This window comes from Argiope bruennichi, chromosome X1, assembly GCF_947563725.1.
Source record: "Argiope bruennichi chromosome X1, qqArgBrue1.1, whole genome shotgun sequence".
NCBI lineage: Eukaryota > Metazoa > Arthropoda > Arachnida > Araneae > Araneidae > Argiope > Argiope bruennichi.
Genome location: NC_079162.1, coordinates 72,580,336 through 72,698,386, shown reverse-complemented (window position 1 = coordinate 72,698,386; position 118,051 = coordinate 72,580,336). Strand labels below are relative to the sequence as shown.

Here is a 118,051-nt window from a genome sequence, read left to right as displayed (position 1 = left end):
TTATTCTTTGAGATTTGCCATTGATAACGTAATGTAAAAAAAAAAAAAAAAAAAAAAAAAGTAACTTTTTGGCAAAATTAATTTATAAATGCCCAGAGTTAAGAAAAAATATCTGATGAACACAAAATACATTTTATGATCAAAAGAAAAGCATGCGGGCAGAGATTAAACTAAAAAATAAAATACCCGAAAAGAAATATAAGCAGCATAATTTTCATCAGAAAAAGAGAAACAAAATTAGAAATCCACATTTGTTACAATAATATTATATATATACAGAGTAATTTAAAACTAATGTGTAAAAGAAAACAGGACAGCTAATTTATCTGACAGAATACTTCATATTGTTAAATAAACACATTCCAAATACCGTTTATTGAATTAGTTTTCCAACCATTTTATTTTTACAAAAATAAATACATACTTTTTACATATTTAACACCTTATTTTAAGCATTAAGTAATGTATAAGTATTGCGAAATTCATTCATGACAAATAATTAAAAACTGCCACACTTTTTTTATTCACAATTCTCTCTCACTTCTTTAAAAACAGCAGGAATCATCCTTATTGCATTTCATTGTTTGATGTTTATAAGCCAATACATTTCAATTACACATTACAAAATAATGATATATAAATATGAACTTTAGCAGTCCATAATAATTGCATAGATAGTTTATAAACTTTGATTTAACATTCATTCAGAAAAAGGCAATTACATCATTTTTTTTAAATTACAAAACACATTAAAGAAATGACCATGTTTACGGCTTAAAAAAATAGTCACCACAACTGAATGAAAAGTATGTGATAATTAAATTTAAATTAAATCAATGCTGAAATAAGTAACTTTCGGGAAAAAAAATCATTTATTAATTTACTTATTTTTTTACTAATGCTAAACACAACCAAACCTCATTCTGAGAATGGAAATTTAATGGATAGAATTAGCAAACTCGTACTTATTAAGTAACCAATCAAACATAACAATATTCACACTATATATATCAAAATCATTAACATTAATCTAAAGCACATAGGTATATTCACAAGTTTACAGTAAGGCAATATTATAGCATTACAAAATTATGATTTAAAAATGCTAACTTTAACAATGCATAATAGTTGTACAGTAGTTCGTAAACTTTGATTTGAAATTTATTCAGAAAAAGTTATTATATCAACACTTTTTTCTTGGAATTACAAAATGAATTAAAAAAAAAAAATGCTTCCTGTTTTAAAAAAATTATAAGTCACAAATGAATGAACAATGTGGGATATAATAATTAAATTTTAAATACAATTATTGAAGAAACAAGCAACTGCGGGGAAAATGGCAGTTATATTTATACTTATAGCAAACCAACCAAACAGCATTCTGGAGTAAGGAAATAAAGTTGATACAATTATGAATCTCATACTTATTAGGTGGTCAATAAATTATAATAATAATGTTGATGCTGTATAATGCGAAATCATTAACATTAATCTAAAGCACATAATTCACAAATTTGCAGTACAGTAAGGCAATAAGTAAACACTTCAACAGAAATACCAGTTTGGTTACATTGGTCCGATAAAATACAAACTTTATTTTAAGTTGCATTTTTATGCAAATATGTAAAATTACCCTGACCCTTGCATAAGGAAAAACTTCTCCCTTTAATAAATTGTTACTTTTCTCTAGTTTTTGCATTCAAAATTCCTATTTTCTTTCAAATAAAACTCGATCTCAAAAACAGATTTAAATTAATGTTAATAGCAATTAAATATTTTATGTAATTAATTTATAATCCAAAGGGGAATAAAATTTAAAATATATTTCATCAAAAAAAGCATAAAATGGCAAATTGCAGAACTACATACAAACCAATATAAATAATGCCTTTTCGGTTCTAGCTGAGATTAATATTTAATCTCGTATAATTTAATTATGGCATTTTGTTAGGGTTTTATCCATTCCAAGAAAAGTTTGTATCGCACAGATGTTCAATGCTACAAAGTTAGGTTTGCCACAAGTACATTATAATCATTGGAACATTAAATTCTCACAAAATACTGTGTTATGTAAAGAAATAGAAAAACTATTTCCACTTGCTTAAAAGAATAATTTTGATTACAAATAACTTATTATACATAAATTATTATTTAATATTTCATTCACGAATGAAGATTCGACTCAATTTTATTAAATAAAATTCAATTTCAAAAGCATGGATAAAACAAACTTCAACAACAATTTTTTCCTCACAGAAAAATCTCAAACATAACACCTTTCTTTCTTATTTTGCAAGAAAGAATACACACTTCCACATTTACTCATTTTAAGTATTCAATAATGCACATTTAAAGTAATTTATTATTCATTGAATGTTAAACAATATTTACATAAACTAGTCTTCAAAACAGTCAAGAGTATATGTTTTCACCTTACAGAAACATACTATTTTAACAAGAAAATAGATTTAAATGGTTCAAAACACAAGAAATAGTTGAGCAAGTTTAATAAATAGTGATACCAAATCTTATAAATAATAATACCAACAACTTTATTTAAATTAACCAGAAAGGTTTATATTAATAAAATTATCACATCAAATATCTTTACAAATGAAATTAAAGAGCATGGCTCAGAAAAATTATTCAACAGTAATAGAAGAATGGATAAAAACAAATAACGCAACAACTTCAACAATTTATAACGTTACTCAGGATTAATGAGTAGAAATGCGATGGCAGTTTGTTGATATATAAATTTATATATAAAGAGAGTATCTCCTCGAAATCAAGGTCAGGCAAGAGAGTATTTTATTGCAATTACACTCAGGCAGTTTGTAGATATACAAAATTATACATAAAGAGAATATTTTATTGCAATTACGGTCAGGCAAAAGAGTATTTTATTGCAATTACGCTCAGGCAGTTTGTAGATATACAAAATTATACACAAAGAGAATATTTTATTGCAATTACAGTCAGGCAAGAGAGTATTTTATTGCAATTACGCTCAGGCAGTTTGTAGATATACAAAATTACACGTAAAGAGTTTTTTTTTATTGCAATTATGGTCAGGCAAGAGTATTTTATTGAAATTACGGTCAGGCAGTTTGTAGATATACAAAATTATAGAGCATCTTCTTGAAATTAAGGCCAGACTATATCACATGTCGAAAAGTTTTATTGAATGACTACAAAATAAGTTTTCATCCAAAAACTTACTGTCAGTTCATTAACTAACACAAATAGTCAGAAGAAATCCTTTTTCCTTGAGCATTTTTTAAGGATTTCAAAAGCAATAGTCATTCATGTTAACAAATTCATCATAGGATGAGTAAAAATCAGATTTATTATATTGCTTTGATTTATTATTTTTAATACTAATCACAAGAATTATTATTTTCTTGAAATCCCTACAAAATATATTTCAAACAATAAATCAAATAAAAAAAATTATATTGATATTAACATAGACATTAATATTGAATTCAATGTGATTACAATTCTTATTAAATTTAACAAAGTCTTAAAAATAACAATATATGTTACTGAAATACTAAAAAAAAAATCAGAGAAATATTATGAATATGGAAACATAAAATTGAAACCATAAATATTATAAGTATGGAGAATAGATCCACAGAAGGCAAAATGCTTTAAAAATTTAAATTTTTAAAAAATATCTCAATTTCTCCACTTTTAGAGGCTGAAAAACAATATTAAAACAATTGCAGTGAGATTTAAATCAGTGAAAGTGTTACAACAAGAAGCAATTGATAACGAATTCAATCTATGAAACAAATCTGTCACTTTCGGAAGAGATTTTAATGTTCTGTGACGTGTTCACAGGTGAAACATTAAAAAACTATATGAAGCTACATTTTACTACAATGCATATATAAAATACAGTACAAATAAAATAGTCACTTTCATAAAAGACTTAAATTTTCGAATTTGCAAACACTTTACAAAACTAACAAAAAGTGAGAATATATTTTATAGAATTGCATTTTACTACAGTATGTAATAAAATAACAGTATAAATAAATCTATGATTTTAGTAGAATATTTAGACGTTTCGATCACGAATATTTCGTGGAATGAACATAAAAAGAAACGATTCTGTGTGTAAGATTTGTAGAACTATATTTCACAACAACCCGTAATAAAATGCAAAGACAAACACATATATATATATATAAAATTGAAGAAAAAATTATCTGGTTGCCAACTAAATTAAAATTTTAGTTTAAATGTTGATAGCAGTATTAATATACTTTAATTATAAAATTAAAAGTGATATTATTCTTTCATTATACAAAAAGTTGGAAGATGAAATCTTGGTATTCCTCAAGCAGAAATGAACATGAAACGAAAATTCAGAGAAAGAAAATAAATCAATGTAATTTTTTTAACTGTTGTGTGTTTTAATATTTCCTTCATTAAGTGAAGAATATACAAATTTAATAATACACATTTCACAGCTACAATTAAAATTAACCTAAAAATCAAACTGCATGTTAATTATGAAGGTTAATTTAAATTGGAGCGGGACAAGCATACTTATGAGTGACCATCAACTTATGTAACTATAAAATAAATGTAGTAGATTTCATGCATCATTTAGAAATTATTAAATTGTTTCTGTTCACAGTAAATAATCTTGATTTAAAATGAGTTTTTATTTGATTATTCTTCAACTCAATACTTTTAAAATATGTGCATTTTGTATTTAATTAAAAAGGCCATTTTAATACCATACAAAATTATAAGAATAAAAACATGATTCATTTTAGCTAGGCACAAAAATAAATAAGCCAAAGCAATTAATGCCCAAATGAGTAATAATTTGTTCACTCATCACGGTTTGAAAACGTAAAACTATCAATACAACATGCGGAACAATATAAAATATTATAAGTAAAACAACTCTACTTTCAGCTTAATTACATGCTCAATTTTGAAGCCATGAGGGTTATCAAGAGTTTGAACCATAACTTTTAACTGTGGTTTGATTACAAAAATCCATTTGCAACAGTTATTAAGAAATTCAGTTTGCATCATGTAGGAATAAATGAACTAAATGCAACTTCTTAATCGCTTAAGTAGAAATATATTTTAAATTTCACTCAAAATTACTAAATAAGTACTGGATAAATTACTGAATATGTACTGGATTAAACTTAGTTTAATTTTTAAAAATTATTACAAATTATACTTTTTCAGAAATTTTTCTTCAAGTACAATTGATGCTTATGAGAATTTTTGCATTGAGTTGAGATATTGTTTTTAATGGTGTCTACTGAACACTAAAGATCCAATTGTACTTACAGGTTATGCAACATAAAATGCATGCCCCCATCATCATCAGCTGAATAATTCTTTCAAAGGATTGAGATACTAAACTTAAACTATCTTAAGTCATTAAATCATGAAATCTACAACTTTTAGAAATATCAGTGATAAAAAAATTGATTTTCCCTTTAACATGACTAGATTCTTATGCAATCATATTAAATTAATCTTTTTCTAAGCATGAAAAAAAAAGAGAGAGAGAGAGAGATAAACATGCTTCCAAGCTGTCTTCGGTACAAGATATAAAGAAAAAGATAAAAATTTTGGCACCTTCGTCAAAGTATTTAATAGTCCAGCAAAATGCATTTTAAAGCTTAAAAAATGTCTGAGGTAAATATTGAAAGAGAAGCAGGTTTTGAAATCTCTGAATGAATTTTAAAACATTGAATAAAGGGGGGGGGAGAGAAAAAAAACCAAAAATGAAATTCGTAACTGCTATTTTCTAATTTCCTTCAAACTTTGCAGAGTTAACTCAGCACTGATAGGTACTCTAAACAAATATAAAGGCGATTCTGTTAGAAAATTGATAATTTAAATGAATTTGCATCATCAATCAATCTTCTCCCAAGATTCCAGGATTCCCTTCTTTTCCAGAACAATGCAGATTTGCCATCTGTGGTATTCTTAACTTCAGTAACATGGAGGAGAGGAAAATGTGTCACAAAAAATTTAAGGTAACAAGACAGAAAAAGGCAAACTCCCAATCCTCGTGCTTAGTTTCATAGAAATTCTCATCAACAATGAGGAAGAACTTGAGTTTAATTAAAGCTTGGTTACTAGGAAGATACTGTCATGCTAGATAGCTGTAGGTGTCTTTTTCAGTGCGTTCCAAGTATTCTTTTTCTATTAAAATATCTATACATTTCTGTAAATAGAAAGAATTAAAAAAATATTTATTTTTCACGATTCAAAACTAAAATTTTAATGCAATAATTGAAAATTTCTATTAAGCATTTATAAAGATTAATAGTACATTTTACACTGTTATTTCTACAATCTGAATTTTGATCTTCAAATTGAGACAATTTTTTAAAAAGATATTACTTATAGACACATGACACATGCAGTCTTTTATTTAATGCATTTGTTAATTGCTATTAGAATCAATAACGGCGAAAAAGTTTAGTGCTAACAATAAAATGTGAAAAAAATCTTAAACATGTAAATAAAAAAATAAAAAAATTCAAAAATGCAGATATGATATTTTATGAAGTCCTATATTAAGCAGTAATATCTTGAAATTAAATGAATATTCTGCAAAAGAGCAAAAAATTAAATTTTAGTATCTGAACAGATTGAAATATATATAATGATAAAGAATTACAGAACCACAATCAAACTGTATACATAAAACTCTATATATTCAATTTAATCAATCAGTGATTTAAAACTTTGTCATACTAAACATTATCTTGAAGGCACACACATACAATGAAATAATTTCTAATTAATCTAAATTCTAAAAATAATTTCCTAATCATTCGAGCTCTGGCTTTATTGCAACTTCAACGTATGAGCTGTGTAACTTCTGAGTTTTCCTACAAGACTAAACACTAAAATGGCAAATTCCTTTCTAAATTCCAAAAATAAAAGTTTCAAATATTTTCTTGCCATCTCTCTCTTTCATGTTTTCTATCTTTCCAGTCGATTCATCACACTACTCTTGTGATGGCTTTAACAAAGAGATTTCGACACGAGGTAAAAATTGGTCCATGAAATTCTGAAGAATAAAAATTGTTAAAGAAATCCATGCCTTTTTCATCAATAAATGCTTTCCATATATATATATACACAATATGAAATCGAAAGTATTAAGTCATTTTTTGGCATTTCACAGAAAATTGATGACTCAATTTAAACCAATGGTTTTGTCAGCTGCGCACAATAATCGCATGCATTTTCATAAAAACCATGCATGTATTAAGGGAAAATAAAGAGCTTTTAAAAAAATATCCCAAATTAAACTGTATTTTGTTGATAATAAGCAGATATTTCAGTTTAAATATATGAAGCACATACAATATGTGACAATGTGCCAGCACAGCATAATATTAAAATTCGAAGTAAATACTCAAAAGAAATATGAATATTTGCAGTAAATAATTTTTATTGTGCATGTATAAAGCACAGCATACTGTCTGTCGATCACAAGAATAGCTCCCGCCAAGAAGTCTGTCTAGTGGCGGTCTCTGTAGTAACAAGACTAGTTCATTTCTAATGGGGATTAAGCATGTAGGGAATTCGCGGAATTAAAGGTTACATCACGTCATTCGTCTTTAAAAGAGTTGCACGCGTTATCTTATCCTTGTGTTTATTTTGCTTTTGCTTTTATAATTATTTGTTCCTTACTGGTTTAATTGATTTTGTTAATTTGCTAAACTTGCAAGATGGCCTTTAAGTTAAAAAAGGGTGAAATTTTGAAATCACAGGCACGTAAAATTGTATATAATGTTGCGGAATTTTGTTCCAGTGAAGCTTCATCGAAATCTGCGTTAATTCCACTCCCACAAGCTCTGAAAAGGGCTTCTCAAGCAACTGGAATTTCTGAAGCTACAATAAAAAAAAAAATAAGAAAGGAAGTTTCATCATCGGGCTCATCGACAGTTTTAAAATCACCCGGTAAACACCGTAAAAGACCTAGTGAGCGAAACTGTGAAATAGACGACTTTGACAAGTGTGTTATACGGCAAACAATTCAAGACTTTTACATAAAAGAAAGGAAAGTACCATCCCTCAGAAAATTACTACCCGTGTTGAAAGAAAAAATTGGATTTTCGTAGCAAAAAGACACATTGTGCAAAGTCTTACATTCAATGAATTTCCAATGGAAGAAGTGCATTAATAATAGAAAAGTACTCATGGAAAGACCAGATATTGTTTTTTGGAGACACAGATATTTGAGAGAAATGAGATGTCACAGGAAAGCTGGACGCCTGATTGTCTATATTGATGAAACTTGGGTAGACAGCAATTTGACATTTAAGAAATGTTGGCAAGATGACACAGTTTTGGGAGCTACAGCAAATGTTAATTCGAAAAATAGACTTATAGTTGTTCATGTTGGGTCATCAACGGGTTTCCTTACGGGTGCTTTACTAGTATATAAAGCATCAACAAAAAGCAGCGACTATCACGGGCAAATGAACTATGAAAACTTTAAAAAATGGGTGTTGGAAAAACTTCTTCCAAATTTGCAACCAAACAGTGTCGGATGCATGGATAATGCACCGTATCATACGACTGTCGAAAACCCCACTCCAACGAAGTATTCTACAAAAAGTTATGATAGACTGGTTGAAAAACAACGGAATACCCTGCGATTAAAAAATGCGAAAAGCGGAACTGTTCTCTCTTATAGACAGTAATCGTCCAAAAAAAATTGTCTATAAAATTGATAATTTAATAGAGAAAGAAGGACATGAAGTTACCCGACTACCCCCTTATCATTGCGATTTGAACGCAATCGAATTTGTGTGGTCCTCTGTAAAAAGAATGATAAAGGAACGAAATGTTACTGGCGGTTTAAGTTTGGACGATCTGAAATCTCTTCTTCAAACAGCTATCACTGAAGTTACTTCGGCAGAAGGGGCAGCGCATTGCAAACACGTAGAAAAGCTTGAAAATAATTATTGGGAGAAAGATGGACTGTTAGAAGATTTAGTGGACGAACTGTCATTTCAAATTGATACCAATGATGATTCTGATTCAGAAGAAACCGAAACTTGTGAGAGTGATTTAGAGGATTTTGAAATGCTTGAATGAACATTATTTTCGAAATTTTAACGGTATTTTATTTTATTTTAAAACTGTTTTGCCTTAGAAATTGTTGGAAAATACATGCTGAAAGTTCAATAATCAACGAAGTTCTGTCATTGTATTAATAATCTGAAGTCCTTGATAATTATTAATAGTTATGAAAATATTAAACAATTATTAAAAAGTTAAATAATTACTTTTTTATTGTAATAATTTTCATCTTTATTGCATATTCATTAACATTTCATTTTTATGTCTAAAAGTTTAAATATTATTATATAATTAATATATTAAACATTTTTTTCACTCTTTATAAATCAATTAAAAAAATCGCCAATACATCATCAAGGTGATCAGTAAGCCAATATGGATGCCTTTCTTTTTAAATCCCCTATTGAAAATAGAGCAGGTCTTGTTTCCACGGCAACAGACTATCGTAGACATATTGGCGTATTCTTGAGGTAGACAAACACTATTACTTTTTCATTATTTCAAAACCAAATATATGTGGCAACTTATACAAAAAATGCTGCTGAATACTGTTAAGGTATAGGAAGCTGTTAATGACATTGCAGCAAAATGAATTTCGGCTATTCTCAAAGAGAAGCAAAATGATAAGGAATTTTCTATAAATTGACATTTCTTAACTGAATAGCTGATTAAACGAATGCATAAAAATTCAAAATACATCTGTATACTTACAAATAATGTATATAAGTTAATTGTAAAAAAAAAAAAAAAAAAAAAAAAAACATTATTATAAAGAACAGTAAGTAAAATTTACAACATTATTCACATTGGTACAAAATATAAGAAATCTAATATTATGTATGTAGCATAAACTGTATAAACAAAAGTGCAACAACTTTGTACTTTGATTATTTTGTAGATGCTTTATTTATTAATTTGAAGTAGGATCATCGGATGCAATACTCTTTAAGGAAGGCTCTATAGTTATACTCTGTTTCACCCTAACTTGGCAGTAGTGAATATTCTACCATGCCGAATCGCAGTCGTTGTCAAGGGAACTGGGTTACTTTAAAATACAAAGTTACAAGAAATGTAGATCGCTAGGCGAAACTTTATCACCCAAATTTTTCGCCAAATAATAAATATTTATTAACTTTATTAGATTGTCATTTTAAATCAGAATTAATTCTTACCTTATTTTCATTATTTTGTTCAATATTATTGGTACATAACTTTACTGATTTATTAAAATAATTTCATTTTAAGTTTATACTTATTTATACGCGATTGAATGACTATTAAAATCCCATATAATTGAAAGCAATGCATAAGTGAGAGTGGCTAAAGTTTTTATTTCTTAACTGAATATTCAATATCAAGAAGTTGATTTTTCAGAGATTGAAGTTTAGAACTGTTAAACAAAATATAATAATGGTTTTGAGTAATAAGCCTTGCATTAATAACAATGTATGACATTATTTGCGATGAAACAATATGCAGTGCTTAATAAAAAGTAACGTTAAACTGAGATTTTTTTCAAATGTTTAACGGTTTTCTCAATAAAGTCTAAAAATTAACAAAAGGAAGAAATTTTAAAAAATTTAAATTTTCGAATTAATACAATAATTAACGTATTTATATTAATAATAAATAATTTTGCATATTATATATATATATATATATATTCATGAAAATCAAATTTAAAAGTCAAACATTATTAATTTATTCCAGAAAATCGAGTATTTACAAATATATAAATACGCTAAATATTCAGAATATCGTAAATTATTGTATTATAAAAATCGTAAAATATTAAAATTCGAAGTAATTGAGAATATCAAAAGAGATAAATTATTTTATGGGAAAAAAAACATACTAAAGTTATTCAGAACATTTAAAAAATATATTAATTATAATATGCATTATAAATGAGACATCAAATATCATCAGCACTCATTAGTTCTGCCTCACTGTCACTTGAATCACTGTTCATGGAAATTATTAAATTTTGGTTTTCGCATACTTCCTCTACAAGTCCGTCAATTTCCCACATTTCTTTCTCTTTTGTTGTTACATGGTTAATGCATTTTTTCCAATTGTCAATTATTACTTTTTGTAATGCTTGGATTACGAGCTCCTTTACATCATTAAGCTTAAAAGTTTTATTTTCGCGTGCAACATGTCCTTTAATTTGACTCCAAATCATCTCGATAGGATTTAACTCGCTGTGGTAAGGTGGCAATCTCAAAATTGTATGTCCATATTTTTCTGCAATAGTTTCTACTCGATATATATCATAAAAATGTTTCACTTCAGAAACTTTCTGCAAAAGTTCGATTTTAATCATGTCTTTATCCCATGAAATATGCTTTTGGGATAACCATTCTTGAATAGACTTTTTAGTCCAAGAAGTTGTAGGAATTTTCTCCATTTTTACAGAATGATAATAAGCATTGTCCATTACGATTACGCTGTTTTTCTTCAGTTTAGGAAGAACACTTTCTAGCCATTTTTTCAAAATGATCACCATTCATCTTGTCATGATAGTCACCAGTTTTTTTCCCAATAAAAATCTCAGCTGCATCACGAACGAAACCTTCTTCGCTTCCAATATGTGTAATAATGAGTCTTCTTTCTTTTCCTTTTGGTGCCGACAAACCTACTGTTTAATTTGAAGAGGAGGCTTCGTAGCTACTTTTAATTTTAGTACAGCCTGAGTAAAAACTTTAAGGCCAGTAAAAATTTTTGAGAAAATTCAAAATGAAATAAAAGGGATTCAAATAATATTAATTATTAAAGTTCATTGATAAGAAATAAAGGCCATAAACATAATTTGTAAATACATAATTATGAGAAACATGTAGTTATTTAAAAAGTTAGTATTTCTGCCTGAGTAAAAACTTTAAGGCCACCAGTCATTTTTTTAAAATAAATATAATATAATCGTGTAATTACCATTGTAACTACTAGCTTCTGACAACGCTGCAATTTTCATATTTGTCATACGTTTCTTCGAAGTATTGGTGATCTTTGTGAAGATGGCGAAGGGTAAGAAGTTAACTGATCGTGAAAGAGGACAGATTGAAGCTTTGTCTTCAACAGGAATGAGTAGTCGTGCTATTGCGATAAAGATAGGAAGATCAAAGACTGTAGTCAATAATTTTTTTAAATGGAAAGACAATTATGGTAAAAAGAATACTGGGGGAAGACCTAAAGCTTTGTCCTCGCGTGATGAAAGAAGAGTTTGCCAACTTGCATCTACTGGAAAGTACTCAACCAGGAAGGTTTGCCAGGAAGTACTCCGAAGTAAGGTTTAAAAGTTTGTCAAAAAACGATTTATAACACAATTAAAAGGTCTGGAAGGTTCACTTATACAGCAAAATTGACTAGGCCTCAGTTACTGCAGAGACACAAAATAGAGCGTTTGAACTTTGGCCAGAAAGTCATGATCTGGGACAACCAATGGATAGAAATTATTTTTTCTGACGAAAAAAAATGGAATTTGGATGGACCAGATGGTGGAATTTCTACTGACATGATATAAGAAATGAAAAAGAAATATTCCCCAAGCGCCAATTAGGTGGAGGGTCTGTATTACTTGGGGCTGTTTTGCTTACAATGGTGTAGGGTCAATTGCATTCGTTTCAGGTAGAATGAATTCACAAGGATACCAAAATGTCCTTACAAATCATCTTTTGCCAAATGCTGAATGTCTTGCTGGAGAAAACTGAAAATATCAGTAAGACAATGCATCGATCCATTCGAATAACAGCACAAAAAATTGGTTCCAAGTCAACAATGTTGAAACTGTGAAATGGCCAGCTAGATCACCTGACCTCAACCCAATCGAGAACCTTTGGAGTGACTTAGCAAGATGAGTTTATGCAAATGGGAGACATTTTACATCAACAACAGAGCTGAAATCTACGATCAAAGATGAATGGTATAAAACCAACACCACCCTTTGTCAAAAACTCATTTCATGCATGAAAACAAGAATATTTGAAGTAATTCGAAGAAATGGCTCCTACACAACCTTCTAAGAAGTTGTAATTTTTTTCTTATATGTTATTTTTTATGTTGGCCTTAAAGTTTTTACTCAGGCTCAAATATTCATCTGTGTGTTCTGTAATATTTTCTAATAAAATATTTGCAAATTAATTTTTCTACTTTTTCTACTTTTATTTAAGCTTAATAATTATCAATCAAATGATATTTTAATTCCTCAGTTTATATGTTTCCATTTTCTCAAAAATTTTTACTGGCCTTAAAGTTTTTACTCAGGCTGTATCTTGCCATACTCGACTCTGAGAATGGCCTTCATTTACCCATGTCTCATCAAGATAATAAACGGGCGTGTTTTGTTTCTTATAATGAGCAATTTTTCTCAAATAATTCCTCCGCCACAAAATAATATCTTGTCTCTCTAGGAGTAACGCTTGTCTTTTTCTTTTTTCAAAAGAAAATCCCAAGTCTTTCAATATTCTGTAAAGCGCTGTTCTGCTGATGTTTTTGGAAAAGATATCTCTATCATCGTTCACAACTTTTAAAACTTTATCTAATGTTGGGATCTCATTTCTAAGAAAAAATGCATGAATTTTTCGTCGAATGCAGGATAAGGTAAAGTCATCATATTTTATAAGTCTTGATTGTTTACCTTCTGAGCCTGGTCGCTTCTTTCCAGGGGTACTTAAAGAACTGGATGCCTTTTTTTCTTTTTTCAAACGGAAAACTGTTCTTTGTGAAACGCCCGTAAGATGCGAAACTTTGTCAACGATTTGATTGATAGAGTCTTGAGGGTTTTCTTCTCGGAGTCGAGAATAAACATTTAATATGTTTCTACGTGCTGCACTTTTTATTGGTTTCCCTCGTCTTGAAGGCGTATAGAGCGTAGTCGGTGATAACACTTTTTCAGACATTTTAGAAATGACGACTTGAATAAATATCAACAATCGAAAATGAATGTGATTAACAAGATCAAAAAATATCAGCTGATTAAAAAGCGAGAGCAAAAAAAGTACGTGTGATGATAATAACGGTGAGAACTAAATGGATAGCTGGCGAGGGCGTACAAGAGAAGCGCGCCAAATATATGACCTTGGAGACCGGTTCTACAAAGTGGAATTCATTATGTCAATCTTTTGGTTTTATTCGTTCGCTTTATTTACAAAATATTTAACAGGTAAGCACTTCTAACTTGAGAATAATTTTAAATACATGCTGATAAAAAAAACGATATCTGTAATTTATGATATAATTTGATAAATTTCAGCGCATTTTAGTTGTTTTAAAGTCAAAACGGATGGGGAATTATTTCCCAGGGCGGAGCGTCACATTTTCTGCCTTTTACAATACTGCCAAGTTGGGGTGAAACAGAGTATAGTGGAATGTTTTTGTAGGAATGGGGCACCCTTATATAAGGGAATTAAAACTATCAAATATGTAGGGTATTGGGATGTAGTGTTTCATTCACCTTTCCCATTCATTCCACAGGTATTGAATCAGCTGGCTGCAATGTCAATCTGAGTCTTAATAGTATTCAAATGGAATTTTTATGTAAGCTGCTCTATATTTCAAGCTTCGAAATTATAAGGAAGAGAAAAATGTGCTATTAATTTCACTAGCTACAACAAATATTCAAAGTATCAACTTTGAATTTTAATATAATGCTGTGGTGGCACATTGTTTTGTATTAATTATATAATTAAATTTAAATCTGCATGTTTTAAAGGAAAGAAAAAAAAAAAAAAACATGCAAGAATAATTTGGGATTTTTTTAAAGCTTTATATTTTCTCGAATAAACATGTTATTTTTATAAGAATGTGTGCAAGTATTCCACACAGCACACAAAACCACATATATACGATGCAAGTCATTATCAGTTTTCTATGAAAAGAACACACTTTATTTCCTTTCTTGTCAATTACTGAATGTACCCCTAAATGCGTTCTTAACCGAATCTTTGTTGAAAAAAATGCCTTGAAACATTCATTGCATGGTTGAATTTAAAGGACAGTTAATTCAACCTTTCTGAAGAAATTCGAAAATAATTAAAAGAAAAAAAGTAAAGTATCAATCCAAGATTCCCCAAATATAGGTTGTTGAACATATAAATGGTATAACAAGGATTTGAAAATGATATTTTTATTAGAATGTAAAAAGTATTGACTATAAAATAAGTCACAAAACAAAAATTAAACAAAGTATATTTTAAAAATGTTTCACTTACTTTAACAACAGGCACTCTAGGTTTAAATCTTGGAGACAGCTGATTTAGAACTTCAGCAAGCAATTGTTGATGCTTCAACAACTTTCTCGTTTTCATTATTCTAACTATAGCAGCCTAAAAGAGAAATGAGTAATGAAACTCATAGATGACTGATGTATATCAAACTTAATATATATACAGTAATTAAGTATAAAATTTCAGTGAAAAAATAATTGATCTACTTTTGAGTTTTATGGCATAAAAGTGGCATAGTTTTATTAACGAAATATTTTGCACGATGTATAAGTCTAATGGCCACTAATTTTTATAAATGATCCAATTGCAAACTTACAAACATGTAATACCTAATCAATATCTTTATTTGTTACAAAATATAAATAAATATTGAAACAATGTTCATGGAACATACACTAGCTTTGCTATTATGTACAATAAAAAGCATAAAATAACAGAGCTACCAGCACACAAAAACAGGGTTGCCAACTCAAATCTGCAACCCTGCTTCCATGCCAACTCTAATCCAAAAATGAGCCAGTTTTGAAATTTATAATTCAAAAACAATCATTAATAGCTGAACTTCTATGAGTTTAAAACTTATTGCGTTACATTCGTCTTTTCATATAATCATATATATCAAGTTCGACATACAACACAGGGAGAAGTCCCTGCGTTTTCCCTGTACGTATATACAATATAAGAGGAAATGAGCGAGCACATGTGCTAATTATAATGGAATAACAATACTTTATAGTATTCTTCACAAAAATAAAATACTCTTCTAAAAAGAACCCTCTTCCACTTCCCCTTCAATTTTAGTAACTCCACTAGGAATCAAGCAACTTGCAGTCATTATTCCACAGTCGTTATTTTTTTTTTTATCAGCCTTAGATTTTCAGGAACATTAAGCTCTGTCAAATATTTTTGATTCTTAACAATGTTTTTCCTTCACTTTTTAACAAAAATGAAGATTTTCATACAAGAAAGGCACCACTAGCTCAGATGTCTAAATTTTTGTAAAAAAATTGCTAAAGAATATTAGCAATATAAGAGAAGCTAATTTTAAAATCAATTTATCCTGGCAAGCATTTATAATATCAATCGTTACAGATCCAGGAAGAGTTCTTTAAAAAAAAAAATCTGAAATCTGTATTTCTTTAATGTTGTTAAATACCTTTAGAGTAGTTTCACAAACACCGAAATTTTGTATCCGCTGAAAATTCATAAGAACCAGTAACTTCCAAGAAATCAGCACATCTAGCTGGACTATAATTAAATATTCTATAGATTGCTCTTAAATTAACATCTGCTTTCTATTCAGTAGATTCATGTTCATTCTGAAATACTCAATGGATTTTGTGCAGTCCACAAGTATCTAAATCTAAAATTTTACAATGATTTTCGCATATAATTTCTTTAACATATTTTTAAAATTTTTAATTTACAATTAATTTTCCCATGCTAATTTATAAAAGTAACTATATGTCAAACTTGATATAACTTCTTTGAAATTCTCACAGTTCATGAGCAGTGGTATGCATTAAAAATATTGAATTCAATATCGTCTGGAGCCTCTATTGGCTGATTCACACCACTATTTTACAATAAGATCCATTCAGGATTTTTGTGAAATGCAGTTCAAAGCATCGTCAAAGCAAATTACACAACTTTTAAAGATTTCTTAAGAGATTGTTGAAAAAAAAAAACATAGCAAATCCGTAACAAAAAATGCATATATTTGTAAGAACTCAAGTACATTTTTTGGCTATTCCACTACCAGTGAACATATGTGAAAATATTTCCGTCATTGAATGTATTAAAGGACGAATGTGACGCAACAAGATTTAATCACATAAAAGTTCAGCTATAAGTGATTATTCTTGAACTAAACATTTCGAAAATGGCTTTTTTTTTTCTGGCATGCAATTGTGCATGTTCTGCTCTTTTCACAAGACCTGTTTTCCTTTATTACTTACGCTTATTATCATCTTACAAAGCAAGTAGTATGTAGCAAACAGACTTTGCGGAACTTCTATAACCTATTTAGCAAAGTCAGAATTCATATTTTTATCCATCCAATCAGTATTAAATATGGATTTTGAGCAGCTGATAGTTTAAAAAAATTCTCTAATATACTCTGAATAATCTCAAAATTTCTTAAATAACAAAACATTCAATGAACTCACGTGTGAATGATTGAACACAGCCGCGATGTTACTATTCCCCCCCCAAAGAAATTTCATTCTCTCACGTAGTTATAGTAGTCTCGCGCATCTTCATTAGTTGCAATTCCGAAATCTCATGGAAAGAAAATAACTGTCGCTAAAATCGAAATTAAACCGATCTATTCAAAAAAAAAAAAAAAAAAAAAAAAGGGGGGGGGGGAGGTGGACGAGTGAAAAAACGGGCGAATTTCTGCGATTACACAGCTGTTCCATTTTTGGTGCTATGGCTACGATCTTTTACTCTTGCAATGTTCAAAGATCGGCATTTTTTAAATTTAAAAAAAAAAAAAAAAAAAAGGAAACTAAGAAACTTAAAATTCTTTATATTTTCCCGGTTCTTATGGAAATTTTCAAGTTTTCCTGCATTTTTCCTGTCTTTTTAAGATAATTTTCTAATTCCCTATATTTTACTGGTTCTCCCGGTGCTGACAAATCCAAGAAATATTTTAAATTGAGTTGAAACTATTTATCACGTTAGTTTGGCATTTCATAAAGAAATTATTAAGAAAAACCCAATATCAAGTTCAGTTTAATTGTACAGTCCATCAAAAACAGTATCTGAATGTTTATAATTGCTCGTAATCTATACTAATCGAAGAAATATCTGTCATTTAACTTGGATTAATGTCCTTTTAAAAAAATGCAAACAGCATTCATATAAGAGGCTATCTACCTATTTATATTTACAAGGTTTTTTCTTTTTTTTCTTTTAAATGTTTTATTTCACTTGTTCAGTCACACGATTTTATATAAAATTAAAACCTTAATTGCACAGAATTGCTTTTGTCACTAAAAAAACATTAATATCTATTATTTAACATAAAACGTTATTCAAAATAAGGGGAAAAAATAAGATTTCAATTACTTTTACAGTGAGGGACATAAAATTCCATTATTTCAGCCCCACTATTAGTATAGAACATCATATAACATGTTTTTAAATTATAAAGCAATTTATTCACTCATAATAAAACATACATCGTTATGAACGGCAAAAATTCAATTCATAACACAAAGCGGCAACTTCAATCGCGGCAGCACATACAACTTACAGATGCGTCTTGACTAGTACAATTTTTTCCCTTACTTATTTACCATTAGTGCACAGTATTGCCAAATGCATGGAAAACTTAAAATATTAAACTGTGCAACTTCAACGTTCTGAGGTAGATTAAAATATATCCACCATGCATAAAAGCTAAACACAAGGTGGGGCAGTTCTTAACCCACCTAACTCTTAAAAAGAGTTAAACAAAAACAATCAATTTACTTATACATTTTAAATCATGCCTCATTTTAATAAAAAGTTATTTTGAGAAATTTTACTGACAATACAATATCCACACCAAAGGAGTTACGAATTGCATTCATTCATAAATTTAGCAAGATATAAATTCTTACTTTGTACAGAATTTTGCTTCTACACTTCTTTTACCAAATGAAGATCTCATAAAACATTGCAAGAATTGCAATCGGCTCCGCTTTTTTCATTAAAAAGGGGTTTGAACATAACTTCACAAAAAATGTAAATGGAGTAGAATCTGCCATAGGCACCTATTTTTTTTTCTTTCTTTTTCCTATTGACTTTATATTTAAAGTTTGTTTTCTGTTCCATTTCAGCAATTTTTTTTTAACTCTGACAGTAAATTCTTTAATAAAATTGAAATGTCCTCACAAAGAAAGCAAAAATCAAATTATCAGGAAGCTTTTGACTATTACTTGACAGAAAAGGATAAAATTTGCAATTGCGATGTTTCAGGTCCTACTATTTCAATTTGAATTAAAATTAATATGTATAAATTATGCTTGCATATAATTTTTGTCTTGTTTATTCACATTTTAATTTAACGGAAAAAGAATTATTATAAAATTTAACCTATATATTGAAAAAAATTTTTTATTTAATATAATGAATTGCAAATTTCAACGTTTGCAATCATCAATTGTTTACTCAAAATTACAAAATACTGTATGTGTTTGTTATATGAAACTGGTGAATTTCGACATATATTCAGAATTAGATGCTACTATCTGAATAAAAAAAATCGAGATTTGTGTGATTTAAATATACAGAGGACCAGTTGCACGAAAAAATACTGATGCATTTATAGAGAAAGGACATTTCTATGCTGATGAGTATTTACAGTTTTACACTGCGATAAATAGTTCCAGAATAACCAGCAGGAATCAGATACTTCTTGGGATAGATTTTACACATAATAAACGTTTTATTATAGTTTTACTAGTTCCAAACATATTAGCACAGCACTGAAACCACATTAATGCCATTTTATTTTTTCTTGCAGATGGCATATTGCAGCACACAAATAATACAGTAATAAGGACATAATTAAAAATTTCAACAATACTAACTCAAAAATATTTAAACAAAACAGCAAAATAATGAAGTATAGATTCATTAGGGCCATCTTTAAACTTTTTACAGAAAAGCAATTAGATCTTGCCAAAATGAGCAGCAGTGAATAAAAATACTTGAATTAAGAATCTGCCACAACTTACCTGAATTAGAAGCTTCCTATCTTCTTCGATATGCTTGTGAGTAGTTTCTTGTTCTATCTTCATTTCAGTCTTCATTGGTACATTAATATTAACACGCAATTTTTTATTTTTGTATCCAAAAAATAGATAAATTATAGATGAATGCTGTAGATCACTTTCATCATCCTCACATGTAAGAAGTTTTGATTTTAATAGAATCTGGACAACTTGTAATAGTAAATCCTAAAGACAATGCAGAAAAAAAAATTAAAGATTTAACATTACAACAAAAAAATAAAACGTTCTAAAGCAGAATAATATTTTGAAAAATACGAACAACAGAGCTAGGATATAAAAATTTAAACAGTTATGGGAAATATAAAAATAACCCAAAGTAAACATTTTTATTTAAACACATAACAGTAAGACCATAAGTACCTTTTAAATCTTCTTTCACTTAATTATTTGATTTTCGAAATCAAAAATAATGACTTTGATTTCATAAACAAACCGAGGTAGAAACAAGGTTTTTATGCTTCATAACCACCTAAGCGAATTCAAACGTGATAAAGATTTAACACTGCACATAACAGTAAGATACTTAAGATGTCTTATCTATATATATAAAACGCTTTTAAGTGGACGCAAAATCAGGCCGCCGAATTTGTTAATTACCGTTTGGCAACACTTGACACCTCCAAATGAGTAAGGCTTCAGTTCCCCCACGCTAACGAGGTTAGGCTTAACATTTTTTCTGTCGATTATTTCAAACGATTCTTTTTATCTTCTTAATGTTTGATGCATTTAAAATTAAACATTGTTAATTAATCGGTCTTTCAGATTCATTCGGAAGTACTTTTGAATTAAAATAAAACAGAATAAAGGAAATTAAAAATTTCTAATCTGCATTGCGTTACCCCAACAGGTGTAGAAAATTAAGGCCACTTGCGTTATCTCAACAGGCGTAGAAAATTCACGCATGCGCAGTGTATTCTGAATGCTGACAACTGCATTTTCATAAAACGCTCACCAGAACGCAAAATCAGGCCGAATTTGTTAATCGTCGTTTGGTAACGCTTCCACCTCGCAGGGGAACATCAACACACAGTTTAATAAGATTTCATTTTTTATTTCTTTTATTGTTTTGTCTTATTTTGGAATGGATTGAATTTGAATATAGCTGCTTTCAGACAATTTATTTTTTTGTAAATATCAAATTCTGTTTCTGTAGTGTAGCTTCCAAATTTGAAAAATTGTAAAACCTTCCCCCTTTTTGTGTGTAAATATCAGTTTTTTAATACTGTTTCTATGGTATAGTTTCCAAACTTGAAAAATTGTGAGAAAAGCACAATTTTTTTAAAAAATTTGATCCATTTGTGGATGTATATAGTTATTTAAATGAAAGTGTATTATAATTTAAAAGTGTCTTATTTGTGTTTACAAAGAACTTTGATGCAGGTGATTTTTGCGAGTGTACTTTTTGCTTTACATTTTTTATATCTTTCATTGTTTTATCATATTTTAGACTAAAGTGAATCGGAATATATCTGTAGCTAAACTAAAGTGGTTGAGTAGATTCCAGCATGGATAGCGATCCGATCCGAAATTAACTGCATTAGCAGTTTCTGGGGGGTTAGCGAGCAGGGGGCGGAACCCCATAGTTCTGTATAATTTACTGACTTGAATAAATTATTCAGTAATTTTTCTTCAATTATATATACTTAAAATTAAACTGAAATATTTTTCCAATGTATTTACTATGAATTTAATTTTACTGTAAAGCAATATTAAAAGAGTTGAAAAAGGATTATTATCTTGCCTTCTGATATTACTATCAGAATTCATGAATGCTTTAGATCATAACATTTCACGAATACACTGTTAGTGAAACGTAAGCTTACAAAAATCAGCATCAATAATAATAAGTAATAATTGGAAACAAAAACCAAATTGGTAAACGTTTTAAAGAGATTTTATTTTAATCTCATTTACATTATCATGTCGCATCGATACAGTTAAAGTAACAGAAAATTAAATACTTGCCTAACACTTGTTCTGCTTGGTTTTGTGTATCATAATTTTTCAAAAATATAATAGTTTTCTTTAACTGTGCATTTAGAGCTTGTAAGTCGAGTACCGTTAAAATATTTATGCAATAACATGGAATTCTGGATCCATCGTTTATTTCGCATTAATTGATTTGGATAAAACTATTTTGGTTCAGGAATGGCCTTCTGGTATAAATTAGAAGTGGGATCTCAGTCTGATTATATTTTTGAATTTGAGTAAAAATTATGACAGACGTGAAAGAAACATGTGAAATGGATGGAAGGAACATATAATCAGTGTTAGAGTTAAAAAGTAAGCCATAACACAATCTAAAAATGAGGGAATTTTCAAATAAAATTAACATAAGCAAAATCATTATTAAAAGTAACTCAAGGAAAAATAGGATTAGGAGATATTAAATTTTACCAATTAGCAGAAATTTAAGGATGTTATTAATCATTTTAAGGCAATGAACTAGTTTAATCATTTATAAAATTTGATATCTCACCATTTTTATTTGAGTACTTTCTTGAAGTTGTAGTATTGTAAAATTATCACCAGTATTATACTGAAGCAAAACAGCCATTTGAAATGTTGATGCCTAGGAAACGAAAATTGAAAAAAACACATTAGAGAACCTTTGAATATAATAACACAAAATGTAATGTATTTGAAATAATTTAAGACTAAGCTAAACATATTGAACAAAAATAATCATTGTTGAAGAAATAAATTTTTTGAAAAATAAAAAACATGCAAATATTATATTAAACTAAACTCTTCAAAATAATTTGAAAAGACCAGGAAGGAAAAATTATTTAATTTGTTAATAAACCAACATATACGGAGGATTTCAGGACAAAAAACTATGACACACACACACTGAAGTTTGGTATATCCAAGGAAAAAAATGAATATTTTCAAATCAAAATATGTGTTATCATACAGACATTTCTCATTAACTATTACGAGAAAAAAAATTACTAAGTAAACATCTTAAGTAAGGAATCTTAAAAAAGTTGAAAATTAAGTAGTCTCTCCTCTCCCTCCAGAGAAAATAGTTTATGGAATTCTTTTCCTTTTTACAAATCACCAATTCATCAGATGTAGTTATTTTAACAAGTTGAAGGCATGCATAATGCAATTTCTTGATGCTAAAATTACTGCGATAAAACTAAATAATAGATACAAATATTATTAAAAAAAAAAAGGATAATCGAGAATTATAAATTCATTTAGATTTTATTTAAGAATAATCTAGAATAATTAGGAAAACAGGTAAGTTCAGGATAAATTTCACATTAAAATAAAAATTAAAAATAGCTAATTTATTTCAATATTTTTTCCAAATAGCAACATTAAATCGAACAGATTTAAATTAAAAATCAAAAGATTGCAGATATAAATACATTTAAAGAGAAAACTAGTTCAATGTTTTACACATAGAACAAAATCGTCTAATAAATTTAATGCATTCTCTGCAACTTATAAAAATAACGTTGATGCAAAAATACATTTATTTTAATAGAATTTAACGACCTTTCTGAATGTTTTCCGACATTCATGTGATTAATCTGATTTTATGTTAATTATTTAATATTTTAAACTTATACATTTGACATAAGCTGCACAAAATTTAACTTAAAAGTAGTTTCATTGGTGTTGTTTTTAACATGGAGTGAGTAGAAATTTTCATTACATTTTACTATCTTATCGATACAAAAAAAAAGCTCTTTATGATCACAAAGAGACACACAAAATTTATGGTGTGGATGATTAACATAATTTTCCTCAGACATGGTTCAGTGATTTTTTTTTTTTGTTTGTTTTTGGCTGATTTTTTGCTAAAAGTAAATTAATGTTTGACGAATTCAAGTTGATGACGACCAAATGTTTGTTCCAAATTATTCTAATTGTTCTAATTCAGGACATGAGAATTAGAGGAGTCCCAAGTTCATTCTTTAGTTAGTGGGAGGCATCTGCAAAATCCAGGATTATTAAAAAGCAGATATTTGTATTTCACTTTATATGAGAGTAGAAAGGAATGAAGGTTTGTTTTCCGGCGTATGCTCCTGAACGAGTTCTTAGCTTGTGCCGGGTTAACAAAATCGAAACACGAATATCACAAAAAGAAATGGGAGTAATTCAATGAAAACAGAGTGTCAGACTAGTGGTTTATATCCAAAACTTAATATAAATTAAACATAATTAAAGCAAATGATAAATGCCAATGAAAAGATTCCAGAGAAAATGCGATAAGCTAACATAAACCATATTGAAAGTTGAATCTCTTTAGACGATTTAGCCATTACTTTGGTGGAATTACATAAATATTGGGTATTTTGAGTTCTGTTTTAACCATCAAATGTTTAGTTCTAACATGCCTAATTAAAATTAGTGAAATTAGATCAAGGAATCAAAGAAAAATGAAATGGCACATCATTAAGGAATAATGTTTTTTTCATTAAAATGCCAGATCAAGCACATTTTTAGAGACTCATTAAATTACAAGGGACTTTAATACAGACATGAAATTACTTCCTTCAGGAAGCAGGCAACATATAATAATCATTAATCTAAGATGCTGTAAAACCTTTTAAATGGTAAATGATAATGTTACGGTGATGAACTTGATTCAGCTTTTTGATAACGACCAGAAATTCTAGAAATGCAAGATAATTAAGAAACATAAAAGATGGTAAATTGTTACAAAATATTAAATTTATAAGACTATTTCATGATTAAAGTTTTATTTCGAGGGGAAAATACACTAATATTTTTGCACTAATCTAATATCCTTAATATCAAAATATGAATAAAATTTTACTATCAACAGCTCTTACCTGAAGAGAGTACCTGTTTTTGAAACAATTCGTTACTAATTCGCCTTTAGACATGTTATATAGCCAATGCAACTTCCTTCCACTGTGCTGACTGCTGTAAAATGTCGTAAACCTCTGAACACTTCTTTCAAGCTAAAATTAAAGAGAAAAATGTCAAATAAGATTCACAATATTTCACTGAAAGAAACAACAGAACATTTATTATTCTCTAAAGTGAAGGCATACGGCTATCTAAAACAAAAGATTCAAAAACTAATTTGAATAATGCATAATTTATTAGGACTGCAACAAAATGGACTGTTCTAAACATCCAACTCTGAGGAATGATCGTTCGAAGTATATATAAATCGTAGTTTTAGACATATAATAGAATTTTTACAATTAAAATAATTTCTTCCCGAGAGTTTTTTTTTTTTAATGGAAATGTACAAATATGGATGTACAAATGGATTCGCTACTGATAGATTCATATAAAAATGGATTTTTTTTCCCCGTTTAGCAATTTGGAAGGTTAATACATGTAATTAAATTTATCTGCATTTTTAAACCTCACATTGCATGGCTTTTGGTTTTCACATGCTTCTAAGGGCCTAGTTTCTGTATAATTATTCAATGTTCAGCTGCAGTATCACGTGAAAATAACAACCTAAAATGTTTGCATACCTAATTTTCAGTAAAACCGTCCTCTCAAATTTATATTAACTCTCAAAGTTTCAAACAACCCTTCTTTCTGCCTTAGATATTGAGAGGATGCTACTCTGATTTCTATTACTTATTTAAGCGAAGAACAATATATGTATTTTAACATTTTGTCTAATAATGAAGGAAGTAAATAAAACTGAATTAATGACGTTTCTCTTCTACTGAATTTCCAGAAGAATATTACATGTATATAGAGGAAGTTAATGCATAATCAAAATACATAACTGTAAAATCAAAGATAAAATTGTGGACAATTTTAGAAGGATTAGATTATGTTAGTTGTCAGGAAGAATTTAATAATGAAAGATTCGGTATTATAAAGCAATATAATGAGCATAATGATAAGATAGAAAATAGATAGTTTTGGTTTGCCTTGGAATTTATAGCACAAGGGCCATGCAGACAGCAAGTAAGGAAATTAAAAGAAGGATGAATTTAATAATTTATTATGAAAAATATTTTATTTCCTTGAATCCATAAAATTCAAAGAGTATATAAATTATTTATTATCCTGCAAAATATCTGTGAAAAATACAGATCTTAAAATGCAGCTTTAGCAGTTAAAAATATAAAACATTTACAGAAGTAAAAATGTCTACTACTGTATTTGACATCTTTTAATTAGTTCATTCAAAATCAAAAGTAAACTGTTATAACAGTCCATCATTTATAAACAGATGTACATTTATTATCATTTAATCCATCATTTATAAACAGAGGTTAGTGAATATTATGAAATAGAACACAATAAAACTGTAATTTAAACCTAATTCCAGGCGATATTACAATGATCATTTACAACAATAGAATGAACAGAAAGTATTTTCAAGCTCCATTAAAATGGATATATAAAAAAAATGGCTAAAACAAAAGTAAGATTAAATAATATACTAAATAAACTAAAAACCGTACAATTTAAATTTCTAGAAACAGGAAAAAAATTTTTTTAGCCTACCTCTTGAGGAAGAGCAAAAGTAAAAGACTGCTGAAAAGGCCAAGATCCAGAACTTAAAACTTGTATACTGAAATCAACTGAAAAGGGAGAAAATAAATTAACAAAGTTGCTTTAAAATAATGTTTTTCAATGCAAAACAGACCACAAATTCCATTTTATTATGGAATTTTAAAAATAAATTGAAATAAATATTTTCAAGAAGTACTTAAGTGCAGATCTGCATTAAAAAAAAAATTATGTAGCATTTTTCCATTTTGCAATGAATAATTTAAAATTAAGATTTCACAGCAAATTGAAAAGTTTAAATGAAATATAACCAGAATGATAAGCGTAAGGTTTAAAAATGCTAATATGATTATGATATACTATAGTATGATTCAGTTCCAAAACATACTTTGACAATAAATCACCAATAATTTATAGTACAAATTGCACACAAAAACGAATTATGCTGAAAAAAACTATAAGACGAAAACCGCTTCTACATGATTATACTTATGTTAAGGATACTGCAAATAAGAATTATTCAGTGATAAATGGTGCGGTTTGGTGGGCAAAAAGCTAAACATTAATAGACTGAAGCAGGGAGCTATTATAAAATTTTTAGATTTCATAAATCTAGCTTTAAACTATATGCATAAAAGAAGCAATTACAATTATTCAAATTATTATAAAAAGTACTAATTTTAGTAGCAACATTTAAAATATATATCTAAGTGGTAAATGAATTATTAATATATATTTCAAATTATATATTTTTTTCATTGATGAATGTGACAATACATTATTTCAGATAAAACTGGAAAGAAAATTCTTGCTACCATCTTTCAATTTACAGATAAATGGCATACTTTTGTCAAGAAATCTCAAAACTGCAGCTTTAGTATAATAAAATTATCTAAAAAAATGAAATTAATAAAATTATATTAAAGTTGAAATTCAACAAGGACTAATTGTACAGTCCAGGTTTTATTTCTAATGTATACTGTGAAAATATGCAAGCCACAATAATCGAAAATATACAATGAATAATATAAGTAATTTTTCACATTTTTATTTTCATTTGTAGATGTAGATGTAGATGGAAGTCGACCTATAAGTCATGCACAAATATATTACTGTGACCAGGAGAATGAATGCATTCTGCATATTACACAATAGGGTTTATATACATGTATTAGCATATTAAGTAAAATTTTTCAAAAATTTAGAATTTAAACCAACTGCGTTTACTTACGATCTAAAGGTTCATGTGAATTAATTAGATGTTTTCTAAACTGCTCATTAAGATCCTTGCTTACACCAATGTCTTGAAACATCCTTTGCAATTTTGATGTATATTCAAATCCACAAGCTTGCTGCAAAATTAAAAGACAGTGCAATTTAAATACCTGCACAAAATTATCAAAACTACAAAATAAAACCCTTTTAAAATTTCATTTTTGAAAAACAAGTTATAAATACGGGGAAACTTAAAATTAAAAGTTATAAATTTAATAAAAATCAGTAAGAAACCACAAAAATTTTAAGAAATAAGCCGATTAAAGAATCGTTATTTTTGAAAGCTATAAAATTTTCTAAAAAATAGCAATTATAATATAACCACATATAAAAAAAAAAACAAGAGCTTACTTTTAATTTAGATATCATACTTGCTTCAGCATCATCACTAGCCGACATGTGTTGAACGAGTCTTTTTGCTAACATTTTACTATAAAACTTTTGAAAAACATCTTTGTCTTCTATATATTTGAATACTATCATCTACAAAAGCAAAAGATAGTCAAAATGTCAAACTATACACTTCTGTACAAATATGTTTTCTAGTAAAACAGGGTTAACCAAAGAAAAAAAAAAAACTGTATAGCAGAAAACTTTATTTTATAAGCAACTCTTGTACGAAAGTACAATCCACAATTTATGTAACAAGATTACTTGATGAACAAAACATTTTAAAATAATATTTTAGTCATGATTTCTGCTCATTATTATTGAAGAATTAAGCTGAAACAAGCAGTCAAGTTGTTACTATAAAATGTCATAATTTAATTGTAATTATAATTTATAGTAGCAATTAAAGTAACAGTTATAACATTTAAGGATTTTTAACAGAGTATGTTCTAATTTTAACAATGTTTACAATCATATAAATTTAATTACTAAATATTATTATTATATATATAAAATTTTAGCTTCAAACACTGATAAATATTTTTAATCTAAAAAAAGTCAAAAATTTTACTAACTTCAATGATAAGAGAGAGGAATTTAAAACCAAACATTAGTTTTCTACAGACATAAGAAGAAATGTTAAAAAGAAAAATGGAAGAAATATATTACCACTTGATTTAAAGTATCTTCCAGTTCCGATTCTTCCGGGTTTTTTGAGCTACAAAAAAAAAAAAAAAAAAAAAATCACACCAATTCCTTTATAAAAGTAAGGAACTAAGAAAAACGACATAGTGAATTACCTCCAAATACAAGATTATTATTAATAACTAAATTTCAGATGTCTGAAAAACTTTCACATTAATATGTGTTAGGTCACAGCAAAAGAATAATCAACAAAATATGGAGATGAAATACATTTAAAACACTCAGAATTTTATTCAAATCTGAAAATGCATATATATATATATGAAATCATTATTTATGCGACTAAACTGGAAAGTCAGGTCATCTAATATTTCAATTAAAATCCACATGAACAGTATTCTCAATTAGTATCCCGAATATATAACATCTGCTCTTAACAAAATATTTAAGAAAACCAAATAAATCTGGTATTTTTCCATAGTTTCTGAGGGGTTTGAGCATGTGTCTATGGAGCCTTAATTGATGAGATTTTGTTTCTGACCAAGATTTTGTGGGAAGATAAGAACAGCAACGATACTGATGAGCTGGCAGAAAAGCATAGCCTGAACTACCGAAGACCTTATGAAGCAGCATTTTGTGCCAAAGCAAAAAAACTGTGGATGAGATTTGGTCAGAAGAGGAGACAATTGCCTCAGCTGAGCAAAAACCTTCCCGTGCAATAAGGGAGATGTTGAAAGCATGAGAAATTATTGCATTCTTTGTGAGAAGCATCACCTTGATAAGGCAGTAGTTATGCGAGCTATAAATACATTTAAAGATAAGGCTGTGTCTAATTTTTGCCAAATTTTGAAATGTAATCAAAGACAAATACAGTCACTCAAAAAAGTATTGGGACACTTGGCGTGAATGAATACAAAGCTATTTATAAAACTATTTGTCACATTAAAATAAAAGCAAAATGAATCGAGATATTTTAACATTTGGTGTACATTTAATAATTAAAATTTTATTGGCATTTTAGAATTATAATTTAATCTAGCTTTTCACATATATTTCAATGGCAAATCGGTTTCAATAAAGTATTTGGACACTTTTGAAATGAGAAATTTAACAGATATGTAGCACACAAACGAAATGAATTTACTACCACTACTTCAGACTATAATTTTAAACATAAAAGCTTCAACAGATAAAATTACTTATAGAAAAAATAGCGAAAAACAAAGATATATTCGTTGATGTGCGATATCTTGTAAGAAATCATTAGAAAAATGGAAAATCAGTTCATTATATAGAACATCTTAAAATTAAGTGAGCCTACTTTTTTTAACATTATTCACAGGTTCAAGAAAACAAATGGTGTTGAAAACAAGCAAAGATCAGGATGTCCAGGGACATTTAATGAACATGAAGAGAGGTGGATTGTGAAACAAATTCAATTTAATCCAAAAACTAGTGCTGTAAAATTAACTCTCAAACGTAAAAATAATTTTGGAAAATCTGTAAATCCTGAATCTGTCAGGAATGTTTAAAGAAAAATTAAATATCATGGCACAGTACCTCAAAGAAAGTCCTACATCAGCAAAGCAAATCGACAAGCTAGGCTGGCATTTCCTAACATGTATGCAAAATAACCCAAAAAAATTTGGGGGAAATGTAACTTTTGTTAATGAGAGCAAATAAAGCACTATCGGATAGGCTGGCAAACAAAAATTTGGCAAAAACCAAAGACAGTAATGCCAAAAATTTATGGCTTACTGTCAAATATGAAGGAGGCTATCAATTAGTCTGGAGTAGTATGACAAGTACTGGTGTTACGTAAGCTTGTTGCCCCACCTCTCACTTGTAACGCCCTCTAGCGGTATATGTAAAAAAACCATCAGTCTTTGTAACATCATCGACGTAGCAGCACGCCGAAAGGCAAGGCTCAAAGAAACTCCCGAAAGCGGAGAAACAATAAAATCTTTAAAAAACAAAAAAAGGTCCGTCATTATTGTTGAACCTCTCCATTCTGGTACGTCGAGCCGGAGGTATAGTATTGGCGGGAAAAATTTATTTATCAGCTGAGATGACCAATAGATATCTCATTGCGCGTCGAAGTTTAACTACTTAGAAAATAATAAACACTGTTTCACTTTTGCTTCCTTAGAAAACTAACCAAATATTCAAAAATTTTGTGATTTATTGCATATTAACACATAAATTTGATCCGAATAAATTTAAAAATCTAAATTTTTTATAGTACTATTTACATTTCATAGCACAACTCCGCCGATTTCGCTACGGAGCGCGGGAACTTACTTTCTAAATTTTCAGACGGAACAGGCGAATTTGAACCAGAACCATCTTTGCTAATAAATAAATTTTTCCCGCCAATACTATACCTCCGGCTCAACGGACCAGAATGGATAGGTTCAACACTAATGACGGACCTTTTTTTTTTTTTTTTTAAAGATTTTTTTTTTTTTCTTTTTCCGCTTTTGGGAGTTTCTTTGAGCTTTGCCTTTCGGCGTGCTGCTTCGTCGATGATGTTACAAAGACTGATGGTTTTTTACATATACCGCTAGAGGGCGTTACAAGTGAGAGGCGGGGCAACATGCTTACGTAACAATAGGAACTTACATTTTATTGATGGTACAATGAAAAAATATATCTATCTTGACATTCTCAAGCGAAATTTAAGGCAAAGTGCAGCAAACTGGGAATCTCAAGATATTTTAAATTGCACCAAGATAATGACCTTACATATAATACAGATATTTGATAGTTATGGGTACTCTGCCACTGTCCTAGCATTATTAAGACTGCTGCATAAAGTCCAGACCTTAATACCATTGAGCATGCATGGGATTATTTGCTACAAAAATTATATGAAAATCAAATTTCTAACAAGCAAGTTTTAAAAAAACATTTGGTGGCAGAGTGGGCCAAAATGGATGGATCATTTTGCAAAAAATTGGTCAAATCCATGAAAAATAAGACTGAGAGGTCATGAAAAGCAAGAGCGACCTAACAAGATATTAACTTTTAAGTTTGCCTAGTTTTTCTTAATTTATTGGGAAGTGCCCCAATACTTCTAGCGTGATTTTTTAAATTGAGTTCTTTTATTTTCAATTATAACCTTAACTGCATTAATACGAGAGTTTTCTTTGAAGTATTATGATTTGTATAATACTTCAAAAATTATACAAATAAGTATTATAGAAATACTTTGTTTGTTTAATGTTTAATACTTCTTATTATGAATATCCCAATTCATAATAATAAATTACATTATTATGAATTGGAATATTTCTTTCCGGATTGGAAAGCACTGTGCTATTTTATATAGATTCCCACAGAACCGCCCCCCCATAAAACGAGCGTTCCGCACTACGAGTAAAATTCGAAAATGAATTATGCTCTTAAAGTGAGATACAGCTGTATTTAAATACACCCTATTATCAAAAAACGCCTGTTTCCTTTCATTTTATTTTAAAAGTTAGGACACTAATCTTATACGGACAAAAATTTGAAAATTTATATTATGTATAATTATTTCAGAGATCTTATATAATTAACCATAAAATGGACACTTTTAGAACATTTGTCAAAAATATTTTATTATGATACTACAAAAATTAAAATTCAATAATCACATACCTTTTTTTTAGCAACAGATCACAGTATTTTGCAAGCAATTCAGGTGATTTACTAGAGGAATTTGCTATTCTTGTTACTGCATTATTATTAATAAATTTGCCACAAGCCTAAAAACAATAAAAAGTCAAATAATGAAAAGCACAGCATTATTCATCACAAAAATGAAAAGTCATTTTTTCTTAACTAATTGAACATTTTCCTATTTATATGACCCACCATATAAGTATATATTTAGTTTGACATTGAATTATTAATGACGAAAGAGCAAAATAAACTCAAAATAGTTTGTTTAAATTTAAACAGTAAATACCATAAGAAATTAAAGCATCTACATAATATATACATATATATAATTCATGTACATGACACAAATAGGTCTTATGGTAATAATCAAATGTTAACAACCATCGTACATATTTCTAACTGCTTCATTGCATATTTTTTACAGTTGCACTGAATTCATCGCTTTGCTTAACTAAATAATGAAGCTGAAAAATATTATCAGAAATGTTTTGGAGAGATTTTGCTATATCACCAAATGTCCATTCGGACAGGAAAGAATATATAAAAAGAAATGAATTTCAAACAGAAAATTTAATCGACGGCAAAAATAAGCTTCACAATCGGCAGATGGCAAATCGTTATGACTTGCTCAGGGAAATTGATGTTCATATTCTCCAAAACAATTTTCTTATAAAATTGATCTTTGTAATTTCTTCAAACCCAAAAATATTTTTAATGATATGAATTTTAATTCAGTATAATTCCCCTTCAATTATAATAATCTTAATTGAATTTGATACACAATATGTTTTGAAATGTTATGTTGGAATTCAAAATTATTAATCCAAACATTTGCATGCTTTTGCCAATCATTAACTCTGTAGTAAGATTTTCCACTTCCGCTTTTATTTCACATATATACACTTTTAAATTTACAATAAACTGATCTAGTTATAACAAATAAGAAATTTAAAAATAAACATATATCAATTCTTTTAACAGCCTAAAAAGTCACTAATCTAGATGAATAAGGTGATCGCCAAAGGTGGCTCAAAAATAGCTTTCTAGATATTTTCCCCCCTTTAGAAGAGGGAGGGGATTGCTACTTATTTTTTAAACCACTTTTGTATAATCTTCTTATTAATGATTTTTTATTCCTTTTCACACACCAATAATAGCAATAAAATATATTGGGAAGGCAATTTTTTTCTCATGCTTGTTCCCTTCTTTAAACTGCTAATTCAAATATCTTAAATGAGTTGACCCAGATGGTTCACTTTAAAAAAAAAAATGGGAAATCTCTACAACTTGACTATTTATTATTACATCATCTTTGCAGAGCTAGCACCTATGAAAAGATTCAAAAGAGCAGGTATATTAAGATCAACAAACTGATTGTTATCTTGAAATTTTTCGGCATGCCTTTATGTGTGTGCGTCAGATTTTGTTCCAACATTCACAATAGTTCTTGCAATAAAATCAATTTTGTTTTTTAAAAACTTCCCTGAATCTAGCCCACCCAATAGGGACTACATGTTAAATAATTCTCAATTAGAAAACACACATTCAAAAGCTTTTTTTTTTCACACAAATTATAGAAAATTTACCAAACCTAATTCAAATTTAAGCCAGCATCACAACGACATGTCAAGCCTTGTGGCAAAAACATTTGAGTCAAATAATTCCTAAAATGGTAAGCCAAATGTTACAGCTACATTTATCAAATATGCAATTCAAAGTTTCCTGTGGTGGTGAATGTTTGGTGGTTTAAGTAAGACTTTTGATGACAGAAGAAACTACAGTTATTGATGTCACAAAGATAGTGAAAATTTCTGTAAATGGTCATGGCGGATTCATTTTTCGTTTTTAATATCACCAAAGTAACGCTGGTACTAATTTCCTTTAAAATATTCAATTTTCGAATATCCATTTAAGGCATTTCTATTCTTGTGACCTATGTGCTTTGCATACAAGTGAACAGAATATTTTTTGTACAATTCGAAGAATTCTAAAATTAATTCATCATTCTAATCCATTTTAAAATTCTATATTAGTATACTTATCCTCTAAAAATTTATTTTAAAAAATTGGTGAGAAAAAAGTATAAATCCTTTTAGTATAATTTAGTACAAATTGAGTATTTTCTTATGGTTTGAATTCATGCAAAATTATTAGAGACAAATTTAATGGAAAATACTAAATTAATACATTATATGTAAATAATATTCTACTTAAATATCAAAGAAATAAATTAGCATTCTTTTTAATTCTGTGTTCAAAAAAATTAGAAAATGTAAAGCAGATGTTTGTAAAAAAACATTCCATTTCAGTTTCATAATCATATTTATTAGGAATGTCAGATGAAATTTCAAATATTTAATCTAAGTGATAGAAATTAAAATTTTATGCAAAAAAAAAATAATAAACACTCATTTGCACAATTAGAGATTGGTAAAAAAAAAAAAAAAAAAAAAAGTTGGTAAAAAAAAGACTAATGGATAGTTTTGAAGATATTGTAAAAAAGTTTAGTAGACTCATTTAACAGTGAACGTACCATTTTTCAAATTTAAAATTTTTACCAGAAGTAGATAAAAGTTTTTAATGGGTGGGTGGCTAATTTCCTGAAAAAAATTTTATTCAATGAAGAAAATTGGTATGTGTAACGAAGAAACAAATTTAGTAGTTATTTAATTGATGTTATATGTTAGCTCGGTAAATGAGCTTGTGAATCTGAATGAACAGCCATTTTGAGTCATTTCTATCAATAACAGCTTAGTGAAGATGCAACAATAAATATTAAACCTGTAGAGATATATTTTCAAAGTATCTGTTTGCCCACTAAAAACACTTGAAGGAACACATAAGATATAATAAATTTTTAATCACTAAGCAAATCATTAAAAAGACAAGAAATTCTAAATGTGTTTTACGAGTCTCTAATAGCACTAGTATCACAAAAAACTTAGATAAAATCGGAAAATATATATTAATTTTTTTTCACTTCTTACAACAATCTATCGCGTATTTCAGACTAAGAGTTGCTAGCAAGGCAGTTTCTAAAAAAGTAATTTGTAAAATGACTTAGTTTTTGCATTATTTTTCAACAATTAATAAGAGAATTTCATCAAGGTTCTATTTTTAATAACACAAATAAAGTTTATTTGAAATGATATTTTAAGACAGATTTGTCAGTCATAGAAGATGAAATATGTTAAGAATAAATTTTTAAAAACTAAATTTCAAAAATAAAAAATTGAACTTCATACTTTGAAATACATTTTTTTTTTAAATTTCACTTATTATGTTATGACTATATTAATGAAATAATTATTAAAATTTAATCCATTAGTTTTCAAAGTTTTGATATTATTTCCGTTTTCAATCAATAAATGTTCAAGAAAACTGAGTTGGTGTTTGTATGGCATGCTAAATGAATTGACTTCATTGTAACATACCATTGATGCTGGTATTTCATTACATAACCGAACATAAAAAATATAAAATAGCTAAAACATTTCTATAAATTAATCATTGATAAACACAACTGAAATACGCATATAGTAATCAATGTAGTTTGATAAGAATTAGCAAGTTTATACACACATATACATTTCACATATATAATGCAGAAAATTCTCACAAAACAATGAAAAGAAGAGGTTCATTAAGAACAAATTGAATGTACAAGACAATTTTAAGAGTTACATACTTTATCCAAGGCAGCCACAAAACCTGCTTCATTGTTAAAAGCTGTCATAACTAAGGCATTATATTTCCGATGCACATCCAGAATAGTATTGACATAAATTTTAGGATCATTTAATGCCCCATCACCACATTTCTCTATAGCTGAAAGACCTTGATTGTGAATATGACTTTCTAAACGAGTTCTTAATTCACCAAGACCATCATATATTCTTGAAACTAGTTGAAACATTCTCCCTAAATCTAAAGAAAGAATAATAAAAATTAGAAAGAGTTAAACTTCTTATATGAAGCAATACATTTCAGAAACTGACACACTTTTCAACATAAATAAGGGCATCATAACATAGAACAGCAAAATAAATCCTATCATTATGCAGCAAGTAGTACATTTAATACTAATATAAGAGAAATCAGTGTTCTTAAAAATATAACTAAGAAAATTAAGACAAAAATATGCGATCGCATAATAAGCATTAGCTGAATTTCTGTCAATCACATATCATATACAAAAAAAAAAAAAAAAAAAGTTTTTCATCAGAACTCTCTTTTTAAAAATGAAAAACTATCAGCGTTTATAAGATACAATTCATCAAAAAATTGCATGATATAATATGAAGAGCACAAGAAAAAGGTGACAAAAGAGCAAATTTAATGAATAAGAATTGTGTAAATTTCAAAATAGTGATAATAAGAAAGACCTGACACTGTATTTTTTTCTAAAATCATTTTTAGCATTCACATTCTATCTATTCATTGGACACAATGTTGGGGGGGGGGGGGGATAAAGGGAAATCTTTTTACCATAAACTTCTTTTTGCTGGAATTTTGGCCTAATTTTCATTTTATAAAATTAACTTTTTAAAGAATCGATAGATAAATAATTCATTACAATACTAACTTCCTAAAAATAGAAGACAGTAAGTTGATTAGCATAAGAAGTTTTTACACATTATATATTACATGAATGGATGTGAACAATGTTTTTCATAGTTCCCTTGTTTTTAGAAAATTCCGATTTCTGAAACTTAATATGACTATCTCCCAAAATCTGTAAACACAAAACAGTAGCAATTAATTATACTAAACGTATTTCAAATCTTGAGAATGCATATTATAACAAAAATGAAGATTAGTATTGTGTGATTATAAAATAAATTCATAAAGATACTACTAATATTGTAAAAAAATCTAATAACTAAAAACCTTATATCCATCACTTCTGACAAAGAGAAACACTATTTTTGAAACTACTGAGCTGTCTCAGTAGTATTAGCGACACAACATATAATGAGTATATATGCACAAAAAGTATTAGAAGCAACATATACAAATGTCTAGGAAGAGTAGTTTGCTCATGAAAATTAGAATGAAATTCAGGGTAAGAAATTGACTGTGCAAAATGCAAATAACACAGAATAAATAAATACAGGACCAGGTATATAAATGAATTGAATGTGTTTTATTGAAAATTGTAGGTAAATTCGCAAAATGTATAGACATTGCCATTCAATTTGATGGACATTCCCCCCTCCCCGGGACTTTTCCCTACTTTTCTAAAGTTTAATGCTGATTTTGCACATTGAAGCAAATCTCTTGAGACTGAACATTCAAAATACCTACATAAAAGGCTATGGCATCATACACAGTGCTCAGACCAATTAAAGAATCTTCCTCCAGATATTCAACATGCCCATCTTTGTTGATACTAAATCCACTTTCAATGCTTTGATATGGAAAAATAGCCGCAATGTACAAGAAAAGAAAGTAAATAAATAGTTTTGTTTCGTATTTAGTGCTAGGGTAATGATTTGCAATTCTTGCTATGTTTAAAGATTTCAACATTTTTTAAAAGCAACAAAAAGTCTAAGAAATTCGAATTTTTCTGTACTTTCAAATATTTTAGAGAAAATTTCAAAATTCACAGCAATTTCCCTGTTTTATAGATGACTTTTTAATTCCCTCTATTTTCCCAATTTCCTGGTATCGTGGGCAAACCTGGTCACATATCTGATGTAGCTACTGCATGGAATGGCAAATATTTAAATAATTTTGGATGGCAATAGCAAGAGGGAAATACATGAGATAAAATACTCCGACTGATTACTAGACAATCATACAACTTCCCAATGATCTCCAGAAGCAAATGGAACACCCGAAATGGGCATGCTAGAATCACATTTCAGAAAATATTTACTATAAGTACTAATGATTAACCAAAAGATATCGAAAACTTCTTCCAGAAGTATTTAGGCTATATCAGCCCATTTGAACAAGCAAAAGGTATTAACTTATTAAGATTTCTCCTATAAAGCCAGATAGCAGTACATTATTGTGCTAGATATGTTTAAGTAGAGTGGGTTTCTCCATTATATTTATAAGCCTCGTACATGATTGGTAGCTTTCCATGAATGAAAGTTGAATTGTCTGTAAACATTAAAATAAAAGGAAGAATTGGAGGTCCCATTACACTTTTCGAAAAATACTTCAGAGTAAATACAACACACTGTGGATAACTGAAACAAGGACAAATTATTCCTTTTAGCTTGATGACTGACAAATCACCTTTATCATCATCTACAGAAAGAAAATGACATTTCTAATCCTGCAAAAGCTATATTATTTTTATTCACATTGAGCAATTACTATTCTTAGAAGTTTATACACACATAATTAAACGGCCGTGCATATATATATATAATTTATAAAATGGAACATCAAAGATTACCTTGGTTGGTTTGTATAAGTTAAATTAAAATCAACATTGGTTTATTATATTAGATAAAAAACATAATTAATATACTGTCTTACCTTCATTTTTATCATCATTAAGGAGATTTTGAAATTCTGAATGAAATATTTCTAGATGCTTTTGAATTAGAACTTTTTCACATGTTTTAGCAACTATGTCAAGAGTAGTTTCATGTAAATATAGCTGGACACGTCTTTGTTCTTCCTGAAGTCTTTGTTCAGCCTATAAAATAAATTTTCATACTGAGTATTGATATAACAGGGAAAAAATAAATCATAATATTTAAAAAATATATCTATACTTCAGAACCAGATCAACGTAAGTCTCATTATGCTATTTTTTTTAGAAATTCATAAAACTGAAAATAATTTGCTTGTTTCCTACGGAGTTTTATCCATTTATAACCTTGACAAATTATAAAAGGGAGATTTTTAATACATTATTAAGGCTTGATGCAAAACAAAATTCTATGTGCAACACCTTGACAATTGTTAAATTTTGAAATTATAATCGTCTGATTCTATGGTAATTTGAAATATTAACATATAATATAATCAGATTACAATATTGATTCTATGGTAATTTGAAATATTAAAGACAACTGCTGAACAAAATAAAAATTATATATAAAGACATTTCATAAATTTTATATATATAATTTCAAACACAATGTACCTATAGGTAAATATATCAACTTTCCAACAGCATGAAATAATTGGAGAATGAACTCAGAAATTATTAATGAAAGTTTATAAGTAGTAGAAAGTAATGAGAAGTTTAAGATTCATCCATCCATAATCTCCAATTACTTATATCTTTATAGATATATCGCATTAGTTTTACCATAACCAAATAAAAGTAATCACTACTAAGAGTCCACCTATACATCTTCAATAGAGTTTCTCCTACATGTTCCAATAATTTTTTTTTTTTTTTTTTTTTTTTTTGGAAAATTTATTAAAAGTAAGCAAAGTTTTCTTTTCAGATTTGACATCAATTTCAAAGAAATTCATTGTACCAGATAACAAATCAAACTTCAAATCTCAAAAAAATTTCATTTATTTTGAAGAGTGCTTCTTGAATATTATTCTATAATTTTTGTAAGGCCAAAATTTTTGTAATTTCATATAAATATGTGCCTTATACAAATCTCTTCTAAATTACTTTCATTATTCTCATTTGATTGCTGAAACTTTTCAAAGACTTCTTTTCAAAAAGTTATTAACAATCAATATGAAATTAATGAATTGTTTTAACATGAAACTTTAAATTTTAAAAATCAAGTAACTTTGCATAAAATGTCACAAGCCTCAAAAAACACTGGTCTATTTACATTCTGATCTCATAAATTCAATAAATCTATAATCATAGAATTCAAAAACTTTTTTTTTTTCCTATTTAGTAAATTTAATGGGAGAAGAAATGAAGACAAAACATTATCTCTAATAAATACAATTAAGAAACAATCAAGATACTTTATAAAATACAATTAAGAACGTTAGCAAAAATCAAACGATCCCAAATGGAGATGCACCATGTCAAAAATAAAAACTTATGAATTACAGTGAAACCTCTTAGAACGGCCACCCCTCTTAATGGTCAATTTTTCATGGCACGGATTTTTCAATCCATAGACCTAATGTTAAAATAACCCCAGCAACGGTCACCAAACCTCGTCTGAACGGCCGTCGCGTGGGTTCGTCCATCTCATTTTTCAGCAAAATGTAATCGCTTCCTCTTTCTAACAATGAGCCGAAAGCTTTAAGGTCAGATTTAGAAAGGTAGTTTGTATTTGCTTTCTATGAGTTATTAGTAGATTCCGATGATTTTGGATCAAAAACGTCATTCGCGTTCCTTTCACTAGTTAGTTAGACCACAGTTGCAATGATGTTGAAGCGCGTTATTCTAAATCTCGAGCAGAGCATTCAAGTTCTGCATCAATATCAGAACGGCAAATTGGAAAGGAAGTTAGCAGCGGAAAATGCATATAAAAAAAAAACCATTAATGAAAAGGATTTGATTTTGAAAGAATACGAAGATTTCAAATTTCGTGGTGTTAAACAGATGAGATACGAAAAGTATATCGACATAAATGAGGCTGTTTTGGAATGGTCTAAAACTGTTCTCGCGAAGATTCTTGTCAATGGACCTATAATTCAACACAAGGCAAAACAACTTGCGAATGCTCTGGGATTAAAAAAATTTTCTGCCAGTAACGTGTGGCTAAGCAGATTTTGTACATGAAATAACACCACTTTTTGATCACTATGTGGCGAAGCGGCGAATGTTGATCTCAGTTCACGTGAAGATTGGCATGAGCGGTTTCCATTGCTTTTAGCTGGATGTTTAAAAAAAAAAAAAAAAAAAAACGTTTTAATTTTGTCATTTTTTTTTACGCGCGCCCGTTTTGGTTAGTAAAAGTATAATTCAAAACTCTGAAGAAACAAGAAGAAAAATTCCGAAATTACTATAGTTTTTGTTCAAACGCAGCTGGAGAGAAAGAAACGCCCCTGGTCGTTTGGAGATGTCAAAGATCCAGGTATTTTAGAGTAAAACATTCAAACCGTCTTGGTATGTCGTTGTACGTGAACAAAATAGCATGGATGACATCATCCATCTTTAAGGAATGGCTGATAAATTTCAACAAAACAAGAAGAATCAAACCAGGAAATTTCTCCTTGTGGACAATGCAGCATATCATATGCACGAACTCAGCTCAAATATCAAACTGTTATTTCTACCGCCAATACATCAAATCTTCAACCATTGGATCACGGTGTTATAAAATGTCCCATGATGGAATACAGATTATGCGCTCTGCGACAAGTCATTGCACGTATGAATGCATGCGAAAGTGTTAACGAACATTGAAACACACACACAATTTCTGTTGAAGATCTTAACCGGATAAAAACCTCCTGGGAAAAAAATAAGCCAAGAAGTGATCACTAAACGTTTCGTTAGTTGTGCAATTGGTAGTAGATAAATCATCGAGAGACAATTAGATATATTCGACAAATCGACGGTGGAAGATCAATTAATAGAGCTCTTAAAACTTGCTGGAGTAGAATACTATCCCGAATCTTTCTAGCATGAAGCAGCAGTTGAGGGCTTTGATGAAAGCTCCGATTGGGATAAACGTCTTTTAGTTGACAAGTCTATCGAAGGTAAGTTTTTTACGGTTAGATTTACTTTTTAAACTGAATGACGAATGTGAAAAAATTGTTTTTAAAAAGCCTAAAAATTTAAAACGGAGTCAAATTATATCGTTTTTACAATAAAATGTAAAACATTGAATAAGTACTATTTTCTCTTTATATGTCTTAGACTTCATTTTAAATGTGTCAGACTTTATATTATGTATTATTTCAATTATCTTCAACTGTAGAGAAAACCCCTTAAAGCAGCCACCCCTTCGGAACGGTGAAATTTTCTCGGAAAAGAGGAGTTGTTGCTCCTCCTTTCCGAGCATAAGAAGTTTGACTGTATAAGCATAAGAGGTTTCACTGTACTTATGCTTATGTTATACAAAATAATGTGAAACAATGCGATTCATGATTATGAATATGGTTTCCAATAGCTTAGAATGCCATGTCCTGTTCAGTAGAATTTTGAGAAAACACCAGATATGAAAACAGTATATAGAAAAAAATAGAAAAAACATTTTAAAAATAATTCTTTCAAACAATAAGACCTTTTTCATATACTCTGTAACAGGATTTTGACGAATGAAATCTGTGCTCTCTGTAGTATAAAATCTTTCTGTGTCATTAAGGAATGTGTTTTCAAAAGCCTCTTTGTATACAGAAAGATTTTGCCCCTTTGCAGAAGGATCATCTTCATTTAATCCTAATTCAACTAAAATTTAAAAAAGACACAAACATTAATACATTAATAGTTACTAACCATAAACTAAAGAAAAATACAAGATGTGCTTTTATTTTCCAGAAAATAGAAATAAAAGACAAAAATAAATTATATTCTAATAACAAATTTTCACATTTGCATGCAAAATAGGTATTTAATACTAATATCACAGTATGAGTTTTGCTATTCTCCATTCTTAAATCTTATCAATTTCTTAAAAAGTTGCTTATTTCATATAACAAATCTTAATCTGTTTAGATGTAATCATTCATATTTTCATTGTAATTTGCAATTCAATGGAAAGCAAATTACAAATAAAATTTCCTACACACAGCAAGGTTCATACAGCCAAAAAGTTTTAATTTCATGACATATATTTTAACAAATAGATGCATAGTAAATATATAAAGAATATAATAATTTTAATATAAATATAAAGAATATAATAATTTTAGAATATAATCTCAACATAAGAGAATTCTGTAGATTTCTCTTTATTCTCTGTATCTCAATACATATCGCAGATGAAAAATATTGTTATTTAAATACAATTATGAATTCAACCATTAACTTTCAAAAAATAAATGGAACTGAAACATGAAAGAATAGAAAGTTAGTTATTACCATAGCAGTTCATTACGCCACTCACAAGTCTAGTATTAATCGTTTCTCCATTTCGTTCTTTCTCTATAAGCTTTAAAACAGCACTGGTTACCTAAACAAACAACATCGCACTCAATTTATGATTAAAAATTATACAATTTATAAAAATGACATTTCATTCAAAAGTAATAAGACATCTGCAAATATAAAAATGAAATTCATTCCTCTCAACATTGGAGATAAAATGCTGTTCCTCTGAAACTTAAGAATACAATTTCTAACAAATATGGGATTATTGCTAAACTAGATTACTTAGAAAAGTATCTTAAAAGAGCCATGGATGCTTTTACATAGCATTTCAGCCCTGACAAGCAATCAGAAACAAAAAAGTGGGGGAGAAAAACCATGACTAACAGAAAAATGAATTCAAACTCACAACAGCCCATTTTCTTATAGTTGATATCATTAGAATAATGCTTATAAAAGAGGATTAAAGTATAGTACTTTTCACAATCATATAGATGTCTCAGAAAAATATATACATACTTTAAATAAATACTACATAAACTAAAAACATTACATTTTCCGAACTAAAATTTATATAAATGTACAAATTTGTCAGTTATTACAAGTGTTTAAAACTCACCATATGATGTAAACAAAACTGAATGATAGAATTTCACATGACATTAAGCATGTAAATTTGGCATTTAAGTTCATTCTATTTCAATGCTCTCTCTTAACTCATTGATTGTTGCTGATATTGAACTATAAACACATTTCATGTATCTCCTCCCAAAAATATAAATCTACTAAAATACAATCTGGAGAATGCAGTTAAATATTAGCTCATCATCCAGTTCACAAAATTCCAACAGAGACATTCAAGACATGATAATAATGGACATGTACCCTATACTGATTAAACGATCTTTCTTTTAAGAATATTTCTTGAATAAATGGTATAATGTACTTCTGGCGTAACTGTAAACAACATGGTATTCTCAAAAAAGAAAGGCTCAATTAACCAGTTCAGTTTAGTTATATTAATGTTCGCTCTAGAAGAACGAGGGTTATTTGAGGGATAAATTTCATAATTTTGAATCCCAACAAGATTATTAGGACCATACTTTAGCTGACTTTACAATCTCCATACTAAATTTAAAAAAAAAAAAAAAAGGAAGCTCAGGTGATGACATCAGATTTAACATGTTCCAGGCATGCATATAGAATGGATCATTAAAGGAATCAAGTTTAGAAAATGGAACCCTTCAGTTCTAAAGCTGAGACCTTATCACTTAAGTCTAAACAGCTTTCTCCATGTAATCCACAAGCTCACAAACTAATTTACATAATAAATACCTGAAAAGAATGTATGGCATTGCATTGCTTAATGAGAATTATCAGTATTTACAAGCTAAAATTATGATAATTGTTTAAACTATTAATTATGAAAGCATAGTAAAAACTAAAATTATTCAAACATAAGTCTTCTGATAGCTATAAAATTTCACCGTTGAATTTATTAATTTTAAATATGAAACTTGGTAGTATATTATTAATTCCCTTTTAAATACTTATTTGAAATATGTACAGTCACAGAAAGAAAAAAGTGCCACTCAGTTTTATTTTGACATCCTTCCTGAAACAATCAAATAAGATTATTCAAAATTTTTCATTTAAATGAATCATTAAAAAATGAATTAACATATTCAACAGATCTAAATGTTGATGTATTGAACATAACTTTAAAATGGCTTCCCCCCTCCTTTGTTTTGAATGACCATAAAACATTTTTGATTAACAATCATTTATGTATGTCTTTTTCTGCTTTTTTTTTTTTTTTGTTTAAATCCAATAACTGTTGATAATCTTAATACTAGATGTTTCATAATAGGCCCTTTATATATTAAAATTAGAATAAACTTCAACATTTTTAAAGGCTAATACTCGTTTTCCTTAACGCACTTCAAAACTACATCAAAAGTTTGTTCTAGGAAGTAAAACTTATTAGTCAAGGTCTATTTCTTTTGACATCATATGCCAACAAAATTCTGATCCTATAATATTAGAATAAAATTTTAAAACATTTATTTATATCTTGATAAATAGTACACTAATTATTCTCCTGAATTTTTTGTTGTTAAATATAAAGCATTTGACACATTTTGCATATGCATTTATAATTACAAAGCAATTTTTAACAGGCAATATAATTTATTAAATTCGTTTACAAAATTTTTTGAATGGCAAAACTGGTCATTTTATTCGGACATGCACCATTTCAAGTCATTCAGTTTTCTGTGTGTTTTCCAAAATGATGCATTCTGGGGCCCATTTACTAATTTCAAAACATCCATGGCTTTTTATTTGGTATTCAAATGCTACTTATCATACTTTTCTTGAATCAAATATTTTCTATGTAGATGGAACATCAGAAAATATAAAAAATTTCGGCAGCAACAAAAATTTTAAATCAGAATTTTAAAAAATTTTTACAAATGCCATATTTTATTAATAATTGTTAATTTTAAATATGATGGAATATTCTCTGAAGTCATTAGAATACAAGTCAATGAAAAATGGGGATTTTATTTCCTATTAAATATTTTGCACAGCTGCAGTTATTTAATTTTACAAACATACTGATCAAATTATTTGTCTATAATTAATGCATAACAAACATCATGTCTTTAAAAAGAAATGGGCCATTTCCACCATTATTTTTTTCCCATGCCAGTTTAACTGAATTTATTTGAATTATCAGGTTTTTTTAAATAAAATCTTTCACAATAAAACAACATTTGCTTAAAACTTTGTTGCCTATCAAGCAATGGGGGGGGGCTGGATTTGCATTTATCAATAAATTAAATATACTACTTTTTTTTTTTTATAAACTTCTAAAATACTTAATTTTTCTCTTTATCAGAAAGATAAATTCACTTTAAAGATGTTTTCAAAATGTCACAAAAAATAATATTAGACTTCTAGAGAAAAGTAGAGAGCTTATATATCTAATTATGGAAACAAATCCCTAATAGAAAATGCCAATATCTCTCAATGTAATAATGCCATATTTGTTGAGACTTGTACTCTAAATTTTTAGTTTCTTAGAGACTTGTACTCTAAGAAACTAAAAAATTTTCAGGCTATTAAAAATGAAGTTAAATCGTTTATTAAAATTTTAGGCACAGTATCCATTAGTAAACATTCTTACTTTTACGACAGTATCTTTAGTAGGTTGGCTGTTCCGATATAATCATAATCTTTTAAGGAAATTTTTAAAACGTTATGTACAAATCTGCATTTATGGTATCTTTCCCGATGTATTTCTAGATAATGCATTAATAAAGAGCTAAATCTTGCTATTTGTTGTTATTACAACAAATAGCAAAATTTAGCTATTTATAATGATAGCAAGATTTTATTTATTATTCGCAAAATAATAAATTAAATTGAATCCATCCAGAAGAACTCTGGTAACAAAAGTATAGTTGACAGCATTAAAATGAAGCATAGAGTATCTTTCAAAAATAAGATTACATAAAAAGAATAGTACACAAGAGCCTCCTTTTGTAATAATAATATACTCTAAAAGTTGGATTTAATTTCCAATCTGCAACTTAAAATCAAAAAAGAAATAAGATCTCATTTGTCAGTCATATTTAAACAAGAAAATAATTATTTAATAATTAAGGTAGAAATAAAGTTATCTTCCTATTCCACAAAAAATTGTTATCATATAAATGTTCATACGCACCTGCTTATGCAAAGGGCGAAATAGGAAATCCCTCCAGGAGACAAGAGCAAGCTAAAAAATGTTTAAATTATAATTTACTTAACAAATAGTACAAATTTAATATTAACAAATAGTACAAATTTGAGAAAATATACAAAAAAAAAAAAAAAAAAAAAAAAATCGAAGATAAACAATGCATTAGTTGCCATTTAACAAACCCCCAATGCACTTTATAAAATGCCCACAATTTTAATTTTGCCTCATCAAATTCTTGAGATGCATGTAACCAGCATAAAATGATTTGATTAATTTGATCTTCAGAAGGATCGAATATACAGTCAGGGGGGGGGGATTACACAAAAGTTCCAAAGATCACTGAAGAAATCAATGTAAGTAAGCATAGTCTGAGGAAGCTATTAGAGAGAAAAAGTTTCAATTTTAATACCACAGATGTTTAAGATTGATAAGTTTCTACCAAATGCTTAAAATTTCCAATGATATAAGCATGGTAAAAACTGAAGACAAATCTCAAAATCTTACATTCAGTTTCAAATAACGAAAAAGTTTTCTTTAGTTGATCATTTTAGAACATGCTGTCAAAGTTAGTTCATACCAGTCATATCCAAATGAAACCAACTGCTGTGCTAAGTCCAAACTATCAATGAAATATAAATCTATGAATTCATTTTACTATGTTATAAGATAAAACAGTAATTAAAATACTAATGGCTGAAAGTTTTATCATTTACAAAACCCATACAATTAAGATTTTGTAATGCTGGCAAAAAAGAAGAAAAGTAATTATGAAACAGGTAATTGAAAAAATAGTATAAGGACTTATTTCTTGAAAAATGATGCAAAAATTAATACTGAAAGTTACTTTCTTATTTAAAAAATGATGTGCATATTTTTCATAAAGTGATTCAGTTACTATGCTACTAGTTAATTATTTGGTTGAAATCAGACCAAAAGGTATTGATGATTAAAACAGACTAAATAAATGTCTGTCATTCATTTTCTACTTATATTACAGTCAACGTAAAGTGAAAATTTAGAGACATGCAAGCAATTTAGCCACAAATTAATTTTCAAATATAAAAGGTATAAATTAGTAATTTTTAATGGAAAAAAATGAAACAGCATTATATTACACCCAGATTCGTGCTATAACTGAAGCAATGAAGACTACAGCTCTGGCTAAATAAATGCCATAATACCATATACTATAAAGAAATACAGCTCAACAGATAACTCTGTTGAGCTACAATACATCAGAATTCTTCTTTCTCAGCATTACAAAAAATATATAGCAATAAAGGAAAATTGCCACATTAGAAAATGTATGTATCACCTTCAAACTTATAAACTAAATTACTCAAACTAAAAAATGAAGTATATATAATAGATATTTAAAACTGAGAATTATTTTATTAAAAATTAATATTTTACAGAATTTTTCAAACTTAATTTCTGCATAAAACTTTAATGTCTTAACAGATATAAATTTTTAATTTGATGCATTTATTCACATAAATCAAATGCTGAAGTGACATACTTTTATTCAACTAATTCCAAAATGTAAAACTTTAAGCATGGATTGTTTGAACTACTATGAGGAATGTAAAAAACTTTAAAAAGAATTACAAGATTAATTATATGAAATTAATATGAAGAAAAATGTCAAAAAACAGGCACTAGGGACTAAAATTATTTTATATAAAAGTGCAATGTAAGCCTTTACATATTTTGATGCAACTCATAAAGCACTAATAAAAACAGAACATAGTTTATACAAATTGCAACAAAAAATTATATTGACTGAAACAGCCATATACAGTTTAAATACTGTCTAGGTTGGTAATTGCAATAATCCTTAAAAACATTAATACAGCACTTACGTTAAAACATGCACTCAATTCTATCACACACAAAAAAAGGGGGGGAAAATTAATGCTATTCTACAAAATGAGGAAAATTATGCAATTTTGAAAATTACATATCTAAGTTTTATTTTATTTTGAATTAATATTTAAATATACATTCAATATTTATAATATATTTATAGATACATAAGGTGCATACTTAAATCCATTACATTCTGAATTGCACCATCTACAGTCATGAAAGTTGTGTCTAAGTGTAGTAAAACAGCTATGAGCTACATGATAATACTACTTATAGAGCCATTTGACAGAAAACTCTAGAGATAATGTTCCTATCTCGAAAATGGTACAGTCATCAATAACAAAAAAAATCTACTATAACTTTGTTATTTATTATCGCATCTTCACAAAATTGGTGTTGATGGAAATGGATTAAAGGAGCAAGTTTGTTGAGATAATTAATCCGTCTAACTACCACCTCAAAATTTTTCCTTTATGGAAATAAAGATTTTTTTTTTTTAAATAATTCGATTTAGCAGGTCTTTTTATGTATGTGTATAAAGTTGCTGACTGGGGAACTTTTTAAGCCAATGAAATTATCGATGTTTATTACAAGGATGAACTTTCATTTTCAGGCAGAAACAATTGTTAGTCGGATAGAAGATTTATTAAGTTTACTCTGTAAACTACAGTAAGAATGACTGAGTAATGGACGTTCTTTCTGTTATGCATTGGCTGATGTAACCAAGATAAATAAATACAAATGAATTGAGTCAAGCACATTTTCATGCTACAATATCTCAAAGTAGAGGTTCGAAAACAATATTTTTTCATAAACTCAGTTGCAAAGAGGAGATATTATAGTTCTGAAGGAATCATTTTAAAGATATTTTTAAAATATTCTCTACCTAATGAAAGAAATTTTTGAACGAGTGCTCAACATTAAGCCATCAAGAATATTAATAACCGATATTAATTAATTTCCTTATTTTAGCATTAATTAATTTACTGAACAGTAAGAAATGGTACGGATTTCCTTGGATCTTTATTTCATTTACTTGCATTTAACTGCCGTAAAGAGCAAAAATTAACATTCAAATAATCAATCTGTCTTGCAATCTAATTTTATATTGTCTGAGTGGGAGGAATAAAAAAACATTTTCTTAAAGAATGAAAGAAGAAAGCTGAATTCATGATTAATCGTCTGATCAGAAAATAAATTTAATATCTAACCAACTTCGATATTATAATGGCCGCTCAAGCTCGCGTTTCATGAATATTAGATCTATAAATACAAATAAATTTAATATACGGTTCCTCAAAAAGTCAGCATTGCAAATCAACTGTGGAAATTTTGTAATTTTCGAGAATATCTCGAAAATTATTTGGGATATGAACACAATTTTTTTGGATTCCAGCACTTTAGTACATCAGCTTTGCTCCCAAGTAACAATTTTATTACTTTACAATTCACTTTTTTTCCCCCACATTAAAAATTCATACAAATTAAATTCGTGTTATTTATTTCATGTCTTTATGAAATATGATAAATTACAGGGTTGCCACTCAAATCTGGAAAATAAATTCCCTGCGTTTATCCTGTACGTATATTCAAGATACGAGGAAATGCGCAAATATAGTATAATGCAATATGGCTTAATATGGTTATGGCAATTATAACACAATATGGTTTTAAGGAATGGAAAAAGCAAGGTAAGGAAGCAACAATTTAATATAATTCGAAATAAAAGCGAATTAAAAGGTTTATATTTAACATTTCGAAAGAAAAAAAAATTATTTTTATTTATTATCCAGAATTTAACAAGACAAAATTTATATATTAAGGGGGGGGGGGCAGATATTACCTGTCATGCTCTTTAATTGCAAGTCCCACAAAGTTAAGGACTCAGGTGAAATAAAACACGAAACATTTTTGTTATCATGAAAGAAATCATTTAAGGATTACTTAAGAAAAAACATTACACAGCAATATTACTTTTCTTATTTATTCATTTGTGACTATTCATGTATTTGGGGTATCAATTTCTGCAGATTTTTCAGCAATGAGTTTCATGAAGCTAATCCATAACAAATACGGTATACGGAGCAAATACATAACAAATACGACATTTTTGTACGGCATAACATACTTTTTTTTTTTTCTTCCTATTTCACTTTCAGTGAACATATTTGAAAATATTTCCAATATAACATTGAATGCATTAAAGGACGAATGTGACAACAAGTTTTAAGGCCCATTAGAATTCAGATTTAAATAATTGTACTTGAACTATAAAGTCCAAAATCAGTTTATTTTTTGGACATTAAATTTGCCGTGTCATCTTTTCCTGTGTCGCTTTTAGATACTAAGTACAACATAAATGATTTTTTTTTTTTTTTTTTTTTTTGAACTGGCACGCAGTGTTGGATGTTTTTCTGTTTTGGCATGACTAGTAAGTGCCTATTTTTCTATATTACTTAGGCTTATTATCTTCTTACAAAGCGAGCAGTTTGCAACAAATGGATTTTGCGGAGCTTCTCGCACCCATTCAACAAAATCAAGATTGCTTTTTTATCCACACAATTCGTATTAAATATTGTTTTTGAGCAGCTCATTGTTTTTAAAAATTTCTCTAATCTACTTTGAATACGCTCACAACTTCTCAAATAATAAACAAACCATTCAAAAACTCAAGTTTGGTGTATTAAACACCACCGCGCTGCTTCCACAGAGTGAATGTTACTATTCCCGCCTGAGAAATGTATTCTACTCCTTTACGCAGTTTCGCGCGGGCTCAGGCTGCAATTCGGGAATCTCATGGAAAAAGAATAACCATCTCGCAAATCGAAACTGGGCTGATCTATACAGAAAGAGTAGAAAAAGGATGAGATTCCGCATTACAAAATCGCTAATGGCATTTTTCTTTTTCGGAAACTATGACTACTATCTTTTATTCTTGTAATCATTAGAGATTGGCATTTTTTACATAGGATAAAAATAACTAAGGAACTTAAAAATCCCTGTAATTTTCAGATTTTTATGAAATTTTTTTTAATTCTCTGCCCAGTTTTTACAGACTATTTTTAAATTCCCTATGTTTCCTCGGTGGCGTGGCAACCCTGATGTACTTTGAGTGAAAAATTTTTTAAGAAATATGTAATAGTTTCTCAGATATCGCCGAAAGTTCTTAAGATTCATTCAGCATTGGAAGCGTCATTTTTCAACACCTTCTAACAATTGAAATTATCATCAGAATTTCATAAAGTTTTATTCGGATGTTGATTTCAGTACGACAAATCGAATCAATAAAAAAAAAATTAATAGCCGTAATCGAAAAATTTCGAGAGTTGTTAATTAACAACTCGATTAATCAGTTTGTCTATCTCAACAAACCTGCCCCCTCGAATCATTTCCATCAAAATCAAATTTGTGACGATAAGATAATAAGTAACAAAAGTTTTTTTTTTTTTTTTTTTTAACGACTGTACCAGATAAGGAGAAAAAGTCAGTTACAAAGTTGTCGAACGTTTCTGGCTTAAATACAAAAAGGCACCTTGTACATATTTATATTAAGAACAAAGCATTTAAAATGCACATTTGTTTTTCGTGATATTCGAAATTGTGACATCACAAAACGTTAAAAAGAGGGGGGGGGAAAGTTAATCATCACGAAAACAACTCCTGACAATACGTATCTTTTGATGCATTATTTTTAGCATATCAGCTATTACACCAATTGATAAGCTAAAAAGTAGAAAATGTGCCATATCTGTACTGCAGATGACAGAGGGCAGTTTGAATAAGGAAAATAAGAGCATCATGTGATAATCCCCCCCCCCTCTTTTTCACATGCTTTGTCATTAGTTTTGAAAGGCGTTTTTATATACTAAATTAAAAGTGCTCTATAACTTTGTAATTGACATTTCCCCCCATCATATTCCTTTTTTGAAATAGGAATGCTAACTTCAAAGTTTTCTATCAGGTGGTATTTTAAGTGGTCACACTGCACGGTGCATAACTGTTTTAATATACTTGAGAATAACTTTCATAGCTATAGATACTGTCATTTAAGAGGAGTAAAAGATATAAGTGGGCATCTGGCATATATACACACAAATGAATATGTGGAATAAATTCTTTCCCAATGAACAATTAAATAGTCAAATTAAACCTACATGTTCCTTTTGTTATGAACTATTTTAAATTAATCACATACGTTGAACTTCCATCACAATCCACTCTAGAAATGCTGCATACGAAAAATACAATACTGTGATTGAATAAAACAAGGATGTGTTTACGTCACTGCCTTTCTGCTTCAACCAAACTTAAATGCTTTTAGGGTATATCCTTCACAGAAAATTGTTGTAATGATTGTGATGCCCAAATACATTGGCTTTGTAAAAATGTAAATTTGTGAAAAGTCCCTATTCCACCTTCATTTCACATATATGTATGCAATTATCCATTAAAAACACAACTGTTTAGCAAAATATATATCTCCTCAAGGATTAAATTTGCCATGTACATGCAAGATCAATGCAAATAATTTAAAGCTGCCTAATATATTTTACAATAAATCAAGCATAATGCACTTTAAATCAAAATAAACCTTCATAACTGATTTCTATACAATAATACTGTAAATATTATATACAAAATACTTTTAGATAATATTAACATATTTAATGCTGGATATATATCATAAAACATTTCCAGAAGTAATTCTTTTGCATATTTTTCTCAATGACTTAGCTATTGCAAAAATTCATGTTTACAAATAAAGATTTGATTTAGAATGCTCAGATTAAGATTCTAGTCTATTCCACAGAAACGAATAAATAATCTTATAAGTTCTTTCCGAAATATAGCTGAATCAGTTTGACAAAGTCATTTGATTGTAATAAAAAATTTTAAAAAAATGAAAAATGAGCATTGTTTTGCCAGACTGAGATGAAATAAACATCAGCAAAAGCAGTCTTTTAGTCTTATAAAAATATGAATAGTTCTATGTAAACAAAATAGTTAATACCCCACCTTTTCAGAAATTGTATTAATTTTATCTTCCAGAGTAAACTGAGAACTCCATTAATCCACAATGTATAAACTATAATTTCTTTAACTAAACAGAATCATTAAAACAATAATTGTTGAATGGAATGGAATAGACTAGAAAATATAAGAATCTTAGCATACTCCAAATCACCTTGCTAAAGCATCCTATTTATGCAATGAGCTCCTTTTAAATGGCTGGACAATCCAGACATCTTCAGTCCATTGCAAACATCCGCAATAGAAACCCTAAGAGAAAAGGCATTATCATAAAAATTGACTTGACTATAAAAAAGGAATCAAGCAACAATTGCAACACTCAAAAAATGTAACATATTAGGGCTCCGGGATTGCTTTAAAACTAGCTTGAGACAACTAGAAATTTCATGAACTGAAACATATAGTTATAAATTGAGACATTTAGCAGCCGTGTTTTAATTAACACAAAATGCAATAGTAAATGCTTTCTTTCTTTTTTTTTTTTTTTTTTGCTTTTATATAATTCAATTTGCCTCACACTAGTTAAGATGGAAATTTGCAATTAATTTTCCACTCACTTCCTGATGCCGAATTTTCAAAATTTGTCACTTAGTAACCACTACAGTACAGTCAGTTGTGAATTTCAAACATAAACAGCCAGTCGAATTTTATTATTGAATTAAAAATTAAATGCTTTCATAGGCATATACCCTTTAGTGAGGTCATACTGACAAAATAAAAGACATAAAAGAAATAACTCACCCTCTACTTTTTTTTTTTTTTTGTATGATACTTAGCATTTCCTCATCTATCAATCACTTGCTACCAGATATAAATATTAGTCGCTATACAACTTTTAATTTTTACTTCATAAATGGCACTCAAGGTGGTTATCACTTCTGTTGATTAATTTTACCAGATATTTTCCGGTTTAAAAAAAATCACCAAACATTTTCTAGGTGCATTTAAAATCTTCAAAATGATCTCGCTTTCAGAATGCTCATTACAGAATATGGAAAATAGTTCTATTCTTTCTCATTAAAATCAATATATAATAAATAAGATTTAATGCTTGGAAAACAAAAGAAAAGACATTTTCAATTACTAAGTTTTAGATCAACTTTAGCATCCCCCCCTTTTTTTTTTTTTGCAAATATGCATTTGCATATGAATTAACATATACAACATTAGAAGACGAGTCCATCTAGACATGCTTTTAGCTCACTAACCATATCTTGAAACTTTTTTTTTTTTACAGGTTTACTCACAAAAGGTGCAGAACCAAATCACAAGCACATCAGCAGAGTACTTACGAATGAAATAATTTGTATTCTTCCAATAGGTGTTAACCATTTGTCCTATTTACAACACTCATATCAAAACTGAACAAAATCACTGGCACAATGGCAGAATGCTTTTAGCTCATTGGTATTATACAGAGAAACGTGCAAACTAGTTCCTTATCTCCATTTTATTTTTGTTTGTTTATTTTCTTTCCCTTCTTTATTGCATAAAAAGTAAAATGTTTAAGAAATATAAATTGAAAAATAAAAAGGCATAATTGAATTTTGTAATTTTTTGTGGCAAATTGTTCCATACATAACATACAAGGGAAATGTTACATTTCTTTTTTAGCATTTTTTTGGGGAAATTACAGAAGAAATATGTACCTATAATGTATCAAATAACAAATGTAAATTAACTTAATGCATTTAATATTACTTTAAAATTCAGCAGCCTTTTATTTAGCATAAGGGGCATTTTTAAGATATGCAGAATAATAATTTTTTTTTAAAATGTTGGAAGGAAATATTAGCTATACCCTCTGTTCAATACTTTGAAGATTCCATAATTTAGCAAAGGATCTGTATTTACAATGCTTTCCAATATTTAGAGAGCATACACAAAATGAATTTTAAAAAAAACACTTAAAAATATTAACAATGACATCTGATACTTCATAATTCAATAAATCTCCAAGAGACAGAAACATAAATTAACTCTAGTATAATATTTATTTATAACAAGTCAGTGCTGGATTATAACACAAGATCAATATACATCTTGTTTGAAATAACTTTGAATAAAATATATAAACATGTGGTACCATTGGTTTGGTGTCTGAAGAAAAAAATAAATAAGTTGATTCCCCCCCCCCGTTTGAAAGAGGACAGTTAAAAGTTGAAAATCTTAGAATTAATAGGAACTAGACCTTAGTTACATTGCTCTCCACACTCAAAGCATAAGCAAAGCAATTTTGCTAATCACGCAATCAATTTGACATCCAGCAAAACAAACAAAATAAATAATAATAATTAAAAAAAAATTTGCGAGAAATGCATACATATACACAATAAATTATATGTGGTATTTAATCTTTTTCCACAGCATTCCCAAATATTACTGTAACCAACTTTACTGTTTCTAAGGAGTTTTGATTGGGAAAAGGAATGCTAAGCCAAGCCTCCCCACAACTCAATCTACAAACGATGAATTAACAAATTGCAATACCATTGGATTATCGTAGTAAACACTACAAATTATGCAAGAAATCCTAGATGGAAGAGGTGATTTTTTTAAATCATTATACTGATACAAATATAGAGCATAAAAATAAGACTAATATTCAAAACAGAAAATACAATTAGAAGCATTCAAGAATTGAAGGAGTTTTTCCAAATACGGCACTGGCGATCCTTCGAAGACGAATTTTCGTTACTTAGAAATTTAAATGTAAATATTTCACCTGGCAAATATGCAAAAATACAGATGGCTTTTGCTATTGACTATTCGTAAACGAATGATTTTCATTAATTGCCAATAACATTTCATTCTATGTAAGAAAAAAAAAATTAGACAATTGTCTAGTTTGGTAAGAATTATCAAAATATATATAAAAAAATCCAGTTTTAGAATAAATTTATCTACCTTTTCCAGGGAATCTCGGAACTTCTGTCTGGCCACCATTAATTTTCATTTAAAAATGTGCCGTAACACAACACCAGAAAGTAAAATAAAAAAAAGCGGAGGGAGGAGTCCTTTAATAATCCGTAGATACATTTATAACATTTTAAACACTGTTCTTCAATAAAAATTTAAGGTTACAACAGATTTTAATCTAATATAGATTTAAGAACAAAACTTACAATAATGTGTACTTTCACACATTATGAAACTGAAATGTTGCTTCTCAGTGTAATTAGTTCTATCGTAAGAAAATACAGTTTTGCAGACAGCTCTGTTGGATGCTGAGCGGATGCCGGGTTTGGTGATGAATTTGGCCATAAAATAGAAGATTCTAGAATCACAGAAATTTGGATTATACAACCATTAAGACGCGAATTGCAATGGTCCTTCTAGCTATTTCTCTACCCTACTTCGGAAGCTGTAAAAAGCCGGCAGACCAAACTGGAGTTAGTGCAGAGTCAGTTGGATCAGCCCAGCGAAGCTCAAACGTTCAGGGGAGTTCAAACGATCAGAGCATTGAGCTGCGCGCCACGTCTTGGAGGCAAGTACTGAAGCACTATCGAGTCATGTGCTGAGTATCCGGTCGTCAAAGCGGGCCAGTAGTGAATCAACAGTTGAATACAACTAAAGCAAGGAGTCAGTGGAGTATAGCAGTCATTTGAAAAGACATGAATAGTTGCATGAAGTCTCTCTTCATACTCAGTTCTGTCTGGTCGCTTTATGCGCTGTTGTATTTGTTTACAAACGATTCGCTACTAGAGTGTTGCTATTTGTTATTAGTACTGTTTTTGTGTACATATCGGCTATGTGTCGTCTATGTTCGTGTCTTCATGTTAGCAAACGTCATTTTTTTCTCGAAACTTTGTGGAAATTTTTCCGTAACAATATTTTAAGAATTTTAAAAAATACAAACTTAACTTTAACAATAACATAATGCTGGATTTTAATAAAATATAAGTAACATCATCTATAAATAATGATAAATGAAATAAAATTATAATTACCTTTACTATATAAAGAGTGGAGCATAATTAATGGTGCAAACTTCAAAGAGTGATAGATCACATCCAAAAGAACAAGAGCTGCACAAGAAGCTATAGGCAAAAACTTTCATGTAACTCAGAAGGCAGCGCTATTTCTGAGAAACAGATTTTTAAAAAAATCACGGATACTTCATTCAAGATTGTCCTGCATATGTGCATTTCGCGTAGTGGTTAAGTCCAAAAATGTGAATTTTCCAGCCATGTTTTGTTTACTGATGAGTGCTGGTTCACAAAAGATGTTTCCAACCAGACCAATAGACATTTATTGAAAGACTATTGTCCCCGTGGTAAACGGCTCCATGCGGTACAACAGTGCATCGCAGTGGATATATGGGTAAGTGTGGAGGGTTACTGCTTAGATGGGCCATACCTCCTACCATCCCGTATGACATTTGCAAAGTATCTGATTTTTCTCGATTAGGTTTCTGGCTTAATAAATCATGCACTAGCAAATGTGATTCACAATATATGGTTAGCGCTCTCCCATTTCCTTGACTTAACCTTCATTGACTTTTTTCTGTGTGTGTGTGTGGGGGGGGGGCGCTCATAACTCTGGTTTAAGAAACTTCTGTGAAGTTCGAAATGGATCTATGAGGTCCATTCGAAATGAGCAGGAATCGTCCCCGCTGCTGGTGCCATTAACGAAACTCCAGGCAAGTTGGCAAGTGTCTGGCAATTAATAAGATGCTGTCAAGTATGCATCGCATTGGGGTAACTTCAAGCAACTGTTGTAGTAATTACCGTTGTTTGTCAATATTTAGTCCAATAAGTGTCTACCCATTAATCCCTGTCTTGCGTCCTTCCAAGTCTTATACCTTTACTAGTCCTCCAATAGGCACTTCTGCCAGAGTTCTTATGCAGTTCTCATTCTTTTGGATGTGATCTATAACCTCTTGAAGTTTAGATCTTTATTTATGAGGCGCCCTGTGTAGCAATTGCTTATATAAATATAAACAAATAAGTAGCAATTGCCTGTTTTTGTTCTTATACATAATTATCAACAGATCCCCCCCCCTTCTTTATCCAGTTTTCAAAGATAACTCAATATCAAAAAAGAACACCGAGTTTAAAAATGAAACAAAATCTTTACTTGTGTTACAAATTACATACAATGCAATAAAAGGCTCTTTATTTATTCAGATAGTTGCATTTTCTTCAACATACTGATTAAACTTTGGAATGTTTGGAAAATGGCAAACACTGCACTCTTACCAATCTCATTTACTCATAGAATTGTTTCATTTTTTTCTTTATTGTGTAATATTTTTAGATTGTTTATAAGGAATTTATTATACACAATGTTTTAAACTCAAAAACATATAAAAGATATTAATACTCAATAAAATCTAAAATTTATGAATACTTAAACCTTTTTTTGTTAAATCTGCAAAAAGTGAAATCACATCAATAAGTAACATATAAAAGCATGAATATTTCCCTTTGACTTATTTTAATGGTGTTTTCTTTTAATAACTCAATACAAAAATGACAAAAAAAAAAAAAAATGTTACAAAACATGCAATGATATTAATTATTAATACCAGATACTAAAGAGCCCTATAAATATACATTGCATTTTGAGTGTTGCTTTAGGCTTTAAATTCCTCTTTATAGATGATAATGCTCATTTCACTAGGGCACTATTAGAAAAAACAATTTTTAAAAAAATACTTACCCGTTTTCATTTTTTGACGATATTCCCGATTCTCATGATAAATTTATATATTTTCTTCAATTACTTTTTAAAAGACAGAATTATGTAGTGTATCAAATATCTCCCCTTCCCCCAAAAAGCATGCAATTAGTACAAGAAAACGATTCTACAGAATTAAAAAGGATGTAATTCAATGATAAAATATCATTGGAAAATTTATTTTCACATTAAGGTATGGCAATTTTAATTAATATAGTAACAAAAGAAACAATATTCTCCAATTCTTTATAGAAAAACAAAGAAATGGTAAATTTACAATTAATCAATATAATCAACAACATAAAATTCTATACAACTTGCTCCACAACCAACAATTCTAGACAACTTACTTCAATCACAAATTTTGATAGTATGGTCCAACAAAACAGCTTTCGCACTTCTTACTACTTATCTACAAAAGCTAAATTTAAGAGAAATATGTCCTCTTGTAAACAGCATTCCCATAAGGGGACACCCATCTTTATATACATATTTGCATAATCTTCAAATTTTCCCATCCACCCACGTACACCTTTTTTGACTTTTAAATGATTTCAAAAAATGAGAAATACCCACTTATAAAATTTTAGACAAGTCGGTACAAAATAACATGCAAATACATACAATATAGCAAATAGGTCACTCTAGTACTACTTTCCTTCGTTAATATTTTCATTTCAGTCATTAATACAGCAACTCTGCTCCAAGAAAAATTAACGCATTTTTTTAAATTACTATTAGCGATGACTAAATAAGGATTTCAAGTGCATATCTTTATTTGCACTTATATAGAAAATTAAATTACAAAAGAAAAATTAATTAAATAGTATTTGAGGAATATCACTTAAAATCTTTAAAAAATTGAATGTTTAACAATTCACATTGATATAAAAAGCTTAAATCTAAGTTTATGGAGCAGCTGAAAAGCAAAAGACATATGCTTATTTCCTGAAGCAATCCTTTAAAACTGAAACATAAAGAGCATAATGTTACTAATTCAAATGGCCAAGTTTCCACCAAATAATATATTGCAAGTAATTTTTAATAATTTGTTTATACTTAAGTCTCTCCTTACAATAGCATTAAATAAGAATAAATCTACCGTAACATTTTTAAAGTTTGTTCAGTTTTTTTTAAAAAAAAAAGTCAAATGTTGTCAAAATCTAGTGACACTGCATTACCTTTATAAAAGGGATAGCTTTTATATTTTCTTCAGTGTTCTATTTGTTCATACATCTTTGAACAGAATTTTGCTTTTGCATTTTTTTCATTAATTAAAGACTTTGCAAATAATTTCTACTGTTCTATCTTTGCCTCAAATCTTCTGTTGTGTACCTTCAAATCCTCTAATTATATGCACATGAAAATCGGTTCTTTGTCTCAAACGTTTGCTTGAAATATAAATGGAGAGATATATGTACATATATTGATTTTATTTTAAATAAAAATATAAACAACTTAATCTAAAACAACATTGGAAGACATGATTTGATTTTTGTTCTATTTGTGATTTTTCTTTACTTTTGCCAAAGAATTTTTAATGCCTTCCCCATCCTAAAGAAAACAAAAATTATATTGTTCTGAAAGCTTTTGGTTATTGCTATATATCTTAAAAATTATTAGACAGAATCTGATAAAATTTGGAACAGTGATGTTTTAGGTCTTGCTTTTTTGGCATCAGAATGTTTGCGAGTTTCTATTCAAAAATTTTTAACTTATGAATTTAAAATTAAATAAAAAAAATGTTTAAAAAAGGCTATATTTTTAAAAAAAGACATAACTTTTGTCTTTAATATAAAATAAGATTTGAAGATTTATTATATCTTGAAATATGTTGAAAAAAACCAGAATTCTCATTTAATATTAGAAACTGACAAATGTTTATAACTCATCTACCATTTACACAAAATAACAAAATACTATATGCATTCACTCTTTATTAACCTGGAGAATTTAGATATGCATTCGAAACTGGATGTTGCTATTTGAAGGAGGGGGGACCGAGTTCGTATAAATCTAAATATGAAGGCAAACCTAAGTATGAAAAATCTCTCACTTATAGAGAACATATTTCTGCAACAAACATTTATAAATTTACTATGCAGTAATTACTTTTTGACAGCGTCTGGGTAAGTTTTTGGTGGACTGTACATAATTTTTCATATAAAAAAAATAAAAGCTTACAGTTCTGATTTTTACATGAATTTGAATGATTCACTCAAGGATTAAGAAGGATATGGGTGCTGTAACAAGCAAAATTGCACTGCCATTCTTAAAATGGATATATTTCAGCAAACTCCCTCTTCATATTCTATAATACTATGCAAGTTCTTATATTTTATACAATCTTTACATAATATAAAAGTTTAAAACAAACTGCTTTAATACATTTAAAAGTTTATCATCAGTATTTATACAAAGTGTTTCAAAACTAAATTTGCAAAAATTTTTATGCGGAAAATGTGCTCAAAGCACTTGTAAGCACATATATTTTTCATTGATATGTTATCTAAATTTATATGCCATTTTATCAAAGTTCTGATTCATTTGTAATCAGTGTAATATAAAATAATTTGTTTACATAATCCAATTATTCGATTATAGATATTTACTCAGTTCATTTTGACATCACCTTCCCAGAGCTGCCAACCCCACATAAAAAAATTTCGGAGCACAAGACTAGAAAAATAGGAGCAAACAAGAAAAAATAGGAGCAAATCTACGATACCAAATCTTTACTAGTTATTCCCATGTACTCCCTTATGTTCACAGTTTTGACACAGATTTCTTTAAAGCAATGAAACTCAAAGGATGTTTAAACAACAGCAATAAACAAATTAAAATTATTTTATATATGAAGTACACACATAGATAACTTTACTTCTTAAATATAAAAACTGGTTCTTTAGCTGTAAATTTTCCTACTATGTATTATTTAAGAAGTTTACTGTAGTTAATAAATTTCTAAACATTTCAATTTTGATTGATATTACAAAGACTTATCTTTTTATTGAGATTTCCAAATCATGCTAAAAATATTTTTTTAGAAATATTTATAAAATATTTTTTTCTTCGCATTGAGAGCGCGCCCGTATTCTAAGCGCAAGTCTAGCGACTGACGAAAAGCAAACCGCATTCAGTATCGGAACGATAATTTTTCAAAACCGAAAGTAGTATTTTTTTTTAAAAATTGCATTTGGCAAGCAGATTATTCAAATTACATAGGGAGAGTGGAAAATACAAAAATAAAACCGTCAAACTTTAAAAAATCGGAGTTTTCTGATAATTTTCGGATTACCGGAGTAAACTGATAAATATCGGAGAAACTCCGATTAAATCGGAGTACTTGGCAGGTCTGCCTTCCATGAGTATGAGAACTGCGACATTGACACCATGATTTTAGAATTATTCACTGTTGATGAATAAAATAGAAGACTGTAAGGAGCTCATTGAAATGGCAATAAAGAATATGAAGATATCATCCCACCTTTTTTAAAAAGCATAATGAGCTTTATTGAAAACCTTGGAACTTGTTTGTTAAAGCATCAGGGGAAAATAATATTTTATGAACAATTCGATTGATAATGCTCTAGTTAATAGAGACAGACAATCAGCATGTCAGATGGTAACAGATGATTCTTTTAATCAAATTCTAATCTGCATATACACATAACTCATAAGAAATAAGTACACTATTAATACTCAAGACAAGCAAAATAGGTATGATTTTTCTTATTTTTATAAAAAAAATGTTTACCTTTGCAAATTACTGTTTTCAATATCAAGTATTATTTTATAAGTATTATCTTAAAAAACTTTAAAAATATTATTCGTAAATGAATTTATATTAGTATCAATGAGTTTGTAATAATTAAAGCTGTTTTCATTAAAGTTTCGATTATACGACTTTTCATTTATACATTGTTTATGTTAGTCCCTTGAAAGACAGAAATGGTACTTTACTATTGACACAAGATTAGAAAGTGGCATTTTCAATTGACAGAAGGCATGGAAGAATGTCTGATGAAAAATGCAATAAATCTTTGATTAGATATTTGAAGATCTCTAAATAGACTCATACTTCAAATTTATGTGGACAGAGTTACTGAATATTTCTAGAGGAAGGCTGATAAAATGAAATATAAACAACAGATCCAGCAATTTAATACATTTAAAGGTTTATTATCATCCATTTCATAAAATCAATATCTATGCAAATTGATATATAAACATTCACACATTTAAAATTATTATTTCACACTTGAATTAAGTGTTTAATAAATGCTTATTAGAATTACTTTTCAAATAAAGGATAATTAGTACATAAATATTTAAAGAATTAATTAGAATATATTGGCTCTTAATTAAAATAAGAAAAAATTATTTACCTGATAAATTTCATAAATTCCTTTCCTTCCTTCATCACATTCTCGTTTCACCCAATGGCGATTTAAATATGAACAAATGCCATTTAGAACTTTACTTGAAAACTGATATTCTTCCCACTGCCTAGTGTAAAACCTCAATACATCTTCATCCATTAGATCTATACCATCCTAAAAAAAAAAAAAAAAAAAAAAAAAAAAACCTGTTTATAGATAATTTTTAATAACTTACAGATAGTCAAAAAGTTATGGCTTAAAAAGATGATATACTGGAGTCATAATATATAAAATTACCTAATACAATTGTTCTCAACAAATTGGAGGAGTTAAAACCTAAATTACTTTGAAAATACAGAGATTTATGTTAACTAGATTATCAAGATTTCACTCCATGTTTATTTCAAATTTTTACACCTGAAGTAAAAATTTTAGCTTATATTTATACCCAAGTTCAGTAATCATTTTAAATCAGATATTTTGCGAGCATGAATTACTTAAAAATATGGCAGCAATTTAGACAGAGATAGATTGAAGAGTTTCAAATATCATATGGTCAATGGGGAGGGAGAGAACTTTTTTTATATAATTCTTTTTAAACTTACCTTCAAAAGATTTATGAGGTAGCACTTCAAAAATTCTTTCAATCTTTTATATAATTCGTGTCCAACAAATTGAGCTCCTCCAAGTTGCGGATTCTTTTTGCATTTCGTAGAAGAAGAAGAAGAAGATGATGATAATGATGTCGATGATGTTGAATTTGATCTAGATCCAGATTGATGAACGCTTGTACAATAATCATAAACATGTCTATCATAATGTTAAGAAAAACAGCTAAACCACTTTTTGTAATTCAAATTATAATAAAAAATATTTAGAAAAACGAAAGTTACCAATATCTTTTGACAGAATCTATTCTATATCATTTATAGTTTCTATATATAAAATCATACAAATTAAATATTTCCAAGAGAAAAACTCAAAGGATAGAAAAAGAAAGGGGCATTTTTAAAAGCTTAAACATATCACTCTATTCCAAGTTATATGAGAAAATAATACTAATTATTGCATCATAAAAATCTCAAATAATGAATGATAAACATTTTTAAAAATTTTCCAGCATACTTTTTTTGCAGCACACTAAAGACAAATGTGAAAATAACAGAAGGGATTATTTGATTTTAAACTAATTTACAACAGCACTAGACATTTCAGGGTGCATAGTGAGAAACTGCAGCAAAAATTAAGTACTTCTGAGCACTTTTTAAGCACCTTAGCACCCAAAATAAAACACCTTCGTATAAGTATGCATACGTAATCTGCGTATTTTCTAAACCCAGTATTTTTTTTTTCTGTTTTATAATAATGCATAATTATTATTAAAAATTACTTTGGAAAAAAGTTTAATATTTATTTGGTTGAAGTGTAGTTTAGTGTGCCCCCAATTTGTCGCCAATATGGTAACCCAACGAAACAATATTATAGCAACCCTAATTCTGTTTTGTTTACTACTTTTTACAGTGGTTGAGTTGTACATGAACTACAACTATTTTATGAAAAATGTTAAATTAATGAAAAATATAAATTAAAGATTTTAATTTAGCTTTTTATTAATTAAAGTTTTTTTATTGCTAATAAGACACTGCAAAGTTATTTTTAATGTGAATACGAACAGAAAATATTTATTCTTTTCCAAAAATTAACTGTCGGTATGCGTTTTAGAAATCGTCTGAATTATTAATTTAAGAAATCGTCTGCAATGGAATTTCTTGCACTTTTCGCATTTCTTTTTCTGATCTGGCGGTTTCCTTGATAATTTGTTACGTCGCTAATTGTTCAAGAACGGATAAATTGTGAATGGGATGGCAGGAAATATTCGAACCTGCAGAATGGATGAAAGATGAGTGGAATATATCTATTTACGAGTTGATGAAGTTCGGAAAAGGATACTTGTTTGAAATTTTGTACTGAGAATGGTTTGATTGCTTCTTTCTCCGTTCTTTCTTTTCTTTTGATTTTGTACTGTTCCCGTTATCCACAGAGGCCTTATGTTCAATGAGCTTGTGAACTTACTAGGACAACGCTCCCGCTGCTAGCGTAGCCTTAGGATGGTTTTTTTTTTTTAATTAAAACATTTTGCCCGGTGCCTTCTGATGCCGAAGGCATTGCATGTTCTAAATTTTACTCTCTACACAATAGACCGGCGCGGTCGGTTTGAAAAAACTTCTTTATTTCAAAATTGTTAAGATAAGCAACGATAGTGATCCCAAAGATTAAAAAATCTCAGATAAAACAATACTTATCAGTAAAGATCCAGAAAGTGGTAACCTTAACTGTTTTGCACAAGTGTTTGTTTACTATGTCCGGCATCTTTATTTGAGACTTGGCATCCTTGGCGCAGCAAGGGACCCACTAAACTACACTTTACCATTTATTTCTACATTTGCACAACATCTAGTGATAAATTATGCCTTTTTGGATTTGACAAAAGCATAGAAATGACCATAAAAATAAAATTTTAAAAAATTACCAAAAAAATTAAGTAAAGTTTTATAAGATTACCAATAAAGATCTGTAAGCTTTTTCAACATTTCTTAAAATTAAAATATCAGATAGATACAACATTTCTGAAAATGTCGATGGTGATGTAGAAGCTCGGCATGACCACAAATTTTGTATTCCATTTTTATATAGGCAACAACAATTAAGATTCAATATGGCTGGGATGGAAGGAGTAAATTTCTCCCTGCACTGACTCATTCTTTAAGTAATTTTATTTGCAATCTTATAAAGCTAAGAACTAAAGCCTTCCTATGGCCATCATTATACGACTGGAAAAACTGCCATAAAATTGATGAAAGAACAATGCTATGTTCTAAACAAGCATCCCTGGCATGCGGTAGTAAGCATCCGAAATGATGCGAATTTGGGTTTTAAGCTCATTCTTCCCAAATTATTAAAACAAAAATTTGACTCAAATCTATACTTATAATCATAAAATTACACACCTAATTTTATATATTTAAGCCGTTACATTTGAGTAATTGCGTTCACATATTTCTAAAATACAGATCGATATGCAGTGAACCTCTTGTTGGATTTGACTCAAATTTTGACAGATTTTACACAATAGATATTAAATATGTGTGCCAAATTTTAACTATCCAGCTCTCTTCATTTTGTAGCTATCATTTAACTTGTATTCGAACAGGCGGACAGACAAAAGAGATTTCCTCTAAACGGATGTTGCTGAAAATTTGATTGAAATCTACAAATTTAATGGTGTAAAGACAGTATAAAAAATTTCATCCATCTAACTAAAAATGTTTTTATGTTATCTTTGTCATAGACAGGCATTTTCCGAAAATCTGTTTTCGAATTCAAGGAGGTATGAAATGAAGAGATTCATTAAAATTTCGAGTTTTTTGACGATTGCAATATTTTCTCTAAATTTTGCACTCGAGGAAGTAAAAATGTCAATTGAAGCATTTTTTTAAAAAAAGTCTTCCTTGAAGCCAGAGCGAGACAACACAACTTATCACATGAAGAATTTTATTCAATGAACGTGCTTTAAAACTTTTTAAGTTTAAATAAAAAGTAAAAAAAGCATTTTTTTTTTTTTTTTTTACTACAATTTTAACAGCTGCAGAATAATGTGATTCAATGATTCGAAGAAGCAATATCATTCTAAATTTCATTATAATAAAAATCTTTGCTATAAACTGTTTCCAAAACTAATTTCTGAGAATTATATTTAGAAAATTATATTCAACCAAACAATTTTTTTTATTTTTCAAAAGCCATTTAAATGGTGTTAAAATAATTTTTATGTGATAATATGCTTTGATGTTATGAAAACATTAAAATCTATTTTTTAATTAAGCTTCAAATCAAAATTTTGAGAAATCCGTTCTTAGTGTGCCCCTAATGCCAAAATATAACTTCACTAATTTCATGCTCCTAAATTAAGTGGCTTTATGCTGGGCGTTGCTCAGGACAAAACTTTATATATCCAGAGAGATTTCATTGGAGAAAAAATTTCTAATAAGTTATAAAAAGATTAATAATAAAACCCAAATCCTGGAAAAAAATTGTAAAAGCCTTTTTTTATATTCATTTAAAAATATTTAAGTACCAGAACCAGCAATTTCTTTTTTTCTTAATCAAAACAAATTTGGCAAGATTAGTCCAACAAATAAAAATATTCAAATGGATGGGGATATTCAAAATATTATGCGAAAGATATTACAGTCATTGAAAATTCAATACTGCAAATTAATATTTCATCAAACTAGATTTTAGGCGATAGACTAATGTAATTACATACTGCAATTAATTACAATTCAATAAAGTACAGTTGAATGAATACCTGTAGTAGGTCGTTCAAGCGATTTCTCAAAAATGACATATTAACGAGAATGATGATCGAATATATTAGCGTTTTTAAAGCTTTTCCAATGTTCGATATATTGTTTTGGTGCATCAAATTCATTTTGATATTTTCATATTTTCCGTAGATTGGACCATATCGCATATACTTTTTTAACAACACATCAAAATGTACTTGTATACTTACCAAGCATAACTTAAATAAATTCTTCAACATCTAAAACATTAAAAATTGAAATGTTTTTCAATTCGCAATAAATATGGCATAATAAGCATTTCATATGGCCCCTTCAGATAACTATTCCAGTATTTTAACAAATGGCAATGCAAATTGTTGAAGAAAATGGGAGGAAAAAAAATCATTCAGCGTTATCTTAAAAGGTGCTGGAACCTCTGGAATACTTCTTCAAATTCTTCCTTTTGTTGGTTTTCTTTTTTGATACATCTGGCAAACTAGCCTTTACGCCCATGATTTCAAATGATCATATTCAATTTGTGGGGGAAGAAAACAAAAAGCTTTCTTCACCTTCACGAGAAAATTAAGCACTTTTGAGGTGCTAAAAAATGGCTTTCAAATTTAAACACTTTTCATGATGCTACGTACCCTGCATTTAAGAAAAACAAACATTCTGAAAGTGAAACCATAATGCCAAAATTTACCTTTTTGTGTCTTATTTATGCTTATTACCTGCCAATGAAAATCTCAAACATTAGATTCATATTATAAATACATTACACATCTGCTGGGAAAGAAAACAAGAGATGTATTCTCTAAAATGATTTACTTACTGTTATAATAATATTAAAGAAAATGTTCCATTTTTAAATTCTTTTAAATGTTTTTGACTAATTCTATGACAAGACAGTGATACAATCCGAATAGGAAGGCAGACAGCAGAAAAAGAAAAAGAGGAAAAAACACCTATACAAAGTTTAGTTAATTTTTCCTTGAGTTTACAATTATATTATTTGTGTAAGGATTGAAGGGCATGGGAATCAAATACCTGCACAACTCAGAAGTCCAAATTCAAGGGATTAGAAAAAAATAATTTAAAAAATCCAATGCCTTCACATTTACTATAAATATTAAATTTGTTGTTAAATGAGCAGGAGAACTATCTTTTAAAATGCCTTATTTTTCTTCTGCAAAGTAAACAAAAGCATTTATCTTTCAAATGATTTGAAAAATTCTTTGTTAACTCTTAACAGGAAAACATGCAGAGTGCACTTGCAATAAAGAGAGAGAAAGAGGGGGAAAAAAAAAAAAAAAAAAAAGGAGGCCATGGAAGCCTGTTATGCAACTGAGATAACACTTTTCCTGAAAAAGTGTAAAGCTAACTTTCTTCGAGATTTCTCATTTTCATGTGATACAGCAGTTCAATATCAAGTAAAAGTTATAGTAATTAAATTATGACAGGCATGGTAAAAACCAAACATCCACACACTTCAGAAGTTAAAAGTAGAAGTGTTTATATATTTGAATTTAAGTATAGAGAAAAAGAGTTTTTTTAAAAATACAGACAGACAATCTAATTTATCATACACACGAACACATATGAAGGCTTGTTGACTAATTTATTTTACTTTATTTGAATAAATAATGTTTTCTTAGGAAAATCAGAAAATTTTCATATTATAATATTTTCAAGGACAATGAGAAATGCTACAAAATTTAACAGATGATAATAGGAAATGCAAACAAAAATTTATGAATAGCCAATGTAAACAATTCCTAACAATTAACTGTATATTCACTTAAATACAGTGAAAATCTAAAAATATTACACAATTATTGTTTATATATAAGCATAATACAATAGCAATCTTTGAAAACAGAAATTTTAGAAGGCAAACTATGAAGGATACGTATAAAGTTCCATGTAACGGGACTTTGACATATCTTGGTGTCTATTCATATACACCTGTTCAATACCATCTTTGAGATCACCCCATATCTGATCTAGATCAATTTGTTTCAGCCCATGCGTACTTTGAGACTTGCAAGTCATGCCTGAGGGACCTGGTGAAGCCATCTTGAAAATCTAAAATCATAAGAAAAAAAAACTTATTTTTGGATGCTTGCATTTACAAGGCAAGAAAGTAACATTAAGGCATTTTTTTTTTTAATTTCAATATTATTCTAAATAGTTCTAGCCAAATAGTAATAAATACAATAAAAAGATAATTCATTCCCTACCATCTTGCTCAGAACATAAATGCATACCCAATAAGCAAAACTATTGAGATTTAATACTGATTAGTGATTGTTTTTATTTTTGAAAGAGATAATTTTTGCATTTATAAAGAAATGTAATGTATTTGTAGCTATTCAATTTTTTTAGATCTGTAGATTTATGAAGAAAATATTAAAGATAATTCTAAGGAAAATTATTCCAACAGAATTTTATGCTTTGGTAGACACCAGATTTTCAAAATATCAATAGAATCTTCAAGTATTTATAATTATTTTTTATTAATGAATATTTCCAATAAAACTAAACAGCATAATTAGTTCTCCATTAAGCTAACAAAATAATACAATAAGTTGAAATCTGAAATAATGAGCCAAGTACATGAACTTATAATTCACACTTTAGAAGCATAACTGCAACAGTAATTGTCACCTTCGATGACTTTCCATTGCTTCATGACAATTTCCAAAGCATGAACTACCAGTCTTTGGAAGCATATTTATCAACATATAAGCAGATAATTTGCCAAGGTCAAGATAAACATTGCAACAATTAAAATTTTCATTAATTTCGGACACCAATTCAAAAAATATTACATTGATGATATCTTTAATGTAGCTGTACCATCTATACAGTGAATAAATAACAAATATCAGCAGTTTTCTTTATACAATACATATTTATATCAAAAAATGCCAGATACATAAACTTTTACATCTAAAAACAATGAAAGATCTTTTACCTTAAATAGCTAAAAATCTTGAGACTATTTTTCCTCCAGGTCCAGACTTTGTTTGCCAATTATTATGCAACAAACTTTTTCTTCCTCATAACTTGAAAATTATATGAAGTTTTTAGGAACACTTTATTAACCAACATCAATTCTTCATTAATAATTTAGGATATCTAAAATAATAGAGATACTTTAGTTTTTATTCATAATTTTTTTATTAAAAAAAAGCTGAATTTTTTAAATTCATGAATAGAGAGTCACAATTATAAACAAAAAATATTAAAATTTTTAAGAACTGCCAAGTACAGTAATAAGATATTAAAGCAGATTGTCCTTATTCAATTATGTTTGAAGTTCATTTGTACTATTTTTTCAAAATATTTAACCCTCTGACTGCAATTTTTTTTTTTTTAAATCACTATTTGGATGCAATGTTTGCAAATAAATTCAAATAATTTTCAAACAAAGTGAACTGATAGCATATGTTATACGATATAATAAAAATCTGTTATTGCAAAAATAAACATTCTTAACTGCGAAAAATGCAGGATACAATAGAAAATGGACTGATTGTCAACCCATGGAAATCGCGAGATAAGCAGCTGGAGGGTTAATTAAATCAAAACCATAAAAATAAAATGATAATAGGAAAGGTGGGAATTCTACTGACAACAAAAAAAGTTGGCAGGTAAAATGACAAATATTAATTGAAACTCTGTAACAAAAGGACAAAACAATAAAAGAACTCATCAACCCAAAACTTCCAAATCAATGATTATATATATACACTTAGATCAAAAACTTTCTATCAAGCTACCATATATAAAATATCTCTATATACCAAACTCCCCCCCCCCCCCCAAGTACATTGAATTTCATTTCAAAACAGTTTCCATATATCAAATAAAATTTCTTTATATTGAAAAAAATAGTGAATAAATAAGAATTCAATACAAACAAAATGTCAACAGATGATTGAATTAGAGCAATTTTTACATGTGGATGATAAATAAATCACCATAAGAACATATGAAAGAACTAGGAAAGAAGAAAACCCTTGAAAGATGAAGACAATGATAATGAATAATTTAAAAATAATCTAGAGAAAAAAGTAATAGACACATTCCAAGAAGTAATGTTCCTGAAAAGTCTTAACTAACAGTAAATATTATTTTGAAACAGTTCTGGGAGAAGAATATGTTAAAAAAATAACAAATTTATTTAATAACTTTCTTAAGATCACAATTTTTGTCACCTTTAAATCTTTAAAAAAATATAAATAAATAAATAAATAAAAATAGAAAGAATGAAAACATGTGTAACTGTTTTTGGCTAAGAAAACATGCAATTTGTATTTTTCTCATTGAAAGTTCTAAATATCAATTCTCCCCCCCCCCAAGAATCTTCAAGCTTGATATATACAGCTTTGACCATATGTTTATTTTAGCAAAAATTAACTTCAGATCACAGTAGTAAAATTGAACATCAGCTGAGAAGTTTTTAATGATACATAAAAAAAATAGATTTTTTTTTTTTCAGTTGTACCGACCAGGATGTGTCATATTTTACAAATATATAAAATTATAGATATTTGGGTAATAGAAACAAATTTTTACATTGCATGGTCAAAAATAAATATAATAAAATAGTTCTGCTATTTTAATAATAATTTATTTCTATAGATATAACAGAAATTTTAAATAAACTTCTGATAAACAATAGCTTTTATCTCAAATTTTTATTTTGCATTAGTAACTAAAGCAAAATTATTTACAAAATTGATAAATCTAACAACACAAGAATAATTAATTGTTGGTGATTATATTACAAGTAAAAAAATTCCAGAACAGAAGTAATTCAAACAAGTGAATTTTTTTAAGTATTTATCACTTTGAAAATCAAGTTTATTTTTAGAGTAACTTATCACACAGAAAAAATATAAAAAAGGAATTCGTTTCATAATAAAAAGTTCAATAGCTATAGCAAACCTTTTTGACTATGACTATAGCAAAACCTTTTTTAACATTAAAATCCTCAGGTATTTTTCACTTGCACTTGAAAAACTATTTTATAAAAAATGAAACACACATTTTGTAAAATTAGTAATGTTTCAATGGAAAATAAAATTTAAAAACAAAGAAAAAATTATTTTCAGTTAAATAAAATACACATATAGAAAAAGCAACCCTCATTTAGATATAGATTAAGTTTAATAATTATAAATATAAGAAACCTGAAATTAATTTTGTCATTCATACTAAAGGAAAAGCTGAAGTTTAACTAATGAATGTATTTAAATGGGACTACATATGATAAACTGTTTATAACCATGGTTCATCTTTAAAATATGAATTAATTTTCCTTCTTAAAATATGAAAAAAGTATATTAAAAAATAAAATATTAGAATAAAGTCAGAATCCCCCCCCCTTAACTGACCAAAACCCAAAAATGTAAAAATAATGTTGTATGCTAAAAACTTGAAATTCTAGAAATAATAACAGGTCTATAACATTTCAGTAATGAAAAATTCCACAAAATGACAAATTTGAGTTTATTCCCTTTGAATCCAGGCTTAACATTGAAAACGTTCCCAATATCAATATTTTGTACATATTCACAATTTAAATTCTGATGCTTTCATTAAGTAAATTTAAGCTTCTGTTAAATAATTTCAAAATAGCAAAATGATTCAATCCACTACAACTCTTCTATAGATTGAAAATGCAAAAATTTAATTCATGAAGATTATATATGGTTATTTCTAATGCAATTTTTTTTTAATTTTATAATTATCAAGCTTTAATATTCAAGTTATTTTATAAACTGTAGTATTTTAATATTCTTGATATATATTAAAATTAAGAAATCTGAAATAAGATTTGACCCAAAAGAAGTTTTGCAAACTTTAAGTTATACAAGTAGAAGAAATGCAATTTTGTTTTTAGCATCCATTGTTTTCTATTGAACAGCCTATTCATGTATAAAACAATCAAACTTTATATGGTAATTTATTAAAAGAGCAATTTTAATCATACTTGAACTGCAAGCTTTGAAACAGAAGATTTGAGCCAAAACTCAGCATTCTTACAGTTTCATTACCTCACAAGACACCTACAAAAAGAACAAATAAAGACCACTTTATAAATTTACAAAGCATTACTTTTTCAAATTATTTCCAAGCACATGGTTTAAAACTAAAAGTTGAAGGAAACATTGATTAAATTCTGTTATCACAACAATAGGGCAATCACACCTAAGATCTTACTTAATAAGTCAAAAACCTCAACCGAAAGTATATTTCCTTCAACATGAAAAGGCAATTTTCAAACAAACATGTTAACTAAAAATGCATATAATATTTTTGTTCAGTTTGAGTATTAAAAAAAAATTATAAATATTTATTTTGTGTGTGCAGTTTTGCAACACAGAGGAAAAAATTTTCAATAAAAATACAAAATACTTTCTATAGATAGCTTTGGTTTAAAATCTGATAAGTTTTATACCGACTATTTGATAACATTTTAGTGAAAGTACTAATTATCAAATCTTATCCATCCCCATTTAATGAAGTGTATCTAATTTATGATGCATATATTTTTAGGAATACTTTAAAATTTTATGTTATAAAGTAAAGGACAGATTATACTATTTTATAAAGAGAAGAAAGTTTTATGAATATGCATTAAGAAAACTACCACCTCTATGATGGAAATCATTAACAAATAAACAGTAAACCCAATTTGAAATTCAAGTTAATAAAACTATATAGACTTGAAATAACAACCCATTTCTCGTGCATTAAAGTAATTTAAAAAGTTTAAAACTGAATAAATATTTAAAAATAAAAGAATAAAAATTAATCTTTATGAATTGAACAACAATGGACATCTTGGTAAGCTCATAAATGCAGTAGAAAAATGAACACAACATCGGAATAGGACTGTCTTATTTCATAATTGAAGGAGAAAAAGAAACAATAAGAAAATAAATGAATGTACTGTAAATGTATGCTTTTATAACCTAATATAATTAACAAATTTCCAAATAAATCTTAAAACCTTCAACTCTGAATATGTTTGGCAAATGAAATGGGTTAGAAAATGTTTAGTTAAAGAATAAATTTTTTCTTTTCTTTTTTGATATACCTACTATTAACTGATAAAATCAGACTTATATAATAAAAGATACAAATGGGTATTTCCTTTCATTCTAAATTTTTAAATAATGGGCAGATGAAGAAAACTCTAACATTGATTCATATCTTCTCTCGTAAGAGTATCTGAATATGGCAGGTGTATAAAACTATCAGACATTTAATTAGAACAGAAAAAGATTTAAAAAATGAAAGAAGAAGGCATAAAATAGTTTATTGGTACATCAATTATACCAACTCATAAGTAAATGTCAAAATTCAGCTAATACAATAGCACCACACATAAAGAAAATGTTAGAGGCTATCAATATTATTTGTTTTATAACATATACAACCATTTTATTAACGTCTCTCGTGCATTTTTTAAAAACTCTTATTATTCTTGGAATGGAATGAAAGCATTCAGAAAAATTCACTATTTTATGTATATAGTAATTATATTTCTAATTTCAACAACAAAAGATACTTGTCTTGAATTATACTAAACACAAAATAATATTAATTATTTGAATTTTATTATTAATAATGGAATTCACAAAATTTAAAAAGCAATGCTACAAAATGAACAGATACTAAATATGTTACTGTTCCATATGACAAATTTAAAACACATGGAATTTTTATCATCAACCTATTTGAAAAAAATAATAAAAACATTACTTTATTGATAAATTAGAAGAGAATGAAAAAGTAACTTTCAATTAAAAGTATAAATTTAAGAGGTTTTTTTAATGAATTTACTTCTTCCTCTTTAAAATGCTAAATTAAGTTAGTCAATAATATATTTGTTTCTCTCCAAATTTTAAACAAAAGTCAATAAATAACACATTTCTCTCCTCTATATAATTTTAAATAACCTATATTAATTACTGAATAAATTTTCTTCAGATATGAATCAAAAATACTTTGAAGTATAAGAAAGGTTTTGGAGATGATTTCATAATTATTAATAAAATAGTCTACTTTTATTAAATTTTAAAATAATATAGTTGACAAAATACATTCTGAATTAATGTAGCTGCTTTTCAACAAGGAACCTGCCTTCTATTTTCAGCCAGAGAATTTTAATACAATTTTTTTATCCTTACGAGATGTCTGAAAAGGGCCTAAAATAACTTTAAAAATGAAATTTCTAAATGTTATCAGTTTGTTGAATTAATTTTTTTAAAATTGCAAATAATGATAGCATATTGTGTTTTATATTTTAAATAAAAGTAATTTCTACATTAAAAATATTAGATAAAGCCCTTTCAACCCAAGCAACAATGGGTATATCAGTCAATAATACATCTGTTTCTTTTAAGAATTTTAAATAACAGTCAATGACTAAATAATACATTCCCTTATACTTTTTAAATAACAGTCAATGACTAAATAATACATTCCCTTATACTTTTTAAATAACAGTCAATGACTAAATAATACATTCCCTTATACTTTTTAAATAACAGTCAATGACTAAATAATACATTCTCTTATACTTTTTAAATAACAGTCAATGACTAAATAATACATTCCCTTATACTTTTTAAATAACAGTCAATGACTAAATAATACATTCCCTTATACTTTTTAAATAACAGTCAATGACTAAATAATACATTCCCTTATACTTTTTAAATAACAGTCAATGACTAAATAATACATTCCCTTATACTTTTTAAATAACAGTCAATGACTAAATAATACATTCCCTTATACTTTTTAAATAACAGTCAATGACTAAATAATACATTCCCTTATACTTTAAATAACAGTCAATGACTAAGTAATATATTGCCTTTTAAATAACATTCAATTAATAATACACCCCATATTAATTTAAATAATATTTAATATCTATTATAAATAGCATTCCATCAATAGCATGTCTTATTTTATATAACAATATATGCCTCTTTTATATTAAACAATCAATTTTATTTTATTTCATTTTTAATAAATCTGCAAACAATGTATATCTCCATTTTATAGTTTCATATAATTTTGTAAATAAAACTAATTTGTACAAAAAACAAATAGTACAAGTTAAGGAAATTAAGCAACTGTATAGTAAAAATATCTCATATATATACTGATAGAAACTTTTTTTTAATAAAGACAGATACAGCCTGAAGAAGAGAAATAGGAACACATCAAAACTTATATATTTTTTTAAAAAAAATCAGAAAATAGGTAATTTTTCTCTTACATTAGCATGTTAAAATTCTAAATGCGAGAAAAGATTCTCATTTATATCATAAATCTAGATTTATATTTCAAAAAAGCAACTCTTAACATTTTTTAGAAAAAAAATCTATTCTAGACTATAAAGTTTATATATGCTATGAACTATTAATGATGCTTTAAACTGAAAATTCCTGATGAAATTATATCCTTCAGATTTACTAATAAAAAAATTATAAAGAATAGGCATTTTCCCACCCGATTCACATTTTGAATAAAATCAAAAACTTTGGGATTTTCCCAAGAAATTAAAATTATCAATCAAATCCAAATTATCTCTCATATAAATTAATGATTATGAAAAATTATAAAGATAACAGTTAATGTCTATAAATTATCAAGCAGCAATTCACTTTGATATTAATTATTTCATGAGCAAATGTTAGTAAACTTTACAATCTAGAATGATGAGACACAAATGGTGTTACTTACAATAAATTTAATTATTATAAGTAACACCATGTAATATAACAGATTATGCATATCCACATAAGCAATAATAACTCTCCAAAAAACATACTTTTTCTTAATATTAAAATATTATTCAGAAATATTTGGCTAAAATAATAAAGGATAAATATTCTTTAAAAAAATTTTATCTAAAAATTGCTTTAAGCATTGTGTTACAGTTTTAAATACTTGACAAAACTATATAGTAAGCAGTTAAATGAGTTGAACAAATTAATAGGAAAACAAGTTGATAAACTATAACAAATTCCTTTTTATAAAAACTCTTAGCTGTATTTATATCTTTCTCATTACTTCAGATAAAAGAAATTAAAAACAAAATACTAAGCAAATTTTTTATCACAAAACACAAAGGAAAATTACCACCAATTCTAAAAAGTATTAAGAAAAGTTTGCATGTCGTCGATTAATCTAAATAATATGTAAAATTCCGAATAAATTTTTGCCCATGATCATTAGTATAAACTTTTGAAAATACATAATTTTGCAAATAGAACTGAAATAGCTTTTTTGAAATTATACAGTTATCAATTCATCTGGATCAAAAAAAAAAATATTTAAAGTAAATTTCAAATAAAATAATACCTGAACATTTATAAAACACGAATAGAAAACAGTTCATTAAACTCCCCGTACCTGTCAATATAACAAAAACTTTTCGGGTTGACTAATGCAGGAACGCAGGTCACGACTCAACGCTCATAAAACTTATTCTTATAACTTATATTTTACGTGAGTTGAGTTGAAAAATTATAAATATATATTAAAATATTCATTCACAACTAAGACAAACACAAAACTTAAAAGTACAACAAATACCCATACATCATACATTTTGAATATTGCATTTCATATAAGTTCTTACGGTATCCGCCATTTACTTAACTAAAACGGTCAGATAGAATCACGCAGTCGAATAGTATAAAACTAAATCAGAGCATTCTTTTCAATCATTATTTGTAAAAATAATTATTAATTATCTGGATAGGGGTAAATTTGAGTGGAAAATCAATAATTTTTAAACTTTAAAATAATATTATTTCAATCGAAAGGAAAATTAATAGTGTTGCAAATTAGCCACTGCCAACTGTCACTAAAATATTTATTTTCGTGAAATGGCAACACAAGGAAAGAAAGCTTTCTGATCTGTTTAATTTTGGTGTCTGTCAGTTCTCTAGGTTTGGGGGTGTGTGGTTCCCATTTCAGTGCTGTCCAATTTTTCAAAATTATGTCTTCTAAAGCTGAAAGTGAAAAACAGAAACTTATCCAAGATAAGTGCCAAGTAATACTTGGAAATCTGTTGCGAGAAGAAGACAATAAATATTGTGTTGATTGTGATGCTAAAGGTGAGTTGGTATGCATATAAAATGAATGACATGTTTGTTGACAAACAAGGTAACTTTCCTATGACTGAACTGAAAACATTGGTCCTCATAGTTCTATGCCATTATATTAATTTCATGTGCTGATAGTTGTAATTTTCATAGTTTTTAATTTTTCATTTGAAAGGGGAAAAAATGCTGCATCATATGCATAGTGACCCTGTTTCTTTGTTTGCTGAGTACATTACTTTTAAGCTTTGTATTTTGTTATCCTTTCCCACATAATTGTCTTAAAAGCCTAGTTGTAATACATTTTTAATTGATGTTCATGATCTAAATCTTAAAAATTTCTGTTGGGAATTTACTATTAAGCAGTTTTTCTGAATTATTTTTGCATTTGTTATAAAAAAAGTTGTGCTTTGTAACTTTCTTTGTTCTGTGTAATTTTTCATTTTAACTGTACTTTAAAATTTAAAGTTGCTCTATTCCTTATTTTAATAGCTCATGTTGCTACATGATTGCATAACCAGAATTTGATTGTTGCCCTTAGTGAACTGCTTGCATCAAAAGTAGTTAATTTAATTTCTGATATTAATAGTTTTAGCATGCATTAAGCTTTAATTTTTTTAAATTTTTTTATAGATTTATATTTTGTAAGAATATCTACAAAGCTGAAACTGCATATTGAACTTTTTATCTTAAATGTTATTTTGGGCATCAGATTTTTCTTTCATTTATATACAATTAGCTATGAGTATTTAATTAAATGATAATAACATTTCATGAAAATAAAAATGTTCTTTTTCAAAAAGAAATAAGTTTTTTTTGAAACAGTGATTGTATATAAATGATATTAAATTGGAGGTAAAATGCATTATGCTATAGTATCATGTTAGTTTCCTTAGAAATATATTTTCTGCAAAAAATATTATTTAACATTAAAAAAATATCAAGAAAAAGATATGTTTTCATTATGAAATTTCCCCAATGAAATCACTTTTTTAAAATAGGAAATCTTATGGCTTGTAGCATGTAAATAGTATGTTAAAGTTGCTGCAAACTTTGATTGTGGTTTTTTTTTAATATATGGTTTACAGTAATTTTCATGTATTTTTCTTAAAACTACATTTTTTTATTTGAATGGTAATTAATAATTACTTTACAACCCTGCCCATCTTCCCTCTTGTTTACATTTTATTGTAAAATGATAGCTAAAAGAAAGGCGTTTAGCATTTGGGACTTGAGCCAAATGGAAGGTTAAACAGATTCAATTACAGTAACTATAAAGGTTTGGTTACATCTTCATCTATTATTTCAACTATAATTTCCTGTAATTTTAAATGGGAAAACATGCACATATTTCACTAAATGATTACTTGTTTTATTATTTTTAAAAAATTATTTCTCATACTTTTTTACTTCTTTTTAAATTATTTCTGTTAGTATTTAATTATCAAAACTTAATACCAGAGTTAGGAATCCTGTTTAAAAACTCCAAACCTGGATCTTTGTCCTGTTTTTAGTAGGTGTATGAAAATATATTCAAGTGATTTCTGATGAAACTTTTAAAACTAAAACTTTTAAAACTTTTCCCATACTGAGTTTAGTTTATTAAAATCCCAATAAGATTTGTATTGTGTAATTTTAGTTTGTTTTGTAAAGCTTAAAGTAATTACATTTATTATTTAACTGCTTCAAGAAAGAGAAAATATTTATTTATTTTTTTAACTATGAAGAATTGAGAGAAATTAAAAATATTTGTACTGAATAGGGAGAAGCTATTAATTAGCCTATAATAAGTTTACTTTTTCTGTTATACATAAAAAGAAACTTGTCACATTTTTAAATTCTCAAGATTCAAAGTATGTATATATTAACATAAATTCATATTCTACTTTTCATTGTATTTTATGAGCATGAAGACCATTTTTTGTATTTGTTTTTTTTTAGTCATAAAGTTTCTTGAAAATAATGATTTTTATTTATTGTCATTTTTTCTTTAAAGATATTTTGTTGTATAAAATTAAAGTAATAATTTCATTTTATGTAGTATTATTTAATCTAAATTTCATTTAGTATGTTGTACTGAAGTTTAATTTGGTTTATAGGTGATTTTTCCAAATGGATGTTAAAGTTCAGATTTTTTAAAAGAAATTTGCGTTTTGTTAAAACAAAATGAGTAGTCACATTAATGTTACTTTTAAGAATTTTACTAGACCTTTTTTTTTTTTTTTTTTTTTTTTACATTTTTAATTTCCACAAATCTTTTTATTTGAAAATGCTTGTAAATACTATAATGACATACAATATAATCTATCTGTATGATGTTTAATTAAGATTGATTTATGCTTTATTATTCCTTTTGAAACTGAAAAAAATATTTTAAAAAAAGTTTTACATTAAGTTAAAATAATTTGTAAACATTCCCCCTCCCCCTCGATGAGACACCTATATATTTTTCATTTGCAACTTTTGTTTAGTAAAAAAAGTACACAACATTAAAAGTAGGTTTGTCTCTCTCTCTCTCTTTTTTTTTTTTTTTTTTTTCCCTAAATTAAAGTTTTAATTGTTAGTTTGAATTTTTTTTTTTAATAGGAAACATTTTGTTGCTAGTTAATAGGTATTAAAAGGCCTGAATTTTTATGAAGTTCTAATTTATTCTAAACTTTATTTTATTGCCTGCTGGTAAGGTTCTAGGCTCGAAACCCGATTCCACAGAAGAATCACTGTATAAGCGGATCTGGTGCACTTTAAATTAATTGATGGCAGCTGTTCCACTGATGTGGCGCGAAAATTAGGGAAAACAAGGGTGGGGTGGCGGCGCAAGTGTAATTTTCCTCATTTGACCACTATTCGGGATTACGGGATCCGCCCCTACATCGCCCTAGTGTTTCGAAGCGAGGTGTGAAAATAAATCTTATTATATGAAACAGAGTTTCTAGAGATTTTACAAGTGCTTATTCATACTGTGGAACTAAAATCAAACAAAAAGCATTTTTTTGTAAGTTCCCCTAAGAATCTTTTAAAGAAAGAAAAAAAAAAATCATTCTTTTGAAGAAATGTGTATGCTACGGCTCAAGCTATAAATTCGGTTAATATGAATAATTACCGGCTGTAAACATGCTAATCGCAATAATTATTCATAATAGCAGACTTAAAATCATATTAGTATGAATAATTATCTCCTATTATTACTAATGACTGATTAAACGCATTGAACGTGGCAAATGTCTTAAGAGTGTTTTGTATAGAACATAGAGGTGAAAAAAGACGAGTTCATTTTCCGATTGCAAAGACGATGTAATGTAACAAATTCTGTGAACCTTCTAAAAATCTCTTGAAATCGAAGAGTGCAAGTTCACACTGGAAGATATAAAAGCATGTATAATTTTGTGATTACTGTAAATTAATAAGCAATAATTTAAATTTACGAAGCCATGCTTTATAATAATGCTAAAAAAATCCTTTTCATTTTTTGATAGTTTTTATTGCTACATCTTTAATTCGATATGCTGGAACAGCGTTAAAATGTTATCCTTTTTATCTCTTAGGATAAATAATATTTAATTCGATTTTCTTACATTAATATATTGCACTTTTCATCCTATCTAATTGGAATATTTGTTCATTTATTATTAAGTAATGGGCTCAAACTCGAAAATCAACTTGCGTGCTTTCAAATGATCTCTTGAAATTATGAAAATTTTACGTGTACAATTTAACAGTAAAATCTCGAAAGTTTTATTTGTTGAATTTATGACTGTGCTGAGGGTTCAAGGAGTGCTTGAACTTGTAGTTCATAACCTCCGGGCATAGCTATTGTTTATATAAAGTGGTAGGATTATTCAAGTACTTAATAAATCTGTAAGTACCTTTAATAATATAAATATGTGCATAAAAAAAGATGAGTGATTTAAGTGCACTGTGAATACCCTCCCCCCCCCAAAAAAAAAAAAAAAACATGCATCGAGAGATGTAAGGGTTTACTTCAGATCTATCGGCAGTTTCGTTTCCATAATCAGCAATCATGTTGGTGCGGCAGGTCGTCAGGTCTTAGGGAATCAGTTACAGAGTAATTTTATGAGTATTCTGTTTTTAAGTTGTTTGCTTTCGAATTCTTTAATGGCTAACGTTTCGTTTTTGTCCATTATTTCGTACAGTCTTATTTATTGCGAAATTCATTTGCTGTTTAGTAGCTAAAAGTCTAATATTACAAGACGTCAATATTTTAAGCAACCCACGGCATGTTATTAATTCATCGTGCAGGTGTTTTTTTGTACGTATTTTTGCTACAGTTGGCCAGATGAAAAGTGCGTAAGTGATGAAAGATCTTAACCTGGTTTTGGAGACAAGCAGATTATCCTTCCCTTATAATTTAAGATTTAAGTTGATAATCCACTGTTTAGCGTGTGATTCTTTGAAATTGTTTCAATTTCTATATATAGTTTTTTTAAGATAAAATGCTCATAAAGACTTATGCCACGGTATAGAATTTCATTGATCCATGGTATTTTTTTTTTTTTTGGCATTTACTGATATTAATTTGAATTTTTCTCTTTTATAAACCTTTTTTTCTTTATAGTTGGTGATGGATTCCATTTCTTAAAAGATATGTGTATGTAGTTCCGGATGCATGTGCAATCTATAGTTTTGGGTCGAATTTCGTATTTTTAGATATTTTTAAATTGCCTCTTGAGTGTTGACCATTTTAATTCAGTAGTTAACTATTGGTCTTAGACAAAAATGCCCTTTCTCAATATCCGTTAAAGCAATTAGGGATAAAGCTAAACACTAATGGTTCAAAATTCGTCATAATGAAACCGATAACATTACTTTAGTCAAAAACTGAGCCAATGAAATTGAAAATTCAGTAGATAAATTATTGTATGGTGATTTATGGAATAAAATTTTTGATTGGTTCAAAGGTATAGTTCCTAATATTTCTTGCGTTTATTTGATTAAATTTTTTGATAAAAGGTATTTTCATTTTAGCTGATAAAAACTCATATTAAAGTGCTGTAAAATACTGTATTTTTATTTTTAAGAAGTAACTTTCGGAAATTCCCTGCCTATAATGCATAAATTTATGCAATTCAACTACTCAGTTCTTTTAATAATAAAATGATGGAATAGACTTTCGAGTATCTCCTTTAAAGAAAAAAAAACTTATTTTTTAACTCAAAATCTTTACTTTGCTTAAATTATGCAGTTTTATCTATAATTGTACCATTGTTCTTGCTCTATCGTACCTTTAACTATCCATTTGTTGCAGAAAGAGTTACTCGGTAAATAAAGCAATTAGCATTGTAAATTACCTTATTTCCTTGCATTCTTGTATTGAGCCTCATTCACCAATTCTTTATGTTGTATCATTTTTATATTTTCGATAGTTAGAAAAATCACAGAATTGGGAATATTCACGAACTTCTAGGAATTAAATCAATGAAAAATATGCATATTTCAATTTTTGAAACTTTGAAAAGTATTCTTACATGCGAATAATTGTGTATTTAATTTTGCATAATTTTATTCAAAAGGTTTTTAAACCTTAAGAGTTTTTTCCCCACTTCTTTGAAATCTATTAAATCAATGAGGTCATGTTTATATAGCTGATTGAAAAATCGTACTTAAATTACATTACCTGTATATTCGGAAACTTATTAACACTTAAAAAGTCGTTCAAAATTTCAATGAGTAGTACTGCATTGCTACAGAACGATGCAGTATTCATTATTAGTCTGAGGTCATCTTATGATTCATTAGTCAAAAGGATCGCGTGGCGACCACTGGGCGTCACATTGATTCGAGTGGGTTAATTCATTTTCTGCGAGGATGTAGTGATTGTTCAATGGAGCGTTTATTGTAAAATAGGATGAATCTATTTTTACGAAATCTTTATCATGTATAATTTACCTGAAAATCTTTGTAAACTATTTACAATTTATATTTTTAAATATTGATATGCATTGATTGAAAATTAATTTGTATATAAAACATTTGCGATGAAATTCTAATGATTAAGCTTCTTCGAAACAAGGAAAAGTGAATTTGTCCTACTTTCAAATTGAACGGTCTAGTTCTTTTTCTTCCGTTTCAGTAAAAATTGAGATATAAGTAGAGGAAGAGTTGCTTCGTTTCGCATCAGGGAAATAAGAATCTTGTATTAATTTTTATCCCCCCCCCCCATTTCCTATTAGTATTTAAATATTTTCATGTAAACCGTTTGGTATAAATCTGTTTACAATGTTTGAAGTCAGGGTAAAAGAACAGTTCTTAAATTTTATCAATTACAACCATTCAACGGCATTTTGAAAATTCACTGATATCATCGTCAAAATAAAACTTCGCGTCCACTTCTGTGTTTCAAATGAGTGTGTGTTCTATGGGTATTTAAAATTTACAAAAGAAAAAAAAATATGTACTTATTACAGTTCTTAAAGTTTTTAGCAATACAAATTGTGCATGATTTTATGGATATCGCCCCTTTCCCCGTCTGGTTCCTCTAAAATAGGCCTTATATGTATGTATATTTTATTCAGTATAGTTCCTTTTAAACATTTTTTTAAAAAAAAATTTTAAGTTTAAAAACTCTCAAATACTTTATTTTAATGAAAGGATATAAAATAATTCGCTTTTATTAAGTTAAACACGATTTTGTTTAGTGCATTAATAATAAAAAATTTTAATAAAAGCTATACGCATCAAAACAAAATCGTAAAAGCGTGAAAAATGATCTAAGCAACTTCGAATTTAAATCATATGTATTATATATTAGTTTTAAGCAGATATAAAGGAAAGGCAACTTTTTATGATTTTTGCTTTGATTTCCAGATTTTTAATAAAATTATTTTTCACTTTTTAACATATTAAAGAAACTGTCTTTTAAAATTGTATTCGCAATTGTCTACTGTTCAGTTAAAATATATTTCATAATTCATTATTTCTCAAATCTTCCTTCATTTCTTAAAAATACACTTTTATCAGCATGCAAAAAGTGTACATAGTTTAATTATTTTCCGATTTTTATTTTAAGTTATTTGAAATAAATTAGAAATTAAATTTTATTACTCATTTTCATAAATATGGAAACTTTAGATTACTTCTCCCCTCTTAAATTCATTACCATGTGGTGTCCTTAATATGAACAAAAATTTAATTAGAATTCATCGGTTAATTGATGATTAGATTCTAAAAATACTAAGCTGTCATTTAAAAAAAAAAAAAAAAAACCATTGCTCTAGCGGCCAATCAATTCGATCGATCGAGATGAGATTTCAGATATAGTTAGTCAGAGGTATGAGCTCGGGGTTCTGTAAATGGCAACACGGTGGCGTTCATGGTTACAATTGTAGGTATAGGAAATCGACATTTTGGAATGGCAAAGGCCACTTTTCCCCGCAGCGCATGCGAAAAATCGTTAAGTGCGTTGGCACTGTACGTATATCACAAAGAATGGACGCGTTATGCATGCACAAAAAGCAGCTTTGCAAACGGCCAAAAAAGAAGTGGGGGGGGGGCGGCTCGACCGCATGCGCTCGAAGTAAATTTGCATATGACAGAGGCAAGACACCTATCACTATTGACAATACAAATTGGATAAAAGGAGACTTTAATTTGGATGACACATTTTCCTCATTGGTCCCATCATCGGCAATTACACATTGCATATAAGAGACTGTAGACAGTATGATATAGAGATGTTTGAAATCTCACGTTTGATCAAATCTTTCCTTTGAAATCCGGCAAAGTTTGAGGGTTGATCATGTGCACTTTAGATTTGAGAAATCTCCAGAACCAGATTACGCATTTTTTGTTGGTGGAGGGTCGTTTTGTGCACTTGCATAACGTACCCGTTTTTTATGGTATGCGTACCGTTTTAACACTCCTTAAGGTTTTCGCAGGTACAGAACATTTTGCGATGAAAACAAATTGGCATTTCTAGTAGAAAACTTCGAGTTTCTATAACCATAACTGTGAATGCGACATTGTTGACATTCACAGAATTCCGAGCTCATAGCTATATCTATATATGAAATCTCGATTGGTTGAATGGACCGTCCACTAGAAGTCCATACATCGGCAAATTTATTTATGACAACCCCTGTATTAAAATATTGAGTTATCAGAACCGTACAACGATGCAAAATCTGAGAAATCTAGCTCATTGGGAAACGAGTAAGATTCATTATAAATTTCCTTTCTTAGAAGCACGAAAGCAGTTGAATAAGAGCTTGTAAAAATTTGCTGGATGCAGAATTAATGACCACAACTGTATCTCAATATTTGAAAATATGTCGAACTCTCTTAAAGGTGAAGTTGCAACGAACATAATAAAGCTCTGCAATACCGCTATCTTGTCCTCGAAAACTAACATTTTTAGACAGTTTAAATAATCCTGCTTTGCCCCCCCCCAGCATCAGGATTTCTTAACTGGTAGGTCATAACCCCTGATGAATAAATGTAATTTGGATCGCGAAAGTTTTGTCAACAAGTTCTTCCGTCAAATTCGGCGACACAATGAAGAAAAGTAAGATACATTCAATAATCGTAAGCCTACTTATTTTCATCTCTAAACACGTTTAGCTATTATCTCGGATGTCTTTTCCTGAAGAGCCTACTTAACATTATCTTCTGGTACTACATCGTGATTTGCAGCCTAAGCGTCCATTTACTTATAATGGAATTATCCTTTTTCCTAGCAACTTTTTTGAAGTATTATCTTCAATCTTTCAATTGAAAAAATACCTATGTTTTGACATTTTCAAGACAAAAATTATTTGAATCTTGATCTGAAAACTTATTATGATAGGAATTCGATTAGTATGACTCGTGAGACTTGTAATTCTCTGTTTTGTATTCATACCTCGAAATATTACTGTAACCACATAATTTACAAATTTTCTTTCTAGCTTCATTTTCTTTTGAAAATCCAGGTAATTTAATTTTAAACTAAAAAAAAGCTGTATATGCTGCGAAACAAGCTAATGCACTTGTTCTATAAAGTTGGCAGTTTTTAAATGCTTAATGCCAGGATGGGACAGAGTTGCAGGATATATTTTTTGCGAAATAAAACTATTTGAATTACTTTAGATTATAATGGCGATTTTAGTGTATTTCTTTTCTGAAAGATTATTGAATATCATTGCTTTACAAGCAACGTCGTCTGCTCAATTTTTCATATTTTACAATAGGGAGAAAAAATTAAATTTTTCGCAAACCAATAATGAATAGTTCTTACTTTTTTTTGTCTTCTATCTTCTATAATCTGAACATTATTGCTTGTTCATGCTTGTTGTGGGGGAAAAGAAGTCAGAAATATACGTTATTAATTGCAAAAAATTTAGTTTCTTCCTCTTAAGGCATTTTGGAAATTGTGACAGGTGGTGTTGATATATATAATAGCAACAATATTTTTTTTTTTTTTTTCATAAACAAGCTAATATGTCTGACGAAATGTGGATTTCAAGACTACAAGTCGACTGAATAAAAGCTGATGTAAGATAAAATAAGTCATCTTAAAGTTACAACATTTAGCAATTTGTCTTAGAATAACTAATTTCAGTGAGATAGCCAACTGCGTGAAAGTGATGTTATATTTTCATCTATCTTTTAGAAATATCATGTGTGATATTTTAAAAATAAAATTTACTTTTTAATAAAATATAATAGACAAAGTTCTTTTATTGTCCGAAACATTTTTTTTTTAATTTGAAATTAAAATAACAGTTCAACAAAGATGATTTTTAAACTCCGCTAATTTTCTCCCTGTCAATAAATCAAACCAATAGTGTTCTTTATGAAAATGTTAATCGTTTGCTTTTAAACTTTTGTTTTAGTGTTCTTCCAAAATTCTGCTAATGCATTCTGACAACAATTCTTCGTTTGTTTTCTTGTTCTTCAGAAGAAAAAAAAGTGTTCCTGCAAATATTGTATAAATTGTCTGAGACCAGTTTAAAAAAGGTTTTAAAAATAAAATGAATGTCAAAAAATAAAGGTCGTGTAACTCAATTACCTGGCGGCAGGATAACTGAAAATTTCCTTGTTTCAAAATCTTTCACATCTTTTCAAGTATTCATTAAATTAAAAAAAATTATAAAAATTAAAGAAAAGATTCCTCGGAAATGAAATTGATATCATTGAAAATGTAAGATTTTGTGTTTTAAAATAGCATAAAAATATTTGTTGTGCTGAAATTTCCTTCAAAAAAGCTGTGGGAAAACGGCAAAATTTCAGTTAATTTTTAATTAACTTTTGTACTTTGGAAAGTTGATAATGCCTTAAATAATAGGTGTGTAAAGGTTGGTTGAATTCGGCTACTTTGTTAAGGAGATTAAAACCTACATGCATAGCCAGGGCGATTTTTATTTATATTAAGAATGCATAAAAATAATTTTTCTCTCCTTTTCCTTGCAAAATTATTTCGGGTTTTTCCTTCAGAAGTAATTTTTGTCAACAATATTGCTACATAAGCGTTTTTTTAACAGCGCTTAACATTAAAAACTGCCGAAATAATTATATTATTTAATTCTAATATTCTAATATAAATATTATTTTCGACTGTGGCGGAACTCCAAACGGAAATTAATTTTAACAAAAGAGGCGGATGTTTTCATTTCAGTCTAGCATAGCTTCAATTTTGAAGTGAATAAATTGTTCTTAATTGGATGTTGAAATTACTTCGCCAGAACAAAACATAAAAACTCAGTCTGCTGTTTGTCGAATATTTTATATTGTATGGGCAATTGAAGCTTTCTTTAGGTTTTTGTAATTTTTATTTTCTTCAAATTTTAAAACGGTGAATTAGTAGCTTGGGAAAACAATTAGTTTTTTTGGTAAATGACTTGAAAAAAGACGTTTGCAATCATGAGTATTATCCAGCTTTTGTAAAAAAGCATAAATTTCTTAAATCTTAATTACTTTTATGTACACAGTATCTTTTTGTTCAATAATTTTTATATATTGCTAGCGCTTTGCTAATCATCTAAAAATCGAACGGTCTCACAGCAGAGTAGAATAGAACAGTGCAACAATGCATTCATTTCAACAATGCACTATAACTTTTCATTTCACCGAAATGCCATTCTCAACTCATAGGAATGCAGTTTCTGTTGGTTTTATATCATGAGTAAGTTGAATATATCAAGTTTTAAATTTGCGGTCGCATTTTCTTACGAAAAAGGATTACTCATCAAAAAATAGATTTAAAAAATGAATCGTTAATCATTTGTTTGAAAAAATTTAGCAAATTTAATAAGTTTAATGTTTCGAGCCAGTCTTTTATAAAATATTGTTTAATAAATTTTACTAATAAAAGTGAGTCATAGTCGTATATTAATTCTCTAACGGGAACATCATTTGAATACTCGTTTAATTTAGCGGTTATAATGAACAATGTTGTGGTCAGACAGGTTCAATATGCATATTTTTCTTAAAAGTTGACAAAATATCCCTTCGTTTGCATTAGAAATTTTGTCATTTATGAGGTCTTGATATAAATCTGAGATATCGAAGGGAATATTTTGAACGAAATTAAATGCAGAAATCAGCTCAATCTTTTGAATTCGATGGTTTTCTTGGCTGTTTTTAAATGCATTTAACAATAAATGTTTCATGTTTATAAAGATAGAATTTTATAATCGATTTTTTCGCTCACTTTCTCGTGCATTAGTTTTAAAATTTTGTATAATTTGCTTCCGTTAGCTATAGAATATTTTAAAAGTTCAGAGCTTTGTCAGTGTATTAATTGAACTCAATATTGATTTTATACAGTGGCGCTTTTAATTTGAGGAATAATAATTTTTTAATTCGATAATATTTATCATTATGAAATATGTTAGACTAAAACGCGGAAAAATAAAAATGCTTTAAATTTTGATTTAATATTGCTGTAAAAAGTAGGAATAAGTTTGTCAAAAATCAAGCATTGTTATAAAGAAGCTGAAACGCAATAAATACCTGGATATTCAGTAAAAGTTAAACTATAAAAACTAAACTGTGATTAAAATGTCATTTTACTTTGAGTATTTTTATCAGAATCTTATGGTTTTGTTTAGACATCCATATTTATGAGTAAAGAAATTAAGAATATTATAATGAATTCAAATGTTACTTAGCAGAAAAAATATTAAATTTATCGTGTGATAATTAAAATATTTATTCTTTAAGATCAAAAACAGTAATAGAAGAAAATGTTCTTCAAGAAAACCACCAGATATGGTGAGGTAGTTTATTAAGGACGTTGCAACAAGGTGACCGAATTCAATTCCTAAATAAAGATTAAATGTTTTGTAAGAGTCCGACTTCTGCATCATATAGCGGAGAAAAGAAGAAAAAAAAATAATATTCCCTTTTATTGATTATTGTTTGGTGAAACATTTGATAGCTTGAAAAATTAGAAAATAAGTTTTAAAAACACACTTTTATAAGTGTATTAAAAAGGAAAAATATTTTTTATTAAAAATCTAAAAGTCGAAATAAAAACCGTAAAAACGTGTAGAACAAAAATCAATAAGAGACAGATATAAAGCATCAATGGATATCATAGGAAACAAAACAAAAAATCCTAATCATTTATTATATGAAAATACATTATAAGTGTAATTACTATTCCAAGTTATTTGGAGCACTTTTCTGCCTTCCGCTTTCGAGATTTTTGTTTTGAACTCCAGAGTTTTTTAATAAAAAAAAAAAGTTCCTTTGTAATAAACTGATAAAACCGATTTTTATATAATACACAATAAAATCCTTTTTTTATATATCTGTTATTATTTACAAATTTTGAAGAATCTTAATAAGCAATCCGCTATCTTGAGTATTAGGCTCTATTATGAACTGTGATGATTGTAAAAGTTTAAATCATTAGTACAATTATATTAAAATTAAAACTTTTTTATAATATTTTCTATAACGTACAGCTAATTGAATGCATTATAACGTTATTCGGTGAATGTATGTAATTAAAGTGCAGTTCTTTAATTCTATGATCAGTTGACATTTTTCATGCTTTTCTAATTTTTGAATAAGCGTTGAAAAATAGTTAATCATTAAGATTATTTAAAAATAAATAAATTTTAAGTTGAAAATATGATAACTACTCGTTATATTAGTCCTAAGATTATTGTAAATAGCGACATAAAGTTCTTATTAGTAACGTGTTTAAACTGTTACAAAACTGTTACAGCATATTATGATATTTAGTTTTTGCTTTGCTGTTTCTTTCCCGGGTTATTAAAAACAAAGGTTTTGTGACTTCTGAATAAATAGAACCTCGCATTTCTCTGCAGCTGATCTACAGGAAGCAAATAAAATCATGCTTCCACTGTATGCTGCAGAACGATAAAATTGTTTGCTGAGTCATTTAAATTGCTCGTTCTTGATTTCGAATTATATTTGTTTCTGTAAAACTGTGAAAGCGGAAAAAGGTAGGTGAAAACATTGCACTCGGTATAATTTTTTTCCCCCTTTTGCCAAGTAATCTCTCCTCCAGTCAGTTTTGCATGGGGTGCAAATGTTTTTACAAAGAATAGTTGATAAAGGTTTTAAAAAAAACTGTGACATGGCCAAAATTCGATGTAGAATCAAAAATTATGAGTAATTGCTGGCATTTTTATTAATATTTTGATACTCTCGATGTATCGAAATTACTAACTGAGCATTAACAACAAGTTGGCGAAAACCTTCATGATGCGTAGTCTGTTAGTAGATTATAATTATAGTAGATTAATCTTATCAATATATATATAATCTTAAAGATTTTATGAAGGCTTTTTCGAGTTATATTTCTTAAAATTTTGTGATTTCTATAACCACAAATGCTATTGGCATCGCTCTTCTACTGCGACAATTTTTTTTTTCGGTAATCTGCCATACCACGCCAACATGAATTTTTTTATTACTGAGAATCAAATAATGAAGGGAAAAAATATCGATATTTTAAATTTTGTAACGCTGAAACCAAAAGATTGAAATCTGACCAGCTCATTCATATTTAAAATGTGATTATTTAGCCGAATCATCGGGTTAATAAATGCTCAGCCTTTCGTAATATCAGATCCTGAGATAGGTATTCCGAGTTGTATTTGGGAGAGAGAAGAAAAACAATTGATGGAAGTTCATTTCTTCTGGAAGGAAGAGTTAAGTTACATAACGCGTCATTCGGTACGCTTGTTTTGCAGTCTTCATTTGGCGGCGGTTTCGGTATTTCATATGGCCTTGACAAAGAACATTTTAATTCTGCTCGATAATCTGGACGATAAAAATCATCGCTTGAACTGGTTTATCTTTGCTCTTTTATAAGTGCTTTTTTAAATCATGAATATGTATTTTCGTTACTTAATCATCTAGAGTTGCAAACATTTAGTTGCCTAAATATTTGAGATTTTAAATCCATTATTAGCATAGATATTGTTTTGATGAATGTAAGAAAAAAAAAAAAGAATAAGATAATAAGATAGTTTATATATAAAATATTTCGAATTTCTGCGCCATAAAAAATGGCTAACATTTTTTTTTTTTAAATTTAAAGTGTTTTACCTAATTTCACATATTTTATTTTTATACTGATGGAATTTAATAATTGCTTTTACATTCACTTTCTTATGTAATAGAGATCTTAAATTTTATATAGTTATTGGTTCCGATCACAGTAGAAGAACAGTTTTGGAATTCTTAATTATTAATTAATGAACTTATTTAGCTGAAAATTTATTTCACAAAGGTGGTTTCAAACTATTATTCAATTGATAAAATACTGGTTATTAGATTCTACAATATTTGTAACCATGATTTATGAAATATATTGAAGACTAAAAAGTGGAAAATAATGAAAACAGTTTTTAAAATACTCGAAGTATAATGAAAAGTAGGAAACAAAGTTTTATCGATATTATATATAAACCCTCAATGTAAACATGCGGGCGAAATATCAGTTATTCAATCGAAATTTAAAATATATTATTAATGTCATTAAAATTGCAATTTACTTTAGGTATTTGTATCAGAATCTCAGAATTTTGCGGTTTTCTTAAAATTCATGTTTTTGATTTTTAAAAAATAGTTAAAAGTTAAACGATAATGAATACAAACTAGGATGTTTAATATTCTAATAGAATATTAAATTTATAGGCTATGCACATATTGGAATAATTTATTCTTAGAAATCTGATGTTTTGCGTATGACATTGAGTGAATTTAATTCCTGGATAAGACCATGGTATTTATTATTTTTAAGTCTCTGTGGAAATCATAAAATATACGATTACAAATCAGAAAATAAAAATAAAATGTTTTAAAATACGTTTATATTAGCGTATTAAAAATCAAATATTTATCAAAAATCTGGAGATCAAAGCAATCTTTAAAAGCATGAAGACAATAGAGGGTTTTAAAGCCACAATGAATTAAATTTCACGAGAGAAAAAATAATTCATAAAAATTATAAACAGCATAAATGTGATTCTAATTTCATTTAAAACTTTTCTATACGCCCCTCACACTTTTACGATTTTTGTTTTGACTTCCAGGTATTTAACGAAAGAATTTTTCCTTTTAAATACACTGAAAAGTGGGTCTGTTTATTCTTTCTTTTAGCTTGGCCTGTTTTAAAGGAATAATCGATTTAATATAAATATAATGTATAATTTTACTTGCGCTTGTCTCGGAGAGTATATTTTTCATTGTTTTTTAAAGGGACTATTAATTCATTTTAAATCATTACAACGAACTGAAAAGTGTATGAGTTTACTGGAGCTCTCTTCTGTGGGATATTAACCTTCGTAAGCATCCTTTAAATACCCATTTACTTATATATTCAGGCCGGTCCAAATTAAATAGGAAGTGTTTGGACATTTCTTGAGCAAAAACTTCAGGCTGTATCATAAATAATTTTTTACACATGCTTCTCTGAGTATGCGGTTTCGATTTCAGCGGGGAGAGGTTCATATTTTGCATATGAACGGACAATGGCGCTGTGATTTTGATTTGTTTAAAATTAATAGTATTTGAAATTTTGCCTATATAATGAGTATAGCAAGCTATTTTTCGTTTACTATTTTGTGACTGTCAAACTAACTTTACCAAATCCAGCGTTACATATCAAACTCTTTTACCAGAGAAATGACAATGCATTCAAATTGCTTATCAAGTAAGTTTTTAAGGCATTTCCCCTGGTGAAAAGTTTGTACCAAGATTGTCTTATTATTGGGGGGGGGGCATCTTAGGCAGAGGATTTTGCGTTTTGTAGAGACTGGAACTTTTGCAGTGAAACCTGATTGAAGCTGTAAACCAATTGGAATGAAATGCAGAGCTAAAAATTTCCAAGTCAATGGATTAACAAACTACAACAAATAGTATTTGGGCATGAACAGTTTAATAACTTCATGTTTTCTTTTAAAAGAAAAGATATTGCAGGTGCTTTTTAATAAACAAACAACTTATCTGATTACCTGCGCCGCCTTCCTGCAGTCAACCAAAATGTGAACTTTTTATTTTTCTTCAAAAATCGAAACCGCATACTCATGATAGTATATGCACAAAATTTTGTTGTGATTTAGTCTGTAGGTTTTGCACACGAAGTGCCTAAACGCCTCCTGTTTAATTTGTATCGCCCCGTGCATTAGAGGTTATAACGACCAATATTTCTGTCTGAAGGTTAACTGAATAAGAGATCTTTTTTAAATGTTTTTCCTATACTCTGTTTTACTTCGTATTTCTTATAATCTTTGATCCAAAAATACTGGCTGCTATCTTTAAGTTTTGCTGTCATGAGCTAATGTGTCACTTTTATGCAATTTCGAAGTCTTGTTAGAAATACGATTCCACCAAATGTCTACCTGTTTGCTTGTCTGGTTTACATTAATTGTAGCGTCGTGAATCACGTCTTCTTATAGTGGCGCACAGAAATTTTGAAAGAAAATATCGTCTAGGACATCGTCCGTGTCTGCTGATCATGGTTCAAAATTACGAGGACCATCCAAGAATAGCCTTCATGCTCAGAACAGGGCGTTAATGAAAACATTAACTAATTAATAAAACTGTTTGCAATTTTGCTGTAAAATTAAGCTGGGTAACCGTCAATTCAATATCTGCATTCTGTTATTTTTATGCTTATTCTTCAGTTTAAGAATAATTCATGTTGGAAGCTTCACACTATCTAGTAGATTTGCAGTGAAGTTTAATCATAGCTGATCGCCTTGCATATGTGTAGCAATAAAACTCCATTGATGAAAAAACATCCAGTGTTTATAATAAATTGAATAAAATACGTTATTATACCTATTGTACTTTAATAGACGTCAAATATAGTTGTAAGGCTAAGTTTCTGTTCGTTTTCGATTTATTGAACTTCAGATACATATTAATATTTTACCTAAAGAGTGGACTGGTTAAAGAACCTGCTGGAAATAATACTCAAATCTGGTGCATTTTTAAGCAACATTTTCAAGAACTTTTTTTTTTTTTTTTATTTCCCTTCACGGCTGTAAAGTCATATTTTACAGTGTTTTTCATCTGCGCAAGAGGAAAATGTCGACTGTCATATTTTTAATTTTATAATCAATGGGAGACTGCGTGTATAGACGAAAGAAATGAATTATTTAAAATAGTCGATAAGATTAACTTTGGACAATATATCTCTTTGTAATAAAATGTCAACAAAGATAGTAGTGAATTTGTGTAATTGTATATAATATGCTCATAATATTTGTGAAGAAATGTTTTTACTTAACATTAACAGATATAATGAAATCAGACTTTTAGAACACACCATTTACTTTAATCTGTCATTGGGATTCCCACCTCCTCCCTTTTAGCTTTTTCTCTCCCTGTTTCTTTAAAACTGATCACAATAGAATATCGGAAAATAGGAATTTGATTTTGTACTTATTTTTGAATTAATCTAATAGTAAACTAATTAGTCATTGAGTTGAACAAACCATAATTTAAACCGGGGTGGGGGATTTATTGTAGTTTGGATTTCAATAGAGAATCTGAAAAAATGATTGTCGGTTAGTCTGTAAAGTACGGCCATTAGTATTATCATAAAATGTAAAGAGCTATTTGTGTTTTTCAAAAAGAATCTCTTTTTTTTTTCAATGCTATATTTTTCATTGCATCATAATTTTTTTTTCTGGGATTAGTGATTTGTATCTTTATGAATGTTGTAAAAATTCGAATTCATTTGACTCGATTTAAATATTTGAGTGTCAGTGACTATGTTTTCCTCAAACTTAGTGTGTTTGACTAAATCTTTTAATGAAATCTCAAAATTTGTCAAACCTTTTCCAACTCATTTCTTAAATTTAAGCGACTTTTATAGCCAGGCTTAGAAATGCTCTTGAGCTAAATTTCCAAGCTTTCCATAAGACCGCGTTTACTCAGGTTGAAGAAAAGTGCATGGGCACCGACACAAATATCTAAATCATGTTATCCGAATAGTTACGAAATTCAGTTTTACCGATACTATGATACCATAACTTTTTAAAAAATAATTTTCATCATGGGGGATGCGTTCATCATTATTGTAGAGGGTCGGAAAGAAGCTATTTGGCATTGCATCATTCCATATATGTAATTTATTTTTTTTATCTGTGTTACATGAACAATCCCTTAGGTTAGTTTTTAATTCATAAGATATCAATCGCAAACAATCAGTTTTTTCGATTGATATGATGGCTGAGAAATGATTTAAAAGCAAAAACAGAAACTGTTGTATCATTTATCATTGTTCGTATTTATCGACTTTCGGTAAATGCTTCATCAAATGATAAGCGGAAGCCTCATTTAGAGAGGCTATGAGATTAGATTATTCGAAAATTGATATTTTCCACGATGCTACCAAAGTGCATTGAGCTTATCAAAAGATATTTTCAGCTGGTGACGGGGAGAGTCGTTTCTCTGAGTATTGCAACATGTTGAATTAGGAAATAGAATCATAAAATGCAGATTTTTGAAATTTGATTTCATAGTCAGAAAATGCATCTTCTTTGAAAACAATACAAAATTAATGTGTTCTACAAATACGCAAAAGATAACTCAGTTTCTAGAAATAAAAAAATCTTGGACTGAGGAAATTTCATGAAAGAAAATATATATAATATGTCAGCGGTAGGCTGACCACCTAACCTTGGCATATGCCTTGGCCCACATGGGCTGTCGTGCCATGACATATTATATATAATATGTAATGATTTTAAAATATAATTTAAGTCTTAGTTAATTTCCAAATTTTTATCTTTAGTTCATATTAACTTCATTCTAAAATAGTCTTATTTCCTGATCCAATTCCCACTTTTTATTTAATCCAGCACACATTCTATAAAATTGCTTACTTCAGCAGGTTCTCACGCTCTCGGTGAACGGATAAAAATCCTTAATGTTTATAACATTCTTTTAAAGATATCTAAATTTCCGTTTCCTAAGAGAAGAAATCCCTCTCAGAATCTCATAGTAAAAACCACTGAAGAAAAAATTTTGGTTTCTTTTGCTCTTATGTGTCGATGTAGGCTGATCCATTTCTGATCACTTATTCTTTGTACGTAAACTATGCCTTCCGTGGTGAAATACATCGAAGTTTAAAATTTTCAAAAGTTTCTTTCATTTGGCCCCGCAATTGCTAAAATATGTTTACATATATACATATATGTATATATACAACTTTGCTTCCGCCGTTCTTCGATAGTTTTTTGTAGAGTAAGCACTAGTCGAAATAGGTAAAAAATATCACAGTAAGCTTGAGCATCTGCCAACATAATGGCAGCGTCACTTTTGATCCTAATTTTTTTTTAAATTTGTGTCTGCATCATAAATATGCCTCCCGTGAAACCTATATAAATATGTCTATCAAAGATGTCAGTTTCCAAGCCAAATTCTCACCATTTGGCTTGAGTTTTGAATTTGAAGAAAGCTGCGGCTGACAGCATCGAATGTTCTCAAGTACTTATGGTGAGTCTGCTCTTAGTAAAAGAACATGTCGTGAGGGGTTTCAACACTTCGAATCGAATGTCAGTGGTACCAAAGGTATGCTCTGCATTTGATGGGACAAGTCGGTGTGATATATTATGAGCTATTGAAATCAAGCGAAACCTTCATAGCTGATCGATTACGAACGTGTATGTTGTGTTTTAGCCGAACATTAATTGTAGGAGAAACGGCGGCAGTATCAAGAGACACGACGAAGTTATCCTCCATCATGGCAATGCTCGGAACAATTTCTTAAAACTCCAGAACATGCTTGGAAACGTTAAAATGGTAGGTCTTGCCCCACCCGTTGTATTCTCCAGACGTTATTTTTTTTTCAACTACCATTTGTTTCGATCAGTGGTGCACGGCCTGACTGATCGGCTTTTTAGATCTAAAATAGATCGATTCGTGGATCGTCCTGAAAAGACGCATCGTTTTTTCGAAATGGTATCCATCAATTGCTAAAATGCTGTGGAAAACATTGTTAGATAGCAACAAACTGTAATTTGTATCATGAATAGCTAATCAGTTTTTGAGAATAAAGCCTAGATTTTTTTGGAGGGAAGGGAGGGGGGGGGAAGCTAAGTTCACCTAATATATATGAAGAGATAGAAAATATTAAATACAATTAATATTTCCGCTGTTATTCATAGAAAATATTAACATCGAAAATATTATTTCTCCTAAACTCTGCTAAATATAGTTTGAATAAATGGGGATTGGTAGAAATTGGAAATAATAAACATCCTCATATTTCAGGGGAAAATATTAACGATGACACTTCTTTTGGAGAGTTTGTAACTTAGTAACATGCGTCAATAATCTTGATTATCTAATAAGTTGTGATAGGAACACTGTAAGGCGAATTATTTACAAATTGCTTTTTGAAACCACTTTCTTTCATTAGCTGTTACAGATATATATTCAACTACTGTGGTAATAAATACAAGTTAAATATGGTAGTAATAAAACTCGGTATTGCAATCAAAGTTGATAATTCTTTCCGTTTTTGTATTTTTCTTTGAATTTTTAAAAAATTCACTCATCTTAAGAAACTCTGTAGAAAAGTATCCCTAAGCAGAGGACTCTTTGGTTCACTCTATTTTAGTATCCAATTATCCGAACACTTAAATGGTTCATGCAAATGATAGTAAATAAACCCCTTTCAATCCGAATAGTTGACGTTGTACTGAAAACGGAGAAATTTTGTGTAGTTCATTTGAATTACGTTCCGTAACGATTGCTTCTCTCTCATTAAATAGTGCTATGAAATCGAATAAGCATTTCAATATTTCTTTATTTTGGGAAGTTAAAAAGTGGTGAAAACAATATGGACAACAGCAGATCCTGTTTTACTTTTATTTCGATAATTATATCTTCATAGAGCTTATTCTTCCAATTCTTTTAATATTATGCAACTCAAATTAAAAATATTGGAACAGATAATATTGAATCCAAATAGGAAGAATAAATAGTGAGCATTCATTCCACCCCACCCCCTCTCTATATCTAGTCAACCCTAATTTTCTCTGATTTATTACCGAAAGTAAAATAATAAATGATTGATGCTTGTTATTTCTTTTTCTTGCAATCAATCATTGTGTTTTTGAATTAGCTTTTAAAATGGATATTGAAAATAAAAATCTTCAATTTCATTTCATTTCTGATGGTCAGTTGAAGTGTTCCTGATTTCTGTAAATAAATGTGTAATAATATTAAATAAATTTTTCCTGTATGAGAAAAACATTGAAGTATTGAAATTCTGCACATTGAAATATTTAATATATTTAGTTGAGTAGTTTGTTTTTTGAAATAAATAAGGAAATGTGCGCATTTATGAAATTGTAACAAGTTTACTGTTTTTGAGTTTGGTGAGACGAAGAAAGTTGCTAATTGATCAAAATGATCTTCATTATTTGCATTCTTCCGTTATGAGTAGTCTGATGTATGAATTTAGAATAGTTATTTATATAAAGGAAGAGAATTATAAATATGTGCGAGCAACAATCTTATAAGTTTCTACATGATATATTTATCTTGACAAGGACACATTTTTTTTTTAAAGCCTGAAATTTGCTTTTATCATAAATTTATTATTGCATACAAGACACAAATATCGTACTATGTTATGCAATATTTTTCTGTTTCTAGGGAGGACAGAAGCATTTGTGATTATGCACATATATTCCTATGTATGCTTTGCATTCTTTTTTTTTTATGCAGTGTGAATTTTTTTTTTTCCCTCCTACATATTGTGCATTCTGTGATTAATTTTTCTTCATGGCTTAATCATGTGTTTTAAAGTTTTTAGAACAAATAACTTCTACTTTTCAAATATTTAATTTAGGTCCCAGGTGGGCTTCATGGAATCTTGGTATTTTCCTCTGTATAAGATGTGCCGGTATTCACAGAAATTTAGGTGTTCACATATCTAAAGTTAAATCTGTGAACTTGGACACATGGACTCCAGAGCAAGTGGCTGTAAGTTCTTAGCCTTCTGTAATGTATAATTTTTCATTTGTTTAAGTTTCATTTGTTTGCAGTTATATTAAGTTATGCAGTTGTTCAAGTTTTGCAGTTATATTAAAAATTATTCGTACTTAACATTTTTTAGTGAATTTGGAACATTACTTTGTATAACTTTTATTTACTTTTGGGTTAATATAAGAACTTGGAATCCTTTTTTTTGTTTCAAATGCGGATGATTCATTCTGCAAAGAAGTAGTGTGAAGGATTGTTGTTCTTGTTAAGTTACTAATATACTTAATTATGCCAACATTTTACTCTTTCTAAGCAGCTGTTTTATTGTAGTTTTTAATAAAATGTTGTAGTCTGCTTGCATCCTTAAAGTATATTTTAAAATTATCTTGTTGAATTCTTTTCATCTCTCTTGGTTTTCTTTGTATTTTCCCACAATAGGAAGACCGTTAATAATAGGAATGTGCAAAATTTTAAATCAAAATTAAGATAGTGAGATAGTAATAAAGTTACAAGGAAGGATTTAAGGCATTAAATTATATTTAAAAATGGCAGTTTAATAACAATGAATATCTAGTGTTATTTTCTCTACTCTTTTCAAAATTCATGTTTGAAATTATTAGTATCTTCAGTGTTAATGAGATGTCTGATATATTTATTTTCAGTACCTCCAACAAATGGGGAATAGCCAAGCCCGAGCTGTCTATGAAGCCAATTTGCCAGAAAGTTTCAGAAGACCACAAACAGACTCGTATCCTCTTTTAGCCATTTTTTGTTTGTCCGATAGTTGAATACTTCAATATTATCGAATTTAACCCTTAGATAGCAATAAAGCAAAGTCGAAGCCATCTTAAGACAAGGATTTTAAGTGAGAAATAGGATGCGTTCATTCTCATCACAACTCATCCCCCCCCCCATCCCTCCTCTTTCAAAGCATTGCAAGATAAATTTTACAAATATTTCTGGGCTCTATTTAAAAACGCTGCAGTATTCTTGTGTAAAATTGTCTAAAGTATTTTATATATACCAGTGTTTTATGTTAATAAGTAGTTATATTAAATATATTAATAAATTATCATGTGAATAGTTCTTTACATTTCTTCTGCAAGATTTAAAAGTATTGTCATAGATCTGAAATCCTTTCTGAAAACTGTTTTAATAATCTTTTTACTCCCAGGTAGGAAATCTGGTAACAAGGTAACAATAAAAAGTCAAGTATCGAAAAGAAAATTCAAATATTACTTTGTACTGGTATTTTCAGTACTTTCTAAATTGAAATTAAGGTTCTGTAGTTTTTTTGCCGTTCTGTATAATTTTTTTTTTTTTTTGCTCGATTTATGCCAATTTTTAATTTAGATATACATATATAGTGTCATCATTTATGAAAATGGTCGAAGCTAATTCCTGTTGTAGATAAATCATTATAGCTTTATTGTGTGTCTTTATTTCCTGATGAATTATTATTTCATATTAATTTACAAATGTAATGTTAGAAGTCTTGACTAGATTTAGGTCTTTGGAAGCTTTTATTAGAGCAAAATATGAACAGAAAAAATATATTGCAAAAGAATGGGTACCACCTCCTCCACCAAAACCAGCCGTAAGTATTTGACTTTTATGAAAATTCTTATTAAGTTTGTTATTACAAATTTGTGAATATTGTCCTTTCATTGAAACATATTTCAAGATAAACTGACCACATATTAAATGCAAACATTGTTAACACCATGATGAGGTAATTTCATTAAAGTCCATTATCATATTAAAAGTAGATCTAAATTAACCATTCTTTTGCTGACTACCAATCTCTTATGAAAAGTCAAAATGCTGCTAAAATTATTTCAACAGTGTTTGGTAATCACTACTGGACATTTTGGAAACTTCTTTTCACATTTTTGTTCTTTGAATATGTCAGTAAAATGAAAATTGTGTATTTTTGTGTAGTCTTGTAATTCTTTTCTGAGTTGTGTATTCTCATCTCTACATTTCTATTAATGTGTAAGCTGCTATTAGGTTTCTTTTGCAAAGCCTCATCCTTGGTAAATATTACAATGGGGGGAAAAAACGCAAGTTCATTGAAACTAATTTCTGTTCATATCATAACATTTCGCATCATAAAATTATTCGTATTTTTGTATCATAAAGTTTTGTACATCAAAGACGCACAGTCTTAGCCTCCTCTAACCAATCTGCTCTTGGTACTTCTTACCGAAATCAAGCCTTTTCCATTGTTGCTGTGAGCAGAGGCTTCTTTTCCACACAGATTTGGATTTGGTAGGCCCAAAAAATAGCCCCAAATTAATGCAGATCCCAGTCTTTCTATGGGCGAGTTGTCCTTGTTACGAACTCCAATGGAATACCATTGGAGTTCAGTGTTCTTGCTTTTGAGTTCTATGGCGATTGTAAAAGGATTTAATATTACTTAATTTTTCAGGAATTTATCAGCCCTCTGTGAAATTTTCTTAGATATGCCAGATTCAGTCTTTCTCTGCAGCACAGTCCCAAGAGTCAATGATGTTGGTGATTGCTTCAATTGATAAATTGGCTCTCTCGACATGTCCAGATCTCTGAATACAGCTACCATTGACTCCACCCTTTTCTAGCAGAATTAAAATATGGGATTTATCTTTCATTCTAAGCTTCTTCCGTCCTATTTTGTGTAGTGGGAGTAAATATATTAAAACACAAATTTTTATAAGAAATGAAAAAATGTCTATTGGATGGAGAAATATGTTCAACCTCGCTGTAAAAGCTCACGAGGCGATATGAACCGTAGCTGAATGGGGGATTGTGTCAATGCCATACATAATCGGTAGGCTCCGTCCACATTTTATGGCGGAACCGGAGGTAAAGTCATGACACGGATTTATGTGTGAAATTTTATTTGCCACGTGAATTAAAAGGGGGAGGGGTTGTGACCACTATACTACTATAAGAAAAAATTGAAACTACACATTTCGGTTTTGAAAATGGGAAATTTTGCTCTTAGTAATATAATTAAGATAATATAAAAATAACTTCTTCGAATTTATTTTTAGTTTGATGTTGAAGAAGAAAAAAGAAAAGAACGAGAGAAAAAGAAAAAATCTAGTAAACCAGCTGCGGCAGGAATGGAAATACCTGTAAGTTTGAACATTTTTTAAACATCACAAAAAAATCCGATGCATTTTTTTTTTTTTTTTTTTCCTTTAATAATCTTTTCTCTCGGAAATTTTCATATTACATTATAATTATAATATATCTTGCAAATTCTCTGAAATTAAATGAAAATGAATACTTACAACCATAGGGTATGATTCAGTATGAGACTTTCATTATTGATTTTTAATGTTCGATCAGAATTTTAGTTGAGCTGTCAATTAAGATATATGAAGCATTCAGAACCAAAGTGAATCTAATTGGTTTTTGTAAAATGGATTCATATTGCATTGAGAACCAGAATGAATTAAACGGCTTTTAACTGCCTTGTACTAGATGGTCTATTTCATCAATATTTCATTAGAATTGCAGAGAATCGATATCCGACATATATTTGATGGCTATATTCTAAAATGTAACCATTTATTTCGAAGCTGTATTTATATATTTTTTTAATATATCTAGGTTTTGACGCAACTTCCAGCTGCTTTGCCTAGACCACATAGTATCGGACCAGTTAGTCCTTCAGCAAAACCTGCCCCTCAAGAATCTGTTAAACCCAACAACATTGTGCAACAAGTGCCTGGAACACCTGATTTACTTAATTTAGGTAATATAAATGTTTGTCATTTATCAACTAGCCATTTTCAGTTACCAGCTGATTCACCCATATTATTACTTGTAATAATTCAATTATATCAGCAAAATTTAAATTGTGAAAGTTGTTTAAATAGTTATTTTCGTATTTCATGTAAATAAGTTAAAATTGAAACTGTTTGAACAAGTAGTATTCAATTGAAATTTCGTAGCATAATAAACTGCTATTTTTGAAAAAGATATAAAGAAAAGTGAAGAGATGATAAGAATATTTGAAGATGAAATATATAAATTCAATACACTTTGTTAATTCAATCCATCTGCACAATTAAATATTTGATTGAGAATGTTTTGCTTGGAAATATGTAATGATCCTTTCTTTTGAAAATGCATTGAAAATAATATTAACCTTGAAACATTTTCTTTGTATATCATCATCATGACATGGGAGAAAAAATTTTAAAGTTGTAAATTCAATTCACTGTGAACTACAATTGAAACTTGAATCAAACAGCGTGGCAATTAAAATTAAATTTTTTCCAAGTTAAAACATAATTTGTTTCCTTGCAAACTTTTGTAACGATCATTTTTAATTTCTTATCTTGATTAGAAGAATGTATCTAAAGAATCGCAATATATTTTACAGTGAGAATTGCATTTGTTAAATTTTTCTGGTATATATATTTTTTCTTCAATTTTCCTCTATTGGATTGTATATACTCAAGAAGGATTATTATAATGAAAGTGCTGTCTGTAATTTTAACTGAATGTGATTATTTCAGAATAATTCTTAATTTTTTATTTTAATAAATGAAATAGCTCCTAAATTTAATTTCATAATATAAATATATTAATAAAACATTTTAAAGGTTTCTTTAATTTTTTTCAGCATCATATTTTGATATTTTAAATTTTATTAAAAAGTAGACTTGCATCATTATATTGCTTGGATAAAGTGATGTTGAAATGGACATTCGATAGTATATTATTCTTGTTAGTACATCATGTGGGAAGAATCCCGTAAATGATTTATTCATTTTTTTGTAGGAAATGACGACATCTTCGATGCATTTCTTAGTGCCCCAGTGTCATCATCTACTGAAAATGGTTCGATATCCTCCCAATCTACTACTTCCAGTGATTCTGCTGCTTCCAAAAGCACTATATCAGCTGATGAAGCTGACTTTTTTAATCAGAAATCTGATGGAACTGGTAATCAGTCCAGTAAAATGACAAAAGAATCCATTCTTTCACTTTATAGTTCAAATACCTGTCAGGTTCCAGCACCTCAGCATGTTGCTCCTATGTTTGGTTTACCAGGTAAAATACCTATGGCATAGAATTTTTTTATTGCTAGTTCTTCTTTTGAAAAAATTAAGGAATAATGTTTTATAAAAGTGAATTCGGGTAGTATTTTAATTTTATAATTTTTTTCCCCCTCAAAAAAGAATGTTTAAAAATGAGTTTGATTAACTGAAGCATCAGTATAATACTTATGAACTAGAATTTTTAATATTCGGTAATATGCAAGTTTTTATTCACAATACTGTTATTGGGTCCAAGAATGTTTTCAATTACATCTGAGAATTAGGAAGAGAAGTGAAATTTGAAATTGTAGAAAAGACATTTGAGAGCCGTCTGTGCATAACAGAAATGAACATGTTTGATTTTCCAGAAACTTTCTGAAATTCTAAGCAAATATCCTTCTAATAAATATTTTTATAAAAAATATTATATTTTAATGTTTTAAAAATGCATAGTTATTTAATAATAGTTGAAAAAATATTTAAACTTTATATTCTAAGCTAATTTTGCCATGCAGAGCTCCACACCTTTAACATTATTTAAAGCTTTGTATAACACCGATTATCGATAGTATTTATGGTTGTTTGATATTTGTTCTCCAGGTTTTGTTGCATTTTTGCATAATGTTATGTTGGACTAAGTGGCTGTATAATTATAGAATTTGAGTTCAAGCATATTAATTATAGTATTCTTCAAAATAATTGTAGTAGCAGGTGGAACAGAATTTTTCAAAAAGAAACGGGACATGTCACACATTACACATTTAGTAATGAAGTCTATCCAATTTTCGTTTAAAAAAATTTGTGTGTGTAATGTAATGTAATATTTTCAGATTTTTCTTTTTGTTGCTGGAAATATTGTTAAGTAGTAAAAAAATATTTATTTATTCTTTCTCATTTATAATTTTTCTTTAGCAGGTGGAATGTATGTGTCTCAACAAGCATATGCTCAAGTAGCCATGGCAGGATATCCAGCTATTCCTAATGCTGGAATTAACGTTGTAAGTGCTTTCATATTGTCTATAAAAAATGTTTCAGTATTTCTTTTCGAAAAGCTAAAATAAATGCAGTTAATTGCAAAAAAATAATTGTTGCAAAAGAATCGTAAATATTAAACCTTTCATTTAAGGTTTTTAAAACTGCAAATGTGTTCAGAACTGAAATTTAAAAAAAAAAAAATGTAATTTTAAACAATCGTTGGAAATTTTTAAGGTATTGATTTACTATGGCGAAAAAAATAAAAAAAAGAGGGTTAACTTTATTTTACTAGGTTAGATTATATGAACTTATTAGATTATATGAACTTTGGATTTTTAGTGGTTTATAGCTTCAGAAGGTTCAAAATTATTAATTCAACCATTTGTAACTGTTAAGTGCGTAGGTTTCTATTGAAAATTGTTTTTATGTTCTATCTTTTCAACAGATGATTTTAGAAGTGAAATAGAGAATGACAGTAATTAGGATAGCACATAATTATAAATACTATGCTTAATATATGAAACATCTAATAATTTAAGATTTCAGGGCATCTTCTGACTGATTGAAAATTTGCAAAACCTGTTATAGATAATTCAGAGTACCCCTCTTCTTCTCCCCCCCCCATTTCTTACATATGAGGCTAATAAGGTAAATCAACATCCAAGGTTTTTAATAAAATTTAAAAAAAAATTGCTCAAAGCAATTTTCAGACTAACTCCAAAGTAGCCATTATGAAAAGAGAATTAAATTGAATTTTTTAACTATGGCATAATTTTTAAATTTTCTCATAGATGAATGAAACCTAGCATATTTATATCTGTCATATTATTCTCATTAATAATCATTCACATTTCAGTATATAACATAGTTACAGATCTGCATTTTTGCTTTTCTTAATATTGAATTTTTTTGTATCTCCCAAAAGACTTTCTCCCAAATATCTGTAGCATTTCTGTAATTGTGTTTGTTTTCCCTTCTAACAAACCAAACGCAACCAATTTCCACTAAACTGAGTATAATAACACTATTCTGGGTAACATAAAATATGTAACTTTGGCAGCAAATATTTATCTTATAAATATTTTTTAGCTCAATATTTAAATTTTGCTATAAATTTTGAGATAAATTTTTATTATGATGCCAAATTCTGAAGTATCTTGTGTAATGGTTTTAAAAAATGATTTACTACTTTATCATACTACTACTCAAGTATGCATATGATATAAGCAGCTTCTTTTTGTATTGGATTTGAATGTTTTTTAGAAAATTAAAATGATTTTATGTTCGTAATTTAAATTTTTAAAAATGAATGGATATTTTCACCCCTCAGAAATTTCTCTCCAAATGTGCTTTTAAAAAATACATCTGAAAGATCGGTTTTAATGAATTTCATATAACTAAATGAAAAAAAAAAAAAAGAAAAGAAAATGAATAAATATTAACTTACATCTATAGATTTAAGTATATAAATTAATGGATATTTTATTATGAATGATTTTTCTAGACTTTTGATTCAATTCCTTGTTTTTATTTTTTATTAAATGATTTGTACGATTTTGATGAATGACAGTTTTAAAATCATACTTGAATGGCATGCTTTTATATCAAAGAAAATTTTAGATTTAGGAAAGATTTTTCTGAGTTTTCTTTGTAATTTGCTTTGAAACTTAAATCACATCCCTTGATTTCAGAAACATTTTATTTATATGACCATTTAGGTGGGCAGTTTCCCTTTACTTGTCCTATTGGGGCATTCTGAGTATGTTATTACTAAATTCAAAAATGGTTTATGAAAAACCTCGAGTAATGTATGGGTGTCAGACTGTAATTTATTACCTATATCTGATTGCGAGTTTTATTCACTGTGTTTTAATGTTACATTTAAAGATCATTAACATTTTGTATTATAGCATGGATCTAATGTAACTGCTGTATGCAATCCATTTGCTTCATTTGGCCCTCCTGTAAGTCAAGACACAAGACAACCTAATACATGGATTGGGTTAACATCTGGTGGTGGTGGGGAAGAAACATTACTAATGACTCATGGCCTTTTAGGACAGGTCAGGAATTTTCTAACTGGCTGACTATGCATGCACCTGCATCGGCAGAAAAAGGCTTCACTCTGAGATTCTGATACATCTTATTTTTTATGTTGCACATTACAAAACATTTAAATTATGCTTACTCTGTTGTACATCCTTTGTTAATTTATATTATAAGTTCTTAATTATTTTATAAATTTATGCACATTGCTTGTGTTCAGGCATTCTTCAGACTCATTTTGTTTTTAAATACAATATAAAACAAAGCACTTCCCCTAAACCACACCACTGTTTACCTATTATAAGCTATTTTTGCAAAAAATTCTTTGTGGTTTGCATGCTGAGCTTCAACTTGCTTTCATTGTCATTCTTTCCCATCTAATAAATTTTCAAGATTCTGCGAATATAATTTAATATATGAAATAGCACTTTGCTTATATTTGACATTTTAAATTGCTATTACTTCATATTTTTAAGAGTATTATTTGATTAAAACTTCAAAGAAAAGTATTGCTTATGTAATTCTTAAGTGTAGAAGGATTTATGTAACATTCTGTCCTATACAGCCAAATATGTGGAAGTTAACTTGATTTTCTTTATGCATAAATAATAATAAAATATGCTGAAATTTGTATTGGGCATGATAATTTTCTTCAATACTTATAGAATTATTCTTGCAATTTAATAAATGGATCAAAACTATTCAATTTTAATGCATGGATAGAAATTTCTGTTATTTAAATTTTGAATCGGTAACGACAGCTTTCTTTTAGCAGGTTGATTGATTCAGTACTTAATTATTCTAATTTTTATTTACGGCGAAACACTGATATTCCGGGCTACTATTTACAAATTCAGATTTCGTTTGAAGCATTTATAATTTTATAAGTTAATATTGTATCAACATTATTATATTTTTGAAAAATCTGTACTAAATTACAATTTATTAGTTGTATGGTGTTGAATTTGTTTTTTAACAACTCGCTGAACTTAATATTTGCAATGTTCCAAAACTCAAGGTTTTGGGTCATCCCTCAGAACATGCTTTTTATAAAATAAATTATATATTAGAAATTTTATTTACTATCGTTCTTTTGCATGAGAACGAAGGGCTCTGAATTAGTCCATGTTCAATGTACAAGCAAACTGTTTAACAATACTGTTAGCTTATTTTTCTACTAACATGTGTTTTTTTTTTTCTATTAAAGGTATCCCAGCAGATGTCTAACTTGCAAATCGCTGGTCAATCTTGGGGTTTGGGTAGCAACACAAACCCTGTGAATCCTGGAGGGTTGTTAGTTGGTTCTGGTCAACCTGGTGGAGTCATGTGGCCTACAGCTGCAAGCAGTCAAAATCAAAACCTGTCGAATAATCTATGGCAATAATTAAATAAGTGAAATTATAAAAGTTGTGTTCAGAAGAGTATTGCCTAAACGTTCAGATAAGATAGATATATTAACTGTTTACATATTACTTTGGAGAGGAAAATTCTGAAGTATGATTTGTAGATTTTTTTGTTTTTGTTTTCATCATACAACTATCCAGTCGTTTGGGAAAACATAAGACAAAACTGTATTATACATCCTACTTCAGACATTTATTTTAAAGTATATAGATTGAATTTTTTGACGTTAAATAAAACAGACACTTTCTATATTTATTCAAATCCATGTGTATGAATTTTTCAAGTGTTCTAAAAAAATCAATTATTTAAAATATTATTATTATTTATGATTGCATTGTTATCTCACATGAAATATTTTTTTGTAATTCTCAGTTCAAGAACATATTGTATCTTCAGAAGGAAACTATTGAAAAGTTTCACAAATTGTAGTTTTACTTTTCTCAGAAATTTACAATTATTGCACATAACAAATCTGATGTGAAGAAATATTTGCATTAATGTAGTTTTATAGATTTATAAAGTTTTAGTGAAGTACTTAAGGCTTGGGTGCTGAAGATAAAGGTATTAAATTATATCCAGAATCTATTTAATGAATTTATTTTTGTTTTGCTTATAATCATTCCCTAACTATGTTATCTATTTTGAACGGTTACTTATGAAGATAATCATACTTCACAGATATTTGAAATTCTAATTTAATGAATTTAAGAATATTGTAAAAATCCTATTTTTACTGTATTACCTATTTTTTATTCTGTCAAATGGAGTTATTCTTATAAAATTTTCATTCTATAATCATGTATATATCTTGTTATTTTTATGTTCTGAATTGAATTTGTACTGATTCAGACATTTTGTTTCATTGCTGCATTTAAAAATATATTATACTCGTATTATAATTGCTTTTAGAATGCAACAGATAGCTTTAACTGTTTTTCAGGTGAAGATTAGAGTTTATAATTGTGTTGTTGACTTCAGTAAAATATACTTTTCTTTAAATAAGGTCATTTTTCTTTGAAATTCGGGTGATTCTTTTTTCCCCATCATACTTTAACTATTAGTATGACTTTCTTTGAAGCTAGAACGTGTAGAATTATAGGAGAAATCATTTAAAATAGTTTGGATTTCATTCCATCTCTTGATTTGGGGTATTATTTTTTTAAAAAAAACTGTTTTCCTGTTTGGTATTTTAAGATACAAATAAATCAATGAAGCATCATATCTCTAGTTTGCAAGACGTTTTATTATGGGTATAGATTAAGGATGCTTTTGCTTTCTTTGAATATATACCTATTCATTGCAGTGTCAGATATATAAATCAGAGTTGAAAAAAGGCATTATCTGCTAATTTGTTTCTGGTTTCAGCTTCTAGTACTTCAGTGTCCCTTATGATTATGAAGGATGAGAGTTACTGTAATTCTCACTATTCAAATTCTAGGGGCTTATTATTTTTCAAACTGGTGCTGGCGCTGGTTTGTGCTTGTGGGACTACAATGATGTGGTATTGTTTTTTGTGACTGCTAGTTATTCTTCAGATCAGATATATCCTGTCTGAAAATTTGATGTTAGTTTATGATTAACTGTTGTAAAATATTTCATAAGCAATATAAACTTTTGGGAAAAAAAGGAGCAATACTTTTACAAATGAATTGAATGAATGATAATTTTTTAAGTGATATTCAATGAATGAGCATTTTTAAGTGATACTCAATGAATTTTTTTAAAGTTTTTAATCATTTATTTTCTGATAATAATTCCATCTTGTTTGGAACATTTTAGTACTATTATGTGAATGTCAGTTAAATACTGTAAATAGAGGGAAAATAATTTATTTTATTGATTTTTATTTTATTTTGTGGAAGAATATTTTTTTATGTATAGAGAACAGAATACCTCACACTCTATCCGATAACTAACCTTAGTTTCATTTTTAAATTTATTGTATAATGCGATTTATATGTGATCCGTCACTTTTATGATATATTGTGGTTTAGTGCAAAGTGCTATCAGTAATGTAATGTATATTCAATGTACTGCAAATAATCTGGAATTAAAAAGTTATATTATATGACCAAGTAAACAAATTGCTGTTTCAATTATAACATTTAGAGAAGAATATTGATCTGCGCAAATTTTGAATTTAAACAAATTAGACAGTTTAAAATAACCAATTTGGAATTTCCGGTGATTTGAGAACCACTAGAACTGCTATGAAACTGGTGCTATATCAGCATTAATGTTTTTACAATATATTCTTTACTTGGATAATTCTTGGGCAATAATTTATCTTCATTATAGTGCTGTTTCTATTTTTATGGTATCGGGTTTCATATGTTGTGACAAGTTTCTTGTCCCATGTTGCAATTATATAAATTTAATATTGCTCTTAAAAATAATATAAAATCATTTATTCGATTGTTTGTTCCATTGATACATTTTAAATCGTAAAAGGATTCCCTGATCAGAAAATTATCTAGAATTTTATGTTTGTATTGTTTAAAGATAATGTATATTTCAAGATAAATCGTTATATATGTCATTACGAGCAGTCAATACATGGTGCAAAGTGTTTTCAGTTTTTAACTATCTACTGTCAAATTATAAAAGTAAAATCATTTAGGGGTAGAAAATTTCTATTTTGTCAAATTTTTACTGCTTTTTTTTATTTTTATGCAAATGATATTGCTAAAGAATTTTGTGAAACTATGTATAATAAATGATTTAATTAATATTTGATATTGTAAAGCACAGAGTAAATCTAGTTGTATATTTAAAGAAAATCGCTAGAAAATACTTATTTTTTAGCAGTTAAAAATGTCTCTTTTTGATTCAATGAATTTCATAATTAGCACCCAATAAAAGTACCATGGTTTTTAAGATTTTGAATTTCATTTTTTGTCTCTTTTAGTTCATCATATAAAGAAGCCCGAGTAAAATATATTTCGGAGAACCATCTTGAATGGAATCTTTTAAAAATATATAAAGTTATTTTTAAAATGCAAAACATTGGAATTCTTAATCTCATGAAGCCAGTGCCTTTTCATTTATTACTAACGGATATACTATTTCAAATATTCACGATTTTTATTATCAGTTCTTTTCTGGAGCTAAATTTTCCCACTTCTTTGCGTTTTCGAAAACATTAATTTTCTGCCTTTTAATTGCAAGATATCAAAATTTCATTTTGGTGTTTTTTAATGCATAGATTTTTTGTGCAATGTTTCCCCAAGAATTCTTTTATTGATTTGGTAGAAAATGTTATAAAACTCTCATTTATTGTGTACTTGTCTTGCCTGATCACTTTAATTAACAGATTTTTGTTTGATTACCGAAGAAATAAACCTATTTCATGGTAAATATGAAGTATTTATCATTCACTATCAAAATTTTTGATAAATCTGGCAGATTCTTTTTTGTAAATGCATTCTGATTTCTTGGCTGCTTTCTGAATGAATAAGTGCAAATTCATCGTGCCAATTTTTCATTTCATTTACAAATTATCGAATGATATGAATACTATATGCATTGAAAAAAATAATGTAAAATACTTGTACAGTCAAACCTCGCTTAACGAGCAAAATAAAATGTAAAAATTTTGCTCCTTTTAACGAGAGATGTATCGCAGAAAGAGTGGCAAGGAGACACCGTGACGCCACATGCTGTATTGGTCAGTTTTCGGCCTGTTTGAAGAAAAACCCTTGTATCTTCATGGACTTAATTTTTAGTCAGCCAATGTTGTTGAGCACAACTCCGAGGGGTTTAATCGACGAGATATTGTCTCTGATCAAGATTTTGGGTCTAGAAATGGATAGCAATAATACCGATGAGCTGTCCGGAAGAACATAGCCAGAACAACCGAAGAATTTACGGAACTGTATTATCTGTCGCAGTAAAAGGCTGCGGCGGTGATTTGGTAGAAGAGGGGAGAAAAAATAATAACCGATGTAACATTCTTTCAGTGAAATAAGGAAAATGCTGAAAGCATGGGAAATTATCATATTGTATGTTAAGAAGCATCACCCTGATAAGACAGTAGCTATGAGTACTGGAAACCCATTTAACGACAATGCTCTCATTTTCGCCAAATTTTGATGTATAGCTGAATGCCAATGTCTTTAAACAATTTTCTTATAAAAAGAAGCATTCGTTATAAATAATAAATTACATTATTACGAGTTTGAGTAATTTTTTTTTCTCGGAGAGGAAAACATAGTCCTCTTTTACATGGATTCCTATTCCTTCGAGTTGTTTCTCTGAACGACTGTTCCGCATTACTGTTGAGATTGGGGAACAAATTATGCTCGTTAAAGGAGGTTCCACTGTATTGATTTAGGAAGTATTGGTTATTTCCGTTTTTATGTATAATTTTTTTTAAACGTGCAATATATATTTGTGATCTTTTATGAATTTGCAATATTAGAAAATATTCCTTATTGATAAATAACATTCTTCTTGAATTTTCTAGAAGACGGACTTAGAAGTGATACGTGAATAAAAGTAAACTCTTGAAAATGCACGTAACATTTAAAACATTCATGTTCGCAATTCATATATTATTTATATATATTCATTAATATTAAATTAAAAATCCTTTGGTGAAAGATAGAAGTAGTAAAATTGTTACAAGTTTTCTTGAATCTGTTGAACTACTTTAAACGTGTCAGTGTTATTTTATATTCTTGTTTTGAATAGTTTAAAGAAAAGTTTCAATATATAGTAATATTTTGGCATATATCACATATCAATTTTGTATTTTTTGCATATTTCAAAAGAAATTATCAAAAGCCAATTTACCTTGGATTTCTCTCATTTTAATAAAAAATGATAAAAAAATTTAATTTTTTAACTGAAAAAACCCAGTTTGCATTTATGTTAAATATCTATATCTCGAGTTTTATAAGCTCGTTTCTTAAATAATGTACTTACAAATATCATGGTTAGGTGATATTTGGATTATTACATAATTTGAATGCTTCATGATCTGTTCAAAATTAAATTAATTGTAATATCTTTATTGAAATTCCTATGCTTGAGTATGAAATATGCTTAGTAATAATAGTCTGACATGACATTAATTTCCGTTGTTTCCTTTAACCCCCCCCCCTCTAAAAATATATTTCTCTTAGCTGTTTAAAATAATTTTCTAACGACTCTAAATCTTTATTTGAATTTTAAATATATTACTATATAACTTCAACACTTTAATCTTTTTTAGATTAATGTTTTTAGATAGATTCAAAGTTCTGAATGTTATTTAAGCCATTATTCCTACTCTGACAAGTACAGCTAACTACAAATCAGTAAAAATTCACTTACTGTAAATTAAATGATAGTGAATATGAGAGTTCAAAATGTCATGTCTGTAAAATATCAGACTTTGCTCTTTCATAAATTTTTCAATGTTGTATTCTCTGACATATTGGTGTAAAAGAATTGCTTTTGGTAGCTTATGTATTGATGGGAAGAACTATTGTAAATTAAATTTTGTTGCTCATTTTTTATTTTGTGGTAAGGAAATGTCATTAGTTCTACAAAAGAGTAGTTTTTACTAAATATTTATATATATATATATATATATATCCTTGTAAAAATTGAAAATATTAAAGGTGTATGTGCATGAAGTTGGGAGGTTATGAGTTAATATAATTTATCGCCTTTCCATCACTATAATAAAAGAAATTTAATTCTGTCTCTTATTTTTCATTGGTTTGTAAATTAAATTTTGTTCCTTAATATACTAAATTTCGTTTAAAATTTTTTTTAATGTAAATACTTCCTTTTCATTTTTGCCGTCTGTTTGACATGTATTATAGGTATGGTTTTTCACTATTTTTGATCCTGGAACGCCATCAATCGGTTGAAATTTTGCTTGACATGAAATTATCTTTTTAGGCAGAACTTTCGATTATTATAGAGAAATGAAATACTTTTTCAATGCTTTTAATTTCGTTTATTGCTAACAAGTGCCATTACTAATAGTGACAAAATGCCTGGGACCCAAACCGATACTTTCACCAAATAAGACACTTTTCCGGAAAAATGCGGATTTCAGCAATTTTGGTATCGAATTGTATCATTCTTGGGATCGATGTGAATCTGCATTAAAATTTTTGTTAAATGCGTTAGGACTTACCTTTTGCGTGAGAGACACAAACAGCATACAAACAAAAATTGCGTGATATGTACAGAATTTATGTATGGCTCTAAGATGAAAGAGTTTCGAAATTATAGTATATTGCGTATTCCTGCCGAAAGTCGTTCAAAGTCCCTATTATACATGGGAGGGGGGTGAGGTTTTGTCGCATCGCAAATTGCAACATTGAAAGGTTTTCTTTCTCGTCTTTCGTTTAATTCTGTCAAGAAATATCTCGAAAGAAGGGAAGCAACTGCACGCAATTTTGAGCTAAGAGAAAAAGATTGTTAGATTTCCTAAAGATAGCCGTTTTATTTTCGTGATA

General features: G+C 28.4%; 2 protein-coding genes across 10 annotated transcripts; one reads left to right on the top strand and one right to left on the bottom strand.

Moving 5' to 3' along the window:
• Positions 1–373: 373 nt before the first annotated feature.
• LOC129958284 (cullin-1-like) lies at positions 374–79,330 on the bottom strand. Of its 6 annotated transcripts, none has more exons than XM_056070631.1 (21): positions 79,203–79,330; positions 74,559–74,634; positions 71,532–71,695; positions 70,464–70,639; positions 64,814–65,018; positions 64,215–64,382; positions 47,230–47,280; positions 43,491–43,581; positions 42,694–42,857; positions 39,059–39,221; positions 36,252–36,490; positions 32,540–32,646; positions 28,922–28,970; positions 28,214–28,345; positions 27,819–27,939; positions 26,582–26,658; positions 24,925–25,056; positions 22,590–22,682; positions 20,054–20,275; positions 15,312–15,425; positions 374–6,220 (listed from the first exon to the last, which is right to left on the bottom strand). In XM_056070631.1, the coding sequence occupies exons 4-21, from the start codon at positions 70,628–70,630 to the stop codon at positions 6,146–6,148; spliced, it is 2,370 nt and encodes a 789-aa protein (XP_055926606.1). In that variant the 5' UTR covers positions 70,631–70,639; positions 71,532–71,695; positions 74,559–74,634; positions 79,203–79,330; the 3' UTR covers positions 374–6,145. The 6 variants fall into 6 exon arrangements, with proteins under 6 accessions (XP_055926606.1, XP_055926607.1, XP_055926605.1 ...); XM_056070632.1 differs by lacking the exon at positions 79,203–79,330 and adding an exon at positions 78,956–79,196; XM_056070630.1 differs by lacking the exon at positions 79,203–79,330 and adding an exon at positions 79,007–79,196.
• Positions 79,331–79,504: 174 nt separating this feature from the next.
• LOC129958286 (stromal membrane-associated protein 1-like) lies at positions 79,505–117,289 on the top strand. 4 transcript variants are annotated; one of them, XM_056070638.1, is made up of 10 exons: positions 79,505–79,716; positions 101,996–102,129; positions 102,792–102,877; positions 103,639–103,726; positions 105,165–105,248; positions 105,730–105,874; positions 106,909–107,181; positions 108,084–108,166; positions 110,054–110,206; positions 111,397–117,289. In XM_056070638.1, exons 1-10 carry the CDS (start codon positions 79,599–79,601, stop codon positions 111,571–111,573), a joined length of 1,341 nt encoding a protein of 446 aa, XP_055926613.1. In that variant the 5' UTR covers positions 79,505–79,598; the 3' UTR covers positions 111,574–117,289. The 4 variants fall into 4 exon arrangements, with proteins under 4 accessions (XP_055926613.1, XP_055926612.1, XP_055926615.1 ...); XM_056070637.1 differs by having other exon boundaries at positions 108,081–108,166; XM_056070640.1 differs by lacking the exon at positions 110,054–110,206.
• The last annotated feature ends 762 nt before the right edge of the window (positions 117,290–118,051 follow it).

Excerpts from the sequence above, each read along its gene's own strand:
- LOC129958286 (XM_056070637.1), top strand. The coding sequence starts at position 79,599 with ATGTCTTCTAAAGCTGAAAGTGAAAAACAGAAACTTATCCAAGATAAG. Across the intron at positions 105,249-105,729 it reads CGGCAGGAATGGAAATACCT|GTTTTGACGCAACTTCCAGC; the intron begins GTAAGTTTGAAC and ends TAATATATCTAG. Across the intron at positions 108,167-110,053 it reads CTAATGCTGGAATTAACGTT|CATGGATCTAATGTAACTGC; the intron begins GTAAGTGCTTTC and ends TTTGTATTATAG.
- LOC129958284 (XM_056070631.1), bottom strand. The coding sequence starts at position 70,630 with ATGGCTTCACCAGGTCCCTCAGGCATGACTTGCAAGTCTCAAAGTACG. Across the intron at positions 22,683-24,924 it reads AAAACAGGTACTCTCTTCAG|GCATCAACATTTCAAATGGC; the intron begins GTAAGAGCTGTT and ends TTCGTTTCCTAG. Across the intron at positions 6,221-15,311 it reads CTAGAGTGCCTGTTGTTAAA|AAATGTATAGATATTTTAAT; the intron begins GTAAGTGAAACA and ends TTCTATTTACAG.